The 119,746-nt window shown below is 41.5% G+C and overlaps 2 protein-coding genes across 3 annotated transcripts; one reads left to right on the top strand and one right to left on the bottom strand.

Annotated features, from left to right (window-relative positions):
- Positions 1–14,425: 14,425 nt before the first annotated feature.
- mrpl11 (mitochondrial ribosomal protein L11) lies at positions 14,426–117,879 on the top strand. The gene is made up of 6 exons (XM_057849991.1): positions 14,426–14,592; positions 44,615–44,748; positions 103,878–103,973; positions 109,435–109,528; positions 116,759–116,918; positions 117,528–117,879. The coding sequence occupies exons 2-6, from the start codon at positions 44,626–44,628 to the stop codon at positions 117,637–117,639; spliced, it is 585 nt and encodes a 194-aa protein (XP_057705974.1). The 5' UTR covers positions 14,426–14,592; positions 44,615–44,625; the 3' UTR covers positions 117,640–117,879.
- On the bottom strand, positions 69,115–89,256 carry tmem265 (transmembrane protein 265). Of its 2 annotated transcripts, none has more exons than XM_057849989.1 (2): positions 89,158–89,256; positions 69,115–71,113 (listed from the first exon to the last, which is right to left on the bottom strand). In XM_057849989.1, exons 1-2 carry the CDS (start codon positions 89,195–89,197, stop codon positions 70,107–70,109), a joined length of 1,047 nt encoding a protein of 348 aa, XP_057705972.1. In that variant the 5' UTR covers positions 89,198–89,256; the 3' UTR covers positions 69,115–70,106. The 2 variants fall into 2 exon arrangements, with proteins under 2 accessions (XP_057705972.1, XP_057705973.1); XM_057849990.1 differs by lacking the exon at positions 89,158–89,256 and adding an exon at positions 83,674–84,300.
- Positions 117,880–119,746: the final 1,867 nt, after the last annotated feature.

The raw sequence follows: 119,746 nt of genomic DNA on the forward strand, positions 1-119,746 counted from the left end.
CCTTTTTTTTTTTTTTTTTTTTTTTTTTTTTCAATGTCTCTATTTCCAATGCTGTTTAATCTGAATAAATACAGTGAAAACACCCTAAAGAAAAAAAACGGCAAAAAACGAGGGATCACTGTATTTGCTTTTTTTAGGACGCAGGTTCTTGAGGTTTTGGGTTTCAAACAAGTTGGGAAAAAAATACAGTAACCCCAAAAAATTGCAAACGAACAGAGCTTGCAGCAACATATTGTTTTAAAAACACCAAATAATTCATTTTTGGTGAGAATGACCTTAATACCAAATTTTAAATGATGAACTATGAACTGCTGATCACATATTCTTGCTGTTTTTGTCCACCCCAACATTCAAAGTCTTTTATTTTTAAACTTGGGACACACGGAGTGCGTATAAAAACGTAAGCGTGTCAGCTAAGGGCGTGTGAACCTCGCAGAAAAAATGTAATCTGAGCGTCCAGCACAACCAGTTCACACACAATGAAACATAAAGGTGCTTTTCCATTTTCAGGATGTTAACGACAGTTTTAGTGCGCATTTTATTTTTTTAATGTGTTTATTGTAATGAAATACTGGTTTCTATAATCGGAAGGAAAGCAACTATTTATTACTGCAAGTACTTCCTGTTTGGTCTTTTCAGAGTACGAGCATATATCAAAATACCAAAATACTGACCAATTTTAGGCCATGGAGTTTTAAGGACAAATATGGTAATAGCACCTTTAACAATACTAATTTGAAACATTTTCTAAAAAAAAAAAAAAAATGTACATTTGGTGACTTGAGGTTACAAGATCAGCAGTGAGCTCATTAGCTGCTATTGACAGTGGCTGCAAAACCTTCAAAGTCCAAACAGATCGGACGTCTATCGTGGCCAACGGCGGTGAAAGACTGGAAGTGGGGAAGGGGGTCATAGTGTAGTAGCACAGTAACGTGCATTGAGCATGTAAATAGTGGCAAACTTTATTCACTCGACCGCACGGTAGCGACCAGCAAGACCGGAGCGACTGGATTCTTCGGCACAAACGTACCGTAACTCCAAACGGGTGCCATTATGTTTACAGGATTTCATTTACTCACTTTGATTATCTTATCAGTTTGGGGGGGGTCAAATGTTTATTTTATTGTAATTTTTATTTAGTTACATTATTTTTGATGTTTTTGTTTCAGCATTTAGAGGCAATATTATTAGTATTTTATTTTTTTCAAATAAATTGACCATGCTGGAAATATATGAATATTACGGTCATCAAAAACAAGCTCCAGAAAAATATCTTAAAATTATTTTGCCAAAAAAATCATCCGTTAGTGTGTTTTAACGTAAGCTGAAAATGATATCATTATTGCTAATATTCATTTTTTCCCTCCTATTTATTATTTCTAATTTGATCATTTACAGATTTCATTGTATTAATTTTATTCTTTTATTATTGTATTAATGTCATTTTTTTTACACTATGGATGGATGGACGGATATTTTTATTAAATATTTCAGAATCAGCTTTTAGGAGGTGATATCAAAAATATGCCCTTTTTTTGACACATCGACTCTGCTTGAAATGTACAAATATGGGGGGGGGGGGCATCAAAAACCAAGCAAAAAATCCAAAATATATTTACTTAGTGAGTATAATATTTTAAATAATTTTGCCACTACATTAGCTATTGGCCATGCTTGAATTTAACCTGATACTTGCTTAGAAATTGCTTTATTATTTACATTTTTATTTGGTGGTATATTTTACACACAATTGCGAATATACCAATATCTTATAAATTAACCAACATTAAAATAGTAATCATTAAAAAAAATCAGGATGACCAAAAATGACACAAATATTCAAATTGAATGCACATTCTCTGACACGTTCGCGTCCGATCTGTCGGTTGATGTTTCAATGCCATTGGCAGCGATAGACGTCCAAATCTATGCAAACCGGGAAGGCTGTCGGCGATCAAACGATTTTCGCCAGCCTCTCCCAGTTCGAAGGGAATTGGATGTCTATCACCGTCGATGGCTGCAAACGACAAACGCTTACTTTAAAACAGAAATTCTGTTCATTTGTTCACAAACGTTTGTTCACAAACGGTGTTTGCAGACTGTCTGGATATTGACTTAATGGATCCCAGCCAAACTCGACTGCTGGTGTCAAATAGGTTCTATTTGATTGTATGGAACGGTGCACGGTCGATACGAATCCATGTGCCTGTATGAGCGCAATGAAGGTGGATTCAAACTTGTCGGGACAACAAGTGTTTTAAATGATAGCAAACACTTTAAAAAGCTCAATAAAAGTCTTTTCTTTCATTAGACTCGTTCAAATGACCGATTCAGAAGAATGGCTCAAGTGAAATCGCAAGATTCAAACTCATCGTGACGATGTGGCGATAGATGGCAGGTGGAGCGGGTGAGCGCCGCGCGGTAGCCCAGCTTGGAGCGTTCCGGCCCGTCTAAGGGCTCCGCTCTCGGTCGGTGTCTACTCAGGAACTCGAGGGGAGGAAATGAAATAAAAATCCACAGTGTTATGTAAGGGGGGGGAGGAGATTTTTGTTATGTACTTCCTTAGTCTGAGTACATATCAGGCTGAGATTTGAATGGAACAACACTTCTGTATTCAGCGTGCTTCTCAGCATATGTGCCCCCGACACATCACAGAGATTCCTTTTATACTGTGATACCGCACCCACAGGGAGTGCACACTTTGGCAACAGTAGTGCGACATAAATATGTTACACACAGGACTTGAAATCCAAACAAGAGAATATTCCTGGCACAATTTAGTCCACTTTTTGCGAGTGTCGTGACCGGCTCGGTTCAGTTTGCACAGTTAGTCATTCAGCGTCACGTCCGAGGTGCTGCTCAGATGAGTGAACGCCAAAAAACGTGAGCAAGTAAAAACGAGAAAGAAAAAAAAAAACTCCTGTCTGATGCTTTTCCGTCCGACTCCAGGTCCGGTGCGGCTCGGTTGGGTTCTGTGTGCCGGCTGCGCTGCCGCCCGGGTGATGACAAACTGAAGCACAGCCAAGCTTGCAACTACTCTCGCTCACTCGCTGTCTCTCTCTTTGTGTAAGTGAGTGTTGCTCTACCACTGGGACCTGAGGGGGTGGTTGAGTGCAACTCCCTTACATTTTAACTGCGGTGAACTGAGCCACATTTTCTAATTCCCTAGTCAAACCAGCCGCACTTTCTTTTCTGTTGCGTTTCCCTTTCAGGTTTTACTGACAGCGACAGACGGTGTGTGTGTGTGTGGGTTGCAATTGCTCTATATAGAAAAACATGGCTGTGACATTACACGGAAGTATAGCCCTAGTCCAGTGGTAAAGTTTTTCGTCCGTCACACAGGACAATGCGGACTCAAATCCCGCTGGAGACTTGATTTTATTTACTTTTATTTTTCTCAATAAAAATAAAAAAAAGAATGATGGCTGCCTGACTAATAAAAACTCTATTGTAAAATCAAGCACGCGTTTTCTATAATTGTGTCAAGTGTATTGACGATCATATTCAATCTTCTAGGATTTACAGAAACAAATGGAAAATGTGTAGCTGTCTTACTGAAAAAGAGAAAAATCCACAAACAGCAGTGAGAGTACTACGAATGTGCACTGATAATGTATAAAAAGGTCAAATGACCTCACAGCTATTGAAGTTTGAATGAAGCCAATCAATTAAAAGAAATCATGAAAAATTAGAAAAAATTCTATCTAGATCAATTGGAAAACAAAGAGGTGTGCCCCAACCTAAAAGAAGAGTACTTCTACCCTGCGCTGGTTTTGGGTCAAAAGATCAAATGGTCTTGGAGCTACTGAAGTTTGTAGTTATTCAATACATTTTAAAAAATGATTTAAAACTTATAAATAGAAAAATTGGAAAACTAAATGGTGGGCCTTGATCTCCAAGAAAAGTACTCAACCCTGCACTGGTTTTGGGTCAAAGGGTTAAATGGCCTAGGAGCTGTCAAAGTTTGAAGCTAGTCAGTCAATTAAAAAAATCATTAAAAAATGATGGAGGGATAAATTGGAAAACTAAAAGGTGTGTGCTTTGATCTCCTAGTGAAGTACTTCAATCCTGCACTAGTTTGGGGACAAAAGGTCAAATGGCCTAGTAGCCATTGAAGTTTGAAGCTAGTCAATCAATTTAAAAAAAATCTTTAAAAAATTATGAAGCGATAAATTGGAAAACTAAAAGGTGTGCCTTGATCTCCTAGTAAAGTACTTCCACCCTGCACTAGTTTGGGGTCAAATGGCCTAGGAGCTATTGAAATTTGAAGCTAGTCAATCATTTTTAAAAAATCATTAAAAACCTATAAATACATAAATTGAAAAACTAAGAAGTGTACCTTGATCTCCTGGTAAAGTACTTCCACCCTGCATTTGTTTGGGGTCAAAAGGTTAAATGTCCGAGGAGCTATTGAAGTTTGAAGCTAGTCAATCAATTAAAAAAATCATTAAAAAATATGGAGGGATAAATTGGAAAACTAAAAGGTATTCCCTGATCTCCTCGTAAAGTACTTCCACCCTGCACTAGTTTGGGGTCAAAAGGTCAAATGGCCTAGGACCTATTGAAGTTTGACGCTAGTCAATCAATTAAAAAAAAAAATCATTAAAAACCTATAAATAGATAAATTGGAAAACTAAGAGGTGTGCCTTGATCTCCAAGTGCGGTACTTCCACCTTGCGCTAGTTTTCGTCATCTGACAAACAACAGATGTTCATATGTTAATGCAACCACTAGACATACATTGTGATAGCCCAAACGGAGAACACACCATGGTTGAAATATTCATGTGATATTTTGTGTCAGTTTATGTCAAGATACTTTTATTTATGGGGTTTTGGACATTTTATTAGTGTGTGTTGTTTACAATTTTACTGTCGGACAAATAAAATTTTTCTTTCAGAATACTTGTGGGGCCTGTATACGTTCACAATATTTTTTATAAGTTTTTTTTTATTTTTATTTTTTTATGTCTACATCTCTGGGTGGTGGATACTTGTACTCTAAGATCAAGAAAGCCCGCAAACAGTTTGCTGAAGACATGTCAACAAATCACATGGATTACTGGAACCATGTCCTATGGTCTGATGAGTCGGGCGGGCTTTCTTTAGAAGAGGCTTCCTCCTGGGGTGACAGCCATGCGCACCAATTTGATGTATGGTCTGAGCACTAACAGGCTGACCCCCCACCTCTTCAATCTCTGCAGCAATGCTGACAGCACTCCTGTAACGAGTCACATGACATTTTGGAGGGAAAATGACAAGCAGTTCTCAATAAGACATGTAGGGGTGTACGTTTTTTCAAAGGGGTGTACTCACTTTTGTTGCCAGGGGTTTAGATATTAATGGCTATATTTTGAGGGGAAAATAAATGAATTGTATTAGACTACTTTTCATTGTGTCAGTGTCATTTTGTCAGTGTTGTCCCATGAAAAGATATACTTAAATATCTGCAGAAATGCGAGGGGTGTACTCACTTTTGTGATACACTGTATACAGCCCATAATAGATATTATAACCTTTTAATGAAGTGTACAGTTGAAAATAAGCAATCCAAATCCCTTTTTAAAAGTGCCTCAAATTCATTAAAAATCCCTCCATTAGTACGCCAGCTAATTATCGTTGATATAAACAGCATTAACGTTGGGGAAAATGGCCGTGTGATATTGCCAACTCAATTAGCCGCAATAGGAATAAAATGTTGCATCGATACTTCTTTGGTTGCGAGCCAACAAAAATAGAAGCGGCTTGTACTCGGACGATAATTTTTCAATTATGGCCACAAAAGGCATCTATTGTAAATGCAGTGGAATAGCAAAAAGTTGCAAAAGATGAACAAGTTTATGGTGGGTTTTTAAGACGAAGCCCTGAAGGGAGACTCTAAATGTCTGCGCAGACTTTTCTATAAATTCCCAAAAATTCATGTGCAAAGCTCCCCCCCAAAAAAAAAAAAAAAAAAAGCCGGTGACAACAAAGAAATGGCGGGATTAAACGTATAAACAGAGCGTGAGTCAGCATAGGAAATACAAACGCATGGTGAGAAAGGATGCGACGTTCAAATGCACTGATCGAGCGTCCCTCAAGGCGTGTTTCTTGTCTATCTGTAAATAATTGATGATTTTGGCAGCAAAAGCCCTTTCTCAGCCATTCTATTGTTTGAAGATGTCAAAAACACTAGAAATACTGGCGTCAAAGTCTCTGTCCTGCCAGAAAACGGAATATAAGTGGGTGTAGTCGATTGTGTAGTCCTGCTGTTAAAAAAACGGCAACCTTAAAAAAAAAAAAAAAAACCTACAGACTTTGCATTAAGTTTACCTAGTTTTATAAGTCTTTTACCTCAAGTACCAACTTTTTTCTCATCCTTTCACCCTTCGTTTTTAACAGCAAAACAACTTATTTGTAAACCAAATTTATAAATAAAGCCCTTTACAAAAACCTAAGAGCTCCTCAAAGTGGTTTGTTTACTTTTGAACTAGCATCGTGCTTCATTATTGCAGTTAGCAAACATTTAATTGACTTTGCTCAGCGACCAACACGGTGAAAACTTTGTCTTCAGAATCTTTAACCACTAGTGTGAGTGTTCTCCAAAAACGCACAGTTGAGATTAACAGTGCGCATGTCAAACACAAATTTAGCATTTTTGCTAAGATAGCGTTGTTGTATTTGTGAGAAGGAGAGTTATTTAAAGTGAAGTGCTTACTTTTCGTCAAGAGAATAACCACAGTGGCCTAACAAAACAAACATTCAAAGCTAACATTGGGTGTTTTGAAAGATTAAAAACAACACAACAGTTTGCTGCAATGAAGCTGCTATTCTAGCACACTGCTAGCTAAGGTTGTGCCTAAAAAAATCGATTAATAAATGCATCGCGATTCAACACGTAACGATTCGATTGCGATTCATAAATGTTCAAAAACGATGATTTTTCCCTAATAACTTTATGACAGCCGTTAGTAGTGGAATGAAATTCAAGACACGTGTGCCACCCGGACACCTTTAACGGGCACACGCACACACAACGTTACGATAGATGCAGCTGGTCGGCTCTTTTTCACCCCTCGAAACTCAAGCCATCTCTTTAACTGAACATTTGTACACATCTTTACCAGTGAATTTGGCACAAGGGACATCATTTTCTGGCAGAACTGGTAGGTTTAGCTCAGTAAACATATCGTTCGAACACTATTTACATGCATCTAGCGTGAGGGACAAACGCGAGTTGGACCCCCCTTGCAACAGTTGCTTACGTCATGAATATTAATGAGCAAAAGTGACATGTTACGTGCGGTACGCTGTTGGAAATGGACCTACACTTGTATAGCACTTTTCCACGTTCAAGGCACTCAAATGAAACCACTGATGACGTAGCATCAGGAGCAATGTGGGGTTCAGTTCGGTGTTGTTTTTGGCAGCCCTTTTAATTTTGGCCTTCGTCTTTTGGACGATAATAATTATTTTAGTCATCTCAAAATGTGTTTGTCTAATTTAGTCAATATTTACTAAAAATGTTTCCATCGGTAAAATTAAGTAGTTTTATTACAAAAATAAATAAAGGTTTCCAACTATTTCGAATGAACATTGACGGACGAGCACAGAGTGTAGCGTCTACAACAGCGGTCTCAAACCGACTCCACAAAGGGCCGCAGTGGGTCCTGGTTTTTGTTCCAACAGATCCAGCACAAACAGTTCAACCAATGAGGTTTCTACTAACATAAGCAGCACCTGATTGCAATCAACTGATTACACTTGTAAGAAACCAGATTGGTGAAAAGGTATTTGTCTCGTTTGGTTGGAATGAAATCCAGTACCCCCTGCGGCCCTTTGAGGACCGGTTTGAGACCTGTGGTCTACAAGGACAATGCCAACACACTCGGCAGGGCTGACAGGCAAAACAGTCCATTATTTTCAATGAATTATACCCACTTGGACGCCACGAGCTGTATGTAAAAAAAAAAAAAAAATTGAGAGTTTAAGAGGACACTCGATGCTAAAGCAAATGCTATGCTAATGCTACAAGTTACATTTAGGGTTTGATAACTCAGCACAGAACTTTAAAGGCTAAAGCAGTGTTTCACAAATATTTTTTGTTACGACCCCCTCAGGAAGACGTAAATATTTTGCGCCCACCTAGCCCCCAACTCTGCCGCCAATGTAAATAGTATCATTTGTCTATAAAATTATTATTAGAAGTACACCTCTGCCTAACATTCTTTTATTCTACTAAGCAAAAAAAAGTAACATAGATCAACTTACAATAAAGTATAACTTTATTAACATTGCTTTGTTTGTAACAGAAAAGACAAAGCGCATCCATTTGCCTGGACAAAAAGTCACATCCATACTGTAAAAATGCACTCACGTACATTTTTTGACCATTTGATACTGAAAAATAAAGTTTGATAAAATGAATAAATAAGAATTTCAAATCACTTACCAATATTAACTCACAATTTTACGGAAAATCAAAAATTAATAGAACAAAAACGACAGTCATTTGACAGAGGGACAGTTTTTATTTTTGCTGCAGTATCACCTTCTTTGCAATGGTTTGGGGTTATTTAGCACTGAGCATGCTGATAAACAGTGCTTTCTAGTTTACTGATATAACACTGACAAACAAAGTGGGACGATTGTTGGCAGTATTCAGCACATTTTTGCTGAAAAACAATTGAGTGGCTTATCAATGAGATTGGGGTCTAATGTCTTTAAATGACGTCTTAATTGATTTTGCTTCCCGCTGTCCGCGACACACATTTTGTTGACACAATGAACAGGGTGCTCTTTCCTCGTCTCCCACTGTATTAAAAGTAGGAGCCAAAAGCCAAATGGCCCAAAAACAGCAAATTCTCAGCAGACGGGGGAGAATCGTAAGTGAGCGTGGTTGTTGTGACACTCCTAAGCCGAACATGGCGCTCTTTGGGCGGACACGTGAGAACCGGAAAAGACAGCGGGTCGCTGCGTGAGCCCGGCCCGAAAACGGCGGACAGCTCTTCATATCTCTTTGCGGTGTGCTACTACTGTGCTCTTGTTTGGTTCAAAAATACTGCGCACACTCTGAAAATGAAAGCGACACTGCCACCCTGTAGTGGATGTGCAAGTACACTTTATTCAAGTATGGCAACAACAAAAAAAGTATATTCCCTGAGGTCACATGCGCCACACCCGGCATCGCAGGGGGGCGCACCCCACTATTTGAGAAGTACTGGGCTAAAGCAGCATTGCATATTCTCTGTGGTCAAGATAAGAAAACAAATCTTACCATGTGTGCAAGCCTGCATAAAGACTGGAGACGACACACTAGCGAGTCGGGAAGGGGGGCAGCACGTCACGAGTGACACAACCAGACATTGCTACGATGCAGGTTAACCACATGTAAAATGTCACATATTGTGAATATGAGACGGAAAGTATTGCGCATTTTCGTCTCATTGGACGAAAACTGACAGTGGGCCCGTTATGTTTTCGTCTCCCGAAACACATTTTTAGCTCGTTATCGTCTCGTCGTGAAAAAAACTGTTCGTGACGAAATATTTTCATTATCGTTGACGAAAACAACACCGGTTCAGTTCAAGGTTACTTAGGCAAGTTCAGCAGGGCGAGGAATCGAATCCAGCTCTGTGTTGGGGAACGACAACGCTACCACCAAGCCACGCAACTCTGCCTGTTAATGATTTATATAATTCTATCTTTCTTACAGTTAATGAATTGAGTGGTGCAGGGTATAGTCTGGCATAATACTGTAGTGTGGAATTCATGATACGTTTCCTTACCCTTTAAGTCAAGAATCTCATTCAAGGCACAGCGAGTGATCTGCTGGTCCCACAGGTGCTCAGGCAGCAGATTTCGTACCAAAGCATCTGAGAGCTCACGGAGCAGCGCCAACTCCTCGGCTCTGCGGCTCAACAAAAGCTCCCTGCGAACAAGGGGAGGGGGGGGAGCACAGTTAAAACATCTCGGAATTAACAATAGTTCGGCGATGCTATTTATCACTACAGAGGTCCAAAATCACACATGCTAAATTGTCAACATGCCTTTTTTCCACCATCATTTTGCAGGAAAAACAGCTATCACTGCAGGTAAAATCCAATAAAGCGCGGTAAATTATTCATGGACGGTAAAACATCCGGAGGTATTTATAGGCACCTTATTGAGAGCAAAGAGCAGCTGAGGCAGCAATAATTGCTGGGTTTATTTTTTTCCCAAAATAATGCACTGCAAAGCTGCGCTGGAATTTCAATTTGGTGGGATTTGCAACACATTTCTCTACCCAACAAGGAAGGAAAACCGACGTGTAAATGATGAGTGCCGATGTTTGGCCTGTCACTAAATGTCACTAGCGTAGATTGGAGAAATCAAATAGGCGTTTTACGTATTTACAGATTTTTTTCCCGTTGTCATTTGCTGGAAATTTCTAAATTGTGAATCGCTTGAATGCCATTTTGTAGTAAAGATCTAGCGTATGTTGAAGCGAGTTAAAGGGCTTCATGCTTCATCCATTACTACTTCAACAAAAACATTTTAGAGTAATTTAATCATTCAATCATTTTTTTTTTAAACTCACGACTGCCACCTCTACCGTAACGCGTAACTGCAGCTTCGGTGTCAAAGGGACCTACAGTGATCCCTCGTTTTTCGTGGTTAGTGCCACCCCCCTGCGAAAAACAAAAATGTGCAAAGTAGAGGCGGCGCTTAAAGTAAAAATATATGAATTTGTGTTAGAATCTACACATTATCATCATGTAGAAGTTCTCAAAATGTGCAATTTATCACATTAAAGGATGGAATGGCACACGTTAAAAAGTGATATTTCTCATGTTCAAAAATGGAATTTATAACAAAGTTGTGTGAATTGTTCAAAAATGGAATTTATGAAATTCATCCTATTTCAGTAAGAAATGGATGACGTGAAAACTTTTTCAATCCATCCTAGTGGACGCAATATTCTCCCTTAAGTAAAATGCTAAATACGCATCACGGGCTATATTTTCTTTCCTGGAGGATTCCCACTGCCTGGTCCTCAAGAAGACGGACATGGAGAACGTTTTAAACCTCTTCCAGGACGCGGAGAAAAACAAAACCCTGGTTTATGTAAGTAATCAATCGTCTACTCTTACGACTTGAAATGAAATTTTCCTCAACTTTTCTTTTTAGATGCTGTCATTCCTCCATCTGAATTATTTCCCCATGAGCATTCCCACAGTCGGACTCTCAACAAGCATGGGAAATTTGTGTGAGACAAAATGCCGAGGGTCGTTTCCTGTTCCCATTTGGGGGACACCTTGTATCAGGAAATTAGTCATTTACTGAATTTGGCGTGTTGCCAAAAAAATGGTCTGACTTTTGTACCTCGCCCAGGTCAGACCCGGGAATGAAAACTCACCATTTTGATAAGTTAGGATCTCATATGTCTCATGAACAGTCGTACTCATTTTGAGGAGGATCCAACTAAGTCCATGGGTGCCTGTGTCTCAAATGTGCACCCTGTAAATCGAGACCCGTAGGCAAACCCTATCCTGGAGAAAAAGGGGAACAATAATACAGCCACTATCTGGAAAGGAGAGTCTGAAAACAAAGTCATTCATAATTCATGAGCCCAAACATGAAATCTTCTCGCATTTGTTCCGACAGCAGACACGACCTTCGAGCGACTTTGATTTGACAAAAAAAATCCCACAGCCAGCGCGCCATTTTTAATTATGGAAGTGCACGAGAATTAATCAGAGATCACTAGAGGGAGATTAGTCGAAAGCAAGTCATTATTTATATTATACTTGCTTTTTTTTTTTTTTTTTGAGTGTTTGTCTTAGAACATAAAAAACAAAATGTGTGGTAAACAAAAGGATGTCCAAACTTTCCACTTGGAAACTTTAGTAAGTAGTATCAAGTGGATGTCACATTCAAAAAGGTCATCTTATTGGCAGCCATTGAGGGCAGTAGACATCCGGTCCATTTGAAGTGGGAGAGATGGCATTGAATATATGAATGTTGATTCACTGCCACCCTCCACTTCAACTTGATTGGACGTCTACTATTGACAAAGTCATTTAAATTCACAGCAGAAGGATGAAAAGAGCCACACAATTTGGACATCTATTATCAGTAGCACTGAAAGAGTAAAACAATGTATTGTGTGAAAAATTGTCACATTCAAAAGTTGAATCCATCAACCCTCCCATGACTATTGCTTCCTGAAGGAATCTGACCTTTAGCCAGACTGCCGGAATCACGCCAGTCAAAACGCCCGACCCACATTGGCGCAGTGACCCAGGCCGGCGAAATCCCTACAACCAAAGCTAAAAGGCCAAACTCCGCGCGTTCACCTTAGTCTTAACCCCTTGTACTGTGTCCATTTTGAAAGCTGGAAAAGGGCTTTGAAGCACAAGTTGACAATTCATTCAGGTCGACAGCGATCATACAACACAGAAGGGACCCAGGCGAGGATCCAAGGTCACCATATCACAAGTCAACAAAAGGTTCCCAAGAAAAAAATGACAATGCTTAGTTAAACATTTAGTCTTTTGAAGGCTCTCGCGGGGCGGACCGTGGCCAGGAAGAAGGGTGTGTTTGGGCATTGTTTAGGACTATTGTCCATTTGTGGATTGGACTGGAGGACTCGGGAGTTACTGTTGTCAGGGCAACGAGGGTTGTGAATTTTGCCACCTGAGCGTCAAAGGGGCTCTTGGAGTCTTAGCAGTCATGTTATCCGTTGGATATCGGGCGTTCTCCGGTGTTCCTTGTGTTGGGACAGGGCGTCCCGCCATTGGTTCTGGATTGTCCGGGAGAACTGATCGTGAGAGTTGGTGGTGCAGACGTGGGCTTGTCAGCGTCAATCTTGCTCAGTCAGTTGCAAGACGTATACGTTGGGCTTCCGTGATAAGAAGGTGTCATGTATCTCTTATGTTGTTTTTTTTTTCTTAAGTTTGTCAGCCAAAAAAAACTAGGACAAATAATAATGGCTATACAAATTCTCCTCCCCTGATTATATATATATTAGGGCTGTCAAACGATTACAATTTTTAATCGAGTTAATTACAGCTTAAAAATTAATTAATCGTAATTAATCGCAATTAATCGCAATTCAAACCATCTATAAAATATGCCATATTTTTCTGTAAATTATATATATATATTCTGTAAAATAAATTGTTGGAATGGAAAGATAAAAGACAAGATGGATATATACATTCAACATACTGTACATAAGGACTGTAGTGGGCATTTCATTCTACTGTCATTTAAATCTGTCTATGCTGTCCTCACTCCGAAGCGTCTACTTTTTCCAAAGCTAGACAGCTAGTGAACGACGCCTTAATAATCGGACTTCTTCCTTTTTCATCTGATTTATTCATAAAATGGCCTCAAACCATTGTCCTCTTTAGACCGTAGTAAAACTACAAAAAAAAGTACACAAGCATTGCATTAGCAACAACGTTAGCTTAGCACGCTATACAGGTTCACTAAACATAAACAAAAAGCGTCTCATACAAAAAATATAACATTTCGCCTACTAACATAATATGTACATTCTTTACAACAACCATAATTACGGACAAATCTTGTCCAAGGATCATATAAGCACAACATTACAACGTAGGCGTCAGCCCGAGACGTCGTGCAGCCATACTGAACTGGCAAGAAAGCAATAAACCATGTTGCAAAGCGACCACAAGAGTTCGCCGTTAGACTGCACAAAAAACCTTGCTGTAAAACTTACCAAAAGACAGAATACTGTCTGAGCAGGACATGTGCGTTAATTGCGTCAAATATTTTAACGTGATTAATTAAAAAAATTAATTGCCGCGCGTTAACGCGATAATTTTGACAGCCCTAATATATATATATATATATATATATATATATATATATATATATATATATATATATATATATATATATATATATATATATATATATATATATATATATATTTTTTTTTTTTTTTTTGTTTGTTTTTTTTTTTTTCAAAAAGCTACACTACATCATACATAAACAATCAAGCATTTTCAGGTGTTCGGCCATTCCTTACGGCGCGGCGAAACGTCTACACAATGCTCAGCGCGCTTGCGCAAGCATCCACATGCATGCGCACATCGGTTAAGAAGCGGCGAGTACTCACAATTTTTGTTTTTATTTACTTATTTAGAACCTTTTCACTGCCTCAAAGATACTTTTTGCATCGATTACCCTCTCATACTTTTAACCATTGTGTTTTTTTTTTTCTGTGTTAAGCTTTGAAGCAGTTGACTACATTAGTCACGTAGCGTATTTAAACCGTCCTATATATATATAACTACATTTAAGTATTTTCTGCAGGCATTTTAAAACAAACACGTTTAAACAAAACAAGTTTAGAGCGCACGGTAGTACTTTGGGTGTCAAATTCGACCAATGTAGACGTTTATAGAGATTTTGGCAGAACACCGGCTCCAGATGAACCCAATAGTTGATGCATTTAGTCTGCCCGCCTTCGAGTAGCGCTGCTGAGACGAGTGATGGCAAATGAACGAGCGAGGTACTCATCCAACATGTCTGCCCCCTGAAGAAGCGCGAGAGAAACAGAAATAAGAACATTTCAACGAGAAAGTACACCGAAAAGGTACGTCATCTATGTTTAAATCGTCTCGTTTGTGTTGTACTCCACTCGCCTAGTGCTGTTTTAAAGCCCTTGCCCGTACTTCCTTTGTTTTGTGACGGCGACATCCGACCGTTCAATGTGACTCAAGTGACTTGGATTCTAACTGGACGCATTTTGGTCTTCATTTGTTGTTTATAATTATTAGGGATTTTGTGCTGAGTGTTGAAAGGATTTTATTTGGTAGTAGACAGTATTATTTTCTCGTTTTACGGGCACTTGGCGTATCGGCAACGTCATTTGACATCACATTCTTGCGACAAACGGTATCAAAAGCTTCCAGTAGAATGGTACGCGGATTACCTATCTATAAATGATCATGTTGTATTAAATAATACATGTTTCCCAACATCCTGTAGTAACGGTATTATTATTTTGAGAAACACTTTTATTTACCATAAAAAATGAACATATGAGTTCATTAGGGCTATAAATACTGTACATTTGCCTTTTTATCTCATTGAATGGTCCTTTTTATCAAAAAAAAAAAAAAAAAAAAAAAAAAAAAAAAAAAAAGAATTATTTGACATTTTCTACGAAACAAGGAAATCCATGATTTATAAAACTGCCCAATCATTGATTAGAAAAGAAAATGTTTTTCCAATTTTTTTTGGGCTTAATTTTTAATTTGAAATATATTTAATTCCGTTTTTCTTATAAGTCAAGTAGATATTTACTTCTTTTCCCCTTGTTAAAAAATGGCTAGGACGGCTAAAATAAATTTTCAAAAAAAGAATGCTTACTGGTAGGCTTCGAGAAAAAGGATTTGGACTATTTTTAGGTAAATGGAGTTACACTTGTATAGCACCTTTCCACCTTTAAGGCAGTCAAAGCGCTTCATACTATATAACAGGGATGTCAAAAGCAGCTGCAATTAACTGATTACACTCGTAAGACACCTGATTGGTGGAAAGGTAGTCATCTTGTTTGGTTGGAACTAAATCCAGCACCCACTTCGGTCCTTTGAGGACCGCTTTGACAATCCTGACAGCAGCAACGTGGGAATCAGTATCTTGCTTGAGGGCACTTAGACGAGTTTACCGGGGCGGAAAATCGAAATGAGGAACGACTACTTCTTCCGCTGAGCCACCCCATCTACAATGTCTACGAAGAGAGTTGCTGATGAGTCGATCGCCGCCTGCCTTCCCAGTTCAAATGGATCGGACGTCTGTCGCGGTCGACGGCGGCTAAAGAGTAGTGATGGGACGAAATGAGCCGAGGTTCCGAAGCTTGTGTCGAGTAATGGGAGGGGGGTTTCCACGAAGCTTGTAGCGAGGCGCGCTTCATTTCGGCAAAACCCGGAAATTATGACGTGGGAAGCCTCGCCGGTGGCCGGCGGCCGGCTGAATCTCGTGAGTGCTTCGGAAGTGATCCAACGTTTGGCGCACATTGCAAAAACAGGACAGACTACGGTATAAATTGGTTGCAAAACGCAATGGCGATCGCCTGTTATCTCACATTTTGTGGATTTCGGGCTCCTGTACTTGTTACATCTGTGCGCAACAGTGCAACCAGTGCAATCTTTTTTCGAGCCTTGTCCTTTGCTTGCGATGGAACCTGCGCGAAAAGAGCGATCCTCCCCTGTATGGGAACATTTTGATTTGATTGCTTTCAATAAGGTAAGGGAGAAAAACTACTTTAATATAAATGTGAGTGTGTGTGTGTGTACCTATCTGAACCAAACATCAACAGAATGAACAATCCATTAGTGTACTGGGAGGCACAAAAGAATACCTACCCAAATTTATATAAACTGGCACTCACATTTCTCTGCACCCCAGCTTCATCTGTGCCTTGTGAAAGAATATTTTCTAAAGCTGGTGAAATATTTTCCAAAAAAAAAGAAACTGTTTAAAGCCAGCCACTGTGGGAAAGCTATTATTTCTAAATAAAAATGAATAACAAATTACCCTTAGCACTTGTTGTATTTTGTTCACATACTAAATTACTAACACAAGCACATTCATATCTTTGTCTTAAGCAAATAGCCATTGAATTCTTAACAATGTTGACCTCTTGGGCTTCTAGACCACTTGATGGCGCCATAGGGTAAATGAAGCACCATGAAGCTTTGCTACATGTGCAAACCAATGGCTGCAAAGCTTCATTGCTTCATGAGGCTTCATTTGGCCATCACTACTAAAGAGTCGAAGGGTGTCGCGTTTCACCCTTTCATCTCACTTTTTCTGTTGCTTTTCATAACCGACTTTGCTAGAGTTGCCTTTTCAAGCCAATTATCATAAATCTGTTTTTTTCCCCGTCAGTGACCTTGAAAGCAGCAGTTCTTTAATGAATCCTGTTAAGGTGAGCGAATGAATTCCTAAGAGCGTTGTCGGCGGCATATTTCACCTCCGGTAGCGTCTATGCCTTCATTGAAAAGTTTATAGAAGCATTTAGAAGATTGAAAATTGGCTGGGACGAGGCCAAAAGTGGCGCCGGAACGCGTGTCGGCGGAGGCCGTTCTCAAGGCTTTGACCGTCGTGTGAAAAACACTCCATAGAAAACAGAAAATGATCATTGTGGACCTTGAAGGCACCGCAACAAACTCTTTTTGTTGTGGTTATTATGCAAGACAGCTGGCTCCGATATGTTCACAAAGCTACTAATGTGTAGCACACGACTGTGAAATCTGTACAGCACGCTGAGCTTCAACTGCATGTCGTAGTTTAAAAAAGAAAAAAATCCATTTCTTGGTGCCCCGCTTCGAAAATGCTGTAAATTCTTAGGATAGTCATCGTCCTAAGCGTTATTATTAGGGATGTCCCGATTTTTGCACCCGAGTCACCTAGTTATGAGGTGATCCGATTACCCTATGCAGAATCTCGATCCACTACCGAAAAAGTTATTTCCTTTTGTTTGTTTTTTTTAATGCAAAAGTTCCAAACATGTTACAGTACTGTACTTTTTACAGTACAGTGGTACCTCTACATACGATCGCTTCGACACACGAATTTTTTGACATCCGACGTAAAATTTGACTCGCCATTTGTTTCTACATCCGACGACATGCTCGAAATACGACGACAATGGCAGCACCGCAGACGAATGCACGGCGGATTTTCTTGTGTGACAAATCAACACTGGTTTCAGAAAAGGTTGGTACAGGTGGTGAAACAAGGAAAAAATTGACGCTTACCTTCTAAATGAAGATGCAAATGACAGAAAAATATGAGCGTAGGGTGGGCATCTGTGAAATGGCTCAACAATACATCTCCACGGTCCTCCTCCGACCATCGTTCGCCAGTCTTTATAAATTAAGCTGACAATTCTTATTGTGGTAACATCTCCAGAGAAATCGCCAACTTCGCCACGTTTTTATCATTTATTTCACAACGTATTCAAAAGAAAAACACCTTCTGTCTGCCGCAATTGACGGTGTTAAGAAAACATTCAAAGTGAAAGTGAAACTCAAGCTCACCGGTCTGCCTCTGGCACGTCAGCACCGCGGTGCGTTCAGGGTCAGCAAAAAACGTCCGCCACATTAGAACCCGATTCGTTACATTAATACAGGAATTATTATTATTATTATTATTATTATTCCGATTTTGATTTATAATTTATTTGTTTTGCTATGTGTAATTGCCATTTGTAATAGTACCAGCAGTATTTTTTAAGGATTTAGTGAAGGTTTTTGGGCTGTGGAACGAATTAATGGAATTATAATGTATTCCTATGGGAAAATCCTGCTCGACATACGACCATTTCGACTTACAAACAAGGTCCTGGAACGGATTAACTTCGTATGTAGAGGTACCACTGTACTTCATTTTCCGCTTTTTCTGGGAGTATCGCAGAGTATGCAATGTATATATTTTTGTAACTTTTGGCAATGCTATTGTATTTCTGGATTATTTTGTTACTTTTTATCCCTTAAAAAGTCAAAAAGTATAGGTTAAGTAAAAGGCCTTCATAATAATGGAAAAAAATGAAGATTGCGATAAATATTGTCAAGGCTCCACACTTACTTTTTGCATTGGTTGCACTTTTTTCTTAAGGTGCACCAGCACAAAATGTAGGCGTACCCACATTTTTCATTGCTTCACCTTTAACACCATACTTTGAATCACTCTCCATAACATTCATATAAATCATGTAAGTCAGTCCACTCAAATTCACTCACGCTGACGACAGCAGCCTCTCGACAACGTAGACTAACCGCTGATTGACACGCTTGTGCCTTGCCAGATTAAAGCTACAAACCTGTCAATCATGATTCACTTTAACTAGCGAACTCCAGCTGCACTGCTGACCCCAAAAAAGCAGCAGGGGGGAAAGTGAGAGGCTGTACGAGCATGAAGCAAAATAACACATCTATTTTTTTTTTTTTTTTTTTAGATTAAAAACCCGATCCTTTTCAGATCTTTTCAGATGAAGATATTACTACCAAGGCATTTGTAATTGCAATCAGTTTCCAGGAGAAATTGAGCATTATCTGACAGAGTTGCAGGGGTGCCATTACTTTTGGCCAGCAGTATATCATGAAATTACGGTAACACAAAAATAAATTTGATTGCTGAGCATATCAGTTTTTATAGATTCCGTTTGATTCACATTTTGTTTATTTATTATTTCATGAAAAATGAAATCCAAATAATTATTAATAATACTGAAAAGCCTAATTGGAATTGAGGCTAGCCTTACACATATGGACATTTTTTTTGCCTATCTTACTTGTATTTTTCATTTTGAAACATTTATGATAGTTGTATTCAATTTTAGGCTATAGACCCTACCCACCGACGTCACAAAACCACGTGCTCGCTGTATGGTTCCGCCCACTTGTCCGTCATTTTGTCTCTGTATTAATAATGCATTGGTTTCAATTGATCGAGGAATTTAAAATGCATTTCATGGAAGACCCGGTGCTTTCTGATGCCGTAAACTCACTGGATGTGTTGCATAAAAGGCGTTATGTGGAAAAGCTTCGTTCTATAAGGGTCGCCAGATCCATATTTGATGCCCAAATCGATGTTTTTCGACCCACTGTCTTCGCCCTGTCTGCCTGACATCTGCTACGCTGATATTTACAATTATCTTGTCCACACAAAATCAGCCTATTCTCACGAAAATTTGAAAAACTTCAAGAGCTTGGAGGCTTATAAATACTTCGTTGCCGGTTGGGTGAAACAGGTCCTCGTCCACGAAAATTCGGCAGGAATCTATCTTGTGCTTGGAAAGGTGAGTTACGAAATTTTCAATTCAAAATCTTTTGTTATTGCTAACATCCACTGTCAAGTCTAATGTATTTCATGTCGTTTGTCAATGGAGTTAAGGCTTTTAATGTTTATATGGTTTAGCGATAGCACTCTCACTACATACATACGTGTATGTTGTCGGCGATTAGCCTAGCAATGATCTTAATTGTGGTTATTTGTCAGCCCAAAACCCTCTAAGTATATCTTAAATGCATCTTACCGGATATAAAATGACTACTACATAGTCTGTGGTGATTTTTTGGTGCCCAGTTTTCACGTCGAATTGCAGCCGTCCATTTCGCTCTCCTCTTTGGATCCCTCGGAATACGGTAAAACTTCAAGTCTCTCCTTCCATCTTCTCTGTTAGTGCAACCAACCGCCACACACGCCTTCACCATTTTGATTATTAATGTTAAGGAGCAGAAAAACACGCCGTAAATAGGAGGAATGTACGTAGCCGTAACAGGTTAACACTATGTTTTGACGGACAATTGGGTGGTACCATTCAGGAGAGCAGAGTTGTGACGTCACGTGGGTAGGGTCTATAAATAAAAGGGTAGTGACTTTTGAATGATCAGTTCAAGAATCGCTTAAGAAACCCATTTCAATGATTATTAATATCACTTGGCCTACATGACCCCAAATGTGATGTTAATGTGTGTGGAAACCAGGGGTATGTATATGAGATGAAGTTGTTGTTTTTTTTTTACTGACTTGAAATGGTCACTTGCCCATAAAGGGATAATTATGATCGTAAAATCAACAAGGTTTTGGCATTCACCCCTGCGTTACACCGCAGGTAACTCCACTTCATTTTAGATCACTGCTCACATTTTTGTGAAATATACGGTCTTCTCCTGATCTCTGACTCCCTCTGATACCTATTTTTTTGAAGTTTTCAACTAAAGTATTCTGATTAGTCTTGTGGCGTGAAATCTCTAAATGATGCTCTATCTGCAGATTCTCTCTTATCCGGCTTCTTTTCATAGCGCTGACGAGCCAACTCCAGAATGTCGCCGCGTGTCGCTAGATGACGAATGCTTCTCGGAAGAATTGAATCATTTAAATGGCTCTTGCGTCCCGCCTGAATATGTTCAAGCCTTACTCGCCTGGCTTTCGTCTTCATTTTTATTCCTCCCGAATAGATTTTTCACCTGGCGTCAATCTGAGTCTACGCGTCGCGTACGGTCGCTACGTCCTGCCCGAGAAGACTGCGTATCAGCAACAGGTCGTCGCGCCTGAAAAATAGTCTAACATGAAAACCCCATTTCTGGAGAAAATTGCGTAGGGATTCTTTGCTCTCCTCCCGGGTCACTTCATGTCGATTTTCGGTCACATCCTATTCATTTTCAGGTCACCTCCTTATTAACTCGTTGACGGCGCTAGACTGAATTGGACGTCTTTTGTCGTCAATGACATTGAAAGATGAGCGTTCACAGCTAGTCCTCGCGGATAAAATGAATTGGATGTCTATTGTTGGAAATGGCAGCCAAAGAGTTCATTGTGGGTCATTTCCTTCTTTATTTTGGGGTACTTACAGGTCTCTTCCTGTTCATTTTGTGACACTTCCTGTACAGTTGACTTTGTTTAAAAAAATGCTGTGGGTTTTTTTTTTTTTTTTTTTTGGTGCAACTGTGAATGTTGGGGCAAAATTGAGAATAGCCCGGTTCACGTGAATTTTTGAAGTTGGAACGTTGTGGACGGGTCAAAGCGTGTGAGCTGTGCGACGTGCTGAAAAAGTGGACAGAAATAAAGACACATTTTCAGTGTTGTTAATAACGGCGTTAGAGTATAACGGCGTTATTTTTTTCAGTTGCGAGTAATCTCATTTTTTACTTTTCTCATCTCTGCAACCCCGTTACCGTTACTGAGGATGTAAAGGCGTGCGTTACTGCGTTGGTTGAATGACGCGAGAAAAGTCCGAGAGACACGGACTCATGTAGACGAGAGCAGAACGGGAGTGGGGAGGAGGCAAGGGAGTTGTGACTAAGGTTGGGCATCGTTTGAAATGGAACGATCCCGGTTCCGAACGATTCTCGATTCCGATTAATAAAATAGGCTGGGTTAAAAAAAAAAAAAAATGTTTATAGTTTAAAAATGTATCAGTTTAATCTCTTGACATCTCAATTCTTTTTTATTTTTATAAATTGTATTATTATTCTATCACATTCTATCACAATTAATATGACATGTATGGATTATATGAACTTCTCACAGGGCTATTTTTAACTTGTATATAAATATCAGTCTTTGAACTTAAATGTGATGAAGTTTCTTTCCACCGGAGTGCACTTTCACAAAGATGTTTATTTTTCAAAAGGTCACAGAGAAAAAATTTACTCATAATTTTTGCATTACATGTGCCTTAGCTGGGAGCTTCGACGAATCATTAGTATAAATTCTTTTATTGATTATAATTTGATGCAGATGAGGCAAAATAATAAGGCTTCCTTATCTGTAAAACCGATTCTGTTGTGTTTATAGACACATGCAATGTTTATGTTTTGAAAATACCAGTTAGGCCAGTGAGTGGCACTGTGCGAGTGTGTACGTATAATGCGGAGAAGAAGAGATGAGCGCGTCTGGCTAGGATGCTATGTGATGTGATGCTATGTTTTCACTGCTACGAGTTCATTAAAAAAGTAATCGAATGGTTCATATGGCTGCTCCTTTATAAATAAGCAACACGACAGATTCTAAAGAAAAATGATTTTAATACTGTAGATTTTTACACAGGCTTCTACTGCTCTAATATGGCGGCTTTTTACTAATGCCACCGAGTCCGTCATTTCGCATCTAGTTCTATATACATGTGATATCAACTATAGCCCGACGTAATAATAAGATTTATTCTCGTACTATTCCATCCATCCATCATCTACTGCTTCATCCGGGGTCAGGTCGCTGGGACAGCAGAAGACCGACGTAATGTATTGTTTTACTTACCTGGTTCTGACGGCGCAGCGTGTCAAACACAGAGCACTCAGCTAGCTATGCACATGGCACTTGTATTCCATGAAGCCGGTCGTGCATAATTGGTCGTGCAGCCACCTTTGCGTGATATAGTTGTGTTGCAAATGTTTGAATGAGATGACTCGTCTTTTTTTTTTTTGGTAAAGTTAAGCCAAACCTTTGAGCGCCGCCGCACCGTGTACATGGTTGTAATCAAGTTGCAATGCACAAACACGCTCTTCTTGTGGCTTCTTCTTCGTGGTGTTCGGCAGCCATTTTTTTCCGCTCGGCGGTCAGGGCATCGAAACATTGAATCAAAATTTTAAAATTCGAAGGGTTCCGGGAGCTTCGGACTGTCAGATCCGGGTCCCATCAATGCTCGATGCCCAATCCTAGTTGTGACGCCATTGCAAACTCGATGCTAGGTGGCTCCAATAATACTTGACTGTAGCTTTCTCTCTATACATTTGCTAACGCTGCCGAGTCATTTCGCATCTAGTTGTATATGCGTGTGATATCTAGCGTAGCATCATGTGGCCGTTGATTGTGGGCCGTCGGCTACAGTCAGGTATTATTGGAGCCTCCCACTCCCAATCTGCTCTCTCGTGTCCATGAGTCTGTGTCATTTTTCTCGTGTCATTCAACCAACGCAGTAACGCATAGTAACGCACGCCTTTACAACTTGAGTAATGGTTACGGTGTTGCAAAGATGAGAAAAGTCATTAATTACATTACTCACTACTGAAAAAAATAACACCGTTATACTCTAATGCCGCGAACCTAAGTAACTTTTTATCTAAAATACTCCTAAATCGGCAAAATTTTGACTTGAATCTATCTTTAAATGATGTCGAAAGTAGACCTGAACTAGTGCATTAACGGGAGCAATTTTAACGGTTGATTTACAAGATGAAATGACTTCCAAACATGGCAAAGGTTAGTTATCGGAATATCTGCAATACCCCTGTGTCTAGTTAAGTTTAGGGTAAAGAAATCGTCCCAAAAAACCCTTTGAACTTCGCAAGGTGTGACCTATGTTTTTTTTTTTTTTTTTTTTTTGATGAAAATAAAACAAAACATTAAAAGTGACACTAGTTACTTTGCCAAGTAACTAATTACTCTTACTTTCAGGTAACAGAGTTACTAACTCAATTAGTTTTTGGGAGAAGTAATTAGTAACTGTAAATAATTACTTTTTTAAAGTAAGATTAACAACACTGCGCATTTTAGATCCTTTGGCTTGTTTTGGAGCTGAAATGCTAACAGCTAATTTCCTTTTTGATTTGAATGGTAAATGGATTCAACACGGATCGCTGCTGTTTGACTTAGACTTTGGAGGCACCTTTTCCAGAAAATGTTACAATTTGTACTTTGTAGTATATTTTGTTTTTCTCCTTAGAGAGCGAGGCACGCTCGGCGTGCTAGGCTGCTCAGCCAGCCAGCCAGCCAGCCAGCCACCATAGTTGTTGTTTGTCAAATTTGACAGCAGGGGAGGAAATGTAATTCAAAGAAGGCAGCAAAGAAAGGCGCGGGCGCCTCTCCGGGGAAATGACGCCCGCATGGCTGACTTCAAGTCGGGGGTCCTCGTTTGAACTCGGCACGCGCCGACGGGCGACCCGCTCCAGTCAAGTTTTTTGCCGAGGCGCTCGCTGAATCTTTTATTTCCTGACGTGTGGCGAAGCAGTCGACTGTAATCATACGCCAAGCCCGCTAAAATGCTCTATATTTTATTTTAGAGCCTGCACAGACGAGGGACATCAATTTGCTAATATAATAGTATCAAGTTAATGGTATTGAAACATGGGCAACAATGGGCAATGATTTAAAACGAGATCAAATTCTAATGTAAATGTGATAAATGCAGTATGGTACATTTCGGGCATTGATGTCACGTGATGAATTGACACTTTAATATGTACAGAAGAGGATTAGGGACAGTCAAGAAAAAAAGACTTTATTCTCATTTCATGTTTCATGATTTACTGTCATAAATTTCACGTGATCTCCGGATGTTTTTACATTTTAACTTGATCAATTTAACATTGCAAGTGATAGCTCTCGTGTGACAAATTTCACATTCTTACTGTATTACAGGCATGAAAATCTCTCACCTTTCGGCAAAATTCGCCGTTTTGAAGTCAAAAAGGGCGACCTACGTGAATTGCGTAGATCCGAGGAGAAATTCTTTTTTGGGGGGGGGGGGGGTCTGGAGGTTTTATTTAATTATTATTATTATTATCATCATGTGATTAACTTAGTACGTAAACTGATCGGTTCTTTAAAAAAGTGACACGGACAGTCAGCAAATCCTGCTAGATGCTTCGGTGACGAGAACCAATCATCGGCCCAAGCTGCGGGCCATTATTCCAAACGCGCGCACTCCTTACGTGAAACAAGGAGTGCTCGGTGAGCCTTTGGTTGCATTGCAAAGCTGCGAAAACAAAAAAGCAAGCCTTATCCACACCGGGGCAGACCGGAGCGCAGCATACACACTTGCCTGTATTTGCCAGCAGATTGAATTTGGTGAGTAATGCTTTCAATCGTTTTCACATTTTGCGATATAAAAAAGTTAATGCCATTCGTTGCAGCTTGCGTTGAACACTGCCAGAGCTAGCCAAATCTCCCATGAAAAAAAATCGCTCCCGTTAAATTGGCGTCAAGCTTGTGTATTTAGCGGTAATATAAACGAAGAAACACACTGTTGAGTCAAATTAAGCGGCATGCTCTCGGATTGAGGGGCCGCCTCGCATCGCATCGCTCCCGTCGTCCGCCTTAGACGCGTTATTTTCGGCCGGGACTTGAGCTAACGGCCGGTGTCGGCACAACACCGGCCCGACGAGTGGTGGGAATGACTCTTGCTTCTTAAAGCTTTTCAGAAATACAGGGATCCCTCGTTTTTCGCGGTTAATGGGGACCAGAACTCGCCGCAATAAGTGAAAACCGCGAAGTAGCGCCCCCCCCCCCCCCCCCCCCATTTTTTTTGTGTGTGTTCAATGTATTTATTCAGATATTACATTGGAAAAAAGATACATATATATAAGACATGTTTTTTTCACTTTTTTCACCAAAGTATAATTTATAAATGGTTTTCAAGCACTTCAAAATGTAAGAATTATGATAAGTTTTAAACATGTTACTACTATGAATTATTTTTAAACAAGAATAAAGTAGTAAGAAAATGCTTGGCTTTATTAAATGCTTCATAGTGAGTCTACTCAAACCCTCTTAGGCTTTGGTAAACGGTGATTGACACATGTGCAAGGTTTTTCTTTTTATATATATATTTTTTTGTTTGAAGCAACTTATTTGATTGAATAATAAAGACACAAATGTCCTAGCCAAAATGTGGCCCAAACACAAAACAACATTACTTCAATGGAAAAATTTGTTTCAGTCAAGAAAAATAGTTTTCAAATGCTTTTTTTGTCTCAAATTCATTTTTGCAATCAAAAACATTTTTTTTATTGAAGTGACTTTTTGGGGATTAAAAGTATATACTGTATTTTGATTGAAGCAACTTTGTTTTTGATAGAAGTAACTTTGTTTTTTGATTGAATAATAAAAACACAAATCTACCTCCATCGTTATTGAGAGAGAAAGAAATTAAGAAAGCTTTAAAACTAAAAGCCACCGGGGAGTCTGTTTTTTTGTTTTTTTAAATATTTATATTTCATTACATAGACATGCCTCGTAGGGAAGGGAGATTGAGGGATAAAAAAAGGAGTTAGATGAGGCTGCTAAAGGCAGTGGATACCTCATCAGCTGGGTGAATAGCAGACCTGGTAAGAACAAGTTTGCAAGGATAGTCGGGTATTAAATACAATTATAAACACAATTACAATGTTATTTTTCTATAAGATTTTATGTCATTGCTTTATTAACCATTAGGTGCTAGAGTTGTTAAGTATGGATAATAATGAAATAATAGTTTTAAGAAAACTGTGCTGTTGGTGGCTCAGTGACCATCTGAAGTGGTTTGTTCTCAGATGAACAAGTTGAGGAAGAAAGTTTTGATGCAGAGGTTGAAGGAAGAAAAGAGGCAGACTGACTGAGTCACAGCCAGAAAGTGTTGATGACAGTTTTGATTTCTATTCACTGTTGCCCCCTCCCAATTAAAGAATGTCACAGTCGCAGCCAATTATTATCTAAAGCTGGTTAAAATTGAAGTTATGTTGTTTTAAGGTGTATTAAATACTTGTTCATGTGCCCCTTTTGATCTACGAGCACCCGCCCCTCCACCGGTCTCTGCACGGCCCTGCTGAAACACAGTGTGGGTCGACAGAGCTCAATATTTTGTTGGGGTGTACAGTGTACTGGAACATATTTCCTCCACACCCTTCTCACCTTTTTAACCCCTGACCCATTTTCATGCCTGGTATTAGTTTCTCGTTTTCAACGTCTTCACTTCTATTTTCAAATATTATACTTGAGGTAGCGTAAAATGTATCGTTAAAAAGGTGACAATGACCACATCCGTGACAATGTTTCGGTGCCGTTTGAACTGTCAATAAAAACATTTCCTCTGCGATTTATTGTTCAGCGAGGTAACTAACGTATTTGTATGAGCTAGTGAAATCTCGCACATCCCGCAGGGACTGTATTACTAGGTTCTTCTTCTTTTCAATATGAATATTTATAGCACACGTATTGGCTGTGAAAGACCATCTGCACCGTGTGATTGGAATGTAAATGGACGCACCGCACGATAGAACACACCTGACTGTAATCTGCACTGTCTAAATTTTCTCGGAATGAAGAGGAAAAAAAAAAAATCTTTACTCATGAGTCCACTCATCAGAGTTTCATCCAGTCACCCTAAAAGTTTGCTGGGTCGTATCAGTAACATCAATGGCGGAGCGCTCTTTTGAAGAGTTGCTTCTGTACCGCTGCCCTTCAGCACCTGCTATCCCCATCATCAAAAGCGGCGCGATGAATGCTAACGTAGCGCCCTCGTCTCGTAATTGATTGCCATCTTTGGTCCGCCTTAGCCATTGGCCCATGAGGGGTTACTATCTTTAATTATTGAAAAAAAAAAAAAACTTGACCTCATCACAAACTGGCGTCTACGTCGACATCACAATTTGCCATTGACAACCATAGGTGTCCAATTCATTTGGAAGGGAATAGTATCTTTTCTCCTATTTACCGATCGACTCTTTGTATTACTCTAACACATTTAATATAAAATAAATAGCACTTATACAAGGAAAATAAGCAGACTATAGGGCATAAGAGATACATGACACCTCTTAGCACGAAAGCCCATCGTGTGTGTCATGCAACTGACTGAGCAAAATTGACGCTGACATCTACAAACCCACGTATGCACCACCAACTCTCGCATTCAGTTCTCCCGGAGAGTCCAGAGCAAATGGCGGGACGTCTTGGCCCAACACAAGGAACACCAGAAAACGTCCGATATCCAACTGATAACACGACTGATAAGACTCCAAGAGCCCCTTTGACGCTGAGGTGGCAAAATCCACAACCCCTCGTTGCACAGACAATAGTAACTCCCGAATCCTCCTATCCAATCCACAAACAGACCCTAACCCTAAACAACGGCCAAGCACACCCTTCTTCTGCTCACAGGCGAGAACCTTTAAAAAGACTGAATATTGAACTAATCGTCATTTTTCTTGGGAACCTTTTGTTGACTTGTGATATGGTGACCTTGGAACGGGTCTGCCTCCTCGCCCGAGTCTGCTTCGCTTTGCCGTTTGATCGCTGTCAACCTGAATAAATTGTCAACTTCTGCTTCGAAGCCTTTTTCCAACTTTCAAAATGGAGTCAATACAAGGGGTTAAGACTAAGGTGAACGTGCGGAGTTTGGCCTTTTGGCCGAGTTGTAGGGGTTTCGTTGCCCGGGTTGTTGGAGCTGCGCCAGCGCGGGTCCGGCGGTTCGGCTGGCGTGATTCCGGCAATCTGGCTAAAAGGTCAGATTCCTTCCATTTCATCCAGTAGGAATGGCTTTGAACGCCCGTGTTTCAGTGTCCCTGAAGATGCTAGATGTCCAATTCGAAATAATTCAAATTTGTTCAAAGTTAAAATTAGGTTGAGAACCTTGCCCCTCAAAAATTGAAAATGCTAAAAAATATTTTTCAGAGGATCGGAATCAGGCGAAAAGGATCGGGTTTTGAATTTCAAAAATATTTGGTTTTCTGCTTCATGCACGAGCATAAAGCAGCACCTCACCCTCCCTCCTGCTAAGCAGTGTGGCTAAACTGTCCAGGGCAGCTTGCGTTTGGTACTTAAAGTTAACAATGATTGACATGTTTGATCTTGGCTGGGAAACTTGGTATCTCTATGATCAAAGGCACAAGTGTGTCGATCATCGTTAAACTTGTGTGAGTGTGCTGTGGCAAATCGTTGTGTAAGTGAGGGGCTGTTCTCAGCAGCGTGAGTGGACTCACTCAATGAAGCTTTTCTAAAGACAAGCATATTTCTATGTTATTCTTGTTTAAAATTAATTCACATTGTGAAATCGGCTCAGTGGAACACTAACATGTTAGGAACTTTTTTTCAAATGGAAAAAAAAAAAAAGTTTTTTTTTCTTTGGGGGGGGGGGGGGGGTATCTGATCGGGACTGTATTGGCAGATACTCAAAATCGAGTGACTCCTACTCCGATGCAAAAATAAGTGATTGGGACATCCCTAATAAAATTGTGAAACGTCGTGGTATATCAATTTGTGATACAAAATACCATCATAGGAGTTTTTCTTTTTTTTCCTTCTTTCATATCGCGCAGCACTAACTGTGATACAGTAGTGGGAATTGACTGTAAGGTACATCAATCATAGACTGCAAATTATGGAGCTGGATTATTCCCATCACTTTTGGCGAGGGGAATATGGAATCTTTGAGTCGGCCCCTATCGATGAGTCTTGTAATCGTTTGGTACAGCGCGGATGAAAGTTGGCACGGAGTGAATATTAATGGCGCCGAGCGAGCCGGGAAGCCGGCTTCATTTATTAAGCGGCGCGGCTGCTTTCGGCCTCATCGCTTTCATGTTTTCACTTTACATTTCAACTCGGATGTTCGACGCCGGAATGGGAAAAAATCACTAAGGGAACCCGCTGGGCGCGCTGGACATCCTGCGGATGCTACTTTCCTTTTTCAAGCGGGGGGGAATTTTGTCCGTGTCAGCGGTACGCGGACTTTGGCGCCCCCCGGCCCGTCCAGGTTTTGTGGACTATTCCGTAAAAGTCCACCACCTGCTACCAGAGCGTTCGTCCAAATCGTGAGTTGCCATTGTCCAATTCATTTTGACCGGGAGGGGCCAATTTGTTCCTTCGACCCTCAAAATCAATATTATTATTTTTTTTTTTGTAAATATTTCAGGATTTCTATTGTACAGGTAGTCCCTGGGTTAAGACCAGTGGACGAATGTAACTGGTCTTAAGTACATTTTTGTGTATCTGTACTTTACTTCAGTGCAAATATGAAGTGCTAGTTTTTACTTCACTACATTTTACAGCAGGTATCTGTACATTTTACGACACAACTTTTCAAATTGTCGCCTGCATTACATGTTACTTTTTCTTTTTTTTTCTATTTGTGAATTGATAGTTTTGTTTTCATGCCTCCGAGGTGCAACTATACCGTAACTGAGCACTAGAGGCAGCAACACGAGTACAAGAAAGATTAGGCAGGTGAACAAAACATTCACCAATAAAAACCACCACACTCTTGTACAATAGGTGGCGGTACGCATATGATAGTTGCTTGTAATCTGCCATTAAGCCAAGTTTGGGAGTTTTTGAGCTTGTTTAGAGTCTGTTTACAGTTGATTTTATTGCTTGTGATTTTCCATTCTGCACAGTTTTAAACAAAACTGAGCAGTCAAAGAATTTTCTGGTTCTTTCTTTGAATATTGACTCATATATCTCTATGTGTCTAGAGTACAGTGCTAGCACCCCTGCATTCTGTCAAATAATGATCAATTTCTCCCAGTAAATGGTTGCAATTACAAATGCTTTGTTAGTAATATCTTCATTTATTTTGCTTACAATGAAAAAACACAAAAGAGAATTTAAAAAAAAAATTAAATCCTTATCGTTTTACACAAAACTCCAAAAATGGGCCGGACAAAAGTAATGGCACCCTCAGCCTAATACCTGGTAGCACAACCTTTAGACAAAATAACGGCCAACAACCATCAGTGAGTTTCTTACAATGCTCCAGGTCTCTGAGATTTGAAGATCTCTCCACAGGTGTTCTATGGGATTCAGGTCTGGCCACCTTAGAAGTCTCCAGTGCTTTCTCTCAAACCATTTTCTAGTGCTTTTTGAAGTGTCATTGTCCTGCTGGAAGACCCATGACCTCTGAGGGAGAGCCAGCTTTGGGCCCTACATTAATTTGTTGATAGTCTTCAGACTTGAAAATGCCATGCGCACGGTCAAGTAGTCCAGTGCCAGAGGTAGCAAAGCAACCCCAAAACATCAGGGAACTTTCGCCATAAAATTATCTGACAGAATTGCAGGGGTGCCAATACTTTTGGCCAACACTGTATATGGCAACTTTTGTAGTGTTACTTGGGAGGAGTTTGTGTGATTGTTTTTGATGGTGTGCGGACGATAACTGATACATTCTAATCATTTGTGTTGTTATTGCATCAATATCGGCAGCCAGTTATAAGGGCAATTCTGAATTGCTGTGGTTGAAGATTGATGATTTAGTTTCATTTTTATTTTTGTTTCATTCTGCATGTGGTGGATGTCATGAGCAGCTGAATAAAGTCAGTAAACCACGCGGATGTCTGACATTGTCATTTCAGAGCTTAGCTCACTGTCTAAGTAGGACCCCAACATCTTGGCGAGGACAGTACAATGACCTTGTTTTTGGATGGTTATTTTGAGATTTAGGGGCGCTTGAAGTGTTAAATTTGTGTTACGTCGCCAGCGTAGGAACAGAACTCATTTTTGACCTGGGGACTACCTGTGCTACTTTGCACTTTAAAGAGCACCTCAATTTTGTCGTATAATTGTACCATGACAATAAAAATATTCAACACTGTCTACACTTGAAGTCAAAAATTTGCCTGTCGTTTTTCCACACGTTTTCATGAGCTAGAATTGTTCAGACAAGCGTAAAAATTTCTCCTCGTCTCATTCAGAAATGCACGCGCTGACAAACATCTGTTGGTTTAAAGCTTCTCGTCGACTCGTAACTAAAACAACAGATTGACTTTTCTGGGTGTTCTCCTTGAAGAGGATCAAGGGAAAGAAAGCGCCTCATCGGCCAAAGGAGACAACGCGGCGGGCCTCGCTAGTCTAATTAAGCTCACCGTTTTTAATTAGCTGCTGATGAATCGCTCCAAAATGAGCCCTGCCTGTCCTTGAATGGCGCTCTTTTTCAATTGGCTTTCGACGCCATCTCGCCTCGAGCTCGTAACCGATAGCTCGTAAAAAAAGAGCAATCTGCGGGGCGCAAAATTCGGGCGCTATATTGGCCACGGGTGCCGAGTCACGTCGGCCCGCTTTTATTGACTTGTTTACTCGGATCCGGTGGCTCGACAATTGAGCTGGGGAAATCATTTCCATTTTCATTTGGAAATACAAAAGAGGCTCGGCGGCCTTTGCTTTTGTACTTGCTCAAATTCATTAGAACGCTTTGAAGAATGGGATATTGTGGCGTGAATAGTCATTTGTCCCGGCAGATGACTTTCCTCTGCTCTCGTGAAGAGAGAGAATTGGGGGGGGGAAAAAAAAAAAAAACCCGCTGAACTCTGGCTTTATCCTGTCTCGGCAATTTTGCTGCAGAAACTTCACGTGTCCAAATACGGTCCAGTTTTCTCTTCGCTACTCATGGTCTGCCACTGTTTTAGTGCCATGGACGATGATACACGTCCAATCTTGTGACTAAATTGAAACTCTTTCAATAAGTTTGACACGAGTAGACTAGAGGCGTGCGAAATTTCCGATTCTTGGATTATTCGCGATTTGGCCATGGAAGATTCGAGAACGATTCACAAACATCCAAATTCCGATTACTGAATTATACCAGGAAAAGCGGAACTAAAATGAAGTCAGCGCGGTCTTTGGGACACAATGAGGAACGGACCGAGGGTAAATACCATGTTCAGCTTATGCAGCTAGATAAAAAAACAATAATATCTGACTGTGGCCAACAGTTGTTACAAACAACGCCCAGTTGCTAGTTGCTACAAACATATGGCCACATACATCTACGGTAGAGATCACATATACGTAGAACTAGATGCGAAATGACAGACTTGCCGCCGTTAGTAAACAGCCGCCATCTTAAAGCAGTAGACTTCCCTAGAAGGCTTTGTTATAGCGAACCTAATTACCTTTTTATCTGAAATACTCCTAAATGGGCAAAATCTTGACTCGAATCTATCGTTAAATGATGAAACGGTTTTCAAACTTTCACATGCCGAAAGTAGACAGAAGGGAAATTATGGAATAACGGGAGCAATTTTAACAACTTTAACAGTTGATTCACAACATTAATTGAATGTAGTTTAAAGCTGCTGAAGCTGATTGAATGTTTCATTTACTGTTTTTAACTGTTAACTTGATACTGAAATATTAGTTTGCTTTAGCCTGAGGTTTTTTGAACAATTTTGGAAGTACTGTACTATTATCGAATCGTTAGGTGCCCCAAGATTCCCACGTCTAGAGTAGACATCCATTCCATTTAAAGTGGGTACGACAGTAGAAAAAAAGTCTTAAATAAGATTATTATGTGAATTAGAATCACATTATGAGACGATTCGACTATATATAACAATTTAGCAAAGCGCAGATGACAAGAAATGAGTCTTTTAACCTGCCGGTTAGCCACGCCTACCATTATAGGGGTCTAGCGTCCCCAACAGGTGGATGACTTCAGCGGAGTCACAATTTCATCTGATTTAGGGTGCAGCCCATTGACAACAAGGAAAATGCGACGAAGAGAGCTGCAAAATGTCATTGTTTCAGTCTCTCTACCCCAATATTTTTACAGGATATTCTTTTTATCCAAGTATTTTTCCCCAATAGCTAAATAAATGGCTTGAGACGGACCCGTCAGCCCGTTGAGGGAGAATTATTCAGAAGCAGGAAAAGGTGACGAAGAGAGCCACAAAATGTCATTGTTTCAGTCTGTCTACTCCAATATTTTTTGTCAGGTATTCGGGGCAGGCAGGTTGTGTGGACCCAATTGCAGGGAAACAAAAGGCAGCCAGGGAGGTGGTGGTGATCTCCAAAACGTTTTAATAATAACTAACAAAACACAAAGTACAACCAAAAGTACTGGGGATCAAAAAAGGCAAGGTTCAAACAAAACTTACTTTACCGGAGAGGTTAGAACACAAGGATCTTGGCTTTGACACAGACATAGACACTGACATTGTCAATGACGCAACAAGGAGTGACAAGAAACTGGTTGCTTATATACACACACGCAGACAAGGGGTAACGAGACAACGAGGAACAGCTGGTTAACACAGTAGGATGCAGATTGCAGGATACACTAGGAGGAGGCATAACAGGTGAAATCAATGGGCAATCACAGAGACAAGTCACACTAGGAGAAAACCAACACAAAACCTAACAATTTTGACAGGATATTCTTTTTATCCAAGTATTTTTCCCCTATAGCTGAATAAATGGCATGGTCATGACAAATAAGTCTTGTGCTAAATGGAATATGAAATAATAAAAATGCATTTATTCAGGACGCCATGGCAAAATGACTCCATAATGGTCAAAACTGTCGACTTCACCTTTACTGTCGCACCTCCCGAACAATATTTTATGCCACCTAAATCGGGCTTATGTCATTTCCCTTCCCCGGCTTCGGAGAATGTAAACAAACCAAGAGGCGTGACAGCTAGCCGACACGCTAACCCAAACCGAGTGATGTTTTCAAAGTCTTCGAAGCGGAGAATCACCCAATGTGTTTGAACTGGGAGGGTCGGCATTGATCAACCATGATTTCCCAACTAAACATTATTTCACATGATCCTACCTTAAGTGGTTTACTTTAGTCAACATTTGTTTCTATCAGTTACCAACGATTTTCCATATACAATGCTGGCAATAAGTATTGGCACCCCTGCAATTCTGTCAGATAATGCTCCATTTCTTAATTGCAATTACATATGCTTTGGTAGTAATATCTTAATTGATTCTGCTAGCAATGAAAAAACACAAAAGAGAATGGGATAAAAATGAAATCATTATCATTTTACTCAGAACTCCAAAAATGGGCCAGACAGAAGTATTGGCACCCTTTGAAAAATCATCTGAAACTTCTCTTATTCGTATAATTAACAGCACCTGCTACTTACCTGTGGCACATAACAGGTGGTGGCAATAAATCAGTCACACGTGCAGCCATTTAAAATGGATTAAAGTGGACTCAACCTCTGTCCTGTGTCCTTGTGTGTACCACATTGAGCATGGAGAAAAGAAAGAAAACCAAAGAACTGTCTGAGGACTTGAGAAGCAAAACTGTGAGGAAGCATGGGCAATCTCAAGGCTACAAGTCCATCTCCAAAGATCTGAATGTTCCTGTGTCTACCGTGCGCAGTGTCATCAATAAGTGTAAAGCCCACAGCACTGTGGTTAACCTCCCTAGATATGGATGTACAAGAAAAATTGACCAGAGATTTTAACCATCATCAGTCCTGGTGCATCTATAGCCTCTTCGTCCTGGGAGTGGATCTCTTCTGACTGTGGTTCTCCCCAAGGTTACTCTTTTCCCACTGGGTTTTTGGAGTTTTTCCCGTGCTGCCATGGAGGGTCTAAGGATAGGGGATGCCCAGGACATGAATTCATCTCATTCATCTACTGCAGACATGTTCAAAGTCCGGCCCGGGGGCCAAATGCGGCCCGTGGTCAAATTTTATTCGGCCCCCAGCCTCTGTCATAAAATCAATATTGTCTGGTCCGCACACAGACTTAATAAATTGGTCAGCAGTACTGCTACCGGCATATGAAGTAGCTTACACACTAAATTCTGCTACTCATTTACCCACTAAAAGGCAGCAGCACTCTAAGCAACATTACCCTGTGTGACCCTTCCAATTTTCTAAAATGGCGATAATCAACAATAAAAAAAAAGTTGACTATTTCTTATTTAATTGGACTATTTCTTCACTAAAATACGCAACAACTGTGTCGGCCTCGTGCAAAAAGACAATCGCCGTTTTTAAAGAGTTCAATGTGAGGCGATATTACCAAACAAGACACGCTGACATGCACGACAGGATTACAGGGAAGATACGCAGCGAGAAATTAAAGCAACTTGAAGCTAGTTTAATTTCACAGCAGCAGTTTTTCGCAAGACCCTGAATGTCGAAACAAACGCACAAAGGCTAGTTGCGAGATTGTTGAAATTATTTAAAAAAAAAAAAAAAAAAAAACATAAAGCAAATGTGACACGCAGAATGGCTTGCTAAAATTTGCTTAAATATATTGTTCTCCGTAAAGGATGTCAGCCAAGGTCGGCCCCCCACATCTTTACCACACCAAATCTGGCCCCCTTTGCAAAAAGTTTGGACACCCCGATCTACTGTATCTGACTGCATATCAAATTGACTCTTTAAAGCCCTCTGAGACGACCTTGTTATGATGTAGGGCTATACAAATAAAATTGAATTGATCCAAAGATTGTGCGGATGGTGGATAAAGTACTTCGACTAACATCCAAACAAGTTCAAGCTGTCCCGCGGTCGAGGGTACAACATTGTCAACCCGTACTTTCCGTCATCGTCTAAATGAAAGGGGACTCTACGGTAGGATACCCAGGAAGGCCCCACGTCTTACCAGTTTTGCCAAAACTTACCTGAGAAAGCCAAAAACGTTTTGGAAGAATGTTGTCTGGTCCGATGAGACCAAAGTAAAGCTTTAGAGAAAGGCATTAACATAGTTTACAGGAAAAAAAACCCCCGAGGCATTCAAAGAAAAGAACACCGTCCCCACAGTCAAACGTGGCGGAGGTTCCCTGAGATTGTGGGGTTGCTTTGCTGCCTCTGGCACTGGACTGCTTGACCGTGTGCATGGCGTTATGAAGACTACCAACATATTTTGCAGCATAATGTGAGAAAGCTGGGTCTCCCTCAGAGGTCGTGGGTCTTCCAGCAGGACAGTGGCCCAAAACACACTAGAAAATGGTTTGAGAGAAAGCACTGGAGACTTCTAAAGTGGCCAGACCTGAATCCCATAGAACACCTGTGCAGATATCTAAAAATGGTACCCTTCAAATCTCAGAGACCTGGAGCAGTTGGCTGAAGAAGAATGGTCTAAAATTCCGGCAGAGCATAGTGAGAAACTCATTAATGGATACCGGAAGCAGTTGTTCGCTGGTATTTTGTCTAAAGGTTGTGCTACCAAGTCTTAAGCTTTGGAGTTTTCTGTAAAATGATAATGATTTCAATTTTTTTTTCATTCTCTTTTGTGTTTTTTCATTGCAAGCGAAATCAATGAACATAGCAAAGCATTTGTAATTGCAATCATTTTCTGGGAGAAATGGAGCATTATCTGACAGAATTGCAGGGGTGCCAATACTTTTGGCCAGCACTGTATATATTTTCTCAACATGCAACAGTATTCCATATCATTCTGCTGTCTTCCACATGCAACATTTGTCACGTCATGCAAGATTATTCAACCAGTGTACAGTGTTGCACATTTTTTGACATCATTCCCCACACCTGTTTGCATTTCTAAAAATGGCATTCCCGGCTTTCAGTCTGCGTTTCCTGCCTTTCATACGTATATACACTTAAAGCAAGTGCTCCAGAGCGGCTGTGTTTGGTCGGCGCCAGGAGCTTCTCGCACTTCAAATAATCCTCGACGCGGCTGCGTTCGTTGACTGTGACGGTGAAAGAAATCGATCCGTTCTGCCGAGAAAAACGTTCAAAAGCGTCCCACCCAGGGGCCCGCGAACGAAGGTCGTCAAAAGTATCTGTCGTGAAAGCGTATTTGATTGGAAAAGTATTGAAATTTGCTTTTGCGCCATCAGAAATGTGTTTTCGTGAGGGAAATTGGACTGAGTTGCACTAATCTTGATAGTGAAGGAGATTTTTTTTTCATTTTCCTTCTTAACTCATTGGCTGCTAAACAGGTCTCCAAACTAAATTCTTCCTGGATAAAAGTAGTGAGACGTGACTAAATTTGGGTCACTAAAAAGGACAAATAAGGTCAAAAGTAGGCCTGCACAATATTATGAGGGGCTGTACAAGACATTTTTCATTCTGACCCTCTCACACACATACATACTCCTCTCACATACATATTCACTCTCACTCATACATTTTCACTCTCACATTCATGCATTCTCCTCTCACATTCATATATTCTCCTCTCACATACAAATATTCACATATATTGTCCTCTCACATCCATACATTTTCCTCTCACATATATATATATTCACTCTTACACACACACATATACTCTTCTCACATCCATACATTCTCCTCTCATATACATATAAATTTTACTCATACACATACATACATACATATTCTCCTCTCACAAAATATATTTTCATTCTCACACACACATATGACACATTGACTAGCTTCAACTTTAATAGCTGTGAGGTCTTTTGACCTTGTGACCCCAAACCAGTGCAGGGTTGAAGTACTTTACTTGGAGATCAAGGTTTTCCAATTTATCTATTCATAATGTTTTTATGATTTTTAAAATTTATTTAGTAACTTCAAACTTCAATAGCTCCTAGACCATTTGACTTTTTGACCCATAATCAGTGCAGGGTAGAAGTACTCTTCTTTTAGGTTGGAGCACACCTCTTAGTTTTCCAATTTAGCTCTATACATTCATTTATTTTTTGGACTATATTTTCACTTGAATAGCTAATTGGTCTTGTGACCTTTTTAATCATTATCAGTGCGCATTCATAGAACTCTCCTTGCGGTTTTTGGAACGTATTTTTTTTTTATCATTAAGAAAGCTAGACATTTTCCTTTTGTTGCTGTAAATCATAGCACAAATCAAATACGATCTGTCAAAATACTTGACACAATCATAGAAAGTGAGTGCTTGATTTTACAATGGTGTCTTAATTAGTCAGGCAGCCATCATTATATTTTTTTTTATTTAGAAAAGTACAAGTGAATAATTGTGGGTTTCGAACCCATGTAGTCCAAATCAGAGACAAGCGACTTTACCAATGCGCCATTCTTCCGCATGACATTTGGGCTGTGATTTTTCTAATCCAACTGAAAAGAAACTGCGGCTGGCTCCAACACGAAATCAGAAAATGCGGCTCAGTTCACCGCAGTGTTTCCCTCGCCGGGAGTTCCAGTTGCCAAAATGTTGGTGCGTCTGATATCATAATTACTGCCGTGACGATCCTCGCAGTTTGGGCACGTTAGCTCCCGCTTGGACTGCTAAAGAGATTTGGGAGTTGCTAGGTCGGAAAATTTCTCTCATCTCACTTTCAATTGCGTTATTATGAGTGACGTTGGGTGCAGCTGATCCTGTCCTCCACCACTCGAGACAGGATGACAAAGATGTGACCGTTTCAGAGGTCCACAAAATATTTCGTAATAGCCCAACTGCTTGCCGAAGTGCTCGTGTCTCCTCTTCCATGTTGACCCGCCTCAACAGGAATTGCTTCAGCTTCTCGGCCAATCAGAGCTGCCTTCCGTTTCCACTGTACTTTCACTCACACATACATATATTCTCCCCTCACACAGATATATATTCACTCTTATACCGATATCGTCTTCTCTCATTTACCTATATTTTCTTTCTACATACATACACACACAGAGTGAAAATGTATGAATGTGAGAGTGAAAATGAATGAACGTGAGAGTGAAAATGTAAGAATGTGAGAGTGAAAATATATAAATTTGAGAGGAGAATATATATGAACATGAGCGGGGAATATATGTGTGTGAGAGTCAATATATATGTATGTGAGAGGGCCGGAATGAAAAATGTCTTGTACGGTCCCTCATAGCTTTACATTAGCACACATTTACCCTTTGACGCACACATTCACACACCAATGGCGCTACTGTCATGCAAGGCGCTGCCAACCAAGTGAAGGTTCAGTGCCTTGCCCAAGAAAGTGGGCAGTTCTTGCCGGGAACCGAACAGCTGACCCAGGACAACTCGAGCTACCGACTGCGCCAGCTAGTAGACCAGGTCCATTAAAATTGGGTAGGCTGGTAGCACCGCCATCCCTCCCAGTTCACATGGATAAGATGTCAACTACCTATAAACTCATTTAAGGTTTTAAGTTTTAAGCGATCGGACGTCCATCGTCAATGGACCCGAATGGGTTCCTAAAAAAAAAAAAAAAAAAAAAATATATATATATATATATATATATATTTTTTTTTTTTTTTGTTTTGTTTTGTTTTTTTTTTTTGGTTTCTTATTTATCAGCTATCGATATCGAGTTGAAAATGTTTGAATCGCGAGCGTTTTTTCTTATTACCCCGCTATCGTTGATGAAACGCGACTTTGTCAAGCCACTTTGGGCAAAGTGCATGAATTCTATTTTCCCGACCAGGCACAACATACATCGTGGCCTTGAATCATGTTGCTAGCATGCTCTTGATTCCTTCAATGTCATGTAAATGGCGGCGTGCCACAGCCGCTTCGCTCGCTCGGCGTCTTATATGTAGGTCACCTCCCTTTGCATTGTGATGCCTCGACTCATTTAGCGCAGACGCAAGGCTGGCTTTTAGCGATTGGAAGAGCTCTTATTCCCTTTCTTCCCAATTGGAATCAAAGCTCTATTTGATGCTCGGCAATACAAGCGCACGGTCAGAAACCCTGTTTTTGCCCTCCTTTTCTTCTACTTTGATGCATATTTTCTGCTCTTGTTGCACTGAGGGGTTGATATGGAAGACAAATGTTGTTTCACCAGTAAAAAAAAAAAGTCCAGGAATAACCTGATGAATGTTTTCATTGTTTTAAAAAAAAATCATAAGTTCCTTGTTTTAATATGATCAATTTGATGTTTTAATGTTTACCTTGTTTGAACGTGATACATTTGACTTTAAAATGTGATAAATTTCATGTTAAAACGTGATGCCTTGCATGTTTAATTCCATGTTGTATCAATTTGACATTAAAATGTGCTTTAGTGGTAAAAATTCACATTTTAATGGGATCAATTTCACGCATAATTGGTTTCAGCTTAATGTTAGAACGTTAATATGATCAATTTCAAATTGGAATTGTCATTGACGTCCAATCCCATTTGACTGAGAGGTGGCGAATGAATCGCCGGCCCCCCCAGTCGATTTGGATCCGACGCCGTCAATGGCAGCCAATGAGTTAAGATTGAAAAATAAACACCCGACCTTTTCCGATCCTCTGAAAAGGAAAAGATTCCGATACGTGATCGGACCTCTCGGATTGAGTCTGACCTCGCAATGTATCTTGTGCACGGCTTGTACCGTATTGGCCCGAATATATGACGGCCCTGATTATAAGACGGCCCCCTCTTTTTCAAGACTCACGTTTGAAAAAAGACTTTTTGAGCACCAAATTCATTTTTATACAAAAAATAGTTACAGTACATCCGAAACAAATAATTACAACAATATATTTGAGAGAAAAAGCATGTTATTTTGCCTCATTCAAATCTTAATATCTGAATATTTAAATATGTAAACTAAAGTGCAATCACATCCGCTTCTGGATTTTGAAATGTAAATAAACCAATCTATTGTGATAAAACAACAAAATTGCAATGACTGCATGAACCATCAAAGTGAAGTCTAACTGTAACTGTAGTCTTGAAACAAATCTGAATAAGGAAAAACATGGCAATAAAGTAATGCAAACTGGTTAAACTTGAGAGTAGCCGAGATCTGTCATGACAGAACATCACTTCAATGATATCTGGCGCCATCTAGCATCGTGGAAGAGTATAATGTCTAGACCGCGAATATAGGACAACCCCCTCCTTTTCAGTCTTATTTCAATGCAAAAAACGCAGTCTTATATTCGGGCCAATACGGTACTTTCCGAATTTTTGGGAAACGGCCTCGCGTCAATGCGTTCCGTCCGCTGTAACTTTACGTTCTCTCCGTACGCATCTGACTAGCCGTCGATGTAATTGGATTCCCTCCCTCCCTCCCTCCCTCCCTCCGTTGGCCGTGACGAACCATCAGCATAACGCTTCTCCCCTCAAGTACTTAATTTTATTGAACGTCCGACACCCGCCGAGTAGCACGGCTCAAACTTGTATTTGTCCCCTGGCTCCCGTCATTGATCTTTTCTCTCTCTCCGCTCCCGTTTTTCTTTTCCTAATGGCAGCGCCGATGGAACTTTTATTCCATCAGAGGATTACAATCCCGCATTTATGTGTTCGGCCTCGGCAGAGAAAGAAAGGCCACGGGTTCAGGCTTTTCTCCCCACTCGGCTAATTGACTCCTAATTTGCTTTTTGAAGTAAGATGAGGGGAAAAAAGGGCCCGGGGGTTTAGTGCTGCCTTGGTTTGTTGCAATTCTTAGCTCAGGGCCATTTACACAAGGCATTTTATAGGGGGAACGTCTACCGAATTCAAAATTTTCACTCTTTCAGACGTTGCATAATGAAAAATGAATATGTAATCCGCTTGAAGTTTGCTGCAAATGTTGCAATTTCAGTTATATTGTCTTATTTTATTTTGAACCGATTGATTACGACAGAGCCCTACAGCGAGAAGGTAAAATTAACGTGACGAGATTTATCCCTTAAACAAGCCGGTGCTGCAAATATGATTCCTCATGAATCGGGGTGTGACAAAATATCGAAATGGTGATATATCGTGATACTTTGGATCCCAAAAGGTTATCGCTATGCTCCTGCCTAGAATCGAGATATCGTTTTAAAACGGTGTCAATGTCTAAAAAAATAAATAGAATAAAAATAAACCGACAAGTTGCTACCAAAATCTTTCACTATAATCGTGTCTCAGTTAACTCTATGGCTGCACTGACGGTGCTCGACGCCCAATCCATTTAGACTGGGAACGTTCGTTCTTTTGAAATCAGAGCATTCAGAGTCATTCTGTCCGATTTTCAGGGCATTTACAGGTCACTTGTTGTTTTCCGAAATTTCCAGGTTCGCGGTGAATCAGTAACAGGCTCAGTTTTATAGCAAATCCTCCCAGTTTCAATCGATTGGATGTCGGTCATAGTCAATGGCAGGTCACTTTCTTGTTAATTTTGGGGTGTTTATGCGCCACTCCTAGACAAGTGCCGATTATCGGTTTCAAGGTATACTGTGGTATGAAAACGTCAAGGTTTCAAAATGCAAAAAAATTCCGTCAAACCGTTCTGAATGTGTTAGCTATTTTTTATGTCTCAAAAATGCAGGGAGAAATCCCTCGCTTGCAGCTACAAGGCTCAATCCTCCCCCACCGGTTGTTGCTCATTGTCAGTGAGTCAGCTGTGCTACAAGATAGCTGGAGGAGGTGAAACGCCTGAACTTTTTCCGCCCATTGAAGAAAAGGAAATCGCCGGTGCGGGAATACTTCGGCTACAGAAAAATTACAGATAGCCGCGGCTTAGTGGAGATGGTACCTTTTCTCTTAGGCCCCCTCAAACTGTTTGCATTATTTTAAAACACTTAATATAATCAATCAGGGAATTGTATCGTTTCTCGTATTGACTGTTTGTATTACTCTAACACACCCAATATAAAATAAATAGCACGCATACCATAGTTTAAGGAAAACAAGCAGAATATAAGGCATAAGAGATGAACAACGCATTCTTATCACGGAAGCCCAAGATGTGCGTCATGCAACTGATTGAGCAAGATTGACGCTGACAAGCCCACGTCTGCACCACCAACTCTCTCAATGAGTTCTCCCGGACAGTCCAGAACAAATGGCAGGACGCCCTGCTCCAAGACAAGGAACACCCAAGAACGTCCGATATCCAACTGATAACACGACTGACAAGACTCCAAGAGCCCCTTTGACGCTGAGGTGACAAAATCCACAACCCTCGTTGCCCTAACAACAGTAACTCCCAAGTCCTCCCGTCCAATCCACAAAACGGACAATAATCCTAAACAACGCCCAAACACACCCTTCTTCCTGCCCACGGCCAGCTCTGCGAGAGCCTTCAAAAGACTGAATGTTTAACTAAGCAGTGTCATTTTTTTTCTCGGGAAACTTGTGTTGAATTGTTATATGGTGACATTGGATCTTTGTCTGGGTCCCTTCTGTGCTCTATGATTGCTGTCGACTCAGAATAAATTGTCAACTTGTGTTTCAAAGCCTTTTTCCAGCTTGGAGTCAGTACAAGGGGTTAAGACTAATGTGAACGCGCGGAGTTTGGCCTTTTGGCCGGGCTGTCGGAATATTTGAAATGTTACATTTTTGCCATCGGAAACAATTATGGCTTTTTTTTTTTGTGTCAAAAAACCAGTGGACGCAAGGGCGAAATCTGTGTTGCATGAATTCATGGAACGTTTATAAGTCGGAACAGTGTGAATTGGTCCAAGCCTGTGGGCTGCAGGAAAAAAAAAACTAACATTATATGTGGGGTGAATTGCTTTGTTAAGCATCCCCACAATAAGCGTTTGTGTGATAAAAGGTAGCTTAAATCATCCCACACCCTTGACACTTAAACCCCCACTGTCAGAGTTTAGCATTTCTTTTTTTTTTTTTTTCATGTTTCAAGGAGAGTTTTCAATCCCCGAACCACGTGGAGAACATCACCTCGAGCGCCTCCAGATCCCAGGCGCAGATCTTCCTTTTAATTGCTGGCTCGCCCGCCGCCGCATTGACGTTTTCAAGTCGATGATTTTTTTCAATGAGCCCCGAGTGTAAATCATTTAGCGCGCCGGCGTTAAGAAGCCGCGCTAATTGGCCCTGTCGCTTTTCTTCTCTTCAGCGGCCGGAAACATGTCTAAGATCTCCAAGGCGGCAAAGGCCGTCAAGAAGTTGGACACCAGCGGCGTGATTCGCGCTACCATAAGGTCAGGACAAGCGGCCCCCGGGCCTCCGCTTGGCCCCGTCCTGGGACAGGTAAGACTTGTCAATTTCATATAAAAAGGGGATCCGTTTCATTTCGATTCCTGTTTTAACGTTAGGAATGGAACATTTTACCCAACCTCTCTCTCATGTGTGTTCACCAAACCTTCCGGAATTAGAGAATGAAGCCATTTCTTCAAAATCAAAACTGATGTAGCTAAACTAACAAGCTAATTGAAATTTCTTCTCACCTTGGCAGTGTTATTAAAACGGTCAAAATGGAATGATGCCTGAAGCCTTTGCCCAACCCCTTTGTCATTCTTGCTTACCGAACAAACCCCTGGGGTTTGAATCTGACCCAGGTTAAGAGCCGCTTTTTTAATGGTAGAAATTTCACATTTGAATGTAATCCATTTCATTTTTAGTAGTTTCTTGTTGAAACGTGACAAGTTGAATGCTGTTCAAGTTTGATTGGTGTAGACTTGACGTTGAAATGTGATCTGTTCCTCGCTTCAACGTTTGACCCTGTCCTGCGACGGGGAAAATTCACATAGAGCAAAAATCTTTGATAACAAATGATAAATGGCATTCAGTGTACAGAAGTAGGGCTTCATTTTCTCACCTGACCTTCGGTGCGCAACTCTTATGAAGTGTGCAGCCACCTGATCTTTACCTTTTGTAATTTTGCAAATGGCACAATTGCCTCCTCCACCCGACTCCAATTCTTATTCTAGTCGCACAGCTCCTTTGTGCAGGTGGGTGACACTTTCTGCACAAGACACACAAATGCCACCTGTCCATGTTGCCACCTCATATATATTTGATACTTATCTATATATATATATTTTTTTGTCTTCATAAAATGCAGTGCGAGTTATCTTGTATTGCTATTGTATTCTTTGTATTGCAGAGGATAAAGAATATATGTACTGTATGCCTGCATGTACGACTACAATTTGTGCAATAGTATCCAGTGTTGTTAATAACGGCGTTACAATATAACGGCGTTACTAACGGCGTTATTTTTTTCAGTAATGAGTAATCTAATTAATTACTTTTCTCATCTTGGCAACGCCGTTACCGTTACTGAGGCGGGAAAGGCGTGCGTTACTATGCGTTACTAAGTTGGTTGAATTAAAAAAAGTCTGAGAGAAACGGACTCACGGGGACGAGAGCAGAGCAGGAGTGGGGAAGACGCCGTTGCAACCGCGATGCTAGGTGGCTCCAATAATACCTGACTGCAGCCATAGCCGACAAACTACACCCACATGACACGGTAGATATCATATTATAGAACTAGATTCAAATGACAGACACTGCTGCATTGCCAACATGTTTTAAGGACTACATGCGTTTGTAAACAGCCGCCATCTTAAAGCAGTAGACCTCTCAGGAAGGCCCTGATGTAGAGATCCTTCCTAGCGAACCTAAGTAATTTTTTTTTTATCTATAATGCTCCTAAATCGGCAAAATCTTAACTTAAATCTATCTTTAAATGATGAAACAGTTTTAAAACTTACACATGTTTAAAGTAGACAGAAGGGAACTAATGCAATAACGGGAGAAATTTTAACAACTTTAACGATTGATTCACAACTTTAAATGACTTCTACACATAGCAAAGGTTACTAGCTAGTTATCGCAATACCCTTTTGTCTAGTTAAGTTGAGGGTAAAGAATTGGGCTAGGGCCAGTTGTCCCCCAAACCCTTTAAGCTTCACATTGTGTGACCTGTTTTTTTTTTTTTTTTTTTGAGAAAAAAAAAATTATATCACTAGTTACTTTGCCAAGTAACTAATTACTCTTACATTCAGGTAACTGAGTTACTAACGCAATTACTTTTTGGGAGAAGTAATTTGTAACTGTAATTAATTACTTTTTTAAAGTAAAATTAACAACACTGCATGGCACTAAATGCGTTAGTAGACAGCCGCCATCTTAAAGCAGTACACTTTTTAGGACGGCTCTGTTGTAGAGAACCTTCCTAGCGAACCTAAGTAACTTTTTATCTAAAATACTTCTAAATCGGCAAAATATTGACTTGAATCTATCTTTAAATGAGGAAACAGTTTTAAAACTTTCATATGTCGAAAGTAGAGAGAAGGGAACAAATGCAATAATGGGAGCAATTTTAACAACTTTTAACAGTTGATTCAGGGTAAAGGGTAAATTAGGGTAAAGAATTGGGCTCGGGCCAATTGTACCAAAAACCTTCACAAAAAACTTCACATAGTGTGGCCAATTTTTTTTTTTTTTTTTTTTTATTTATTTTTTTTTGAGGGAAAAAAAAAAAGTAATTATCACCAATTACTTTGCCAAGTAACTAATTACTCTTACATTCAGGTAATTGAGTTACTAACGCAATTACTTTTTGGGAGAAGTAATTTGTAACTATAATTAATTACTTTTTTTCAGTAAGATTAACAACACTGATAGTATCTGAACCTTTTGGAATTTCTCACGTTTCTGAATAAAATCACAATCAAATGTGATCTGATCTTTGTCATAATCACACAGATGAAAATATAGTGTCTGCTTTCACTAAAACCACCCAAAAATTCATATTTTGCACGCAAAGAATGACAGAAGGGGAAAAAATAAGTAAGTGAACCCTCTGCCTTAGGAGACTTAAAGAGCAATTGAAACCAATTTTTACCAAACATTTTAAGTCAAGTGTGTGCCCAATCACTGATGAGTGTTTTAAAGCTGCCCTGCCCACTACACAACAGGTTAGAATTGTCCTGATGAGAAACATTGTCTGATGTGCATCATGGCTCAGTCAAAACAGCTGTCTGAAGACCTGCGATCAAGGATTGTTGATTTGTATAAAGCTGGGAAAAGATACAAAACCATCTCTAAAAGTCTGGATGTTCCTCAAGTGACAGTCAGAGAAGTTGTCTACAAATGGAGAGAGTTTGGCACTATTGCTTCTCTCCCGAGGAGTGGCCATCCACCAAAGATGAGTTCAGCGCAGAATACTCCGAGAGGTAAAAAAGAACCCTAGAGTGTCTGGTAAAGACTTACAGAAATCACTGGCACAGACCAATATCTCTGTGTACACATCAATTATATGTAAAACTATGGCCAAGAATGGTATTCATGGGAGGACTCCACAGAGGAAGCCCCTGCTGTCAAAAAAAAAAAACATTGTTGCAAATTTAATGTTCAAAAAAAGGCACTTTGACACTCCACAGAAGTTTTGGCAAAATATTTTTGTGGACTGATGAATTGTTTAGGAGTAACACACAACGTCATATGTGGAGGAAAAATGGAACAGCTCACAACATCAATACCTCATCTCCACCGTGAAGCATGATGGAGGGAGCATCATGATTTGGGGCTGTTTTCCTGCCTCGGGGCCTGGACAACTTTCAATCATTAATGGAAGATTGAATTCAAAGGTTTTGCAAGAAAACCTGAGGCTGTCTGTCAGACAGTCGAAGCTAAAAAGAGGATGAATGCTGCAACAAGACAATGATCCAAAACATAGAAGTAAATGAACTTGGTTTCAGAAGAACAAAATGCACATTCTGAAGTGGCCTAGTTAAAGTCCAGACTTGAACCCCATTGAGATGCTGTGGCATGACCTAAAGACAGCAATTCATGCCAGACATCTGACTGAACTACAGCAGTTTTGTAGAGAAGAATGGGCCAAGATAAGTCCTGATTGATCCGCCAGACTGATCTGCAGCTACAGGAAGCGTCTGGTTGAAGTTATTGCTGCCAAAGGGGGGCACAAAATATTAAAAGTGATGTTTCCCTTACTTATTTTTCCCCTTCTGTCATTGTTTGCATACTGTCCTCATTTAAATCTGAAAACCGATAAATGTTTGGGTGGTTTTAGTTAGAGCAGACACTGCTTTTTCATCTGTGTGATTTTGACAAAGATCAGATCCCATTTGATGGTGATTTTATGCAGAAACGTGAGAAATTCCAAAAGGTTCAGATACTTTTTCATACCACTGTATTTGTTTTAAACTAGGGCTTGGCAATCTGGACCCCCAAAACGACCACGTTTATTTTCATATTGTCTGATATTGTCTTTGAATAGTGCAAAAACAAACGTCATTTTTCTATTGCATTATTAAAGTAGTTGTTTTAAAGAGAGTTGTTTTTATTCACATATTTGCCAACAATGACGGCGCTCGACGTCAAATCCAAAAGGGAAATATCCTCCTTTGCCATGGCTATCTATAGTCGTGGGGAAAAAAAAAAAAAAAAATCAAAGGAACCCCAATTTCTGGTAGTGCAAAAACAAATGAGTATTGATATTCATTTCATCAGATACATTTCTATACTTTCCGATACATTGGACAAACCTGGCACCGATGACGTCTGAACAAGCTAACGGCTTTTCAGCCACAAAGGAATGTGAAGTCTAGTTTTCATTTGAAAAGTCAACCGGCCCGAGCTCGTCGATGTACCACTTGGCCGAATCTGGTCAAATCAAACGGTAATTGTGTTTGTCCCCGATCGCTTGGTTCGAAAGGAGGCGAGCGAGTGCGCTGTTGATGGCCTCCCGCCGCGACACTATTTTGATGCGCGATGAGTCTGTGCTGAAACATCAGCCTGTCACGCAGCCACATCAAGCTTTTAGCGCCTTGTGGGCTCTTTTACACTCTCGCTGTCACAATTTGTTATGCCCTTCCAGCCTGTGGAAAGCACTCAAGTCTTTGCTTTTTTTTTCTTCCTTATAACAACTTTGTCACTAGACGAACACAAACAACCACAAAAGTAGGAACCCTACCGGGTCGCGTTTTGGCCGCTCGGCACTGACCAAGCGAGGGGATTTTGTGACATGTCTTAAAGACAGAAGTGAATTTTAGAACTACCATTAAAGATGGCAATAAATATTCGGCCATAAAGATTTGCATTTATTTGATACGATGCGTTGGATGTTCCTCCCCTTTTCTACAGGCGTGCGGTGGCTTCATTAGGAACGTGTACCGTCAGTAGCGCTTTTACGAAGCTTATAATGTTCCTGTTTTTATTGACATTGCGGAAAGGTCATAATTCTTCTTTACATTCATCAGCCGGGCCCTAATGGGTGGCGCTGTCACACCCAAGTGAATTATTGTGAAAAGGGAGCCACTCTCGTGCATGCAAATGGAACGGGCCAAATATTAGGGACACCTCTTAGTGAAAATGATACAGCTTGGCAATGTTTCATCAAAACTAGCTATTGGCTCATTGGCCGCCGTTGATGGCGAATTCCACCCGGCAAAAAGCCCCACCGCCCAAAGGTCGGCAAATTCACGTTTTGATATATATTTTTTGAAAGGTTGAGGTTGAGCCAAAATCCAGGTCCTGAGCCTGTTGTTTTTTGGTTGTTTAGTTAAAAAAAAGATACTTTATATTTCATCTATGTATCTTGTTTTGTATATTTCTTTTTAGCCCAATGTCATCTATATAAACTGTTACACTATAACCGCTGTAAGTATATATGCCAAAAAATACACCATCATCATCAATTCCAACTGGAAAAATATACCGAAATAATCAGACGTCCCCTTCCCAGTGAGCTAGAGTTCCCTCTTTAATGCAAGGAAAAACATCTTTTCTACCGGATCATCTGTCTATAAGTGCCAAATAAAAACTGGTAGAGAACTTCAAATTAACATTTTCAAGCAGCTTTGTTTTCATCAACGATGACGAAAATATTTTGTCGACAAACGCTTTTTTTCATGACGACGACGAGACGTTAACGAGCTAAAAACGTGTTTTGGGAGATTAAAACATAACGGGCCTAATTAGTTTTCGTCTGACGAGACAAAAATATCCAATAGTTTCCATCACGTGTTCACCATGTGTGACATTTTATGTGTAGTTAGCCTGCATCGTAGCAGTGTCTGCTTGTGTCACTCTGGTGAAGTGCTGCTCTATCCCCTACTCACCGATGCAGTGTCCTCCACTCTCAAAGCTTGCACACACGGTAGGATTAGTTTTCTTATCTTGGCCAGAAAGAATATGTAATGTTGCTTTAACTCAGTGCTTCTCAATTATTTTGTGTCCCCCCTAGGAAGAACCTTTCTCCCCCGCCAACCGTCTGCCGCCACTGTAAATAGTATCATTTGCCTATAATTATTATAAGTAAACCACTGCAAAACATTGATTCCTTTTTAATATCAAAGAAAAAATCTCTAGCTCAACTTAAAAAAAAAAAAAAAGTCACATCCAAACTGTAAAAATACACTCAAGATACATTTTTTGACCGTTTAATACAAAAAATATAAAATCAATAAATAATAATAAAGTTGCTAATCAGTTTGAATTTAACTCGTGAGGACAATATGCCAAACCATTTGAAAAAAAAAACAAAAATTAACAGCACAAAAACAACAGTGTCATTGGACAGAGGGTCCGTTTTTATTTTTGCTATTTTGCACTGAGCAACTTGGTATGCCGCCTTGTATGGTGCTAACAGTGTGCTCTGGTTTACTGGTGTAACACTGACAAAGCAGGACGATTGTTCGGCACGTCTTGGCTGGAAAAAAAAAAAAAAATCAAGCGGCTTATCTATGTCATTGCCGTCTAATGTTTTTAAGTGACTTCCAGCTGTCCGTTGCAAACATTTTCAGACACAGACTAGTCTTTCCTTGTCTCCCACTTTATTAAGTGCCAAAAGCCAAACGCGACATAAGCTAAGTCATTTTTCCTCATCTTAGCGCTTTATATCTCTAGTGGTTTTGCTGTGTGCTCGTTGTGTTCAAAAATACTGTGCACACTCTGAAAATGAGAGCGCCACTGCCATCAACTGAGCAGATGAGTAATTACACTTTATTCTATGATGGCAAAAAAGTATTTTCCCCGAGGTCACAAGCGCCATCCCCGGCATGGCTCTGCGCCCCCCTGGGGGGACCCGCCCCACTATTTGAGAAGTACGGCTTTAACCTTTAATGGTCTGTGTTGTGAGACCATCACACACTAAATGTAACTTGTAGCATGAGCATAGCATTCGCTAAAGCATTCGCATTAGGCTAAAGTCGGAGTGTTTAAGAGGATGCTCGCCGTTAGCATTAGCATTATGATAATGCTAACGGCAAGCATCGTCTTAAACACTCAGACAACTTTTTGCATGTAGTTCATGGCGTCCTGGTATAATTCATTGAAAATAATGTACTGTTTTCCTGCTGAATGTATGATCACCAAGTTGGCGTTGTCCTTGTAGATGCTACAATATGTGCTACTCTGTCAATCTTCATCGAAATAGTTGGAAACCTTTATTTATTCATTTATTTGTGGATTTAAAAAAAAAAAAAATACGGAGGAAAACATTTTTAATAAATGTTGACTAAAACTAATCGAAATTGGTAAAAAAAAAAAAAACTAGACGCATTTTGAGATGACTGAAATACGGCCATGAGTATTATCATCCAAAAGACGAAAATGAAAAGGGCTGCCAAAAACACCACTGATTTCGACTCATGTTGACTCTGTTTACTTTGATTTAAAAAGGCCTCGTGATTGATCAGGCCGGTGCGATTGTAGGACTCTGAGGGTTAGACTTCGTATGCAGCCAAACGGTGTCTCACTGGTGTGTTCGCAGCCAATCTGAATACATATAAGCACTTCACTTGAATAAAATACAAATACAAACAAATTCAATCCACTTTACCTGGACTTCCCCAAAGTGCTAACAGATGTCAGTGCCGGCATAGTGGCGTGGTCATAGCACACCGTAGAGGTTTTCAAATCTGTCAAAACGCTCTCGGTTAGCTTTAGCTTGTTCTACTGTAATAACACCGAGCATCAGATGTAGCCTTCTCTGAGTGCTTGATGAAAACGGCGAGCTGTGTACAGAGGTGGGTAGTAACACGTTACACGTACGCCGTTACATTAACTTGAGTAACTTTTTGAGAAAAATGTACTTGTAAGAGTAGTTTTACTAAGCCATACGTTTTACTTTAGAATATTTGTGAAGAAAAAACACTATAACTCCACTACTTTGGGCTAAGAGTTGTTACATTTTCCCCTCTTTAGTCTTCATATAAGATTTTGTTTTTTTTTTGCTAGCGATGCTATTGCCAAGAGTAGCGCCACTAATTTGACCAGAGACGTCGCAACAATAATCACGCAAGCCTATTCAATCGCGCGTCTTTAAAGCACCATAACAAATGAAGTATTTGACATAGAGCGCTCCCCTCAACATGAATCGAAATCGCAGATTTAAAACTGTCTCCCAGTTTTTATTTGTCACCGATTGACCACAGAAAACCGGATATCTGATCCTCTTAATTTCATAATTGTAACTATAAAGGAACTACAGTATTCAATACTCAAACTAGGAACTATTATTGTAACTATAAAGGAACTACAGTATTCAATACTCAAACTAGGAACTATTTTCTCCACCAGAGGGCAGGGCACTCATGCTCTTTGGATGAATAATGCTTCAATACTGTTTTTTTTTTCTTTCTTTAATGATGTTTTCCCCTTTTGGCTTAATGTGGTTATGTAATGGGTTTGTTGTACAGTATCATTATAACAACAGTTCATACAGCTAGGTTTGTGCTGAGAGAAAAAAAATACCATTGTTTAAAAAAAAAACCAAACAAACAAAAATAAGCAGTTAATCAAAATGTTACCCATGACTTTAGTATTCTTTTCACTGGATACTTTTTTACTTGTACTTGAGTACTTTTTTGTATGACTACTTTTACTTCAGTAATATTATTTTGAAATAACACTACTCTTACTTGAGTCAAATTTTTGACTAATCTACCCACCTCTGGCCGTGTGCAGGCACTAGCATTAGCGGCCTCGTCGTGGCGAGCTGGGGATATCCGTACTTTTTCAATCTGGCTCACGCCTCGTAGTCGGGCTGAAATTGTTCTTCTGTCGTGCTACAAAGGGTCCTTCCCTTGACAATCAGTTTCAGTAGGTCAAACCTACAGAAGGCGGCGGGATTTGTGTTCGTTTCCCCAGATCAGTTATATCTGTTTACACAATAACCCAGGAACAAATAAAGGGATTGTTAGTGCATTTGGAGGGTATGTTTGTAATATGAAATGGTAAAGGTGATCAAATGACGTCAAAGGTCACAGAGGTCAAAAAAGGAACTTGGTATTAACTCGTTTGGTACATAAAAGGAGCGAATGACTTTGAAATGGGCTGCTTAGGCGCAAGTCTGCTCTCCAAATCCTCCCCCCTCGTTAAAGAATGATGGGAATAATTCAGTTAACCGAAAGTGATTGATGATGTTTCAGTGCCATTGACGGTGACCGACATCTAATCCGTTTGTATCCCCGCCATTTGAAGAGTTGAACTTGTATTTGACGGTTCCGTTTGTGGCTTCACGTTGTGGCCTGGTAATGGCTTCCCCCATGTGACCTGTTAAATTATGAATGGATGTTTACTTGGACTTGAAAAAACTTGTTTCTGTTTTCCACATTTTTCTCGGGGCAACGAATCGCTCGCCATTCGGCGGCGAATGATCACGTTTCGGCGTCCCGGCAGCTGATATCTTCTACATTTTGAAACAATTGTTAATCTTTCGGTCTTTGCTATCATCAAGAGCTTATTTTTCTGATCATTGATCAAATAGATTTCAATTAAGATATAAAATAATGGAATCATTTCCATCTCTTTTACTCATTTTACTTCAGAAATGCTTTGGAGGAAGCTTCTTCTACCATAAAAAAATCTAATTAGTGTTCCCTTCTGGGTGTAAAATTAGTATATGCAAATTATTGGGAATGGAAAAGAAATATGGCCACTGTCTCAGCCACTCTTTCCTCAGACACTGAATCTATCCTTCACACTTCATTTGAATAAAGCAAGCAGCGCAGGATCAAAATGATGACGGTCCATTTTTCTATCCAGGCCGACCGAGTCAAAGACATCGGCTACGTGCGTCACGCTTTTCAATGTGTTCTGGAAAGCTTTGCTGTAAACATTTCTGTAAATGGTTTCTTTTTTTTCCCTATGCGCTAGGTTTTGTCACGGCGCACTGTAGACAGCAACCTTGCCATGTACATTTGTTGAATCGCATTAAAATAATTGAATTGCCCTTCTAAGGATCAAATTGGACTTGGAAATGAAATGTGCGGTTGAATTTGAGCTTTTAGTCAGTCGTGATGTTTTATGAAGACTTGGCTAATGTCTTTACCTCGTTGATGGTGATCGACGTCCAATTCATTTTCATTGGGAATCTGGCGTGTAAACCAGCATGAGCTAGCGGCCCCTCCCAATTCAAATATCTGTGTCGCCATTAGTGGCATTTTTTTTTTTTTGGGTTCATTTTCCTTTTTACGTTGGAAAAGTAAATATGAAAAATAATATATTTATTGAATAAATAAAGTTATGGTTTTGGTGACAAATTTATAAACGAAGGAAAATGATGGCTGCAAGTCCAAAATGGATTGGACAATCGGTAAAAAAAATAATTTTTTAATGAATCGGGGGGGTATAATTGAACCCACATTCTCCGGGCTCGGGGAACCCTACCACTGAACCATCTCCTATTATTAGCTATTATTCCCTATTTGAGTAATTGAATAAACAGGCTTTAGGCATTTCTGTAAAGTTCAGTGTTTGCATTTAAAAAAAAATTTTTTTGTTACACTTTTACTGCAAATGGATATTGGCTCCCCAAAGTGGTTATCGACCCATCTCACAACAGTACTCATAATTGATATTATATCGGTTCTGAATAACCCAATCTGTACTTTTGGGGACCCATGTTGATTTCTCTCACAAGAAAATCTGCCTTGCTGCCTTCCCTCTCACGGGAAAACAATGAAATTTTCGGTTTTCGAGCTTGTCGTCAAATGTCGAGACAAACATTGACTCAAATTGTACAGTGATATGAAAAAGTATCTGAACCTTTTGGAATAGCTGACATTGCTCACATTTCTGCATAAAACCATCATCAAATGTGGTCTGATCTCTGTCAAAATCACACAGATGAAAAAAGTGTCTGCTTTAACTAAAACCTCCCAAACATTTGTAGGTTTTCAGATTTTAATGAGCATAGCATGCAAACAATGACAGAAGTGGGAAAATAAGTAAGCGAACCCTCTGCCTAAGGAGACTGAAAGAGCAATTGAAACCAATTTTTACCAAACAATTTAAGTCAGGTGTGTGCCCAATCACTGATGGGTGGTTTAAAGATGCCCTGCCCACTATAAAACACACATCTGTTAACAATTCTCTTGTTGAAAAGCACTGTGTGATGTGTCTGAAGACCTGTGATCAAGGATTGTTGCTTTGTATAAAGCTGGGAAAGGAGCTCTAAAAGTTTGGATGTTCATCAATCGACAGTCAGAGAAGTTGTCTACAAATGGACTCCCAAGGACTAGCCGTCCACCAAAGGTGACTCCAAGAGTAGGAAACTCAGAGAGGTAAAAAGAATACCCGAGTGTTTGCTAAAGACTTACAGAAATCACTGGCACAGTCCAATATCTCTGTGCACACATCAACTAGATGTAAAACTAGGGCCAAGAATGGTTTTCATGTGAGGACTCCACGGAGGAAGCCATTGCTGTTTAAAAGAACATTGCTGCTCATTTTCATGTTCGCTAAAAATATTTGGTGGACTGATGAAAACAAAGTTGAATTGTTCGTGAGTAACACACAACGCCATGTGTGGAGGAAAAAGCTCACAAACATCCCCACCGTGAAGCATGGTGGAGGGAGCCTCATGATTTGGGGCTTTTTTGCTGCATCAGAGCCTGGACAACTTGCAATCATTAATGGAAGCGTGAATTCAAAAACTTATCAGGATGTTTTGCAGGAAAACCTGAGGCCGTCTGTCAGACAGTTGAGGCTAAAAAGAGGCTGGATGGATGCTTCAACAACACAATAATCCAAAACACAGAAGTAAATCAACTTCAGAATGGTTTTAGAAGAAGAAAATACACATTCTGGAGGGGCCAAGTCAAAGTCCGCATTGAGATGCTGTGGCATGACCTAAAGACAGCGATTCATGCCAGACATCTGACTGAACTATAGCAGTTTTGTAGAGAAGAATGGGCCAAGATAAGTCCTGATCGATGTGCCAGACTGATCTGCAGCTACAGGTAGCGTCTGGTTGAAGTTATTGCTGCCAAATGTAATAGTTTATCTACTTATTTTCCCCCCTTCTGTCATTGTTTGCTTGCTATCCTCATTCAAATATGAAAACCTATCAATGTTTGGGTGGTTTTAGTTCAAGCAGACACTTTTTCATCTGTGTGATTTGGACAAAGATCAGATCACATTTGATGGTGATTTTATGCAGAAATGTGAAGAAATTCCAAAAGATTCAGATACTTTTTCATTGCACTGTATGTTGAATGTCAAAACAATGGTGTGTCGAGGTACCACCGTATTTGGGTGACTTTGCCGCATGGAAAAATGGCTCGTTAAGAGTTACTCGTCGATGGCAGCAGACGCTTTGTGAATCTCAACATTTCAGATAGAAATATCAGCTCTTTTGTTTACTGTAGCCAGCGTGCAATAGAATGTGATAGCCCTCTAAGTGTCTTGTGTTTTTCTGTACACGTGCGCCAAGATTTTACGCGCGAGCGGGTCGGTAGGCCGTCGACATCGGGTCCTAAATCTCGAGCTTTCTTCTTCTAACCGCCGATGACGGGGAAAGTGCACGACGACGACGGCGGAAAGGCCGAGCGAATTCAAACAAACGAGAGACGAAAAAAAAAAAAAACCTGAGACATTTTCTTTGGCGAGTCTTTACGCTTGGGAGCGCGGTCGCGAACGAGCGAGACGTATTTGTGAGTCGAAGGTGTCGAGGGAAAATACCGCAAAGTTTATCTGGAGGTTAGCGGTGGGTAAACGTCAAGTTCCCCAAGAGGGAAAGGCGCCTTTGAAATGGAGAGCGGAGGAGTTGAAGAAAGCCGGTCGATATGTCGGATGCCGTTTTCCAGTCAAAGCCTTATTTTTCTATTTAAGTCCTATTCATTAGCCTTGTAGCACCATTTCCCTAAGTCATCTTTCTGCTCCTTTCAATTCTGCCTATCTATCCTTGGCCAAACACAACACTTCAGCAAGTAGCGGGCAGTGACCAATGACCCGGAAATGCCCTCAAATCAACAGGAGGTGACAAGAAATGACCCAAAATCAACACTTTGGCTTCTCTTGGCTGGCAACGTTGGAGCTCCAATTCACTCCAACTGGAAGTCAATGCTCAGTGACATTGACAGCGCTAGACAACCAATTCATTTTGACTGGGAGGAATGAACTGCACTTATTTGGCTGAAAATAAACGGGTCCTGCCTTTAATTTCCAACAATGTGACCCGCCAACCAAAGTGCGTTTGATTTAGGCAATGATGCTAACGTTGAGTCCCTTCCTTTTGACTTCTTTAAGCTTTCATTTAATAGGAATGATCAAATGTATTTCGTTTTTTGGGTAACTATTTTTTTTTCTTTAAACATTTATGTACAAACTGATTGTTTCGTATATGTTTTGTGGTATTTTTCTTTAGATAGATGTAGAGCCGCAGCTATCGAATATTTTACTAATCCAGTATTCGACTGAAAATTCTAGCGAGTAATCGGATAAAACATATACTGTATTTTTTTAGGTAGAGAGCAATTATTTAAAAAAAAAAAAAACATTTCACCTAATATTGAACCATTTTCAGACTATCAGTGTCTTTATTTTCAATGAACTTCTTCTTCCTGCCTTCGACGGGGGTGGACGTGTTTTTCCTCCCTGCTGCTGCTTGCTGTTATCTTCGTCAGTCTGTCTGTCTGTCTGCTTTTTTTCTGTATTTCCTCTATGGATCAACTGCGCTGGTCTCTCATACAAAAATGGATCTGATTAGTTGGTCTATCGGTGCAACTGACAAGATTTTTTCAACAAGACACGGTGCACTAGGAGAGCCGTATTGCCCAGATGGGGCCTTTGCCGCTGGCGACGTGAGAGATTCATGGGATCATTGGAAGCCAGCCTGTCTCACTGTCCTATCTGTGGAAGATATCGAAGATATTTGGCTGTTTGGCGTAACGGTCGTGGGGTTCCTTCTGCTTGGCGTAGGAGGGCGCCCTGCTCTACCGGAAAGTTTCCAAGACGACGACTTTCAAGGAAATCAACAAATTGACCACGGATCAAACGGTGCGATTCAAGGCATCGGAAGAGCGCGTCGAGGCTCGGACCGAGAACTGGCTCCGTGGACTCACGGTTCGGTCCGAACAAGGATGGAGAAAAGTGGATACTATCTTGAGCCAGGTGACTTAACTGTCGAGGCAGACCGCGGCTATTGGCAATGACTGAAGCAACCTGAGATCTCGCCTACGCCATGAGGAGCGCGATTTTGACTGAAGACCAACAGTATTTGGACATATTAAATTTACTTATTCGGCTTAATGTGATTATAATTTTCCTTTCCCGAACACCCTTATTCCCCCCCCCCTTCTCCTGGGGAGAGCCACGCAGATGTTCCTATCTTTTGCCCTTGATATCTTCCCAAGGTCGTTCGCAGGGCTCTGCGACTCTTTTGTCGACTGACACATACAAATACTGATACACTTGCGCACACACACACACACTCACACACAACCTCCCCCCCTGCAGTCCGCCACCACCTTTTTCTTACTATCAATGATTCCCCCCTCCCTCCCTCCAGCCATGACTGGTAGTTTTCCTTTTTTTGGGTACAAAAAAATCCCTGCACGTGACCTGTGCGTCGTGTCATACCCATGCTTTGTTTTATGATATATGTGTGTCAACTTGTAACTTGCTCTATAATTTCTGAAGAAGAGAGATAAGTGGCGGTGTGGAACAAAGTCTGCAGAGGCTCGATGCTCACTCATCGAACGGAATTTCGTTGCATCTGTTGTCATCTTGTGAGAGCTGGTGTCAATGACAAATAAATCTCTGAATCTCAATGTACTGTACATAGTTGAAAACAGCCAACAATTGCATCTCAGATGTGACTAGAAAAACAACACATTCACGGCTTTCACTCAAAAAACCTCTAGATTTTATTTTTAAAAAATGTCGGCTTTAATTTACTGTTTTAATAATATTTTTTCTTTTTTCTTATTAGATTATTTTTTGTGTGCCTTTTTGAACAAAAGAATAATGACATTGCTTCGAGTGGGCGGGCATATTTTCTTCCGGGCTGAGGGAGCTTGTTGGGGTCAAAGTGCATCATTCTCTGTCACCCTGTAAATCTGCACTGCCCCCTAGGGCCTGGCATGAATACTACATGGTTTTCATGCGGGATTGCGACATTGTTCAAATGGAGACGCTAATGCAAATTTGAAATTTTTCGTATTCTCGGAGAGTCACCATGTAAACACATAAGACACTCTTCGACAGTGGTCATAATTCATAGAAACCTAGCCCTCCACAGGGCTAACGTTACGTTTGGAAGTTACAGTAATGTTAATCTTATTTATTAGCGCTGAGAAGTCTACGGCTGCCTACGAACACCGGAAAGTCTGTCATTTCGCATCTAGTTCCATATACATGTGATATCTATGAGACGCTACCCTCTACCACCGTAGCATCATGCGGGCGTAATTTGTAGAAATGTTGGCATAGTTAGTCGGGGCTGTCGGCTGCATTCGGGTATTATTGCTTCTTCCTCTACAGACGTGACGTCAGCGTGTTGTCCCGCATTAAAAGTAGTCCGGGCAAAACGTGATGCTTAGAGCTGGCAAAGTGAAACGATTCCTCGGGCGAATACAATTACTCGGGTCAATTTTTAAGCTCGAGTTACTCGAGTATTCGTTTCAGCTCTACATTGATGTCATTTCAATTCATTTCATTGATTTCAAATTTGAGTAATTCTGAGTTTGGTCACGGAACAAATTGTTTCGCCGTGCCATTGACGGGGATAGATGATGATCACCAGTCAAGTACAGACGAAAAAAACAGCTTTGCCTTTTCTGTCCGCGAAGCGTCAAAATGGCTGCGGAGGCTCCAAATGAATGCCCCGGCGTTGTGACAAATGGCCCTGCTCCGCTCCGGCGTGAAAGCAGACTAGAGACACTCGGATCGACGCTCGGCATCGGCTCTTGAGACGTCGACGTCCCGAACGCGCCGACCACGTTCGCCGGGCGTAATTGGGCGCGTTGAAATGGCCTCTGAAGAAGAGGAAAAAACATGCAGATGCCAATCTTTAGCGTGCAGATCATTTTTGCAACACGTTGACTAGACTCGAGTGTTTTTAACGCCTTTATTACTCCGGGATTGACATTTTAGCCGCTAATGCACCATGGAAGCAGTAAAACACGTACCAAAAAAAAAGTTGGCTTTGAACGTTATGTCATCTTTTTCATTCATTAAAAAAACATAATCATCTGCTTTCATCGAGGCCGACGGAAATGTGCCATCCCTTTTTTGTTTTTGATCTAAAAAAAAAAGCCAAAAATAGATCATCATTTGCTTTCATTAGGGACTACAAAAATCAGAGCATTTACAGTTTTTTCCCTTTGTTATTTATTTAAAAATAAGTAATGAGGTTTATAATAGATGAGAATGATATCTGTTTTCATCATGGTCTCCTTATTATTAATTGTAAATTAAAAAAAAAAAAATCAATACAACGAAAAAATAGGGAAAAAGAGAAAGATTATAGTGGTAGAATTAAAAGAAAAAGTCATCTGCTTTCATCAAGGATTACAAAAATATAGATGTATTTACTGTTTTTTTCCCATTTTAGCTTGTTTTTTAAAAATTCAAAAACGGATTTTTTTCCTTTTTTTTCTTTTAAAATGTCAATAAATGCAATCACTAAAATAATTACAAATGATCAAAAATACTGTTTTCCCCCTTTTTGTTTTTATTTAGATGTTTCAAAAGTAAGACAATAATTTTTAATATAAAAAGAATTTTGTGCAATAAGTTTGGTATTTTCAAAATCCCCCCCTTTGTAAAAACGACGATTATTTTTTTTTTGCCACTGATTCTTCTTTCACCGCTCAATAATTGAAGCAGACGTGTTATAAATTAGCCTGTTTTGTCTCCAATAAAGCAGTTTAAAAGCAAAATGAGGTTGTAAAGAAACGTGTACGCGGATAGCATGAAAAGCCAAGTCTTGAATTCCAGCAATATCAGCAGCGTGGCGGCTGGCCGATGGATCGGTCTGCCGCTTGATTTTCTTTCTTCATCAGAACAATAGGCAAGGCAAGGCAAGGCAAATGTATTTATATAGCACAATTCAACACAAGGCAATTCAAAGTGCTTTACATCACATGAAGACCATAAAAATCACATTTAAATCAACACAATGTAAAAACCAAGACAAAAGATTGCATTTAATCACAGAATAAAAATAAATAAATAAAAATAAAACAAAAATAAAAATAAAGCAAAAACTACTACTACTAATAATCATTGAAATCAGCAATGGAGATAAGCAGAAGAGGAATAGAAGGCAGGTAGATTGAAATATATAGACAGTTATGGATATGCAGTGCTAAACAAAAGCGTTTTTAGCCCTGATATAAAAGTGCTAACAGTCTGAGCATACTTCAGAGGTTCGGGTAACTTGTTCCAGAGGCGAGGAGCATAATAACTAAATGCTGCCTCACCCTGCTTGGTTCTTGTTCTTGGAACATGCAGAAGACCCGTTCCAGGCGACCTTAGGGGTCTAGATGTCTCATAGGAATCTAACAAGTCAAGCATGTATTTTGGTCCAAGGCCATTAAGTGTTTTGTAGTATTTTATAGTCTATCCTTTGACTCACTGGAAGCCAGTGTAGCGATTTCAAAACCGGTGTAATGTGGTCCAGCTTCCTTGTATTTGTGAGGACTCTGGCTGCAGCATTCTGTACTAGCTGCAGCTTCCTGACTGATTTTTTATCAAGACCTGTAAATATACCGTTGCAGTAGTCCAATCTGCTGAAAATGAATGCATGCATAAGTTTCTCCATGTCTTGTTGAGTCAGAAGCCCCTTAATTCTGGTTATATTTTTTAGGTGGTAATAAGGGGATTTAGTGACGGACTTTAGATGGCTATCAAATTTTAGGTCTGAGTCAATAATTACGCCAAGGTTTCTGACTTGATTTGTAGCTGTAAGTGACATTGTGCTAAGTTGGCTGCTTATCTTTGACCTTTCCTTTTTTGGCCCAGAAATGATCACCTCTGTCTTCTCCACATTTAACTGGAGAAAAATCTGGCACATCCATTCATTGATTTGATGAATGGATTTACTCAGGGAGACTAAGGGACTATAATCATGTGGGGACACAGAAATGTACAGTTGTGTGTCATCTGCATAGGCGTGATAGGAGATGTCATACTGTTCCATTATCTGAGCTAACGGAAGCATATAGATGTTAAATAAGAGTGGTCCAAGAATTGACCCTTGAGGGACTCCACACGTGAATTTGGTTCGTTCTGACTGATAGTTTCCAACTGACACAAAGAAATCCCTATCATGTAAATAGGATGTGAACCACTGAAGAATAGTGTCAGTAAGCCCTACCCACTGTTCCAATCTGCTGAGTAGTATGTTGTGATCAACCGTGTCAAATGCGGCGCTGAGATCCAATAGTAGCAGAACAGATGATTTGCCTGCATCGGTATTCCGACGAATATCATTTAGGACTTTGATAAGCACGGTCTCGGTGATGTGTTGTGGCCGAAATCCAGACTGAAATGAGTTAAAAAGATTGTTTTGCATCATAAAAGTCTGGATCTGGTCAAACACAACCCTTTCGATAATTTTCCCCAGGAATGTCAGATTTGATATTGGCCTGTAATTACTAATGGTTGAGGCATCCAGATTAGGTTTTTTTTAGGAGAGGTTTTATTACTGCAGTTTTTAAAGTCTGAGGAAACTCTCCTGTTTGGAGTATGTCTGGGGCTATGCAATGAAAAACAGTTTTGAAAAAGTTTGAAGGAAGGATGTCAAGGCAGCATGTTGTGGGCTTTAATTTCGACACAATTTCTGTTAAAGTGGCATAGTCCAAGAGGCTAATCTGTCTAAGATTGACGTGGGGGACATTTTGGGAGGCGTTTAGTGTAACATTTGTTAATCCGGAGTTGCACACAGTCTGTCTAATCTTTAGTACTTTGTGTTTAAAGAATGCTGCGAAATTATTACAGGACACCTCAGATGCCAATTCCTGAGGTATTGATGCTTGTGGGTTTGTCAACAACAGAAAATAGTGTGCGAGTATTGTTGGTGTTTCTACTAATGATCTCTGAAACATATGATTGTCTAGCATTTTTCAGTTCCTGGTTGTATTTGCGAAGACTCTCTTTGTAGATATCATAAAAAACTAGGAGTTTGGTTTTTCGCCATCTGCGTTCTGCTCGTCTACAAACTTGCTTTTGTTTTATAGCTAGTATGGCATTTCTCCAGGGTGACCTCTTCTTTCTTGACAAAGTTTTTCTCTTAATCGGGGCAATAGTGTCCATTACAGTCATCACACTGGAACTGAAACTATTTACAAGTTCTTCCACTGGAGCTATTGTAGGGGTTAATGATGAGGCATAGGCCTGTGTGAATAACACACATGTGTTATCACTTATGTAACGCTTCCTAATCACCTCTTTTTCCCTTTTCAGAGGATGGACAGGGGTGGTCATTTTAAACATAATGCAGTAGTGATCAGACAGAGCAACATCATTCACTGTGACCTCAGAGATGTTAAGACCTTTGGATATTATTAAGTCCAGTATGTGCCCTCTGTTATGTGTTGGAAATGTGACATGCTGAGATAAACCAAATGTATCCAAAATATTTAAAAGCTCTCTAGCACATCCTTCTTCAGCGAGTCATTTTGCAGAAAAACACACGTGCAAAGAGAAATGATGGAATGGGATTTTTAGTCGAACAATCAATTGCAGCCGTCGTTGGACTCCACGACGGCAATGACCGACTTGACTCGAAAAGTGGCACGGACAGAAAAATATGGGTGAAATTCTCGCACTTTTTAAACGGCGACAATAAAAGAAATGCCATCTTTGTGCTTAAAATTCATTCGCTGCCGAGTTCCCAAAAAAGTGGACCCTTTCATTTAAAGCAACACTTGGTACATAACATTTGTGATATGTCAACTGAAAACTAGTTGAATGACACCTCTTTTATACCTTGAAGGGTTATGTATCACTTTCACCGGCACCAGTGTTGTTTTCGTCAACGATGACGAGAACGCAAATATTTTTGCATGAATTGTCATCAGTTGACAATGTGTGATATTTTCTCATTGTACGTGTAGTTAGAACGCATTTAGCAACATTTGGCCGTGTCACTCACGCGACGTGCAGCGCGCTCCCCGTCGCCCCAAACACAGGCTTAAGTGTGTGCCCAGTCCAGGCTTCTTAGTAAGTTTTAATTTCTTATCTTGGCTGTGCCATATTGTTTTGCCAAATGAAGGAATCTGACCTTTTAGCAGACTGCTCGAATCACGCCAGCCGAACCGCCGGAGCCGCGACCCGGGCCGGAGAGATCCCGATGACCCGGGCCGGAGAGGACCTGGGCCGAAGAGACCCCGATAACCCGGCCGAAAGGCCAAACTCGCGTGTTCACCTTAGTGTTAACCCCTTGTACTGATTCCATTTTGAAAGCTGGAAAAAAGCTTCGAAAGTGGAGTTGACAATTCATTCAGGTCGACAGCGATCAAACGGCAAGGCAGAACAGGAATAGACCCAGGCGAGGAGGCAAACTGGTTCCAGTGTCGCCATATCACAAGTTCACAAAAGATTCCCGAGAAAAAAACGATTAGTTAAACATTCAGTCTTTTTGAAGGCTCTCGCGGAGCAGGCTGTGGGCAAGAAGACGGGTGTGTTTGGGTCTTCTTCTGTTGCAGATTTGGGCGGTCAAGTTCGTGTGTCACCGTCGCTGGGTCGTGGTTTATGAGGCAACTGAAGTGGGAGGTTCGGCGCGCCTCGCCGTCTGAGAGGCGCTGAGCTACCAAACTTACTTCTTTTTGTTATTGGGTGTTGTGGTAGTACAGGACGTGCCGCCATTTGTTCTGGAATATCCTGAAGAGCTGATTGCGGGATTTGGTGTTGCAAATGTGGTCTTGCCTATCACCCGGTAGGTAGCGTCAATCTTGCTCAGTCAGCTGCATGGTGCACACGTTGGGCTTCCGTGGTCAGAAGGCGTCATGTCTCTCTTATGCCCTATGGCACATATATTCTGCTTGTTTTCCTTAAACTATGATATAAATGCTATTTATTTGATATTGGGTACGTTAGAGTAATTCAAATGGTAAATATGAGAAAAGATACTACCGTAATTTCCCGAATATAACGCGCACTTTTTTCCCCCAAAATCAACTTGTAAACTCATGGTGCGCATTATAAACGGGTACATGGATGGAGACAGAAATATATATGTATTACATATACAGTGCCTTGCAAAAGTATTCGGCCCCCTTGAATCTTGCAACCTTTCGCCACATTTCAGGCTTCAAACATAAAGATATGAAATTTATTTTTTTTGTCAAGAATCAACAACAAGTGGGACACAATCGTGAAGTGGAACAACATTTATTGGATAATTTCAACTTTTTTAACAAATAAAAAACTGAAAAGTGGGGCGTGCAATATTATTCGGCCCCTTTACTTTCAGTGCAGCAAACTCACTCCAGAAGTTCAGTGAGGATCTCTGAATGATCCAATGTTGTCCTAAATGACCGATGATTATAAATAGAATCCACCTGTGTGTAATCAAGTCTCCGTATAAATGCACCTGCTCTGTGATAGTCTCAGGGTTCTGTTTAAAGTGCAGAGAGCATTATGAAAACCAAGGAACACACCAGGCAGGTCCGAGATACTGTTGTGGAGAAGTTTCAAGCCGGATTTGGATACAAAAAGATTTCCCAAGCTTTAAACATCTCAAGGAGCACTGTGCAAGCCATCATATTGAAATGGAAGGAGCATCAGACCACTGCAAATCTACCAAGACCCGGCCGTCCTTCCAAACTTTCTTCTCAAACAAGGAGAAAACTGATCAGAGATGCAGCCAAGAGGCCCATGATCATTCTGGATGAACTGCAGAGATCTACAGCTGAGGTGGGAGAGTCTGTCCATAGGACAACAATCAGTCGTACACTGCACAAATCTGGCCTTTATGGAAGAGTGGCAAGAAGAAAGCCATTTCTCAAAGATATCCATAAAAAGTCTCGTTTAAAGTTTGCCACAAGCCACCTGGGAGACACACCAAACATGTGGAAGAAGGTGCTCTGGTCAGATGAAACCAAAATGGAACTTTTTGGCCACAATGCAAAACGATATGTTTGGCGTAAAAGCAACACAGCTCATCACCCTGAACACACCATCCCCACTGTCAAACATGGTGGTGGCAGCATCATGGTTTGGGCCTGCTTTTCTTCAGCAGGGACAGGGAAGATGGTTAAAATTGACGGGAAGATGGATGCAGCCAAATACAGGAACATTCTGGAAGAAAACCTGTTGGTATCTGCACAAGACCTGAGACTGGGACGGAGATTTATCTTCCAGCAGGACAATGATCCAAAACATAAAGCCAAATCTACAATGGAATGGTTCAAAAATAAACGTATCCAGGTGTTAGAATGGCCAAGTCAAAGTCCAGACCTGAATCCAATGGAGAATCTGTGGAAAGAGCTGAAGACTGCTGTTCACAAACACTCTCCATCCAACCTCACTGAGCTCGAGCTGTTTTGCAAGGAAGAATGGGCAAGAATGTCAGTCTCTCGATGTGCAAAACTGATAGAAACATACCCCAAGCGACTTGCAGCTGTAATTGGAGCAAAAGTTGGCGCTACAAAGTTTTAACGCAAGGGGGCCGAATAATATTGCACACCCCACTTTTCAGTTTTTTATTTGTTAAAAAAGTTTAAATTATCCAATAAATTTTGTTCCACTTCACGATTGTGTCCCACTTGTTGTTGATTCTTGACAAAAAATAAAAATTTTATATCTTTATGTTTGAAGCCTGAAATGTGGCGAAAGGTTGCAAGGTTCAAGGGGGCCGAATACTTTTGCAAGGCACTGTATATATAAACCGATTTTTTTTCATTGACACGGCCACGTTGTGTTGAAGAAACGTATGCGGCGACCCGTTGCCGACCATTACGGTACGTGACGTCACCATTTTGTTTCGGTAATACTTCACACTAATCGGCCGAATGATTTCGTCTGTGTTAAATTCTGCTTTTTTCACTCTTCATAAAGCACAGAATTTAGTTTCTTGAACTCATTTGAGTCGACGTTTATTGCAGCTCCACAATTCGGAGCATAACAAATGTAAGGACACACACTTCCTGTGTCCGTCAACTATATCGGTCCCTCGGGAAACTCAAACCCAAATAACAATAGTTCAGTAGTTTTACCGTATCAATCCATGGAAGAAACATTTATTCATCATGAGGAAACGAGCAAGTTATACAGCAGCCTTTAAAAGAAAAGTCACATCCGTTTTGTTTTCTCCTAGATTCTGGTAAGTTGGAGAAGTTGTCAAATCATATTACCACCGTAAATATTGTCAGTTTACTGTAATGTTTTGAACTACCAATGTGCTATGCTTCTGCTGTGTTTCACCAGTCAGTAAAATGACATCTCTGTATCTGTACACGAGCTGTTTTCTTGTATTCTTCTATTTATTGGTGCTAAAATGAGGGTGCGCGTTATAAACGGGTACAATAATTTTCCCCAAATTTTACAAGTAAATTTGGGGTGCGCATTATACACGGGTGCGCCTTATATTCGGGAAATTACGGTATTCCTTCACTTTAAAGGTCTGTGCTGAGTGATCATCACACACTAAACTAAGTTGTGGCGTGAGCATAGCGCTCACGCTAGCATTAGCATTTAGCGCGGTGGATCGCTGTCTTCTCGGAAAACATTTTCCCTAAGTGCAAATAATGTGCCGTTTTCCCGCTGAGTGTGAATTATCTTCGTGAAACTGGTGATGTCCTTGTAGACTCTACCGTTATGTGCTCGTCTGTCATGTTCGTTTGAAATTGTTGGAAACCTTTTATTTATTCATGGACTAAAACTTTTCAAGTTTATAGACGAAAACATTTTGGGAATTGTCGACTAAAACCAGACGAAATTTGTCTGAGTTTTCGTTGACTAAAACTAGACGAAGACGAACCCATTTTGAAATGACTAAAATATGACTCAGACTAATCGGTATTTTTGTCCAAAAGATTAAGACGAAAATTAAAATGGCGGCCAAAAACAACACTGCCCGGCACTAATTCACTTTGAGAAGGGTAGCAGGAACCCTGCCACGCACAAAAAAAACTACTAATGTGCTGACCGCTTTACTGCATACGTTACTTCCCCCTTTCCCCATTCACTAGAAAGACTTATACTTACTTCTTTACATTATAAAGAATGATCAACAAAAAGTTTTGTCTGAGGAGGAGAAAAAAGGCAGGCCACCAGGATATGCAGAATAAACATTAGCACTGCTTTCACTCGCTGACGAGTTCGGGCAGGGTGGCGGGGCTAGCCACACGGTTGTTAACAGCCATATGCTATTGTTTAGCCACAACTGGATTCATTATCTTATTACTATTCATCCTTCACACAGCGGCCGGAAACAGAAATGTCGTTTAATCCATCTGCAGGTGACCGGGAGATGGATTTTTGATTGATTGAGGACGCACTGGGCCTCATGGGAAACGCAGTCTTCCTCAAGGCAAAGCATTACTGCTTTTGTCCACCGGCGTCGGCCAAGAGTTTCTTTAAATAATAAATAAATAAATAAAAAATATATTTTTTAAAAATTGCTGCCAAAGGACATGCTTATCTGTTGTTATAGTTTGTTTTAATAATAATTTCAAAAATGCATGAAAAAAAAAATCATACAATAACAATCACAATGGCTGTTAAAGGGTTCAAATTTTTTTTTTATAATTCATAACGTAATGAAGCTAATTCTCACTGAATGAATTTTATTTTATTGAGAAAAAAAATCAGTATTTTTAAATAAAAAAGGCTAGAACACGAAATAAAAATTCTTAGTATTTCTCTATTTGTCAACAACAAAACAACACAAAACTGAACAACAAATGAAATTTAAAAAAGAAAAATCAGTCCAAAAATGCATCAAAAAAATTTTAATGGATATTTTAGCAACATAAAATGAAAAACAATCATTTTTAAAATCATCTTAAATCACTCCCAAAACTTAACGATAAATACTATTAAAGCATTAAAAAAAAAAAGGGAATAAAATGAAAAAAAATTTTTAATAAAATAAATATAGACTTTTTTTTTCAAAATGGCAGCCAATGAGTTAATAATGCATTTGACTCTATCGGGAGCAGACGTCCAATCCATCTGAAGCGGGAGGGTCGGCGGCACGATCCTCCCACTTCAATGGCGGCCAATGAGTTTTCAGCTGACGGCGGCTTTATGAAAACGACGAGAGATGAACATTCTCTGCATTTTAAATCGTCAAACGTCCACAAAGAAACAACGGAGCGGGCACAGTGATCCCAGCGGGCATAAATCCGAGCGTCGCGGCTCGGCGTCCATTTGTATGGCTCGCGGTGGCCGTGCATAGATTAGAGTTCCTGGGAGATGAAGGAGGGCGCTAAAGGTGAGTCGGCGCGGCCCGGGCTCCGCGAGCCGGACGGCGCGTGAAAGTTGACCTCCGTTTGACTCTCTCCCCGCTCGGCGCGGCGACCGGCCGACGCGGTTTCTTCTCGTCGGACCCCGGGCGACGCCCCCGCGCCGCGCTCCTGCTTTTGCCTCTCGCGAGCCGAGCTCAGTTTCACCGCCAGCGCCAGTAGGTTCTTCCCCAGGAAGACGGTGGATACTCGGGGGTCCCTGTACCACAGCACGCCGGCGCCCCTCAGGCCCAGGGTGAAGACGTTGACGGTGACCAGGCTGAGCCACGGGTACAAAGCCTCCCTGCGGGGGCCCCTCTGTCCCGGGAGGCCCGTGGCCCCCAGTTCCGTGAGGGCCACGCACGGTAGCAAAAGCAGAAGGGCGTAGCAGTAGAAGAAAACCAAGCCCTCGGCCCAGACGGGGAGCCGTCGCTCGGGGGCCGCCGCCCCTCCTTGGGCCTCCCACAGCCCGGCCTGCAGGTCCAACACGTCCAGCAGGTCCACCACCACCCACAGGAGGCGCCCCCGCACCTCCTGCTTCCTCCGCTGGGGCGTCATGTAGTCGGCCCCCGTCAGGATGAGGAAGAGGGACGGCAGGCAGACGGAGAGCAGGAGCGTCAGGACCTTTCTGGCCAGCGGGTCGGGCGGCCGCCGCTCCTGCCTGTAGTTGTGGCAGACGAAGAAGAGCTTGAGCTGGAGGAGCGACAGGAAGAGGAACCACAAGGCGTTGGCGAAGCCCCGGCGGGGCGAGCGCGCCTCCGACACCACCCCGGCCGACACGAAGCGCAGCGCCAGCAGGAAGCCGGCGTCGCCCAGTAAGACGGCGGCGCACTGCCACGCGCCGGGCCCCGCCGCCCCGCGTGCTCCCGGCATGCTTTGCTCCAGCAGGTAGAGGTCCACCACCGCCATCGTGCTCACCGTCACCAGGGTGGATACGCACACCTGGGGCGTGGGCACCATGCCTGCAAACACACGCGTGCAATTTAGCAAGGACGCCACGCTTTCTGACGGTATTAGCATGATGACGACTGATTTTTTTAATTTTGAGATGACTCTGCTCCTCGGCTAATACTGTACGTGTACGCCAAGGGGGTCAAAGTCATTTTGCTCCGTGGGCCGCACCATGGCAATGAGATTTCACGTCGACCGGACCGGTTCATCAGAAGCTGCCATTGACGAGGCTAAACAATATACAACGAGCGTTTGCAGCCAGTCCTCCCTCCCTTCCGTTTAAGTGAATTTGTTGTCTGTGGAAAGCAAAAGAGTAGAAAATTCTTCTAGAAAAACTTTGAAGAATGTTGCAAGCAAGCAGAGGTACGTCATCCCATCCCGACGCCGTTTCACTGACAAGGGAGTCCCGTCTTTTGCTAAGCGGAGGAAAGTAGAAATCATGTCATCGCTGTCGAATGTAGACGCCGTTACGTGTGATGCGTGGACACCTGTAGCCCCCAAATTGTTTGTTAAAGTAACAGCCCATTTCAGAACCGATGAGTGGGAGCTGAAAGCACGCGTGCTTCAAAAAAAGAGCAATGGACAAGGTTGCTAATATGGTTGAACTGCTAAGCGAAATGGAACATGGCAAAAAAAAAAGATGTTTCTCTTGTTATAGACAACGCAGCTATTATGGTTGTCGCTGCCCAGCTGGTAACTTTAGCCATCTGACATGCTACGCCCGCACGCCGAACCGTGGTTTTTTGCAGGAGTCAATGCACAGAGCAGCGTACTTTCATCTGAGCACGTGGATCAACTCCTGATCTTCACATACAAGAGCATGGAATTTCTCAGTACCTTAACACACTTGACCTGTTCTGCATATTGTTGAGGTTCGGATTGAAGGAATCTGACCTTTTAGTCAGACTGCCGAAATCGCGCCAGCCGAACCGCCGGACCCGCGCTGGCGCAGCTGCAACGACCCGGGCCGGCGGGACCCCGACATCCCGGCCAAAAGGCCAAACTCCACACGTTCACCTTAGTCTTAACCGTTTGTACGGACTCCATTTTGAAAGCTGGAAAAAGGCTTCGAAACACAACTCAGGCGGGGAGGCAACGTCAACCTATCACACGTCAACAAAAGGTTCCTGAGGAAAATGGCAACGCTTAGTTAAACATTGTCTTTTGAAGGCAGGAAGAAGTGTGTGTTTGGGCGTTGTTTAAGATTATTGTCTGTTTGTGGATTGAACAGGAGGATTCGGGAGTTGATGTTGTCAGGGCAACGAGGGTTGTGGATTTTGCCATCTCAGCGTCAAAGGGGCTCTTGGAGTCTTGTCAGTGTTCCTTGTGTTGGGACAGGCTGTCCCGCCATTTGTTCTGGACTGTCCGCGTAAACTGATTGCAAGAGTTGGTGGTGCAGACGTGGACTTGTCAGCGTCAGTCTTGCTCAGTCAGTTGCATGACACACGTTGGGCTTCGTGATAAGAAGGTGTCATGTATCTCTTATGCCCTATATTCTGCTTGTTTTCCTTAAACTATGGTATAAGTGCTATTTATTTTATATTGGCTGTGTTAGAGTAATACAAACAGCCAAACAGTAAATACGAGAAAAGGTACTATCTCCTTCAGGATGCAAAAGGAATTGAGTTTTGTTTGTTTGTTTTTTTGTAGCTCAGGGAAATCCGTTAATGTTTACATGTTCATGTTTACACAACGCAGAAAAGCACTTTTGAGCCATTGGTATTGAAGTAACAGTACACATTGTATTTCTTTTATACCCGTGTTCACTTTTAGTTGGATAAAAATATATTTCTGCAAAATGCTACGATTTTTTCTGTTGAAGAATGAATGTCGTTTAAAGATGCTGATACAGAATGGGGACTTGAGTATTTTATTTACTGTTTTGAACCGTTAACTTGATATTGAAATAGTAGTTTATTTAAGCCCGTTAGGATTTTTGTACTATTTTTGTAACTAATGTACGAAACATTAAAAGCAGCTAATAGTGGGGGGGGGGGTTGTGCATCACTAATCCATTTATAATCGAATCGTAATCGAATCGTGAGGTGCCCCAAGATACCCACCTCTAGGGCTCAATATCAACTCATTACAAAATGTACAGTTCTGCCAAAAACACCTCCCCCGTACATTTCCATTGCCCCCATTCAAATCCAACGGCACATACAAACAACACCCACAAAACATATTATTTTGACAAAAACCTGACTCCAAATCAACAGGAAAAGACTGAAAATCAATGGGAAGTGTAAATTCTTCCAAATGAACTGAAGGTGACCCAAAATCCATGTGCTGACTGAGAAATGTGGAATCGAACGATGACTTCCCGGTTAAAATGGATTGGACGTCTTTCACCGTCAACGGCAGCCGATGAGTGAAGAGGCTTAGAAGATTAGAATGTTATTATTTTAGGTTGAAAATGAGCGATTCATCAACCATCCAAATAGTTCTCTCTTAATTCTAAAATGGATTACTTGTTCAAGTCGTCGCAGCGATACTGGTTACTGCTGGTGCACGTACGCAAACAGTTAGGCTGTTTCGCTCCCAATAATGCCCTTTCCATTTTACAAGGCTCCCGGTCCTTTACAGGAACACTTCCTCGTAAATGATGGCCGGCGGAACAGCCGCTTCAGAACATTGGAATGGCGCCGTACGGACACGAATGGCGGCAAATCTAAGATGAAATTGCACAGAAAGTCAAACGATAGAAAATTTCCAAGCCGAGGAAGGATTCGCTGTGCTCTTCATCCGTGACATTTGCCGGATCTCAAAAAGTCCAGAGGCCAAGGAAGAGACAAATAGGCTTCTCGTCGCTACGGTTAACCCACCGTGTCGCAGCGAGAGCTGTTCATCTTGGGCCAAAGTTTAGCGCTGTCAAGATTCATTTTCATAAATGCCCCTCTTTCCGTTGCTCTTTGGGATTGCTATTGTATTGTCGTGAAATTGTGATTGACTTCCCTAGTTAGACCGATTTACCGTAAATAGAACGGATACCCAATGTGCACTAAGATGAAGCTGTTATGCTAGCGCCGGCCGCAGCTAGCTGAATTTACTGGGCTGATGTCCCTATTCAGGTTATTTTTGTTGTTGTGGACACCAACTTTCAAATCCTACTCCTCCGTCATTTGTGAACCGATCAACTGGAAACTCGCTAGTTATGTAACACACCAAGTATCTATCGATCGAACGTACGTCCGGCCCCGTCAACGGTCCGATTAAAACATTGATGACTTACTTTTATAATACTGTTAAAAGGAATTGACATACACCGTGCGCTAAAATGAAACTGTCGTGCTAGCGCCGCCGCTAGCCGAATTTATTGAGCCAGCGCTACGTGGATTTGATCGGCAAAGAGCGCTCCGTCTGCTGCTAAGTGTCACAATAGAAACCTAACCTTGGGCGCTTTGACAGGTTTAAAAAGCAACACAGTGCGAGACAGCCAAGCTACTATGCTAAGCTGACAAAGCTACTACTAGCCAAATTTATCGTGCACTTTTTTTCGCAGAAGAATAGTGCTCCCTTACCAGATTCCTTTTAACTAGTCGTTTTTTAGTCATTTCTCAGGAACAAGTATCTGTATTTCTACCCAACTCTTTGGCAGCCAGTGACGGCGCTAGACGTCCGATCCATTTGACGGTGACCCGCAAATACCCTAAATTCAACGGGGAAATCTCCAAATCATACAGGAAAGAATGCCCCGTCATCAGGAAGTGACCTGAAAAATCAACAAGGAATGACGGATGAATAAGAATTGACCTGGGAATGCCCTTAAATCAACAACCTGTCAGTACTCGCCATAGACATTCAACTGAGGTGACTGGCTGCGAACGCCCTGTCAAAATGGTTTGATCGTCCAGCGCTGCCGACGGTGCCGTTACGACATACTTTTCCCTGTCCTTCGCCCATCGTAACTCAAGCACGGAATAAAGCTCGCTATCGATTGCGGGATGAGCGATGATCATTGATTATCGTACGCTGCAAAGGCGCCGCGCCGCAGGCTACCTCAAGGGCGTTAACCCTTCGAGCGGATCGATGTCATTCTAATAGCAAACGCTCAGACGTAGCAGACTGACCCGAGGCCATCCTACTTTACTCGGCATATGACAACAATTGGTGATCGTCAACAATACGGTGACCTCGTTTGACCTGGCCAGCACAATAAAATGATTCCGAGTGGCCCTTCTCTTTTTTTTTTTTTTTAAAGTGAGATTTGTTATCCAAAGAGAGGATCACGTTATGACACATCTCAACAACGGGAGGTCAATCCTTCTACGTCAACAAAACACTAAACATCCTGAGAATCCAAATATTTATGATACTACTATGTTTCCCCACCTTTCAATGTAAAAAGATATTTAAAAAATTAAATATTTACATTGATCTTTTTGGGCTTTTTTTTCAATATACTTAATAGAATCTGATCCAAGGAATGTTAAAAATAAAATGGAAAAACATATCGACTGTTTTTTGCAAATTTTTCAACTGAATATGAAAAATGTGATATTAAAATAGAATAAGAATTTTAAATTTTTTTGAATGTCATAAAGAATATTTAGTTTGATGGGGTTTTTTTTTAATTAAAAAAAATCGTAACAAGTGAATTATTTAAAATTCAAAAATGAAGGGATTAATACTATCAGGAGTATTGTATAATATTGTAATAAGTAACAAATGTCACATTCAAATGGAATAAGACAATGTCTACTGTATTTCCATTTATAGAAATTCCATAGAAAGGTTAGTTTTTTTCTTTTCATCATGGTAAAACAATACTTTAAAAATTAGACATTTGAATTGTTCATTAAAAAAAATTATATATACAATGCTGTCCAAAAGTACTGGCAACCCTGCAGTTCTGTCAGATAATGCTCAATTTCACCTAGAAAATGATTCCAATTACAAATGCTTTGGTAGTAATAGCTTCATTTATTTTTATTGCAATGAAAAGAACAAAAAAGTATCAACACCCTTTGAAAAATCATGTGATGCTTCTCTAATTTGTATAATTAACAGCACCTGTTACTTACCTGTGGCACATAACAGGTGGTGGCAATCACGAAATCACACTTGCAGCTAGTTAAACTGGATTAACGTGGACTCAACCTCTGTCATGTGTCCTTGTGTGTTCCGCATTGAAAAAAGAAAGACCAAAGCACTGTCCGAGGACTTGAGAAGCAATATTATGAGGAAGCATGGGCAATCTCAAGGCGACAAGTCCATCTCCGAAAATCTGAATGTTCATGTGTCTACCGTGCGCAGTGGCTAACCTCCCTAGATGTGGACGGAAAAGAAATATTGACGAGAGATTTCAACGCAAGATTGTGCGGACGGCGGTTAAAGAACCTCGACTAACATCCAAACAAGTTCAAGCTGTTCTGGGGTCTGAGGGTACAACATTGACAACCCGTAATATCCGTCGGCGTCTGAATGAAAAGGGACTCTATGGTACGATACCCAGGAAGACCCCGCTTCTGACCCAGAGACATAAAAAAGCCAGGCTGGAGTTTGCCAAAACTTACCTGAGGAAGCCAAAAACGTTTTGGCAGAATGTTCTCTGGTCAGATGAGACAAAAGTAGAGCTTTTTGGGAAAAGTCATCAACATTTACACAGTTTACAGGGAAAAAACCAGGCATTTAAAGAAGAGAACGTGGTCCCCACAGTCAAACATGGCGGAGGTTCCCTGATGTTTTGGGGTTGCTTTTGCTGCCTCTGGCATTGGATGCATGACCGTGTGCATGGCATTATGAAGTCTGAAGATTACCAACAAATTTTCCAGCATAATGTAGGGCCCAGAGAGAGAAAGCTGGGTCATGGGTTTTCCCAGCAGGACACTTAACCCAAAACACACTAGAAAATGGTTTGAGAGAAAGCACTGGAGACTTCTAAAGTGGCCAGACCTGAATCATATAGAAGACCTGTGGAGAGATCTGAAAATGGCACCCTTCAAATCTCAGTGACTTGGAGCAGTTAGCCAAAGAAGAATGGTCTAAAATTCCAGCAGAAACTCATTGATGGATACCGGAAGTGGTTGTTGGCAGTTATTTCGTCTAAAGGTTGTACTACCAAGTGTTAGGCTGAGGGTGCCAATACTTTAGTCCGGCCCATTTTTGGAGTTTTGTATAAAATGATCATGATTTCATTTTTTTCCCCCCATTCTCTTTTGTGTTTTTTCATTGCAAGCAAAATACATGAAGATATTACTACCAAAGCATTTGTAATTGCAATCATTTTCTGGGAGAAATTGAGCATTATCTGACAGAATTGCAGGGGTGCCAATTCTTTTGGCCAGGAGAGTATTTGCTGTATTTCCATTAGGGCTGCAGCTATCGAATAATTTAGTAATCGAGTAATCGACTGAAAATTCTATCGATTAATTGAGTAATGGGATAAAACAAATATAATTTTAGGTGAAGAGCAATTATAAATATATGAGAAAACAAGACATTTCATCTAATCCTGAACCATTTTCAGTCAATCAATGTCTTTATTTTCGATGTACAGTGGGGAGAACAAGTATTTGATACACTGCCAATGGGAAAACCCATTGGCAGTGTATCAAATACTTGTCCTCCCCACTGTATATTGTTGAAAACAGCCAACAATTGCATCTCAGATGTAACTAGAATAAAAAAAAAGACTCATTCACTGCTGTCACTCAAAAAACCTTTAGATCTTATATATATATATATACACACCTAAAAATGCCACTACGCTTGATAACAGGATTTTTTTCCCACGTGTTTCAATTGAATTTCTATTTGTGTCAAGCCATTTTTTCTAGTTAAGTTTTAAGTTAGTCTAAACTGTAAGTCCTGATAGGATTTTGAGTTTTTGCAGTGTTCAAAATAAATGTATGATACAGGCTGTATTGAAGCACATTAAGGACCAGTGCTACTTGGTGTTTTATCCAGCAATGACTACTGAGCTAAAACTGATAGTTAGCATTATTGAGTTTTTATTTTACACCCTCATCACTCCACAACGCTGTGTTATGTTAAAAAGCCTGTATGTAGGACACGTTAGCCACGCATCGAAAGTGGTCATAATTAATGATAATTAATAATTAAACCTAGCCCTCCGCAGGGCTAACGTTACGTGAGCTAGTGACAGTAACGTTAATCTTATTTATTAGCGCTTAGCGCTCTTTATTAGCGCTTAGGGCTCTTTATTAGCGCTTAGCGCTCTACTGCTTTAAGATGGCGGCTGTTTACTAACGCTGCCCAGATGCGGCCGAGTCTGTCATTTCGCATCTAGTTCAACATACATGTGATCTCTATGAGACTCATCAGACGCTACCTGCTACCAACGCAGCATCGTGCGGGCTAGTATTTAGCAACGTCGGCATCGTTTGTAGCAGCTGTCGGCTGCAGTAAGTTTTTTTTTTTTTTTTGCTTCTTCCTCTACGCACGTGACATCAGCCCGTTGTCCCGCATTAAAAGTAGTCAGGGCAAAACGTGATGCTTAGAGCTGTCAAAATAAATGATTACTCGAGGTGAATAAAATTACTCGGATCAGTTTTTAAATTCGAGTTGCTCGAGTATTCGTTTCAGCTCTAATTTCCATTCATTGAAATATCATAGAAAGGGTTGTTTTTTTTGTTGTTGTTTTTTTTTAAATAAAAATGAGCAACTCTGTTTGAGATCATTTCTACCATCTTGGTGCAGTCACTGTAAAAGTGGTGTTTTGAACATTCTGCAATGTTTATTTCACGATAGCAGCTTTGAATTGAATCGAGCAAAAAAAAAAAAAAGTTGTTTATGCAAATGAAGTGGGAATTTTGGCAGTGAATGAGTTGATATTTTTGCGAGCCTTTGCTGTCACCATTTGAAGATAAGCGAGAGAGGAAAAAAAGATGGCGTACGACTCAAGTGAAAGATGAATAGGCCTCTTGGCTTTCTGCCTAATAAAGTGTTACTGCATGATGTTAATAGTTCATAAATAATCTCAACGGGAAAAGACACAAGCGCCGATGGAAAGTCTCTTCTGCAGCCAACCACGCCAATGTATTCATCGCAGGCAGTGTCGAAACATACCAGACTTTTTGATTTTTGGTGGGGGGCTGGGTAGGGTGCTCTGAATCAAAGGAGAGAAGTTTTTAATCCGCTCCGCAGCCGGGTGGGCGGACAGACACGGGCGCGCCCGTCACGTCGCCGAGTTGAGTTTCTTTTCATAGTGCGTTTGTTCCCGAGTAGTATTCCAAAAAAATATCGAGAAATCAAATTTTTAAAACGTGCAAAATTTCATTGACAACTACTGTAGAAACTGCAATTTCTGGAGAAGTTACTCTGGGGCTTTGCTGTGTGGAGATACAGATCTTAGCCCCGGCCAGGTTGGTTTGGGGACATTTCGGGGACAATATCAGCTCACTTCCTATTGATTTGGGGGCATTAAGGGGGCGTGTCCTGGTCATTTGGGAACATTTGGGGGGAGTGTCCTGATCATAGCAGATCTTTTGGGGACATTTGGGGGGGGTGCATGTCCTGGTCAAATTAGTTCATTTGGGGGGGCGTGTCCTGGTCAAATCGGGTCATTTGGGGGCGTGTCTTGGCCATATCAGGTCATTTGGGGACATTGGGGGCGTGTCCTGGTCATATCAGGTCATTTGGGGACACTTGGGGGCTTGTCCTATCGATATCTGATCATTTCCTGTTGATTTTGTGGACAATGGGTTTTTTGCCATTAAAAATGAATAGGAAGTTTGGACGCCCTTGGCTCTTAATGGAATCTACTTACATATGCGTCAATGGAGTCAAAGTACATTGTCATCAATAGAATAGATTCGACATATATGGCCCTCAATGGCATTTTTCAAGGCAAAGCCCCAGATATATACAACAAAGAATGGGAAGAATCCAACATTAAAAAGGAAAAAATAAAGGAAATCAAAAATATTTCAAAGTTCAAACATATAAAAAAGGAGGAATTTATTATTACATTGCTCTTTTATTTATTTGAATAATTTTCAGAAAAATCTTTCAAAGAATCCTTTATTGTGACACGAAAATCAGTTTGGCGGCGCCACGTGACAGCATGTCACATTATATATTCTTTTCATGATTTTTTTTTTCCATTTCATTTTTTAAATTCAAAAGAAAGTGACCCTATGAATACCCTAAAATGAATAAAGAACAGACTCATTGCCTGCCATTGACAACGATACTGTAGACAGTCAATGCATTTAAACTGGAAGCGCTAGCTGCCAATGCTCATCTTTCAGTGCCATTAACGGCACTAGACGTCCATTTGCGGGAGCGAATGAGCATTCCTTGATTTGCCAATGAGGTTCAAAAATAGAGGACTTTTGACTCGCCTATTCACAGGATGTCTGTGACAAACGGCGGCGGCCCTGCCCGCTCTGTACGTTTGGGGTTATTCCGCCGGAACGTTATCTGTAGACGGGGAATCTTTGACTGAGCGTGTTTGTGTTGGGGTCGCGTGTAATTTGTTGTTTTGCGAGCGCGCTGATGGCCCACCTGTCCCCCGCGCTCATCAATCAGAGGCCAATTTATCAGCCGCCCTCCCCTCCTCCCCGTCTGCCGGCTGACAGTGCCGCCGACAAGGTGAGGCGACCAATTTCGCTTTAAGCCTGAGTAATGGCGTGTAGGCAAGTGCGCGGGGGCACGATTGGGCTCCGGCTTTGACATTATTTGCTAGACTTTCGCGAGTCTGAACGCCCGGCGGTAAAGTGGTAAACCTCCGCGACGTTAGGCCGGTTCTCGACTCGCCAAAAACCACATTGACGGCAAAAAAAAGCCCCGTTCAAAAACGGCACATTTCAAATGCTACTTGTCTTACAGTAGTTTTAGTTCAAACAGCCAAAAATATACAAAAACAAGGTGAACCAAAACCGCCATTCGTTTGCAATGGTGCATAAAACCCTGTTCAAAAGTCTTTTTTTTTTTTAACCAAAAACTTGGAAGTGACCTAAAAAATGTTTCATAATCAATAGGAAAAATGTCACAAAATACAGAGAAAGGTGCCCCAAAATGTTTGTACAGGAAGTGACCCAAAATCACCAGGATCTGACCCAGAAATGCCCCCTCAAAATTGTAGGTCAAGTACCAACAGAGTTTTTGAACCAGCAGAGTAAAGCATCTCCAGGAAATATATTTGTTTAGGGGAGAAAATATTTCAAAAAGAAATGAATAAAAGGAGGTAATGAAACAGCCACAAATTGAATTTTGTTTCCATTTCCAAGACGACACGTGTCACACACTCATTTGAGTGCACGGGTGCGCTAATCCTCACCGAGGCATTCGTCGATCCATCCGTCAACTCATTGTTTCTTGCCACATCAATCACTGATTGTTTTAGTTATCCTAAATATCATTCAAATGTTGGCAAATATCTTGTTGAAATGATGAACATTGCTACATCAGTCATAGAATATACATACCTCCTTTTTTAAGTCAGAAAAAAAATCCATATTAAATAAAGTTGTCATTTTAACTTTTTTTTTTTTTTTTTTTATACAGTAGTATGAAAAAGTATCTGAACCTTTTGGAATTTCTGACATTTCTGAATAAAATTACCATCAAATGTGATCTGATCTTTGTCAAAATCACACAGATGGAAAAAAAACTGCCTGCTTTAACTAAAACCACCCAAGCATTATTGGTTTTCATATTTTAATGAGGATCGCATACAAGCAATGACGGAAGGGGGAAAGAAAAAGTAAGTGAACCATCACATTACACTGTATTTTCATCTGTGTGATTTTGACAAAGATCAGATGACATTTGATGGTAATTTTATTCAGAAATGTGAGAAATTCCAAAAGGTTCAGCGTCTTTTTCATACCAACTTAAATAGACAAAATTAAAGAAAAATTCAGTTTAAAATTATTTTTGTTTCATTTACGTTTTTAAGCATAAGAAAGTCAAATTTTTAATAAAAGAAGTATTGACGAACTCAGGGTTGCCGTAGAGTTTAAAAGTCTTAAAATGTTGATGTGAATAGTCTTAGCTCACTGACTGCCATTGACGGTGCTAGACGTCCAATTCATTTTGACTGGATTGGACGTCTAGCGCTGCCAAATGGCACTAGAATCAGTCTTTTGTGGCCATTTACAGGTTGATTTTTGGACATGTACAGGTGTTGATTTTGAGTCACTTCTATTCATTTGGGGACTTTCTCCCGTTTCAGTAACCCAAAATCAACAGAAAGTGACCCGTAAATGCCCTAAAATAAACTCGTTGCCTAGAATTGGCTGCCGCTGACTGGCAGTCTGTTTCAAGTGGGAGGGATGGCACGCTCCCACTTGAAAGGGATTGGACGTCTACTAGTGTTAAACTTGTTCCAATTCACAGCAGAAGGATGAAAAGAGATTCTATTTTTCTTTATACTTGATTTGTAGAATATCCTCAAATGTAGTGCTGCAACGATTAATCGATTAACTCGAGTATTCAATTAGAAAAAAAATATTCAAATTAAATTTTGTTGCTTCAAGTATTCGTTTAAAGTGGCGTAATGGTTTATTTTGAAAGCGTTTGCATTTAGTTTTATTGATTAGGGTGGATACACTGCCCTCTGGTCTGCCTCTTTTCACATGGCTGTGTCCAACTGCTCCCTGTTAAGACCAACATAAGCTAAGTTTTTGTTTGAGCTAATGTTTTTTAATGCATTCATAATTTAGTTTATGGGTATATTTAGCCGTTTTTTGTGGGAATATGTGCATGAACCATTTGTTAAGAGCATTGTAAAAAAAACTTAAGCATTTTATAGCATTTAAGCTCGCGGACTTTTTCTTGTAAGTTAGCCTATTGGTCTTTTGTTGTGCATAGATCATAAAAAAAAAAAATTATACCTTTTGAGGCTCAGCTCAAGTATTTTATTTTTTCATGTTCCCTATCTGATTACTCGATTATTCGAACTAACTAGTCCATCGATTAATCGACTACTAAAATATTCGATAGCTGCAGCCCTACTCGAATGATCGATTTGTTGTGTCACCATATCGTGACATCATCGTTATCGCGAGCATTGTAGCGCAAATTGTATCGTGATGTTTCCAGAGGTTCCCGTTTTTCGTTAGGGACAAGAGGGGTCGAAACTGTCGAGCGGAAAAAACCCTCCCGTTACATAGACATAAAAAAACTTTTTTTTTCTTCATCACAAATTGTTGCGGCATGTTTCGGTCTTAAGTGATATTTTTAAGGTCTTTAAAATGTATCAAAAAGCATGAAATTTGACTTTCATTATGGTGCAAGAACCCTGGAACTCATCACATTTAACTGCCATGGACGTCTAATCCATTTTCACTTGGAGGCAGGGGCCAATTTATGAAAAAAAAAATGTTCGAAGATTGTTGATGTACTTCTTCAATCTCGGTCGTTTGACCAAGTTACTGGGAAGCGGTTCATTTCTAAAGCCGTTCTGTCTGTCACCTTCAATGGCAGCTAATGAGTTAACAATGACGATTCATCCGCGATCAGAATAGTTGCGGATGAGTCGATTCATCTGTTGACAAATCCCCCCACGGAGCAATCTGTTAATGACACCTGTTTCATAATGACGTGAACGCACGCGTGCGGCGGTGGCGTCTGATAGGAAAGTAAGAAAAGATGGAGTTACCCCAAGCATTCGTATTTGCGCTCCCTCCGACGCTCCGGGCTTGATTTACGGCGAGAGGCGACTCGTCCGCAGAGTCGGAGCACCGTCCGTGACCGCTAAAGTGGTCTTTAGCTTTGGTTTTTTTTTTTTTTTTTTTTTTTTTTACGGCTCCCGATAATCTCGCTGATGGCGGCGGGCGGTCCGCGCCGCCCGCGAGCGGAGTTTACGACAACGAGGAGAGGACCGGAGAGAAGAGCGTTTCCCCCGATGCGGATCCGGCATGGCAGATGGCTTTGACGGGGCGGAGGTGGGGGGAGGGGGGATCCGATCCGATCCGCTCGCCGAGCCGCAGTGTCGCTCGGCCGGAGCTAGATGCGCCCGAAGTGAAGCGGGAAGAAAGAATGGAGGCGGGCGCTTCGGCGTCGATGCGCAACGCCTCCAAAAAAAGACAAGGGGGGGAAAAAATGAAAGTGGCGGAGAGAGCGCGTGAGTTTGGCCCCGGCGCGGCGTTCATTTGTAAGCGGGCTACGTGCGAAAGACCTCCTACCAGATTCCTCCTCCTCTCCTCTTCTATCCCTCCTCCAAACCTCAGCTGGAGCAAGTTGACACATTGACAAAGCATATGGAAAGCGAGCGGCACGCGCTGAGGTTTGTGGCCGTTGTGCAGGATTTCTGGTGAAGTGACTCCAAAACAAGTTCAAAAGGATCTAGGACAAACCGCTTCGCTCCCTTAATGTCTATGAGCCCTCAGACATTCTACCAAAGAGTGCGCGTGTCCTCTATAGGGTAACTCGGAACCTGCGGGCAACAATAAGTCTGGAATTAATTCATGTCAAGGATCCGCTATAGGACAAAAAAAAAAAATCCAGGATTCCATGTGTATACAATAGGTTTATCAAATGTATCAATAGAGATATGTTCTATTTGGTTACGGTATTTGATTGCAAAAGTATCAAGACACAGTTCTTTTTTATTTTATTTTTTTTTAAACTTTTAAGGTCAACACAAATTTGCTCTCGTGGGATACATTTCATTTTGCACTTGCCGTAGATAGTGGGTCACTTTCTGTCGGTTTTTGGCAACCCTTTTCATTTTCGTTTTAGTCTTTGGGGGTGAAAATACTTAGTCACATTTCAAAATGTGTTGTTCTAATTTTTGGTCAAAACATTTTGTCTCGTTTTAGTCGAACGATCTGTAAAATTCAAAAGATTTAGTCCAAAAATAACTACAATTTGGAATGAACCTTGATAGACGAGTACATATCACTCAGCAGGAAAACGGTACATTATTTTCCATGAATTACACTCACCGGGACGCCGCACGCTTGAAGTAAAAAAAAAGGGGTCCACGAGGATGCTTGCCGCACTAAAGTTGACGCTGATGCTAACGCGAATGCCATGCTGACGCTATAAGTTGGGTTTAGTGTGAGTTGATGACTTAGAACACACAGAACTTTCAAGGCTAAAGCAACATTGCATATTCTCTTTAGTCCAAAATAAGAAAACATATCGTGTTTCAAAAAAAGCAAAATGGAGCGCAGCCTAGCTTGAAGCACCAGGGAGGATGTGGAGGCAACACATCTCACATGAGTGACAGGACACAAACACTGCTCGGATTCAGGCTGACGTACTCCTCGTGCAATAACAAAATGTCACGCGTTGTGAATGTACGACAGGAAACTGTCGAGTTTTCGTCTCGTCAGATAAAAAAACTGGCATTCGTCTCATCAAGTTTTAGTCTTCCGAGACAACGTTTTTAGCTCGTCATCGTCATGAAGAAATTGTTTGTGGACGTCATCGTTGATGAAAACAACAATAAATTTGGTGTGTCACTGTTGATTTTGGGTACTTTCAGGAAATAGTTTTTTTGTCAAAAGTGACCTACATTGGAGAAACACGGAGTATTTGGGGGGCGTGCGGGAGGTATTGATGTAGTATCAAAAATGGGCTTCGAGTGGCGTTTTTTGTATTGACTTGAAAATGTTAATATTTTGATGAGAAGATATCACTGATGAAAATTGCCTTCAAATCACAGTAAAACTAAAACGTTGGGCCCCCCCATCCAACGCAAATTCATATAAAAACGATGTTTCGTTTGTGCTAGCTTTGTGCTCCTTGGTGCTGGGAAAAAATGTAGTTTGTGCTGTTCCATAGACTTCAAATTGTATTGACGGGCCATTAATTGCGCATCGTCTTCAAGCATGGGGCCGTCCCACAATCCGCTTCAGTGATTTGCGCTCGGTCGCAGAGACACATGCAGCGATCTAACGCCGGATTTAGGTTGACAAAGTACGAAAGTTGTACCGCATACAAACAGGAAGGATTGTCTCAGGAGTGATTTGTTCCAGGATTCAAGGTAATTATGATATTTTTTCGTGCCGTGCATGCATTTTGAAACGTGAAAAAAAAATCAATGGGAGAAATTAACCGCTACAGACTAGCATCATTCTTGGCCATATTTACGTAAAACAAATGCAAACTGCCCGTTTTTTTGGCCAGTTTTTTGTTTGTACTACGTGAAAGAATCTGACCTTTTAGCCAGACTGCCAGAATCACGCCAGCCAAACCACGGCACCAGCGCTGGCCTTAGTCTTAACTCTTTATACTGACTCCATTTTGAAAGCTGGAAGAAGGCTCGCCGAGAACAAGTTGACAATTTATTTGGGTCGAAAGCGATCAAGCAACAAGGCACAACTGCAACAGACCTAGGCAAGGATTCAGGGTCACTATATCACAAGTCAACAAAAGGTACCCGAGGAAAATGAAAACGCTTAGTTGAACATTTCACACTTTTGAAGGCTCTCGCTGGGTGGGCCGGGGGCAGGAAGAGGGGAGTTGTTTAGGAATATTGCCTGTTTGTGGATTGGAAGGAGGATTTGGGAGTTACTGTTGTCAGGGCAACGATAGTTGTGGATTTTGCCACCTCAGCGTCAAAAGGGCTCTTGGAGTCTTGTCAGTCGTGTTATCAGTTGGATATCGGGCGTTCTCCGGTGTTTCTTGTGTTGGGACAGGTCGTCCCGCCATTTGTTCTGGACTGTCCGGGAGAACTGATCGCGAGAGTTGGTGGTGCGGACGTGGGCTTGTCAGCGTCAATCTTGCTCAGTCAGTTGCATGGCACACATGTTGTTGGGCTTCCGTGATAAGAAGGCTTCATGTATCGCTTACGCCCTATATTCTGCTTGTTTTCCTTAAACTATGGTATAAGTGCTATTTATCTTATATTGGGTGTGTTAGAGAAATACAAACAGTCGATCGGTAAATACGAGGAAAGACACTATTCCCTGGTTGATTATACTAGGTGTCTTAGAATAATTCAAACAGGTAGACGGTTCCTACGAGAAAATGTACTCCTTCATACGTTTGCGCTAGTTGTTGGGACACCCCCTCTGTTATTGAGAAAGTTGGTACACTCCATCGGCCACGACGGAGGAGCTGCAATTGACGTCATTACTCGAAATTAATATGTCAAAAATGGTAGCAGCAGAAACAAAACTTTTTACAGCACAAACGTAGCATAAACAAATGCCAGCATTTTTCACCATTTTCCATAAAAATGGGGGGCTGGTTGACTTCAGCTAGACTTATGAAAGAATTGTCAGTATCTTAAAAACGATAGCAGCACAAACGAAACTTTTTACACCACAAACGATTGACATTTTCATGTTAATTTGCATCGGGGGGAGGGGGCAACTTCACAGAGGTTAAAATGAAACCTCATCAAGCGCCCCATCATCACATTTTGGGTCCTATAGGCCACAATATTAATATGTGGTGTACAGGTGGCTTCATGTTTCCCACTGAAACCAAATTGAAACACAATTTTTCCTGTGGTCATAAATGATGTACCGTTTGTCTGCCCGTTGTTTTTTGTTTCGACAAAAATGTCATTCCCAATGTCATGTAAAAAGCCGACGAGTGGCAAAAATAATCAGCCATTGGTCAAAATAATCGTCGGTGGCAGTGTTTTTGCACTTGACTAACAAGAGCTGTGCGTGTGCTGTTTTCAAGCATTGTCAAGAAGCAAAGCTCCCCATCTTGAAATGAGGCGGGTGAAGAAGTGGAGCGAGAGATGTAGCCGCATTTAGAGCGGGAGGCAGATGATACAAGTTTAATTAGACTTCCTCCTCTTCACTGGCTGCGAGCCGTCCTCACGCTGCGGCTCGCCCGCCACGCGCTTCGACAGCAGCTGCGAGACTTTCCCCGCCAGATGGGCGGAATTTAGTCCGGCGTTTTAAAAGGGCGGACGGGTTCTCGCCGCATTTGCCTCACTGCTAACGGTGTCCCATTTATGATCTGCATTACTTGTTTCGGTCTCAACCCCGCCAAAATCTCAGTCTTGTCTCGAACTTCATCTTAATTGATGAGATTTGAAGGGAAAACAATTGGTTTTTCCAATTTTGTGTTACTAACATTCCACCACTTAAAAATGCTTATTTTTTTAATGGATTTCAATGGTCTCGCTCCTAGTTTGCCCCCCCCAAAACTTGCTATCAGGCAAGCATGACCTTACAAGTGGAAATTCAGACTTTGCTTCATACTAGGGCTATGCGATATGGCCTGGAAATATAATCTCCCATTTTTTTTGTCAGCGATTCATCGCCGACAGCCTCTCCCGGTCAAAATAGATTGGACGTCTAGCGCAGTCCATAGCCGCCCGCGTATTCGTGTTACGAGACCCGCTTATCGAGCCGTCTTGAAATTTCTTTCCATTTTATGCTTAATGGTTGCACCTTTCAAGGCCCTCAAAGCGCTTTACACTACATCGCCATCCAACCTACTGGTGACGCAGCACCAGGAGCGACGAGGGCTTCAGTATCATGCTCAAGGATACTTAGACGACGGGCTTATCATAGCGCAGAATGGAATTCACGGCCTCTGGGTTGGCGGACAACTACTCTATCGCTGAGTCACGCCACCCCGTGGGGAATCTGTCTCCGCCGTTTAGCCACCCTCATTTAAGAGTTGAGGTTTAAATAATGATTTTTTTCCTTTGAATGCATTGTCAGCAGGCGGGCATCCGTTATTGTCAGCTCTCCGCCAGTTGTCGTCGAGCAATGAGGACCCCGTAAACAAGCTTCCCTTATAAATGATACCTTTATTGTGGGAGCTTGACGCGACCCCCCCTTTCCCCACTGTGTGTATGTGCGAGTGAGCGCGTTTACTCCGGCTCCCAATGTTTTACCCGGAGGCCCTTTGGCCGCCTGCTAGTGCTCAGGAAGTATATTAGTCTCTCCGTCAGCACCCTCGGCCGACGCCTCTTGGCAAAGGTTCCAACTCATCGTTGTCCAAATCCTATCAGAAGATATTTACTGATTTTTCCGTGCACACGATTGATTTTTCGAGGCACACAAAATGATGACTTTGATACGCGACATTGTGGACGTTCCCACCTCTCGGATTTCCTAGCTCGGCCGCCTCGGCTCTCATCAGCAGGCACTTCACTTTGCACTCGGAGTAACGGCGGAGCACGACACTTTAAGTGTGGCGGTCTAGCTTTTAGACTGACCTTTAATCAGAGCGGTGTGAAAAAGAGGACGGTGACTCATCCTTCACGTCGCATTCAGCGGGAGCGCCGTCGTCGGATCTTCCATTCCTCAACGCTCGCCGGCGGGAGCGGCCCTCGTTTCCGTCGCCATTTTCCACCCCCGCTCGAAGGTCACGCCTGCGGACTCCATCACTGTCAGTGGCCACGGATGCCGGGAACCGCGGCAATTGAAGCTTTTTAACAAGTCGTCCTTCTGTGTTGTTTACTGGCAAACTACCCGATTCTTCAGACAAACATTTTTTCCTCTTACTTTTCAAGGACTTATTGTACTAGGCCAATCGGGCTTACTTGTGGAAAAGCAAACGTATCCCTTATTCCATTGGTTTAGCAGCCTTGTGCGTCAGCCATTTTGAATGACTTCACTTTCTCCACCTACTTCTGCAAGTGGTCCTTTATCGAACAACACACGGAGTTAACGTTTTTAAAGGCATACGCGTGTATGACCTTTAGCGTTCGTATTCTTAAGAAGGCAAGTTATTTAGAGGTGACCAGTGTTCCCTCTAATCAGCGCACGAGAAAATCGATGTAGCGCACAAAATAAAATTCAACAGAAACGCTGCAGTGATGTGTCAGCGCGACACTCCTTTTGGTGCGTTCGATACGGCAACGCGAAGCTCCTATTGGTGCATTCAATACGGCAGGGCGACGCTCCTATTGTTGCGCTCGAAACGGCAACGCGACACTCCTATTGATGGAGAAAAGTGAGTTTGACCCCTGTGCTGATTTACCGAAGCATCATTCCTCTGCCAATCTTTGCAAGCGCTACAGTATTAATTCTTATCCGTTATCGATAATCATCTTTTAACACTGAAAACAAGGGAATTTAACTAGTTTTAAGGCGGAGAGTAGGAAACGGAGAGTAGGAATCTTGAATGTCCTTTTTGTCTGAACAGTTCTACTGTTTGAGTTTAATATACCGTACTGCCATTGCGGTTGTTCATTATGTTTTATTATCTGGTCTTTGCCTTTTTGGCAAAGCCAGATAATGTTATTCTGCAAGTTTATTATTATTTATTTATTTATTTATTAATCAACTTATTCTCCGCGTTTTTTCGGCGCGCCGCACAGCCCGTACCGCTGCACCGATCGGCACCGTTCAGGTATCGACACGTCCGGAATTTTCGCGTGACTGTGGCTTTTTTTTCCGTTTTCACGTAAACGCCAATTATCCTATTTATAAAAAGAAAAAAAAAAAATTCAAAACGCTACTTGTCCTACAATTTTTGACCAAATCACATAATTTGGACATCAAAAATTCCGAGACGGTGAGGGCATAAAGATTGTATACGGAATTTGGAAAAAATTTACGGTTCCCCGGGAATTTGCCCAAAACTTTCCCATTCATTTTTAATGGGAAATGTCCCATTCACTTTCAATGGGATTTCCAATAGCATCTACATTGCATTGTTGCCATTGACGGCCATTTATGTCAAACCTATTGATGCTAATGGACTTGAATTTTATCAACGCCTATGTAACTCAATGCCATTGAGGGCCATGGACGTCCAAAATGTTTCCCATTCATTTTCAATGGGAAAAACAAAAAATTCCCCAAATCAACAGGAAATGACCAGATATCAATAGGACGTGTCCCCCAAACTTCCCCGATTCCATTGACGCTTTTGAAGGGTGCTGCCATTGACGGCTATAGACGTCCAAATTTCCCATTCATTTCTAATGGCATTTACTTTGTTTAATGTCATTGACGGGCATGTTTGTCCATTCTATTGATAGCCCTGGGCGGGAGTAAGATCTGTATCGCCAAACGGCAAAAAGCAGAAGTAATTTCTCCAGAAATTGCAGTTTCTAGTTTATTAACTTACCCATGCCACAACTGGAACTTACCCAGGCCAAAGCAGGACTCTTCCTATGTTTAAAGCAGGGCTCTCGCATATAACATATGTACATACAACTGTAGTGCAGACAAACTGAAACGGTGTTTCTTCCAGCATCCGTATAAATAAAAGCGGAACAATTAGGAGACATCTTCAATCCCTGCCCTCCCCCAGCCGAGTCATGTGTACTTGCACTGTTCAGGTTTTGTAACTGTTCTGCTTTCGAACAGCTTGTGGAAGGCAGCTATTCATCAGTCTGCTGGTTCTGCCGCTAATGCTCTGGAAAGTGCTTATGCACAGGGTGCGAAAGGTCTCTCACAATGTTCAGTGCCCTGCTCCTGGGAAAAGTTCTCAGACAGAAGGGAGAAGAGAAGTGTCACTATAGGAACATTTGAGGCTAACAATGGGTGGTAATTATCCATCGATCTGGTTCGATTTGTCAATTGGTCAGCAAAGATCGATTAAAGGCGAACATCTTTTATGTCCCACAAGTGAAATAGGTCACCGCTGGTGGACAAAACAAAAAAACAGCCGACGCGAGCGAGCGGTGGCAGACGAAGCTGTACAAAATACCTTCTTGATACCGTACGTGGAGCTATCGAATTTAAAAGATGTTGGCTGCGGTAGTATGAAATCCTCAAATCTGCCGCAAAAGCATCAGAAGGGACCATATTTACTTCCGTAAACCTTTGACCCGTCACGCATGGCAGCGCGTATGCGTTTGACATCCCTTTATACTGTGAGCCACATACGCAGTATCTCTGCAATAAGAACGGCGACACAAATGTAATTATCAAAAACAGACGAATTAGGTATCACGTCCTGCGTTGTGAACGTCGCCTTAGATGAGCAATTTTGTTTGGGTTTTTGTTGAAATATCTGACATGTTTCAGAAACAAAATTGTCAAGACTAGTAATATGTGCAAAATAGTCTCATTATCCAGAGAATCGATATCGTACGGTCACAACATTGCAGGGTATTGATTTACACACCCAGTTAGACAGATTTACTGTGAAATGAATGGATATTGACGGTGTGCTTCAATGAGGCCGTTTTTCATGCTAGCGCTGCGGGGATTTTATTAGTAAAGAAGGCTGTGTTTTGGGGGGCCGTTGAAAGGTTTTTGGCAGATTAGTACGTTTTTGCCAAAAACGGGTCACTTTTGGGAGCAGCGCGAAATGGTCAATGCGCCGCGCCTAGCCGAAAAAGGCGGCCGGAAAAACAACGACTGTGTTTTTGCCTTCCGGTCGCCGTGAATCTCGGGCCGGATGTCGTCCGGGTCGCTCGGCTTGTCGCCAACACGTGGTGAATCGTGCTGACCGGCAACCGTGCGGGAGAACTAATGGACTTGAAAATGGAATATTTAAGGGTGCATCTTTTGGGCCGGATGCTTCGAGCCACTCTTGGCTTTTATGCAACCGTCACGCGGTGCCTTTGTTTGGCCGTTTTAATGATTTGCCACAGGCTTAGCGCTCTCTCCGTCTGCTTACCTGTTCAACAGCTTCATCACACTTGACTGGAGACTGGCGCCGAGAATGTTTTTCTCCTGTTTTTCCCCACCCGAGCTGCCAATTCCAGAGTGGAAAATCGGGTAAAATGCGTGTCCACGGTGAACTGGATTTATTTCTGTCTGTCGTCTCTTTCCAGTTGGCATCGCGCTCACGGCGTGAGGGCTAATCAGATGGATTACGGTCTGGCAATGAGGCGCTGAGATAAAACCCACGGTGGGCCCGACTTCATCGCTTTCTCGACTCGTTGGCTGCCATTGACGTGGGGGTCAATGGCACTGAAACGCAAGCATTCGCAGTCAGTTTCTCGTCTTTACCGACTTCCTTGTTCCTTTTAGGGTGCTTACAGGACACTTCATGTACATTTTGGGCTAATTCCGGGTCACTTCATCGGCCACTTCCAGATGATTTGGAGGGCATTTCCGGGGTGGGGCGACTCAGTGGTAGAGTAGTCGTTCCCCAACCCAAAGGCTTTAGTTTCGAACTCGTCTAAGTATCCCTAAGTAAGATACCGAACCCCACTGCGTCACCAGTAGGTGGATAGGGATGTAGTGTGGAGCGCTTAGAGGGCCTTGAAGGTGGAAAGGCGCTATACAAGTGTAACTCCATTACTGGGTCACATCCTATTTTTTGGGGGGCACTTAAGCCTTAGTTATGCTTCTGCGTTGCAGTGACGGCGAAGCTACGACCGTGTCAATGAGCGTTGGATAGTTCTGCTGCGAGGGAACGCGTTGCTCTGTAATTCACCACCAAGCCATTAGAGGGGTGTGGCTTTTTGTTTGTACGGTTTAAGGGGACTCTTGTTGACTTCCTCTAGTTTTCATCCGGTTTCACAATAATGCCAACGGAGATGGAACGCTTGAATGTGGACCTTCAGCTCAACATTGAACAACAAATGTTGATCACACTGAAATTTCAGTAACTAAGCGCGGGTCTTTTAAGAGGCGATCAGGCTTTGGAGCGGTAGGCCAGTGGAAGTGACGGGAGAAAGGGAAAGTTGCGACAGCCCGCTATTATTTTATCTGTTTATTTTATTGTTGCCACAATAAAGTGGGGAAAGCCATCATCGAATCCTCTCCTTCTTCTCCCCATCCGTCATCATAAAAGCACCGAGGCATTCTCAATCAGTGGAGAGGTTTTTCGCACAACCGTGACCGCTAAGGGCATAATCAAAAGCCTGCATCGAGTGAATTTTCGGAAGGTTTCAAAGATGGGACGGTGTGAATCGACCAAACTGTGCAGATGGGAAAAAAATCGGAATATTATGTGGTACGGAGCTTTGCACAATGAAAATAATGAATGAGTGTTTGTCACAGAAGGTTTTAATGAAGTTGGCCGTGTGGGCCGTCGGCTCGTCCCGGTCTGCCAGGGCAATTAATCCCGCCCGCAGGCCCTACTCTCTCTACGCGCGTGGCCTTTATCTCCATGTTGCCACGCTTCCGTAAGCACCATCCATCCATCATTCCATCCGTTCCCGACCTTTTCTCTCCCGTCACCTCTCGGGCGATTTTTGTTGCCGCTCAGTCGACTCGGACGCCGACGCACCTGCGACCATTTCCCCTTCGTCAGCTGGCGACAGATAGTCCTGTCGACAGGAAATGAGAAGGCGCCGTTCATGCATAAACATAACTCCGCCGCATTGACGTTAATTGTTCAAATGTTTACGCCGGCCGACTTCTCTCATCGGGTCGCCCTTTGAAAAGCCTCCCCGAGCGCCCCCCCACCCCCACCCCTGCGCCTCCAAACGCCGTGCCACTTGAGCGCGTCGTCTTGTTAAAAAGACTTTCTGAAGCTGAAAGGCCAATCACATTAACACCGGGGCAAGTGTCAAGAAAAGACTGGAGAGAATTGGCCCAAATGGGCCAATCAAATACAGTCAACCCTGTCAGAGCACAGCCATTATTTTCAAGTAAGAAACTGCGTGGGTCGCTTCTTCGAGATTTTCCGTCACTAGCTATTAATATCGGGGCATTTTCGGCTCATTGGCTGCCATTGACGGCACAAGATGTCCAATCCATTTAGACTGGAAGGGTCCCGCCAACTTTCAGAAACATAAGCATTCGCGGTGTTGTTTTTGTCAACGATGACAATCGGGAACATATTTCGTCAGCCCAAATTTTTTTCATGATGATGACGAGTTTAAAACGTGTCTCGGGGGAGGAAAACGCGACAAAACGCATGCCAATTTTTGTCTGACGAGACGTAAATGCGCCACGGTTTCTGTCAAATGTAGGACATTTGCTTATCGTAGGTGTAATCGACCTGCATGGCAGCAGCGTTTAGTTGTGCCGCTCATGTGACGTGATAACCCCCACCCAGTAGAGCAGGGCGGTAAACCGAAAATTTACCGTCACCGAAATTCTTAACGATGACCGACGTAATTTTGACCATGTCGGTAAATTCGGTAAATTAATAAAACAAGAAAATATAGTCTTTTCATCCCGCTTTGATTCTGTTGTTCGTCTATGTTCATTCCCCTTTAAGAAAGCAGTCAATGGGCTTACGTAGAGAGTCACGTGATCATCAAGAAGCCAATCAAACAAAGGCCTGGTAAGCTAACGCTAGCAGCTAACGCTACAAGCAAAACGTGATGGAGTGTGGCTTAAGGGAGGTTCACCAAACTTTCACCCGACATTTAGTAGACTCTTGGTGGCATCCAGACGGACTTTCACCCGCTGTCCTCCCTTGTTCTCACGATTTCCAGAGATGGTGCTTTCGTGGCTTTCTACTGGTAGCCAGGCTAACGCTAGCTAGCGGCTAACGCTACAAATGAACCTGATGGAGTCGGATAGCGGCTCTAACCTTGTCGAAACGCCTGAACTTAATGAGTGGATTGGGCACGGACAGCATCTAGCAACTACTATGTGGCGTTATTTTGTATCTGTCTGTGTGTGATTCCTCTGATAGCTTTTGTGATGGTAAAGCATTCAGCATAAAGTACAATCCAACGGCGAAACTTATAATGACCGAGAAATGGCCCCAGCTATTTTTCTGTATGTGCTTATTTCTGTGTCATTATTGCTATCATAAAATCTTAAGCGTTTCATTTGAAAAAGATCAATATAGCTTTAATGTGTGTGTGTCTCTCTGTTTGTTTGGGGGTTCATTTGTGCGTGCATTTATTAAAAAATGCACTGGGGGGAGGGGGGGGGGACCCTGAAACCATAAAATAAACACTTGTATTTAATAATTATGTCACAGCAGCCATTAACAATAAGTTGTCTTTTTGAAGTGTACTGTTCAAGCTGCAAGTCATTTGTGTTACAATGACATGTTTGCACAGGCATATTGATTTTGATAATGTACATTGTTCAAGTCATACACGCTGTTATAAATGTTCATACTTGAATTCTTATTGCTTACGATACATTTTTATAAACTTAATGTTTAGACTGCATGTACAATTGTTAAATACGGTATATGAAATTGAATGCTGGTAAATAAATCAACAAGAAACAGTTAATCTGTATTGATTCAGATTTTCAAATTATATAACAGTACGCTTGGGCGAATTTATCGTCATTTATCGTTATCGAGATAAATCTGCTCAATTTATCGTGATACATGTTTAAGGCCATATCGCCCAGCCCTACCACCCAGTGTTGTTTTTGGCAGGCCTTTTCTTTTTTGTCTCGGTCTTATATACTTATTAATCGTAGTCATATTGTCAACTCCAAATGTATTTGTCTTTGTTTACTTTTAGTCAACATTTACTCCAATGAATAAAGGTTTCCAACTATTTCGAATAAAGTTTGAGACAAGCACATATTTTAGCGTCTACAAAGAAAACGCCAACTTGGTGAAAATACACGCTCGGCAGGAAAACCGTACATTGTCTGGGTGTTTAAGAGGACGCCAATGCTATGAGTTACATTTAATGTGTAATGATCGCCCAGCACTGACCTTTTGAAGGCTAAAGCAGCATTGCATATTTTCTCTGGCCTAGACAAGAAAAACATATCATACCGTGTGCTGCAAGCCTGGAGAGGAGAAGAGACTGGCGAGTTGGGGGTGGGGTGGTGCAGCAAATCAAATGTGTGACACAACCAGACACTGCTGCGATGGAGGCTAACTACTTATAAAATGTCACACTTTGTGACGGAAACTATTGCGCATTTTCATCTCGTTCTCATCTCGTCAGACGAAAAGCGGCATTCGTCTCATTATGATTGTATTAAGGTCATTTTTTTCTCATAGATTAGATGAATTTCTCGTCTTCTATGTTTTATCTCGTTATCGTCATGAAAAAAGTTTTCGTTGACCAAATATTTTCATTGTCATCGTAGTTGACAAAAACAACCCTGGCCCCACCCAACACGCTCACCGCAGTCCTCTCCAGTCTTGCTCGTTTTGAAACACACGGTAAGATTTGCTGTCTAGGGAGAATATGCAAGGTGTGTGCCGAGTGATCAACACGCACTAAATGTAACTGGTAGGGTTAGCAATAGCATCCGCTAGTGTGGCGAGTTTAAAGTGCATATGACAGCAAAAAGCATTTTTATTTCATAATTTCGACGATATTTTATGCTCCTGAATGAAATGGACCGCTTGGATTTGTGCGAAAGCGATCGATATATTTGTTTATTTTTTGAATCCCGCACCATGAAAATGAGCGACTTCCTGGATTGAAGAGAAGGAGAATGTGACGTCAGCGGGATCATCATCTTCAGTATACAACCAATACTACGGTATGCAGAACGACTGCTGATTTTGCAGATTATTTCGTTTATTTTTCACGTCATGCCAGCCCGATGTGCCGGGGAGAGGCGTGTGAGCCTTTTTGGGTTTCAAAAACAACGAGACGGACGCGAAAGAAAGGTCCTTCTCGAGTCGAGTCGCGCAATGGAAACCTTGTTGTCCTTGTCGAGCCTCCATAATGTGACGGGTCGCAGCCATTTTTCTCCCTTCGCTCGGCTCAGTCGCGCGTGGAGGATTTATCCGGCGGCCGAGACTCCCGGATGATTAGACGCTTGAACGCGGCGCGACCGGTCGGCCCCTTTTACCACAGATGCGATAAGAAGTGGAGGAGGCAACCTTGAAACCATCTTTCTGGGCAAGGCCGCTCAACTCGTCGACGCCGATAGACGTCCGGTCCATTTGGACTGAGGCGGTGTTGTTTTTGGCAGCCCTTTTCATTTTCGTCTTAGTCTAGTTTTCTTCGACAAATACTAAAGGGGTTTTCGTCTCATTTTAGTTGACGATCATCGACTGAATCTTTTCTTCTGCAAAAATTCAAAGGTTTTAGAAATTCCAACAATATCAACAGCGTACAGTACGTTTTGAAAACTACTATATGCAAGCTATGAAAATCAAAACCAGCTTCTTAACAACACTAGATTAGGAGCAGGGCTGTCTAAACTACCACCATTATTAAACAGTGCAGCGCTTCTTCTTATGACAATAAACACTCTGGGGGAAAACAGTACATTATTTTCATTTGATTATACCCACCTGGACGCCTCGGACCGTATACTTTAAAGCTCGCCACGCTGAAGCTAATGCTAATGCAAACGTAATTGCCATATGCTAATGCTATGAGTTACTTTATAGGCTAAGGGAACATTGCATATTCCCTCTTGCAAAGATAAGAAAACAGGCAAGCCAGGAACGCTGCCTAGCTTGAGGAGCACGTCACATGAGCGACAACCAAACAATGCTACGATGCAGGCTAGCCTACTACAAGTACAAAAAGAAAATGTCACACGTTGCAAACATATACGATGGAAACTATGGCCCATTTTCAGACAAAAAACTGGCATTTGTCCTGTCTTGTTTTCATCTCCCAAGACACGTTTTTAGCTCGTCACTGTCTGCTTGTCGCCGTCGTAGAAAAAAATGTACAACAACGAAATGTTTTTGTTGAAATCAACATTGACAAAAACGACAATGGACTGAACGTCTGGCAGCGATCGATCGTCAGTGGCGGCCTATGAGTTCATTCGTGAAAAATGTCAAAGCCGTGACAACGGTAGGAAGCTTGTTGAGCTTGCGTTGTAAGTGCTAATTTGACAAAGAGACTGCGTGGCAAATGTAAAAACGGCTCATTTCTGCTTCTTCAGTGGCAGTCAAGGAGTTAAAGAGCGCTCGAAACATGACTCGCTTTTAGTCATTACTGCGGTTACGCTGTTAATCAGCCGCAGGCCAAAATGAAAGTAGCGCACGCTGTCATCATCAGCGGGCGAGATACCTCAGCCGCTTGATTAAACTATTAGCGCCACGCAGTCTCTGGTGAATGTCTTTGTGTGGAGCGCACTTAGACGAGTCCGCATCAGAGAGGGCCGCGGTAGGTAGAAAGCTTTGGAAAATAACACTCATTTAGAAACGGCTAGTTCTCTCCGTTCGGCTTAATAATATGGACTTTTACAAGCTAAATATTGTACTATAACTGTGGGGCAGTTGGTAACCTTTTCATTCATTTTGTTTATCAGCCCAGAGTGGGTGCAGTTAGAATCTTGAACGACTTCCACCATCCAAAACTGAAATCACACCTCGCGCCGAACGGAGCCAATTCCGATGTTTTCGCCTATAACCGACTCGAGCCAAAGAGACATTTTCTCGACGGTCCGAAAGAACGGAAGCGCATCGTTTCAATTTTGATACTGGCTACGTGCTTTTAAATCCAATCTGGGTCACGTTTTTGGGCGGTACAAATGTTCTTTCGTACCACCCGGTCAGAGGAGAAGGAACATCTTGTGCCTTCCTTCGGTGGCTGCCGACGAGTTAGGGACGATAGATAGTCGCTTGCGGCTTCTCTGTGTATTGTTTTGTCTTAAGCTTGATTAGATTTAGGTGGTGTGACTTTTTTATCAATTGTGGCTGAAATGCATGTCTTTTCTCCCCCTTAAGTTTGTCTGGTGCACTCTTTAATGCAAATTTTACAATAGCAAAGCTGACTATTTTGAAAGGTATTATATGGAATTTATAGTGTTAATGTTGAATCCTTTTCTACTCATACATGCTCTTTCTACCAGTGCTGGTCCTGATGGGCACACAGAGCCCCGACATTTCAACTAGAGGTCGACCGATACATGGACTTTTTTCCAAAATCGTCCAATTACACCGTGTAACTTTGGAGATGGGCAATCGGCTGAAATTTTTTTTTTTTTCGATATCGCCATCGGCATTTGAAAACCCCATATCGATCAACCTCTAATTTCAACTGCCTCCAAAAGCCCTTCAATCGAGAGGTTTCAGGTTGAACACGCACCTGTGCCCAAACCCTCACCTGGCCCCTGCCTCGTCTAAGCTTGGCAAAAACATTGCGCGAGCGAGCAAGACAGTAACTGTCCACACGTTACAGTGGATTTTGCAGACGATAAGAAGAGAGCGGCTGCTGGCACGTTCCCAACTCGGGTTTAACATCGGCTGCAGTTACGTTTTGAGTCGGAGGTGGCGGTCGCCAGTAAAAAAAATCATGTATACGCTGCTGGCCAAAAGTATTGGCACCCCAGCAATTCTGTCAGATAATGCTCCGTTTCTCCCAGAAAATGACTGCCGGTACAAATGCTTTGGTAGTAATATCTTCAATTGTTTTGCTTGCCATGAAAAAACACAAACGAGAATAAATAAAAAATACCATTTTACACAAAACTCCAAAAATGGGCCGGACAAAAGTATTGGCACCCTTTGAAAAATCATGTGATGCTTCTATAATTTGTGTAATTCACAGCACCTGTTACTTACCTGTGGCACATAACAAGTGGTTGCAATCACAAAATCACACTTGCAGCCAGTTAAAATGGATGAATGTTGACTCAACCTCTCTCCTTGTGTTTACCACATTGAGCGCGGAGAAAAGAAAGAAGACCAAAGAACTGTCGAAGGACTTGAGATGCAAAATTGTGAGGAAGTCCATCTCCAAAGACCCGAATGTTCCCCTGTCTACCGTGTGCAGCGTCATCAGTAAGTGTAAAGCCCACGGCACTGTGGCTAACCTCCCTAGATGGGGACGGAAAAGAAAAATTAACGTGACGTTTCAACGAAAGATTGTGTAGATGGCGGATAAAGAACCTTGACTAATATCCAAACAAGTTCAAGCTGTCCCACAGTCCGAGGGTACGACAACGTCAACCCATACTATCCGTCGGCGTCTGAATGGAAAAGGACTCTACCCAGGAAGATCCTACCTCTGACTCGGAGACATACAAAAGCCAGGTTGGAGTTTGCCAAAACTTACCTGAGAAAGCCAAAAACTTTTTGGAAGAATGTTCTCTGGTCAGATGAGACAAAAGTGAAGCATTTTGGGAAAAGGCATCAGCATAGAGTTTACAGGGGAAAAATGAGGCCTTCAAAGAAAAGAACACGGTCCCCACATTCGAACATGGCGGAGGTTCCCTGAGGTTTTGGGCTTGCTTTACTGCTTCTGGCACTGGGCTGCTTGACTGTGTGCATGGCATTATAAAGTCTGAAGACTACCAAAAAATTTTGCAGCAGGGCCCAATGTGAGAAAGCTGGGTCTCCCTCAGAGGTCTTCCAGCAGGACAGTGACCTAAAACACACTTCCAAAAGCACTAGAAAATGCTTGGAGAGAAAGCACTGGAGACTTCTAAAGTGGCCAGACCTGAATCCCATAAAACACCTGTGGAGAGATCTGAAAAGGGCACCCTTCAAATCTCAGAGACCTGGAGCCGTTGGCCAAAGAAGAATGGTCTCAAATTCCAGCAGAGCATTGGAAGATGGTTGTTGGCAGTTATTTTGTCTAAAGGTTGTGCTACCAAATATCAGGCTGAGGGTGCCAATACTTTTGTCCGGCCCATTTTTAAGAGTTTTGTGTAAAATGGTAAAGAGATCCATTTTTTCCCCCCATTCTCTTTTGTGTTTTTTCATGGCAAGCAAAACAAGTGAAGATTTTACGACCAAAGCATTCTTAATTGCAATCATTTTCTGGGACAAATTGAGCATTTTTGACAGAATTGCAGGGGTGTCAATACTTTTGGCCAGCGTGTGTAGCACAGTATAGCACCTTTCACGTACAAAAAAGAAAAATACCTGTGTTTTTTGCCTCCTCACACGATATCAGACTTCATGTTTTCTTTGTTAGGAAGTCATTTAGTGAGGGCGTTTCTTTGTCTGCGCTTATGCATACTTAGGACGGTCCAAGCAAGCCAAAAAGGAGATAACGGCGGGCGCGCGGAATGACGAGCGAGAAGACGCCACGGGCCTTTATGTGAATCCATATTTAATTAGGCGCCCCTCCTTGTTTACTCGGCTGATGCTATTTTATGGTATGCAGATGGAGGGAAGGGCACATGTACAAGGTAGGCAGGTTGACGTGGGAATTGGCTTAATAAGCACAGCAGGGAATGCTAGGTATAAGCAAACAAGGCCTCATTATTTCACTTTAGTATTGAAACATATCGGGATGGAAATCATTTTCACAACCTTTTGTTGGGCAAAATACGTTTTTGGAGCATTTTACTCATTGGCTGCCATTCACTCAAGTCTGTCATTTTACCCTCGCCAGTAGGCGAAACCTACAGAAGGCGGAGGTCTCTATTCATCTTTACGTTTGTGTTCAAGGCGACGAAAATGTTCAATCGCCAATCCAAACGGACTGGACGTCTATCGCCGCCAACGGAGTCCATTATTAGCATTCATAAGGTGCTTTTGAAGCCGACTAGCGTCAACTTTCCAGTCCATTAACCTCAAACGACGTCTCGGAACGACTGACTTTTCATCGGATCTGCGATTAGAGTCGGAAGGTGGCTCCATTAAACGTTTTTTGCTTTATTCCCCTCATCCGCTCAATAAATGTTTCAATCACCGCGTCGGCGGGAGGGCTCCGAGGCCAATTTAAATAGCGGCCGTGATCATCGGATTCTTTATTGGGCGCCGCCTGTTGAGTCGCCCGCCACATGTTGACTTAATGTCAGCCATCCATTTTGCTGTCCGTGTGCTCAGACGGCCAAACGGGGAGGTCATTCATCACCGCCGTTCCGCTGTGAATATAACAAGGAGCCTGATATCCAATATAAAAATGTCAGCCACTAAAATCACACACACACACACACACGCACAGACTTGACTGCCGACATGTATGCAAACGCCGTACGTGCACATTCCCTCAACTATTCGTGCGCGCGTGCCGTCAAAGCTGTCGGAGGTTCGGGGATTGATGGATGGCGGCGGTGGCCTCGGGCGGGCGGGCGGGCGGACGCGCCGGTATTCTCCCCCTCACCCACTCTTCATTTTCCACGCACGTATATTGTTTGACTTCAGGACAAGATGGTGCTGATCTTTTACAAATGTAGCTTGTCTGATATTTATAAAGACTCTATTCATCTTTAACCCGTTCAGCGCCGTTGACGAACAGGAGTCACTTTCAAAAAAAAAAAAAAAACACGCCGATTTTAACTTTGGTATATGAACGTTTCCGACCTTCAAACTAAGGAAACCCATCAACAACCGCTCGAAACGGCTGTAATGTTTTTTCATGGATTTTCCTCGGTTGCCATTGACGGCGAAAGACGTCCAATCCGTTTGGACGAGAAGCGTCGTCATCGATTGGTATCAAGTAGTGCTTCAACGATGAATCGATTAACTCGAGTCATTCGATTAGAAAAAAGATTCGAATTCCATTTTGCTGCTTCGAGTGTTCGTTTAATTCAAGTGGCGTTGTAAATATTTGTTTTAGAAGTGTTTGCATTTAGTTTGATTGATTTGGGTGGATACAGTGGAGACAGTGAATATGACATAACTCATTTCACATGGCTGAATCCAGCTGCTCCCTGTTAAGACCAACATAAACGAAGTTTTTGTTTGAGCTTATGTTTTTAATGCATTTGTAATTTAGTTTATTTGTATATTTAGCCGTTTTTGTTTGAATCATTTGTTAAGAGCATCGTTTAAAAAAAAAAAAAAACATTTTATAGCATTTAAGCTAGCAGGCTTTTGCTGTGTAAGCTAGCCCGTTCTTTTTACTTAGATCCTCATTTATTGATTTTTTTTTAATACCGTTTGAGGCTAAGCTCAGATATTTTAATTTTCTATGTTCCGTATCCAATGACTCGATTATTCAAACTAACTAGTTCATCGATTAATCACGACTAAAATAATTGATAGCTGCAGCCCTAGCATCAAGTCTTAAATGGGCTCATTTCCAACTGGAGTTGAGTTAGGCTGCAGTTTTCTCACCGTGTGTTACTTGTTTCTCATTGGCTACCATTGACAGCTGTAGATGTCTAATCCATTTGAGTGTTCAAAAGTATTGGCCTCACAATATCAATTGTTCTTCTTTTGCGAACCACCACAAGTCTGTCACCTGGGCTGGCAGTCGATGAGTTGAGGTTGTTTTGATGGTTCGTTCAATCCTCCTTTGTTCTTTTTTCCCTTATCCAGAGAGGAATCCCCATCGGGCAGTTCTGCAAGGACTTTAACGAAAAAACCAAGGAGATGAAGGAAGGCATCCCTCTCCCCATCAAGATCAACGTGAAGGTACCCGGATCGACCGCCCGCGGTGTAGCTTATTCCGCCAGCTGAAGAACATTTACGGAGCGCTTCCATTATTCATACGCTGGCGCACAAGTAAACCTTTTTTCATTTGCATTCATTAATGAAGCAATACCCAGAGGAAGGCGTAGTCGAGCGGCATTAAGTGCAAGCGAGACATGGGAGTGAGTGAAAAGAGCTTGCCCCCCACCCCACCTCACATCACCACTCTTTATTTGCTTTGACACACTCCCACTTGAAAATTCACTACTCAGTGACATGTGGCTTTTGTAGCCCATTACTGCCACCTGCAGGTGATGTTGAGTGCACTGCTACAGTATTGAGATGCATACTGTATGCACACAGCAGTGGTCAACAACCATTTTGGCACATCGGACTGGTGTAATGTGGGCGGTTTTTTTTCACGGACCGGCAATGTGTGGCAGAAAATGACAGTAAATCTAAAATAACACGACGGTGCTAAAATTGAACTTTAAGTGCAGGGAAAGTGTAACTCACCATATGCCAAATTAACCTTTTTTAACAGCGGCCTCTCCTAAAACCTAACGCCAAATACCCTCGGTCGCAGGCGACACGAACTCTTTCCCAATCTTGAAAGGTTTCTTGGCTTTAGCGATACGGTTGACCACGAGGTACGATGCTCCCAGTGCATTGGCTTTTGTTGCCTCGTTCGCTAGCTTTTAGCCACATATTCTGCAGAATGGACTTGATTGTAGGCTCCTCTTCTGGCTCAGCAGGTGGCTTTTTCCCCTTAAAAAAGCGGTCCGAAGAAGTCGCCTCCTGCAGCGCACAGCCACAGCAGCTAACATTACGCTTTACATTCACTCACGCTGGGCTGTGCAAACACCCCACTAATGGCCGCCAACATCTAGATGGCGACATACACAAATCTCTACTCGGATTAGTCAACAGAGTTGACGGACGTATTGATGGGTCAAGAGGCACAGGCTAGATTGCGGTCATTACCAAATGATTTATTATTTCTCTGCACCACGGACCGGTGCCTGGGAGTCACTGCTGTAAATTTGAGGCAACTGACTACATTTGGTCATTTTAAAATAATAATAATAACCCCATCAAGTGGTTTAGAATAATAAAAGATAATACAATTTATTTTGTATATATATACAGTGCTGCTCAAAAGTTTGTGAACCCCCTCAACATTTTGGAATTTTCTATTATTTCAACCTGATTTCCTAATCAATCAATTCAGTAGTTTTTTTTTTGTTTTTTTAACAGTTGTGTTGTCGAGACTAAATTAAAAAGAGTTTTCATCAACTGATGTAGGTGCAAAATTGAACTGTTTGGTCACAACCAAAACCGCCATGTCTGGCGAAAAGTCAACACTGCATACCACCAAAAGAACCTTCTCCCAACAGTGAAGCATGGAGGTGGGAATGTCAAGATCTGGGCTTGCTTTTCATCCTCAGGACCTGGACAACTCCACATAGTCCAGGGAATCATGAATTCTGAGGAATATTGTCAAATCCTAGAACATAACCTGACGCCATCTGTTTTGAAGTTAAAGCTTGGCAGAAGGTGGATCATGCAACATGATAATGATCCAAAGCATTCCAGCAATACAACCAAGGAATGGCTGAAAAAGAAGAAGATTCGTGTTCTGGACTGGCCCAGTCAAAGTCCTGACCTAAATCCCATTGAAATGCTGTGGCGGGACCTGAAGCGAGCAGTTCATGCCAGACGCCCATCAAACCTCTCTCAACTGACTGCGTTCTGCAAGGAAGAATGGGCAAAAATCCCCCAAAGTAGATGTGAGAGGCTGATTAGTCACTACAGAAACCGTTTGGTTGAGGTAATCTCTGCAAAAGGAGGCGCAATATCCTATTAACTGAAGGGGTTCACATACTTTTGCACACATGATATCTGAGTTTTTCTTAAATCAACCACTTTTGTTAAATAAAGAATGACAATATAACTATTTCTTTTGTTTCAGTCCATTATTTGGAATGTCAGTATTGTGGATTTGGGTATAACTTAACATTTAATAAGGTTATTTTAGTTTTTTTTACAAAAAATCTGACCATCGCTGTGGGGTTCACAAACTTTCGAGCAGCACTGTATATATATATCATTATTAACCCCTTGATACCGGAATTTACATTTAACAAATGTATGGTAATATCCACCTCAGTCATAGACTTCATAATATATTGATATGACATGTGGCGCAGGGCAGATCCGTAGGGGGCCTATTTCTAAAGACTTCAAATATTTTCAAAACCAAAGCTGCTACCGATCCAAAACCAAAACAGCCACCTACCTTAGCCATTTATGAGTCTCCATGAGCAGCGGCATCAAACAATTCAAAGTCTTTCCCTGATCAAATCCTGATTCATTATATTTTTTATATAAGTACAACAAAACTTAAAATGGCTATAAAATTCTCAGATTTTACACTAGATGCACAAAAATGACCAAATGCAGAGATAATCACCTACATTTTCAGGACATATCCTATCAGTTTTTGCCCAAAATAGCAACTTATTTTTTTTTTAATTTACTGCAAGTTTTCAACAGCTAATAAACCACTTAATGTTCACATCAGAAACTTAATACTTGAGGAAAACATGCAGAATCAATTGTAAATAATATATAAATCGAATATTAATCAATTCTATATACAATCACAACTTATTATACAGTCAATTCAATTCAATGTTATTTGTATAGCCCGGGATACCAACAACGTTGTTTCAAAGGGTTTTGCAGAGGCAATATGATACACAATCAGAAAGAGCAAACGAAGCAACAAAGATGAATAAATAAAGTTCAAGTCCTGGGTATCCCCCATCCTTAGACCCTCCATGTCGGCAAGGAAAAACTCCAAAAACTCCAAGTCCCAGTCCCTGACAAAAGTCTTGTTGCGCATCCATTTTGTAGAAACAATTGCTATTAACCTAACTTTTAAGGATTCAATTGGTTTCAGAAATGGCTCATATGAAAGCTAAGACCCTCCCAAATGATGTTGCCAAGACAAAAGTTTTGTCGTCTACAGAAAGTAGTGTGAAAATTGAACACAAAATGTACTTCAAATACAAAAATACAGTATGTTACATAACATAACCGAATGAAGTAGTGGTGCTGTGAGATCCAAATTTAATATTTTGTATGACTTCCATGAGCTCGAAGGACTGCATCCATGCGTTTCGGCAAGGATTCATACAATATATCGATGAAGTCGTCAGGAACATCAGAGTAAGCAGTCTTGCCAGAGTTCATCAACTTTCTTGGGTTTCGTCTTCCATGCTTCATCTTTCGTTCTACCCCAGACATGCTCAATGATGTTCATGTCTGGTGACTGGGCTGGCCAGTCCTGGAGGATCTTCATCTTCTTTGCCTTGAGGAATTTTTGAGGTAGAGATTAAAAGTATGTGATGGAGCACCATCCTGCTGCAGAATTTGTCCCTTTTTATGGTTAGGAATGTAAGAGGCAGCTAAGATTTGTTGATATTTCAGAGTATTTATGTTGCATTCCACCCTGCAGATCTCTCGCACAACCCCGTAGTGGATGTAACCCCAGACCATGATTTTGCCACCACCAAACTTCACTGTTTTCTGAGTGAATCTCGGATACTTGCGGGCTCCTGTAGGTCTCCTGCAATATTTGCGGCGACTGTGGTGTAATTCAATGGTAGATTCTTTTGAAAAATCACTTTTCCAGCATCCATCCTTTTGACAGGCTGTGGGCCTTGGCAAATATCGCACGTTTTTTTAAATGTCTGCACCCTGAGAGACCTGTTTGTCGCAGTCTCCTTTCTGCCCTCCTCGACTCTGCTCCTATTCCTGCCGGTCAGCCACTCCGAGGCCTTGTTCTTCCTCGCTTCTGAAGTCGCATCCTTGGAGAAGTTGGCACCAAAACAGTTAAAGAGGAACTCCAGCAGGTGCCCTTGTGCTTCCCGCACATCAGGGAGTCCCACGGCGACATTCCGAAGGACGCCACGTGGGCCATGGAGAGAGACGGCTGCTCGAGGACCGCCCGGCCCGTCTCCAGCTCTCCCTTGTCCTCAGGAACATCTCCAGGATTTCGGCCCTGCAGTCCTCCTTGCCCGCGGTCACGGCGAGGAACCTCAGCCCGGCGACCGTGTCGGGGTTGACGACCGCCTCCATGAGCCCGTCGCTCTGCTTCTCAATCGAGGAGCGCACCGACACCTACCTCAACTTGTAGCCGGCCTTGACGGACTTGTAGTTCTCTCACCTGGCCGGCACCTTCAGGATGGAGAATCGGGCCGTCCTCGTCCTCTCAGGCTCTTAAGAAACATGTTTGTTTTAGAAAGATTGTAGCCACTATAAGCCACAGGTGGTAATAAAATAGAGGATGTTTACTGAGATGTTAACTGAAGAATGATGATAATAATAATTTTTTTTTTGGGAATAGAAGAGAAATTAATTCAAAATGAAACATTAAGCAAAATAGAAAAAGAAATAGAAGAACATTTTGAAAATGAATTGAACATTGTTTATTTTTAATTCATGTTCTATACTTCTTTATATAATTGAAGTTTGAGCTTTCATGTGTATTTGTTCACTCTTTGGCTACCATTGTCGGTGAACAAAATACTAATTTTCTGTTTCTGCGACCGACGGCAACTATTCTACTCGTAAATCAAGGTAGCGACATTGAAGTGTAAGTTGAATGGAGGGGGAGCGAGTTGAAAAGATGAAAAATGGGATGCGCTTCTTTCATGTCGACGCCGGGAAGGCAAACCTGCCGCTAATTAGCTTAGCTTCGGGGAATTTCTGTTTCATCACCTCACTGAAAATCCAAACACGCCGTGTCAACGTGTCAGCGACAGCGGGGGCGCCGTGTGGCGCTCTTTTATTTCTTCATTTTTCTAATGACTCTTTTCACAGCAGTCATTTTGACAGTGTAAAAAGAAGGAAGGTCACGTACTGGAATCTGAACTCTTTCAGTGTCATTGACAATGATAGAAGTTCCATCGTCTTTCTGCTGCGAATTGGAATGAATTTATCACTAGTAGACGTCCAATCCATTTCAAGTCGGGCGGATGGCAGCCAATCAATGTCTAGCACCTTCCTTGGGAGCTGATGAGTTCATTAACTAATTGATTAACAAATGAATCAACCAATTTTTTCCTCTAAAGAGTTAGTTTCTCGCCACAAAATGTACTTCAAAGTTCACTTTTTCTCACAGATTTTGCCTTATCAGGGGTAGTAAATAGTATTTAACTGAATAGCAATGTGCTGAATTTTCATTTTCCAATATTCTGCGAGTTTTTTTGTCCACTTCAGCACTTTTAACGTAGTCTAAGTTGGCGGTTTCTGCCGGAGGTGCCGAAACCAAGTGCAAAATGCCAATTAGATTTTTGTCGTCTCGAGCATGAGAAGCCTTTGATTTGCTGCGAGAATTGTTGAACTATTTAAAAAAACAAAAAAAACACGCCACCCGTTTGTTTTTGTGTCCCAGCCCGACCGGACGTACGACCTTCACATCGGTCGACCCACCGTCTCGTACTTCCTCAAACAGGCGGCGGGCATCGCCAAAGGAGCCGGAAAGACAGGTGAGGCGTCCGTTTTGCCGATCGGCCGTCACGTAACACGATTTGATCCGACAAAATGCGGCCGGACTGTAGTTTGTCAGTTCCTGGAAAAGGTCCGATGTTTTCAACTTGTAATACCAAATGCAGATGAATGAAATGGCACGTACTGTGCATTGATATTCAAGATACGCTTCTCATTGCTTTGCTCCCTAAAACCTGTTAGTTTTATGCTAGTATACAATGATAGGAACCATTGACATGCTCACGGAAATTAGCATCACGTTGCCGTACCTGTAAAACTGGTGACATAGACAATGTCAAACATTGTTTCGACAGTTTACATGTCTATCGCTATTTAGTTACCTGTTCCCGCAACGCACATTTTGCCCAGCAGATGACATCCAACTTGCGCCGACTTCGGATTCCGTAGGTCGTAGCGGTACCCCCGATCGGCCTCAAGATGTCCCTCTCTCCACTTAATAGTACATTAGTAATGCACGCATGACAATTGACAATAGCAACACGTATTATCCGCACAGACAACTGAATTCATTCCAATATAAAAGATATCCTATACAGAAGTCTTAAGTAGATTATTAGGTGTTTGAGCATACTTATGCTACTGTGCTGTTTCTGTTTACACTGGATAGTTTTAGGTTGCAGCAAAACTTGATACATTTAGCATTTATAAATTCCCAGCGGAAGGATAATTGGACGCCACACGATTGGATGTCTAGTAAGGCTGGGCGGTATGGCTTTAAGTACTTATGACGGTAGATTGAGCGAAGATAAATTTGCCCGAGCTGACTGTTATGTATTTTGAAAATCTGAATCAATGCATGAAATACAAATGATCTGTTTCTCCTTGATTTATTTACCAGCTTTAAATTTTATATGTCAACAATATGTCTATATGCTGCAATAGCAGATTCGTGGCGCATTAAGCCCCCGAACTAGTTTTAATTTGCCCGTTTTACCCTGGAAACCCCGTTTACAGACGTTGCGCAACCGCTTTGGTTTCAACCCAGCTATAAAAAGATGGTAAGTAATCATATTGATTATTCAAAATGTCTGTCATTTTTAGCTTAGTCATTGATTGATGTCTAATATTTCGTTTAAAAAAACAAACAAAAAAAAACGACTTAAAATTATTCACTCGCATATTTTAAACTTTTTAAAAAATGACGTCACGATGAAAAAAAATGGCGTCTGTAAAAATGTCACAGATATCTACCTCATAACTATCGCCTAATTGTACTTTTTTTGGTATTGTTGCATTTTCCCCAATATGTTAGATGAGAAATAATCGCTACTAAGAAAAAATGGGGGAAAAAATGTTTAAAAGGGTAAACACAGTATATGATAAAGAACATCTTGACCACTCCTTGGTGTGTGCGATTTCTGCATCGCCAACCTTGTTATATTACCATGTTTCACCCATAAAATCCGGCTGTGGCCAGTCACATCCGTGTCTTGACACTCGGTGATACATGCTATAGACCCTACCCACGTGACGTCACAACTCCGCTCTCCTGACTGGTGCCGCCCACTTGTCCGGCAACACATCGTGTTGACCTGTTACGGCTACGTACATTCCTCCTATTTACGACGTGTTTTTCTGCTCGTTAACATTAATAATCAAAATGGTGAAGGCGTGTGTGGCGGTCGGTTGCAATAACAGAGAAGATAGACGGAGAGACTTGAAGTTCTACCGGATTCCGAGAGACACGGAGAGGAGAGAGCGAGATGGGCTGCTGCAATTCGACGAGAAAACTGGGCTCCAAACGATTACCACAGATTATGTAGTAGTCATTTTATATCTGGTAAGATGCATTTAATATATATTTAGAGGGTTTTGGGCTGACAACCACAATTAAGATCATTGCTAGGCTAATCGCCGACAACATACACGTATGTATGTAGTGAGAGTGCTATCGCTAAACCATATAAACATTAAAAGCCCTAGCTCCATTGACAAATGACATGAAATACATTAGACTTGACAGTGGATGTTAGCAAGAACAAAAGATTTTGAATTGAAAATCTCGTAACTCACCTTTCCAAGCACAAGATAGATTCCTGCCGAATTTTCGTGTACGAGGACCTGTTTCACCCAACCAGCAACGTAGCATTTATAAGCCTCCAAGCTCTTAAAGTTTTTCAAACTTTCGTGAGAATAGGCTGATTTTGTGTGGACAAGATAGTTGTAAATATCAGGGTCAGGCAGAGACGGTGAAGGCAGCCGGTCAAAAATCATCGATTTAGGCATCAAATATGGATCTGGCGACTGTATAGAACGAAGCTTTTCCACATAACGCCTTTTATGCAACACATCCAGTGAGTTTACGGCATCAGAAAGCACCGGTTCTTCCATGAAATGCATTTTAAATTCCTCGATCAATTGAAACCAATGCTAATACAGAGACAAAATGACGGACAAGTGGGCGGAACCATACAGCGAGCACGTGGTTTTATGACGTCGGTGGGTAGGCTCTATATGGAGGTTTTGGATCGAAACAAGGTAAGTACGCGATAATAGTTCGTTAAAATCGTGGCGTCTTTAATTCTGCTCTCTCATGCTCTCACCTCCAGTTAGGGTTTCGCTGTTTTATTTATTTTTTAAATGCCCTTCTGTTCAAAATTTGACCTAACCCTAACCTGAACAATTTACAACATTTTTAATATTGCTATGGCCACTGTGCAAATATGGCAATTTAACACAAATGATCTACAGCAAGAGGGGATTGAACAGTGCACTTCAAACAGAGGACCGAGTATCAGACAACTTCTTGATAATGGCTGCTGTGACATGATTAGGTAACACAAGTGTTTATTTCAGGGTTTCAAGTTTTTTTCTTCCCGGAGTATTTATTGAAATGCACGCACACATGCACGCACCCGGAACCCCCACCCCACATACACATTAAGCTATACTATGCTGCTCTAATGCTAATGAAACATTTAAGATTTCATGATGACAGTAATGACACAGAATAAAGCAAGCACATGAGGAAAAATAGCTGTGGCCATTAAACGGTCATATAATAGGCTACACTATTGGATTGTACTTTATGCTGAACAGAAATACAAAATAACGCGACATACTGATGGTTAGATGCAGTCCGGGCCCAATCCACTCATTAAATTAAAGTTCAGCCCCTCCGACAAGGCTAGCGCCCCCTGTCGGTGGTGACGACTTCACGTCCCACGTAGAGAGCATTTGTTTCAGGGCCTGAGCGGTTATTTCACCCGTGTGGTCGTCCGAGAAATAGGCTGTATCCAGCACCCGGGGTGCGCAGCTCCCACTTTTTGTCCATGAAATGGGCTGTCAAACTCATGTAGGGCTTAGAGCTGGGCAAACTGGCCTAAAGTACATATCACGGTAAGTTGAGCAGATTTACCTCGATAACGATAAATGACGATAAATTCGCCCAAGCGGACTGTTATATCATTTGAAAATCAGAATCAATGCGTGAAATACCAATGAACTGTTTCTTGTTGATTTATTTAGCAGATTTCAATTCAATATATTTCAGCAATTGTACATGCAGTCTAAACATGAAGTCCATAAGAATCTTGTAAACCATAAGAATTCAAGTATGAACATTTATAACAGCTTGTATGACTTGAACAATGTAAAATATTACAAAAATCAATATGACGACTGTGCAAACATGTCATTGTAACACAAATGACTTACAATTTGAACAAAACACTTCAAACAGACAACTTATTGTTAATGGCTGATGTGACATAATTACTCAATACAAGTGTTTACTTCAAGGTTTCAAGTTTTTTTTCCTCAGAGCAACCCCCCCCCCCCCCCCACACACACACACACACATTAAAGCTATATTGCTCTTACGCCAATGAAACATTTAAGATTTTATCATGGCAGTAATGACAAAGAATGAAGCAAGCACACACATAAAGATAGCCGTGGCCATTAAATAGTCATATTAAAGGCTTGCATTAGAATTTATGCTGAATGCTTTACCCTCATAAAAGATATCAAAGAAATGACACACATACACAGATATAAAATAACGCAACATACTAATTGCTAGATGCAGAGCGTGCCCAATACACCAGCCGTTTTGACAAGGTTAAAGCCACTATCCCATTCTATCACATTCATTTTATAGCATTAGCCGCTAGCGTTAGCCTGTGACCTACCGGTAGAAAGCGCCCTCTCCTGAAATCGTGAGAACCGGGGAAGAAAGCGGACGAAAGCCCGTTAGGAGGCCGGCAAGAGTCTACTTAATGTCGGGCGAAAGTTTGGTGAAGCGCCCTTAAGCCCGACTCCGTCACGTTTGCTTGTAGCGATAGCCGATAGCGTTAGCCTACTGGGCTTCTGTTTGTTTGAGTTCCTGATAACTAGTGATGGGACGAAATGAGCCGAGGTTCCGAAGCTTGTGTCGAGTAATGGGAGGGGGGTTTCCACGAAGCTTGTAGCGAGGCGCGCTTCATTTCGGCAAAACCCGGAAATGATGACGTGGGAAGCCTCGCCAACGGCCGGCTGAATCTTGTGAGAGCTTCGGAAGTGATCCAACGTTTGGCGCACATTGCAAAAACAGGACAGACTACGGTATAAATTGGTTGCAAAACGCAATGGCGATCGCCTGTTATCTCACATTTTGTGGATTTCGGGCTCCTGTACTTGTTACATCTGTGCGCAACAGTGCAACCAGTGCAATCTTTTTTCGAGCCTTGTCCTTTGCTTGCGATGGAACCTGCGCGAAAAGAGCGATCCTCCCCTGTATGGGAACATTTTGATTTGATTGCTTTCAATAAGGTAAGGGAGAAAAACTACTTTAATATAAATGTGAGTGTGTGTGTGTGTACCTATCTGAACCAAACATCAACAGAATGAACAATCCATTAGTGTACTGGGAGGCACAAAAGAATACCTACCCAAATTTATATAAACTGGCACTCACATTTCTCTGCACCCCAGCTTCATCTGTGCCTTGTGAAAGAATATTTTCTAAAGCTGGTGAAATATTTTCCAAAAAAAAAGAAACTGTTTAAAGCCAGCCACTGTGGGAAAGCTATTATTTCTAAATAAAAATGAATAACAAATTACCCTTAGCACTTGTTGTATTTTGTTCACATACTAAATTACTAACACAAGCACATTCATATCTTTGTCTTAAGCAAATAGCCATTGAATTCTTAACAATGTTGACCTCTTGGGCTTCTAGACCACTTGATGGCGCCATAGGGTAAATGAAGCACCATGAAGCTTTGCTGCATGTGCAAACCAATTGGCTGCAAAGCTTCATTGCTTCATGAGGCTTCATTTGGCCATCACTACTGATAACCACGTGACTTCATACATGAGCACACTGACTGCTTTCTTAAAGGGGAATGAACATAGCCGAACAACACAGAGTCAAAGCGCGATGAAAAGACTATATTTTCTTGTTTCATTAAATTACCGGATTTACCGACATGATCAACATGACGTCGATCATCGTGAAGAATTTCGGTTTCGGTAAATTTTCGGTATACCGCATTAGGGCTCCGTGGTTCGTCGTCCTTCTCGAATCCAAAATAGAACCGACGTCGACTTCTTTCTTGGCACCAACACCACACTATGAGCATCGACTAATGCTATACTCTAAATGCCCGTGGCCTGTCCACAGGTAGCCGTTTCACTATTATCCGACTCCATCACGTTGACTTGTAGCTTTAGCGTTAGCGGTTGATAGCGAGGGGCTTGTTTGTTTTTCTGAGAGTCACGTGACGTAAGGACACTGGCTGTACTTAAAGGTGAATGAGCATACACATAGTCAAACTGGGCTGAAAAGACTTGATTTTTCCGTTTCATTAAAACACCGAATTTACCGACGTCATCGTGAACCGTTTCGGTAACGGTAAATTTTCGGTACGCCGCCCGTCTCTAATGTCTAGTGTCATCGATGGCGCTGAAAGAGGGAAAAAAACCAAAAACGATAGAAATCTACTTGATAAAAATGATGGAAATAATCCAGACGGGTGGATACGAAGAAAGGGGAGAAAGAAAAAAGGATCTTTTTATGGTCTACCGAGATGTCTGACATCTTTTCTTGGGAGCGCACGCTGCCTTTTGTGCTTGCTCGGCCCGGAGCGCCGCGGCTTTCCCAAAGAGAATGGCTAATCCCTCCTGGGCCGTAGATTCAGACGTTGACTTCTAACGGTCGACTCTAGCCCGCCGTCTGCTGATGATGGCGTAGTTACAGTAACGGCGAACCAGTTCAAACGGACGTCCGTCGCCGTCAATAAGGTGAAAGAAAAATCACGTCAAGACTATTGGACTTCAACCAGCTATTGCAATTGACAATACTGTATTCTCAATGGCGGCTGAATAAAAATAAAAAGAAGAATTAAACAAGCAAAAACATTTTTTTACTTGTGCATAGTTTTTGGATGCAATCTAATTTTACACTGAAAATAGACCAGAATATCAAGTTCGATTTCATTGACATTGTTTATGAACATTTCAGAAATAATGGTAGGCCTACGTGTGATAATGTTCAAAATATATATGGCGGAAAACACTCGGGTGAGTTCCGCTCTGAGACTCCTCATTTGGCCAAATTTCAAAATTGTCCTATATGCATGTGTGATACATCATTGGAAAGTTTAAAATTTCACATTTCTGGGGGGAGAAAAATTTTTAACAGGAGGGCATTAAAAAAAAAAATCCTATATCCTAAGTCAAGGTGAGAGCATGAGAGAGTTTAATTAAAGACGCCATGGTTTTAACGAGATATGATTGAGTTGTTGGACCTTGTTTCAATCCATAAACTCCATGTAGGATGTTTCACTGCGGGCTTTTGGGGGATTTTATAGGTGAAACACACTAATATAACAAAGGTCGCAATGCAGAAATCGCAGACATCAAGGAGTGGTCGAGAGATTCTTTTTCGTATATTTACCCTATCTTTGTTTGGATCGATTATTTATCTCAAATATCGGGGGAAACGCGACAGTCATAAAAAAAAAATACAATTAAGCGATATCAGTGACCTGTTTACAGACACTATTTTTAAATTGTGACGTCATTTGTTTGGACAAATTAAAAATAGTTCGGGGGCTTAATGCGCCATGAAACTGCTAATCCTTGTCTGTGTTTTCTGCCATATTGTATTTTGTGAATGATGACCTGTTACCACGATACAGTATCTGCCTTTTTTGAATGAAGGATTCTATGATCTCCGGAGCAATAGTTGTATTCACGGCAGTCGCGGCGCTTGTCATCGCCAGGGCACGAGACGGCCGGTTTGGTGTCGGTGAGGGCCGTGTACGAGATCGCCCGCGTGAAAGCGGAGGACGAGTGCTTCAAGATCAGGAACGTGTCGATGGAGAACGTGGTCAAAAGCATCGTGGGCTCGGCGCGCTCCCTCGGCATCAAGGTGGTCAACGAGTGAGTCGCCTTTCCGTTAATTCCACACTCATCAAAGTTGACTTGACTTTTCCCGCAAGTGAGCTTATTCTTCAACCACAAAAAGAGAATTGAGGATGATCATATGATATTTTTATGGAGTATAGATTTATTAAAAAAAAAAAAATGGTCATAATATTGCAAAAATACAATTTCTTCATAAATATTGGAATATTTTTACATGAAAGTTGTGTATTGATCAAATATTTAGTGGATTCTTTTCACAGAATATGTAAGGATAATATTTTAGGGGGCAAAGTATAAAAAAAAAAATCACACCTTTTAAAATGTGTCATCCTATTAAAAAACGTTTTTTTTTCTTCTTGAGATCAATCATGAGGAATCCATTTTTTAAATCAAGAGTAAAGTTTTGTGCTTTGTCAATTAAAAGTCACGTTTAAATCATGAATATTGTGAGATTAAATTCACCTTTCTGAGAAGAATTTGGAAAGGAAGCATTATTTTTAGAGGAATATTGTGAAAAAAATTTTTTTTTAAGTTGTAATATTTGAAGAATAAAAATTCAAGGACGCTTAATGTTATTATGAGCATGTGAGAATATAGTTGTGTGTTTTTTGTGTTTTTTTTTAGCCTGTCGGCTGACGAGTACAAATTATTCATGGAGCAGCGAGAAGAGAAATTGAAGGCGGACGCCGCCGCTGCAGAAGCAGCTGGGACTGACTCGCAGAGCAGGAAGCGATAAAAAGCATGCTACTGACACCTACTGGCCAGGCGAGGGTCCCACTCTTTCTTTTGTCCGATCATCTTTTGGCCGTGAATGAATTCATCACTAGTAGGCGTCCAATCCATTTGAAGCGGGACGTTCATTCCTCCCACTTCAAATGGACTGGACTCGGATGACTGTCAATGGCAGCCCGTGAGTTCATTTCTAACTTTGTGTACACATTGCAATGCCTCTATTTTCAATAAATCCTTGGAAGTCTTTGGCTTGACATTTTTGACATTCCCCCAGTCCCCCAAAAAAGTGAGGAAAAATGGCTCGCTCTGTGCAAGTTGTACGCCAGGCGCCACTGTCCTGAAGCCTCAAAGTGTCACGTGCCATGTGAGTAGGATTTGAATTTTCCCCAAATGAAAGCTCCCGGAACATGTTTTCCAACTTGAAATTTGTAACACAGGTTAAAAGCAATGTGTGAACCATAGAAGTTGTCCACACGGAGGCACTGTTCAGCACCAAAGCTACCGTTGGAGATGAGGTGCCTCACACTATTTGTTTTGTTCATGGAGAGAATTTATGTCTTCACTTATTATGTACAAAAACTGTGATAACTCGAGAGCGGCCTAAGCGGCCCAAAATTTGGTGGATGGATTAAAACCATCTGGCATAAAAGATGATTATTTTTAGGTCATGTATACAAATGATTAAAAAGGGAACAAGCTGGAGGTACTACTACAATATCAAGTCAACGTAGTTTTTGCACATTGCCATTGAATATAGGCAACACAAGCAGAAGAGTGAAAATGTCGTCACACTTTCGCTTATCACCTGCCTTTTAGTTATCAAGTTGAAATGAAATGTCTTCATTGACCTTCATCAAATGGATCTCTTCGCCCGCCCTCGGAACGGAGCATTTGTTCATTCAGTCCAGATGGATTGGACATGTGACACCGTCAGTGGCACTGAAAGAGATGAATTGAATTGGACGTCCATGGTTGAGTTCATCGCCTCATTTTGCAACCAACGCCTGGAAGTTTGATAATAATCCCATTGTTTGTTCTTGAGGTATCTTAAACAAAGACAGGCACATAGAATCATCTACTAGCAGAGGTCAAACCAAATGAATATGTAGCAGTTTACTCATAGCCTCTTTAATTTAGGAAAATATAACCAGAATAAGCCTCTCTCTTTCTCCGTACAACAGCACTTTTAGCCGGCTGGCCGAGTTTCCAAAACCTACGACCAAACGTCACCTCATTTTTCAGTTGACGTCTTCAAATTTGTCACTCTTTTTTGACTTGGCTGCGCAGTGTTCGATAGCCCTGATTTTACATTGGTTGACAGCCTAGTTTTGAGCTGATATGTAGTGCCATTTTGCTTTCTATCAGTAGATGGCGGCAGTTCACTGCGACTGCAACGATAAAAGCCAGAATTCAACTAAACGGCAGAACAGGCATGAAAATCTCTCACCTTTCGGCGAAATTCGCCGTTTTGAAGTCAAAAAGGATGACCTACGTGAATCGTGTAGATCCGAGGAGAAAACTTTTAAGGGGGGTGGGGGGGTTCGGGTGTAGGCATGTGCCGGTTACCTTCACGGTTTACCATGCTATGAAAACGTGGCGGTTACAAAACCACTCAAATTTTCCGTCATACAGTAGTACGTATTCGTGATTTTTCATGTGTCGAAAATGCAGCCAGAAGTGGCTTGGCGCGGCAGCACTTACCCCTTCCTCTGTTTGATGGTGCGAGTGTCAGTGACGCTATTCCAGCAAACCCAAAAAGAAACTCCAAACGCAAGGCGTAAATTCTTCAATTTATTGATCTCTCGAATCGTGGTAACTGAAATATACCAAATGAATACATTTAAAACGTTGTACAATCGTATTTTTCCACGCGTGAGTCGCTTCAACAGTTTAGCTTCATGAAAAAGTTCGCCAAAAACAAAACACACATTTTCCTTTCAAATTCAATACACAAAGTTACTAAAAACCTTACAAAGACGAATGATAGGCAAGGCTTAGTTAGGAGAGCAACTTCATTGAGGTTAATCACAGCCGCTGAGAGAGAATCAAGTTTGTATGTGGGGAGGAGAAAAAGAGCGTCAAAGATCGCTAATTGCGACAGATGATCTTGT

Source organism: Corythoichthys intestinalis, chromosome 11 (assembly GCF_030265065.1).
Source record: "Corythoichthys intestinalis isolate RoL2023-P3 chromosome 11, ASM3026506v1, whole genome shotgun sequence".
In the NCBI taxonomy this organism is placed as follows: domain Eukaryota; kingdom Metazoa; phylum Chordata; class Actinopteri; order Syngnathiformes; family Syngnathidae; genus Corythoichthys; species Corythoichthys intestinalis.

Coding starts and splice junctions, on each gene's coding strand:
- tmem265 (XM_057849989.1), bottom strand. CDS start 89,197: ATGAGTCACCGTCCTCTTTTTCACACCGCTCTGATTAAAG. Junction 71,114..89,157: donor TCACACCGCTCTGATTAAAG/GTCAGTCTAAAA, acceptor GTGTGTTTGCAG/GCATGGTGCCCACGCCCCAG.
- mrpl11 (XM_057849991.1), top strand. CDS start 44,626: ATGTCTAAGATCTCCAAGGCGGCAAAGGCCGTCAAGAAGTTGGACACC. Junction 44,749..103,877: donor TTGGCCCCGTCCTGGGACAG/GTAAGACTTGTC, acceptor TCCCTTATCCAG/AGAGGAATCCCCATCGGGCA. Junction 116,919..117,527: donor GGCATCAAGGTGGTCAACGA/GTGAGTCGCCTT, acceptor GTTTTTTTTTAG/CCTGTCGGCTGACGAGTACA.